This window comes from Lytechinus variegatus, chromosome 3, assembly GCF_018143015.1.
Source record: "Lytechinus variegatus isolate NC3 chromosome 3, Lvar_3.0, whole genome shotgun sequence".
NCBI lineage: Eukaryota > Metazoa > Echinodermata > Echinoidea > Temnopleuroida > Toxopneustidae > Lytechinus > Lytechinus variegatus.
The window spans coordinates 23,648,127-23,792,305 of record NC_054742.1 but is presented as its reverse complement, the minus strand read 5'-3'; the positions used below and the strand labels follow the sequence as shown (position 1 = coordinate 23,792,305).

The window sequence follows — 144,179 nt, the reverse complement described above, 5'->3', positions numbered from 1 at the left end:
CTTAATTCAATCTCTGCTTTGTCAAGTTTATTTTTCTTGTAGTAATAATGTCCTATACATCCCTGAAGCCACAGATTTTTGGGATCATATTCTAAAGCCTTTTCATAGCTTTTCAGTGGATCTTCCATGTACATTTTATATTTCATCATAACATCAGAAAGATCAAGATCATTTTCAATTTCCACATCACATGTGTAACCAATCGTAATCCATATTTCTGCACGGTAATGATCACAGATTTCATCTCGTTTTTCTATTGCATGTCCCATGGACTGTTTGCATTGATTATATTGAGCAGCCCTGAAACTAACATGGCAAAGCTTAGCATATGCCTTACCAGTGTAAAGAAGCCAATCTCTTTTCTCCTCTTCTTTAATGTAACCCTGAGCCTTTTTGAGTGCTTTTTCATAACTCTTTACCTGGTCTTCAGCTAGAGTGATCCCTCTCCAAGATTGTGTATGCAGGTCTTGAGATAATGCATAACCCTGCTCAATGAGACACCTAGCAAACATCATTTCCTTCTCATTAGGCTTTGCATTTTTTAACAGGTTCCTTGCCTTGTCTTCATACTCCTTTGCCTTGTGGTCATGCCGAAACTTTTGATATGCCAGTGCTATGTCCTGTAAAGCATTCAGATTGCATGGGTCTGTTTTTAGTGTCTCTTCCCATACTTTTATAGCCTCATTCTTCTTGCTAGAGTGGTAGAGCATCACAGCTGAAATTACAGAAAAAAAATTATTGAATTAAGAAATTGATTAACTTTACCAATGCTGATGATATACAATTTATAATGATGCCAAATCAGCTATATCAGCAGTTACCGCTATACTTTCTCAAAGCCTGGTATATTTGTGAGGTCTTTTGGGGTTTGATTTATTTGTAATGCTCTGCATACATCCTGTTCTGCCTTGACCAAGTACTCTTTTTGCATTATTGGATTCCTTTTCTCATGTTTTGCCTTCTTGGTGTACAGTTTGGCTCTGTAACTCAGAGCATTCCAGGGGGGAATCGCTTTGGGTTCATTTTCTTGAACAGCTTTAATAGCCTTACTTAATTCAATCTCTGCTTTGTCAAGTTTATTGATTAACTTTACCAATGCTGATGATATACAATTTATAATGATGCCAAATCAGCTATATCAGCAGTTACCGCTATACTTTCTCAAAGCCTGGTATATTTGTGTATTATGCATGTTGAAAACAAACAAATAATGCTTAATATATCAATGGTGATACTATACTGTGAATGATATTTATATGATATTGATATTAATGAAAACAATGTAGGGGAATGGTTGGCGGTAAAATAGGTGGATGTTTACTGTCAAAAGTCATGGAATCTTTGATCTTGTTTCATAGACTATTGGAGAGATATGACATCAACTTTCTCGTGGCAACTTTATGAAGACATAAAAGAACTATTTCACAAAAATACCAAGTCAAAAATCCATGTAGTTTGACATCAAAAGACCAGAAAATCATGTGCAACTTTGTAGAATAGCTGTAACAGGCATCTGTAAGATTGACCAGAAACCATCACTTGTTTTGAATAATGAAACATGGTTTTGTACAGCAAAGTGATTTTGTTTTAAATTTTGCCTGCGGTTCTTCCATGCCATTGCAAATGTAAATATAGGTCCTTACTAAATAAATCAAACTAATGAATTATTTCACCTTTAACATTCCGGATAACATTCTTGAAATATTCACTGTAGATATCCTTTTGAAGAAGATCGTCTTGGGTTTTAATGACCATTTCCATCCTCTTTTCTTCTGCTCTGGTTATTTGTCCCTTGTTGATGGTCAGCTTTCGGAATTTGAGAAGACCAGGGATAGGTTCCTTGTCGGATTCTCCTTGACTTGTTGGCTGTGCCATTGTTTGAAAAGGATCTGAAAAGGGATGAGAATGTGAATGAAAAATAATTGCATTTATTAGAAACTATTTGGTAATAAATAAATACTGTATTAATGCATTCAAAATCGCTGCTACAAGCCCTAACTAAATTATGTAAGATACATATAGAGAAACTAATTTTCACAAGAATGAGAACCATTAAATTAATGTAATTGTGAAGTATGAGTAAAAAAATTGTCTTATGGAAAAACTTGATTTGTAAATTGTAACTAAATGCATCACATATTAGTCATAAAGGTGATAAATGCTGTACTTTAAAATTCAGAATGGCTGCAATAGGTCCTAAAAGTATTATGTACCTTTATCTGGGGACAGATAATTTTGACAGAATTTGATTTTGCTCGACTATGAATATTGCATATAGTAAATAATAATAATATATTGCATTTATGAGGCGCCGATTATGTAGTTGCCTATTCACTATATATTTGCCGGCTTTAGCTCCAGCTGCTAAAGGCGTCTGGTGCATTCAAGGAATAATCCTGCTGGCGGGGTACCCATGTACCTCACCTGGGTCAAGTGCAGCACAAATGTGGATAACTTTGTTGCAGCAGAAAAAGACACCATGGTTGGGATTCGCACCCACTTCCCTCTGATTGAAAGTCATCACTATTAAATAGACCACTATGCCCCCCATTATTATTTGTGTAATTGTGATGTAAGAGTGAAATATTGCCTTACATATTTTTCACCTATAAAACCCCCCAAAAGTCGCTCTGTACGGGGGAGATGGGGTATTGTTTGGATCAGAATGGGAGTGATTAAGACATCAAACAGGGGTATCATTCCCTTGTTTGGCTGAGGGGGGGCAAGATTTGTACGAAAAGATCAATGTTTGGTTAAATGTTTACCACCTACAAACCTAAAAAAAAAATGTCGTTCTGCGTGGGGGAGATGGGGGATTGTTTGGATCAGAATAGGAGCAATTAAGACCTCAAACAGGGGCATCTATCCCCACTGTTTACACATAGCTAATCTAGGGGTGGGGCAAAAGAGCCGTCCGGACCCATTGTAGCCAGCGTTGGGAATGAGATGGGGGAGGGCAAGACACACATAATTTACATTAGATTTAAATATGTATGCATATAACATACACATTTATTTATATATACATATACAGGGATGGATCTTGCCCCGGGGACCCTGACACGTCTTCAGACAGTGTCTGGGTCCTGAAGGCTACCCTTCATTATCACCGGAGTACAAAACTTCGCGATGTTTGGCATTAGAAAACCAATGATAATGATTAATTAAAAATCTAACGATTAATATCAATCTTACCTAAACAAACTGTTCCTAAATCAGCTTAACTTTCAATTAAAAATGATGTATACAATTCCAAGAAATCCTTCGAAAGAACGTCAATTTTCGGACTTTTGTTCCAATCGCGAGATCGCCATGTTTGAAGAACATGAAAATAGTTTCTGCGCATGCGTATATGAATATTTATAAGATGACGTCTCTGCCTTTACAACACAGTTTAATGAATATGCATGTAAGTCAAAACTTTCGGCAAGTCGCCTCGATTCAATTAAATCGTGATTTAGGCATGTAATTCAATACCATTTCTTCATTTTAATTTGAAAAAAAAATCTATATTAATGAAAAAAAATAATTTATTTCATATATACAGCGTATTTCTATTTTGTTACATTCTGTGTTTTTTTTATATTTTTTATTTTGTCATTTGTTATATTTCTTTCTCCTTTTCATTCTTTTTATGCTTTGTTTATGGGAAAGGGGGGGGGGTAAAGCATGACTGTTCTCTTGGTGTGTGTTTTATATACTGAACAAAATAAAATTTACGAATAGCATGATTGTGTTTTATAATTATATTAAGAGATTTCTAGATCATGTAGAAACTTTTGGTCTGTATTATGATTATTCCCTTTGTGATTATGAGATATTAAAGAAATATTTACAGATTCTAATTTTACATTTAGAATAACCATTTTACGATTTTCTTAAATATGAATCCTGATTTCATTGATGTTATTCATCTTTTTCACTTGTTATAGCAATTAGGAAGGAATGAATATGATTTTAAACAAAAGGACATACTTAAAAAACAACTTTGCCTACTTTTACAATAAATATCAAGATATTGTAAAGAATAATTAATTATGATAAAAAAAAATAGAAAATTGATACGAAACGACCTCCAATTTTATGTTAAAGACCTTTTTTTGCTTGTCAAATTCACATTAAAAACATCGAACTCACTGCCGGATCCAGGGGGGGGGGCAAAGCCGGCTCGTCGTCCCCCCCTTGAGAAGCATAATGAAAATTTGTGATGTTAAAAATGGTGTTAAAACCGAACTGTGCCCCCTCCCCTTTGAAAGTAAAGACCTTTTTTCTCTTGTCAATTTTTTCTGGCCAAATTATTCTTTTTTTGTTGTTGTTAAAAAAGATTTCTTTTTTTTTTGTTTTTTTGGCTTATCAATTTTTTTCCGGGACGAAATTTCCTTAATTTTGGTTGGAAAACTTTTCTTCTTTTTTTTTTTGCTCGTCAAATTTTTCATTTGAAAAATTTGCCCCCCCCCCTTTTGAAAACCATGGTTCCACCCCGCTAATTGAACTCATTTATACGAAGCGCTTACACTGTCGAAAATAATTTAAACAACGCTATTTATTGTGTGAATTGCGCAGTAGTTGTTTTAACATTTTAAATAAGTGTATAAAATCTTAAACAATCATGCTTTAATTATTGATAATTCAATATTTGAATTTGATTATTGATAATCAAATTTTTAATATAAACTGTGTTGTTTAAGATTTTAAACACTTGTTTAAACTTTTTAAACAATTGTGTGATTCGTGTCGTTAACAGCGTTTTTTCAATCATTTTTAACAGTGTATTTGAATGATTAGGAACAAAAAGTGACATGCAAAATATCAAATTAAAGGCGCAAAATAGGCGACAGGAGATTGATGACATATGAACTTCCATCATCTAGTAATATTGTACTTTTTTCACAATTTTTATAACTGCCCCTTTAAATGCTCAGGATAAGGCCGTCCGCAGCCCCAAATAAATTCACTAGTAAAGAGCTGAAAAGCGGAAGAAGTAGCCTTTGTGGGTAATTGACATCATTGTTATTATATAGTTTACTGCCCTCACTAAGGATCGGAAAAGTGATCAATTTGAAGAAATATATTACTTTGACCTGTAATCTTAATACAAGTTCCGTTCCCAAATATTATTTTTAAAAACTTGATGCCGCCACGAAACAAAATAGCATTAAGCCGAGATGGGAAACGGGGAAAGGTAAACAAAGGAGAAAACAATATTTTCATGATTTCCTCGCAAACTTGCGCGGAAGCAAATATTTAGAGAGAAAGAAAATTAGAAAGAAAATCCAGCAAAGCTATCTTTTTCGCCATTGCTTTCCCCTTTGCTCTCACCGTTTCTCATGTCCTTTTTTTTGGGGGGGGCGTTAGGATGGGGAAGGCCACCCCACCGCCTCCTTGCGACGCACTATAGAAAAATGGAAAAGGTTCATGACAAAGGCCTAACTTTTATTTGGATGTTATGACAAAATCTATCACAAAATTTGATTTCTGCATCAATTCTTCAGTGGTACTGCAGTAGAAGTATAGATAAGGTGATTTAGTGTCATCATTATTATTCATTAATTCTTAAGCAAAACAATTAAGATAAAGAACGGGACGTATTTAGAAAAAAGTGCCTCTTGGATGCCAGGAAAACAATCTGATAAGCAAGATTCGCGGCGAATTTATGCATCCTATATGTAATGAGCAATTCAATTCTTTGTATAGGCCTATACTTATCCCGAAGAGATTTATATACTCAATGATTGAAGCTTAAAGAATGCCAACAAGATGAAAGATTACATAGGATCTATAAACAAACATATTACAAATTGATATTGATATAAGCATCAATTGTATATGAAAATTTTTTATATTGGAGATTGTGCATTTGTTGAATAGCGTCGTCTACGTCAGGTATGAGATCGAGTGTATTCATAGAGATATATACTTAATAAGGCGTATACATCTCTATGAGTGTATTACACTCTTCCAAAATAATTATGATTCCGACCTAGAATCACGGCCGTCACTAAAATGAAGGGAGGTACAAGTAATCCCCCCAGTAGCGAACCGTGACCCGGATGAGACGATGCATTGGGGGGGAGTGCATTGTCTGTGAAATGCTGTGCCCCCCAATGCTTTGTCTCCTCTGGGTCATGGTTCGCCACTGAATCCCCCCACCATGGCCTAAATTCCCAGGACGATGCGTCTCTTTATAAAAATAGTAGGGGGTGCAATATCAAATATCCTCTACTATTTTTGGTATTTTATTATTGAAAGAAATACATAAATCTAAATTTGAATGAAACATGTATTTTGCACCAGACGACCTGACTATGGGGTGATAAACCCTTTTCTAGCCCCTGGTCCCCCTTTGGGCAGAGTTTTCTGCCCTTTCGCCCTTTTTCTCCCACTATTCTGGATATTGTTGGTTAATGTGCGCGGCCGTCAGGGGCTGGGGATTAGGAAAAGCGATGAGACGAGAAAAAAAATAGAAGAGAAAATAGGACAGAAAGGAGGTAGAGAAAGAAGAAAAGAGAGTAAAAAGAGAGCAAGCAAATAAAAAATTAATAGAAAATTTAAGGGAGGAGAAAATAGTGAGAAAAGTATTGGGGTTGGCAAGATTTTATGTATCCGTGTAAAAGAAATACGGAGTTTGAGATGTTGTCCGTTTGAGCAAATTAATGTCTGCCTGTTTTACAAGAGCGGGGTTTGTTGGACTGTTTGCAAAAAATGATAAGCTGATGGAATCGGAAAATGTTCCAATTGCTTCATATTACCAATAGTGATAGCGGTTGAAGGTAAGTCGCACTCTGACGCTCTAAAACCATAGGTGGCGGAAGCGGGGGTGGGGCGGGGGACCTGCCCCCTTAATTTGATGGGGGACGATCGCGCTAATTTTTTGTTGATAACATTTTGTTGTTGCTTGTCAAAAAATAATCGGTCCCAACCCCCTGTATAGCCTTCTTTTGCTTGTACAAAATTTTTGGTGGTCCCCTAATTTTGTTGGCTTCGTCCGAAAATGAATTGTGTTCTTTATTGTCTTATATTCATTTTAGGAAAAGAATCCCAAATTTTCAATTAATAAATTGTCTATGTAGTTATCCTGTTTATAAAAAAAATACTTAGAATCTGCGTTTCTCTTTATATGACTTGAGGCATTGTATATTATAAAGGTTATAGGATAGACCCTGTCTAAATTGTATGCTCGCATAAGTCGGTTAATTTCATATCCATTTTGTTATTGATATAAAAAAAAGTCGGAAAACGTAATTTTTTTTAGCTCGCGCGTCGAGCTGGTATTATTTTATCTGTGAGATATATTTCAAATGACATTCATTCTATTTTACGTTTCACAGCAATATATTAAACGTTGCAGCACGCGCTGCGCGCCCGCATGAATTAATGATACTTATCTTGTTTATTGGATAGTTCTGGTTATCAGGTGAATGATTTAAATTACCGCTACACACTGAAACTGTTTTGCAAGTGAAAGGGGATTTTTACCCTGATAATTTTTTTTAAATAAGAAAAATTGTTAAAAAATCAGAGGTTTTATTTGAACAAAATTAGAGTTAATAAATTTTCGTATGCTTGATTTCTGTCGTCATAAACGAGCTGTTGCTCTATATTTTCAAATTTTAATGATCTGGAATGACTCACTTTTTTTCTTTTTGGAATGGGTATGAAGTTCTATTGATATATTGAAGGTACAATGAATGTCATTAGCATGTATTTACAGAAAATGACATTTCCTTTATTTTTTTAAACATTAATTGTTTCGATTTGAAGGAAAACTGCTCGCATATAGGCCTACGTCGTCACTCAATTTCTTTCACCTAAATTCGCGATAAATGCTAGCACTATGAAATATATAATTATTAACGTCTGGCGAAAAAAATAACAAACCGATCAGGTGACGAGAACGCGTATCATGTGATCTACATATCAGCTTTGATCGCGAGTCAGAAGTGCAATAAAATCTGGAAAAAGTCGTCAAAATGTAAGTTCCCCTTCATTTCTTTCAATTTTTTGTTATTTCTAACAAAATAAATGTCTCATTAAAGCAAAATTTAATCAAAAGACTCAAATTTAGCTAGTGCTTTTGTTAAAATTACAATAAATTTATCTCCACATAAATCTCTAACCCAAAATAGCACTGATGTCGCCTATGAGGTCCATACATGTAATGTTTGGACCTCATTGGTACTAGAAGTGGGGTGAAACACTACACAGCCAGAACACAGTACGTGTTCGGGCTGCCGCAGTAAGGATGGATCCAGCTTTTGCCAATAGGGGGGGGGGGGTTCATCTACATCCTGATCAGCCGCTCAATGCTGTTCTTTTTTTTCTTTGAAGGGGTAGTCAAAACAGTTCTGTTTTAGCTCTATTATTAGATAATTGTATCTCATAAATTGAACATCCTGAGCAATGTTTGTGATCATGAACAAGATGCATATAGAACTCAATTACTACAAATTTTTTATGTACTGGCCCGATCGAAAAGGGACCTGTTTGCAGTTACCCAGGAAGACGATGCATAAGGGCAGTTCCATGAATACCTAGTGACATTCAGAAACAGGTTTTTATTACTCAAAGATATCACACATATTTAAGTTATTTGCAAAGAAATGGTACCTGACAGTAGTTGCTGAAACCCACTTTTCAAAATAATAACATTTGCTATTTTGATACATTGAATTAATGAGATATGAATTTTCATGAACATGGTTACGGAGTGACGTAAAATGGTCATGCATATTTGAGGAGAAAACATAATGCTCAAACTGAACTTTAAGTGGCTATCACAATGTTTAGTTATTGATTGGATTCTATATTGTTCTAGCTTTAATATGCTGCATTACATTAAAATAAATTTGTATTTTTCATTAATTACAACTTAAAACATAAACACATACCCGGTTACCAAGTGACATCTGTAATATTCACACACAGGCAACGTAAAATGAACTTATAGTTATATTTTGAAATTTTCTTTTGATTTGATGTGAAATGATGACCTTCAGATTATCCAAAAGAAAATTTAAAAAAACGAGCAATAATTTTCTGTTAAATTGAAATTAAGTAAAAACAATACATGTAGTCCCATGTATAAAATTTTCGTATGGTTTGGATTCTCCTATAAAGAGATGCATAAGAAAAAAAATTGTGGCTAATTATGTTCCCCTTTTGTATTTATGAAATCCCATATGAGTTTTGATTGAAAAATTTGATCTAGATTTGAAATAGAGCCAATGTGAAATTTTGGAAAATGTCCACTTTTGCTTGGAATTGCCCATTATTCAACATGTAATAATACGAGTGCAAAGCATGAAAATTTTGACATTCTGACCTAAAAACTGGACATTCTAAGCATTTTTTGTAATCATGCAGAGGAAAGGTATGTTACTCAGGTACTCAGTTTTAAGGGGAGTAAGAGCGATTGTCCACTATTGCTCCCCTTAATCCATTTCAGGTAAAGCGGTGTGCGAAGTTTCAGTGTTGGCAGAAGCAATGAAACAAACCCTCATTTCACTTTTGTTAAAATTTTGATTTCCTCTCATTTTTTTTAGCACAGCTGCTCAAGCAAAAGTGTCAATATTTTTTTAACAAGCACATGGACCCCCAATTCTTAAAGGGGAATTTCACCCTGACAAAAAGTTTATTGTAAAAATAGCAGAAAAAATGATAAAAAATATTGCCGAAGGTTTGAGAAAATTTCATCAAATTTATTAGAATTTCAATTATTTGATTTGTGACGTCATATGCGAGCAGCATTTCTACATAGCGAATGGTAAAAATCAATGAAATGTTATTTTCTCAGAAAATTGAAAATGGTTTTCACTGTAACTTTTGTATATCAATAGACAAATCATTTCACATCCGATCATGAAAAGAAAACAAAATTAAGTCATCAGGAACCATACAAAATTTGAAATTCATACATTTTATATTACACAACACATGGGCAGCTGCTCGTTTATGACGTCACAAATCCCAAATTTTGAACTCTATTAAACTTTTTACTCTTTAACGGATTTTACTCAAACCTTCACCAATATTTTTTACTAATTTTTTTGCTATTTTTACAACAAAGTTTTCTTCAGGGTGAACTTTCCCTTTAATGTTCACCCCTCTTTAGTATACCTTTTTGTACAACCATGCAAAATTTGGTGAAAATGACATGGGTCCTTAATAAAGTGCAGCATTAAATGTACTTATTAGATTTGTTACTGGGATATAATTATTTTTTTCGATAAGTTTTTGTCACCTTTCACACCTGATATTTAAAGTTAAAGGTGCTAGTATTCTTTAAAGAGCAATATGAGTGAATTCTTTATGTTAAGTATATAATTCTGAATTATGATGTAAAATTTGAATTGATTTTGACAGAGTGATAGAGGTTACACTCAACATTGTAATCTAATGGGATTGAAAAACTCAAAATTATCTTTATTTTGTATTTTTTGAGACCTTGCAAATGGGTGAACTTGAAAGCTCGATAGCAAAAAAAATCAAGCAAATGAACCCATGTTAATTTTTGTCTCGCCCACCAGAGGTGAAGGCAAGACTTAGGGATCCAAATGTCGTCCGTCAGTCACAAATCTAATGACACATAACTCCACAACCGTAAGTCGCTTTTCAACCATACTTGGATGGCAGATGGACTTGGGGGACCTGCATGTTATGCTGCAGTCTGGGGTCACATGGTAAGGTCAAAGGTCATTTTCAGGTCAACGTTAAAGTTTACATGCAAGACTCTCTTATGACACCTCACTCCGCAACCGTATGTCACTTTTCAACCAAACTTGGATGGTAGATGGACTTGAGGGAATTGCATGTTATTGCTGCAGTCGGAGGTCACATGATAGGGTCAAAGGTCATTTTAAGGTCAACGTTAAAGTTTACATGCAAGATTCTTATGACACCTAACTCCGCAACCGTAAGTCACTTTTCAACCAAACTTGAATGGTAGATGGACTTGAGGGACCTGCTTGTTATGCTGCAGTCAGAGGTCACATGGTAAGGTCAAAGGTCATTTTAAGGTCAACGTTAAAGTTTACATGCATGACTCTCTTATGACACCTAACTCCGCAACCGTAAGTCACTTCTCAACCAAACTTGGATGGTAGATGGACTTGGGGGACCCGTATGTCATACTGCAGTCGGAGATCACATGGTAAGGTCAAAGGTCATTTTCAGGTCAATGTTAAAGTTTACATGCAAGGCTCTTATGACAAGTGTTATTCCATCCCAGTCATTTCACAATGAAGTTTCGACACAATTCTGTTGCGTGCCCTCGCAAATCACGATATTTCTGCTTATTTTCATAAGTGGGCGAGACACAAAATCATTTTTGCCTTGTTACATGTTTGGAATAATTAAGTGCTAAAGTAACTGCAAATTTGGGGAAAATGACATGGATTTCATTTTAACTGTGGAACGTCCTTAAATTGCTGTGACTTTTTATCATCGACCCTGTTCTCTTTACCGACCAAAAACTAGTTTACTGGAAACTAGTTTAACGTGTAATGAGTACGGTCAAAGCGATCTTCCAAACGAGTTCAGAAATCCACCACACGATGTTGTTTTCAAGATCACTTGAAGTGAGGACAAAACCATTCTTCTGGAAGCAATCTTCGCACGTGTTGTGTGTAGAATGCATACGCTGTGGTTTTAAATTTCATGTGAAACTGAGAGCGTATCCATAGCTACAAGATCGCTTTCCATGAATTGGCCGTGAAGTGGATTTGAAAACCACTTTTGGGTGATCAAATGGGAACGCTAGCAAAGCGATCTTCCAAACTGGTTTCCAGTAAACTATTTCTTAGAATTGTAAGAGATAGGTAATATTATTTTATCACCACACACACTATCACTCTTTACACGTTCATTTTTGAGTGAGCACACTTGAAAACTCGGGAAAGAATACTCTTTATATTGCATAAATGCATTCTTTGCTGATAATATCTCATGATCAGTTGAATTTATGGACAAATCAGTGGTGGCTCCAGAATTCGAAAGTGGGGAGGGGAGCCACTGACATTTTCCAGATTTAGCATGTTTTTGTCTCGCAAAGCAGAGCGAGACTATAGGCACCACTTTTCCTCAGCGACGGCGTCGTCAACATTGAAATCTTAACCAAGTTTAAGTTTTTGAAATGTCATCATAGACTAGACCAATTCTGGTAAAAGAGGCCTATATAAACTTTAAGAAGCATTTTGGGGTAAAAGTTGGAAACCGGACTATTTCACACAATTCAAATATGCTGAATCTGATAAGATCGGTTCCCAAGCTAATTTCTCATGTTTTGACCACCTAATTTGCATAAACAAAATGGCTGCCAAATTGACAATTCAGAATACTATTTCGACAATGTTCTTTAATTATATTTTTTTTCACAGACATGAATAGAGCACAATCCTGCATACATACGTGTACCTTTCTGGAAAATTTGTTATTTTTGCTTGTGGCTAATTAATTATGCAAATTTATGTATATTTTGGATGATTATGCTATAATTTGATAACTTCAGCTCAAATGTTTATATTTTTGGTACAAATACCATTTGCATCATTACAAATTATTGTACGATCCTTATAATATCACAGTGAATAATAATGTATTTTATTGTTTTTTTAATTTCTCATGTATTTCTTTGTATTTTGTACCTTTTTTGTACATGTTTGTTATGGGACCTGTCAAGGTATTGATTATCAATGGAAGAAAATAATCATCTTCAATGATTTGATTATGTATTCACTTTTTTACACTTTTTATTCGTATATATCCATGGGCATAAACAGATGCACCCACTCCCACACCCACATCTGCATACAAAGGTAAATTCCTGCAGGGAGTGCCTTCCCGTTTAAAAGCACACTGGTGGAGATCCAACGAATTTCAGGAACCGATCAGTATTCGAGCGTGTGTCACTATTAATTGCCTATATTTTTATTATAAAATGGGATCTTGAATTTTGATATCAATCAATTTATTCATATTTACAATTTCAGATGATGAATCATTAAATTTGAATCATGACAGTACTGTAATTCTCAACTCCTAATAGTCAATCAGTTGCATTTAATATCCTTTGGAGTAGTTATGTTTCCCTACCAACAGAATCTGATCACACATACATGTATATATATTTGGTGTGTTTTTCTTTAGCAAAATGAAGTAAAAACATTTTGCTGAAATGAGATGTCTTGTGTGTTTCTCCTTTTTGCTTGTCAAATAGTCCCAATTTTGAAAAAAAATTCTCAGAACTGAACCCGCATATAAACCATCTAATATCTCATTTTACCTATCAATTAGACCGTTTTCCTTGTTTTAAAAGCCAGACTGTGATGTCCTAAAGTTCCACAAGGAATAAGTCACTTCATATCCTTCCAATAACACATTTTGTTCATTGGACTTCATTAACAGATTACTTGTGCATCTCCATAATATATCTTTTCCAATGCAGTACTGCACTTGTCCTATCAAGGTTTGTCGCTTCATCCAACTTAGAGGCATCCAGCTTCCCCCAGCTTGATATACACTTTTACCTTAGTGGTGTTGAATGATCAATGTCAGCTCGATTTGGTGTTCCTATTTCATTGATAGGGCAGCCTCATAATATGAAAGTCATCTCTAATTGTTGAAATCAAACTAATTTAGTACATGGTCAATTCCAGCGTAACGGACATGACGTTCAGACAAATTTTTGTAATTCAAAGGCTTATACAGTAGAATAAGCAGTCTTTTGATAATTGTTACTGAGCTTATCAGACACATTTAAGTATCAGTTACATACACATGAAATTTCAAATTGTTTCATTGAACAGTTGTTGAAATATTGCACTCTTTGTGAGCGTAACGGACATGACACGAAATGGACGAAGCATTTTTACCTCCAATTGCTTATCAAAATTCCTGTGAATTCTTATATTGCATGCACCTGACATTGGTGTTAATTTAACCTTAAGATCATGTTTTATCCATAAAATGGTGTTTAACAACAGTTTTGAAGTGCATTCTGTATTCATAGCTCAAAATGTAGCGTAACGGACATGACACACGAAGCGTAACGGACATGACAGTTTCGTCCACTTTTTGTAAGCGAATATAATTATTTTATTACAAGATATGGTACAAGTCTGATTGTTTACATGTTAAGGCTAGAGGTTAGAGACACACATCATAACTGGTAATCAGTAATATCTCCCATTATTTTGCAAATTAAGAGGGGGGCTTTCCATGCAATATTTATAAAACAAAAAAATATTTAGAAAAAAATCTTTTACACCAGTGAACAACAGATAGAGGGTATTTTCCAGTTACTACCATCCTCTACACCTAATTAAAAGAGAAAAAGTTGATAGTAAAGATTATTTTTTATTCATGGCTTACCATTTGATAATATACACTAGCGTAACGGACATGACACCCTTACGTAGTGAACTTCATTAGCACTTCTCAGTTTCAAAATGAAAGAAATATGAATAATGAATGTAATCATGTAGCAGCTAAGTACATTTACTAACATTCTGAAGAAAACTATGTAGATATTATTGGCAGTTATCATTAATTTAATAGCTATAGCCTACATGATATATTTTTAAATAGAATACAATGTTTATCGCACCACTACGGCACACTGAGAAGATCAAATCTCATTTTTTGTGAGAAGAAAACAAATGTACCAGACCTATATAAATCCAAGATGAACATACATGTATTATGAAATGTATTTTATGATAAAGAATATGTACTGTAGTAGACTAGTAGTATTAATGTCAGTTTTAAGATTTTAAAAAAATTATTTTAAAAAGTATTTTAAAATTTAATAGCAGTACCTGGAAACCAATCTTTCATCATCGATTATGTATGAGTTGAAAGGAAATCGAAATGTTTGTAAATTGCTTCTGAAATTATTTTTCATTCGAATTAAGTATCATCCTGAGTATAATTATCCTTTCATCAAATCTTGGATGTTCTAAATCTTACGATGTTACTTGCTGACAAATGTGGCTGTATCTAATTGCTGCATTGTCTGCGCTGCTTGTGTACAAATGAAGATACATCATTCAAATCGTAATTATGGCTGACCAAAATATTATGATGACATAATTTATTGATCGCGCCACATTCCTTCCCCAGCTCCTTTGCTTTGTGATATTGCAAAGAAATCTCACTGTAGGTTCATGGATTCATAGAGCTACACCATGTAACACAGATATCTGATTCTGAATTTACAAACTTGTTTTTTTTAATGTGAGCCTGTGCCATCACTGAAGAAGTAGAGGTTGGTGAAAGTCAGATAGTTTGAAGCAATACATGTATCATCAATGATCTCATGAATTCACACAAGTTGAAGTTTTATCATGCTCCAAACTGTCAGTGCAAACACCTAAGATAATCAATTGCATTGTTCAAACGCAAATGATGCAGATTGTGATCTAAGTATGTTGCCAGATCTAGCTGCATCTTTCCTAATATTATGTGGCATACCGTTAATTCTCAGAAAAATATACCAGAACAAGAGCTGAACTTTCATCATTCACTAACTTCTAAAAATGGCTTGAATGACATGCAGATTCTAGGAGTTATTACATCCAGCTATCATCAAGCAATTGAGACTGACCTCAGTCTGTCACACTGAGCCTAATATTTTTTTTTGTGAATGCTGCCTTTTGTCATATATAAGGTGTCATGTCCGTTACGCAAATTGTCATGTCCGTTACGCCATTTTTATGAAAATGAGAAGTGGTAAGGGAAAATGATTGCTACACATGGTAGGGGGTTTAATTCTAACATAGAATCTGAATCTGCAGTACCTTTAGACAAATTTCCTGTAAGCTATGAAAACATTAAGTGAAAAACGTAACGGACATGACACTGATAATGGTAAAGAAATCACACAAATCTGAAGACAGATTTCTCTAAAATTGATGAATGGCATAAAATTTAACGATGATTTTCTGTTGATTTAAACATTAATCAACTATTCAAAAGTTAAAAGAGACCTCTGGGACCTTGTTTGCTTTTAGTAGAGACAGGAAAGATGAATTGTTTAAAAATAGCCACATTTTTTACATTTTGAAATTTACTATTCTATTTTTTTGATGATGGAAAAAACTACAAAATTTTATCAATATTGCGATTATTCTATTGGAAATTGGTACTTTAAAGATTACTTTTTAAGAAAATTTGACTGCTTAAGTGAAATCTGAGACTTCATTTTTCCTCTAAAGTGAACATTTTCCATGGAATTGCCCACATGTATTCTGCGGAGGCAGTTTGTATTGAAGTCATCGTGTTTGTGTTCTTGAAATATGTCTGATTCTCATGTCTTAGATCCATAGAGAAACATAAACTTTTGTCTCGAGAGAGAATCTGCTGTCTGACCAAAAAATGCTCGGAGTGCACCTTTTTAATACCGCAGTGATTCGTTTAATGTCCCTTTGTCTATTTATCATACTTGTAATATTCACACATCTTCATATCTTCATAAGATAGACTATTTCTAATTGATAACGAAGATATCTTTCAGAGGATGGTGGGTACCTGACATGTTTGGCGTTCTGTAGGTGATTATTAATCCACTTCTTTTGATCGGTATTAAACTATTAAACAGCATCCAATAGCGTACAAAGCTTTGATAAGCATGTGAGTCTGAAATATCACCATCAAAGTCTATGTCGAGAATTTTCTTCAACTGTAGAGCCAGGATATCTCTTTCTATGAGGGAAACAGTTGCCTAAGTTATTTTTAACTTTTCAACCGGTTTTGATACCACTGAACATGTCATTCTTTTTGGAAGACTGACAGTCTGCTTTGGAATTGATGATTCTGCACTCCAATGGCTTTCCCCTTACCTTGCCAACAGAGCTGTATGAAGTTGTATTCATCACTGGCGTGCAGTATCCTGTGACTACCCTTTGCTATGGAGTTCCTTGGGAGTCTGTCCTTGGTCGTCTGTCCTTGGTCCCTTACTCTTCAAACTGTACATCACTCCTCTTGGCTCTATAATGTGGCTTCATGGTCTTGGTATACACTTCTATGCTGATGTCATCCAGCTGTATACCTCACTTTTGATCCAAAAGTTAAAGATACAGAGGTTCGTGCAGCTGCTGTTGTTGGTGCTGTCATTGAGGATTCGATTTTGGATGAAGGTCTACTTCCTGCAGAGCTTAACGATAAAAAGCGAAGTATCTCCATATATGCGTAATTATTATGACTCCAACTCCAGTCTTAATAGTTGAGGAAGCTATAAATCTCCAGTATACAAGGCCAGATTTCTTGGCGTAGTCTTTGATAGAACAATTAATGAGCATGAAGAAATGCACATCAGATGTCTGCCAATCTGCATTTTACCAGCTCCACAATATTGCTGAGATCAGACATTGTCTTACATTAGGTGGTGCAGAAAATATCATCCATGACCGGATAACCTTTAGACTGGACTTCTGCAACTGTCTACGTGCTGGTTTACCTTCATCAGGCATCCCTAGCACTTTAACCATAGGACGCAGTGTGACAATTTGTTCTACATTGAGCAGTGACTGGGATGGAAGCCTCCTCGTTTCACCCATGTTTTTACCATGGAGCTAATCTGTGTTTAGCCCCATGTTTTTATCATTTCCCCTTCTGTATTCAGTATCGTTTGTCAAAGAATCTTCCAAGGCAAGGATTGGTTAGAAGCTGTGGTTTTCAGTTATTACTTTGATAGTTGACTTGGGGAAAATGTATTGTTGCCAAATAAATGAATAAATCGGTAATGACCAAAAACATTAGTAAGTGATCCAGTAATACAGACCCTTTGCATTTATCACAAATTGTTCTTTGGTTAACTGCCATGATTGTAGTTCTGATGGAGCTGAATCAAATGATATAATTTTGCTACAAGGATGTTCAAAATGTACTGATACTTATATCAAATTGATAAACTACACTGCTTAAATCATACATTTATTTATTACATCTGTTATAAAACATGAAATTTCTTTTTCAAGAAAAAAAAATTAAAATCATTGAATTTGGTAATTGGCATGACTATAGGATAGGCATCAAAGTGTTTTCATATTAGGCATGTCTACTATACCTTGAAGTATATTACTTTCTATATACAGGTGTGGGTGTGGGAGCGTGGGAGCATATGTGTGTATTTGTTCCTGAGTACAATTAACATTCGTGGCAAAAGAAGTTTATCAAATGATTCAATCATTCAAGCTTAATATTTGTCTGCCATTGATGTGTTAGTTTTTTAAAGATCTCCGTATCAAACAAATCCAAAGCAAATGGCAGAAAATACAGGAACATAAAGAAATATCAAAGAACGATAAAATACATAGAAAAATTGACCTAAATATTATATTTAAGGGCCAAACAATTATCATAATGATACAAATGCTATTTGTACCCAAAATTATAAACTTTTTAAGTGTAATTATCAAATTATAGCATTTTATTGCAAAATATGCATAAATTTGCATAATTAATTAGCCGCAAGCAGAAATAGCAAATTTTCCCGAATGGTACATGTTATGTATGCAGGATTTTGCAGTATCCATGTCATTGGAAGCGAGTATTATAAAAGAATATTGTAGAAATAGGAATTTGAATAGTCAATTTGGCAGCCATTTTGTTTATGAAATTAGGTGGTTGTTACGATACTGCAACAAATAACAAAGAAGATTTTATTTAAATTTCCTTTTTTTATTACAGGAAATAATTATACATAAATAAAACAAATAATGATCTTACATAAATCTCTTGAAGTGTCCGATGTAAAATCCCGAAGTGATGATGCTATTTCCAAGTAATAATCCAAATGATAAAAATCCCAGTTGACTGGCGAAAATTCACAATGATGGCGATGATGAAACTGATGTTGAAGTCCGATGAATAATAAGAGTCACTGCAACGAGTTGAAATGTCCGTGAAGACGATGTTGATGATGATTAAAAGTCAATTTCAGCAATCCATGGGTTGAAGCATGTTCATTGAACAGGTTGATGATGTTGATGATCTCGATGAGAACTGATAATTTCTCTCTCAAAATAACTGCAAACAGTTCATTGATGCATAAACTGCTCTGATCTGATCTGGTGAAGTGATCTCATATGATGTGATGTGATCTCCTGCTCTCATATGATGTGATGGTGTGATGTTGTCCTTAAAGAAACTGCAGCTATATATACTAAGTTTCAACTAATCTAGAAGCTTCTAAAAAATGTCACCACCATAGAAGGTTCTAACACCTTCTTCCAAAAGAACATTCTCCTATAATGGAGCAGTCAAAAATCCAGAAGACTCTTGAATGACCTCATTGAAATCAACAGTGTGTCAATAACATAGCTAAGCCTATTGTTCCTAATCTCTATTCAGAAATAACAATACAACTCCTTGGCCTTTTAAATAGGCAAGGCCTGCATAATAAAAAGACATGTAGAACGTTCTTACAAACATGCTGTGGAATGTACTTGATCATTCTAGGCTATTTTTAAAGAGGAAATAACTAATAGAGTAATGTAATAGTCAGGTCCAGATTTGAGAAAAGTAGACTGCCTTAGGCAAATCGTGTTAATGCTGAATTGAGAAGTGCTTTAACATAATTTGAGGGCGCTGAGTCCAAATTTGCTGTTTGCCAACCTTGATTTTGATGTTAAAATCCTCAAATTGGCAAAAACAAAATGGCCGCCATTCTACACCCATTTTTACTCTATTCTGACCCCCAAAACTTGTAACGAAAATGTTTGTCAACGGTTTTTGGTACTATTTGATCTAAAAAATAACCTACTTAAAATCCACCAAAATCCGTATCCGGGAAAGTGGTTCTTTTCAAGATGGCATCTAAGATGGCCGCCATTAACTGAAAATTAGAATAACCGGCACTTTATCTACCCCAGACACCTTTTCCGGTGCATGTATGTATTCAATGGTGGAGGGCGAAAAAGGAAAGAGTGAACATAAGCACTCCAGGGTACCTGAAAATCCAAGATTGCGTAAAAATGGCTGCCATGGCCTAAAAATTCATGATAAAAAATATTCATTTTTAACTTTTTTTAGTGTCTTTTATTTGGGTTGTATTCATTGGTGATTTCAAGGGTCAAGAAGTAAACCGGGACAAGTTACAAGGACAGTCAACAGTCCACTATGTCCAAAAATCCAAGATGGCTTTCAAAATTGGAGTCTAAAATAGCTGTTGTTATCTAAATACCCCAAAACCCGACATAGTTTGTTTAATACCTGCCTTGGGCAAATTATGTTGGTGTCTAACCCATGGTTTAATGGGTCAAGAAATACGTTGGCACAAGTAAAAAAACAAAAAAACATGGTCCTCCATGTCCAAAATCCAGGATGTTTTGCAAAAATGGAGTATAAAATGTCTGTCGTTAATTACAAACCGACACAGGTTGTTTAATAACCGCCTGGAGAATATGATTTTTTAGTATAACACATTAACACATGGTTTAAAGGGTCAAGTATTAGATTGGGACAAGTTACAAGGACAGTTAGTGGTTCCATTATGTCCAAAAATCCATAATGGCTTCCAGAAATGGAGTCTATATAGGCCGTTCTCACCGAAAAACTGACATAGTTTGTTTAGTATCAGCCCGGGGTATATGATTTTGGTGTTTAACCCATGGTTTAAAGGGTCAAGTAATAAATAAGGACAAATTACAAGGACAGTCAGAGGTCCAGCATGTCCAAGAATCCAAAAAGGCTTCCAAAATTGGAGTCTAAAATGGCTATTGTTAACTAAAAACTGTCATAGTTTGTTTAATATCCGCCTGGGTATATGATTATCTTGTCTAACCCTTGGTTTAAATGGTCAAGTAATACATTAGGATAAGTTACAAGGGCAATCAATGGTCCTGTATGTCTAAAAATCCAAGATGGCTTCCAATTAAGGAGTCTAAAATGGCTACTGATACTCAAAAATTGACATAATATATTTAAAATCCACTTGGGAAATATGATTTTGATGTCTACACTATGGTTTCAAGGGCTGAATAATACTTTTGGATTAGTTACAATGGTATGAAGTGGTCCATTTTGCCTATTATTTAAAGTTGGCTTTCAAAGTGAGTCTTAAAATACTTCCATCAGCTAAACATAGTCATAATTAGGTGAACAAAATCTTCACTACATGTATTGTGGTTTGAAGGCCGAAATAATAAATCGGAACAAATAAAAAAGATGGTCAGTTTCCTTTTCGTCGTAAAAAGTCCAAAGCGACTTCTAAAATTGGGTGAAAATCACTGCAATCCCCTAATCATGAAACCATAGGAAAGTCCTGAGCACAAAAATGACGTGTCATGAAATACTTATCAGTGAATTATGGAAATTTTTAGGTGAAAGTGTACCTTATTTTTTAAAGTTTGTTTTTGGATGTTTACTTATTGTTGCACCACCACCTAATTATGTCACTAATTCTTGTCAAACATAATTTCATGAGTCTTAGAAACCGAGACACCAAAATAGTGGCACTGGATGAGATATAAAGTATTGTCATTTTTGTAACAATGGTGGCCAATTTGAATGTAATTTTTGGAGCGTTCTTCAATTTTTTAACAAAATGGACAACAGTGGTTCCCAGTAATCTGTCTTCAACTATATCATATGACCCTTGAAATCATGAGAAAGGCACAAGAATGTTCTTACATTGTAGTAGATAGTATATGAACTTTGCAGCCAGATTTTTAAGAAATAGCAACTATTTTTAAGCCATCATTATTATTTTTTTTTGGGGGGGGGGTAAACTGCACCACTGATAAACCTTGAAATTTTTCCAATGTAATTTTTCCCTTTGGAATCATGATTTTTGTTTTATTCTCGGTAGACCCCAAAGTTATTTCTACCAGGTGGATATTATATGAATTTGGACCATTTCAAAGTTACAACGTCCATTATAGACGCCATTTTGGAAGGTAATCTTGAATTCTCTGACACACTCACTATCTTGTAAACATGTCCTGATTCATTATTTGCCTTGAAAGCTTTTTATGATTTTGATTTTGAGGAGTTACTTTATTTTTGGAGTTGATAGTACAACGACTGCCGTTGTGGACGCTATGTTGAATTTCCCGGTAACCTTGACAAAGTTTTGTAACTATAATCTGTGTCAATAGACTTTGTTTTATCCTAACATGCCTAAGTTTCATGAAATAGACATCTAAACCCTAAAAATTATGAAATTTCAAAAACTTAACCGCGGTTAAGATTTGTTGTTCACTTCGCCGCCGCCGTCGGAAAAGCGATGTCCATGTCTTGCTTCTGCTTTGCAGGCGAGGAAAAAATGGCGGACATGTTAAAGATATCCAATGTGAATATGCCAGCATTGCCCCCAAATTATCAAACATTTTGCCATATTATTTATCAAGTCAGCAGCAGTGAATCATGGCAGCCATCTTGGAATTAAAGATGGCTGACGAATCAATCGGACACATTGTGTTTGCAACCCTGGGTATCAAAAATAGCGCATAGATCCCAAATTTTTAAATACAATCATCCATAAAAATCGTTTAATATGGGAAACTGCATTAAAAATGCCGCCATTTTGTTTTTTGCCGATTTGAGGGTGAAAACGTCAGAATCAAGTTTGGCAAACAGCATTTTTGGGTTCAGCACCCCTGTATTACCTTAGAACAATTGATAAATCAGCATTAACACAAAATGCCTAAAGCACTTTTTCTGAGCACATTTTTTAAAATCTGGACCTGACTATAACTGCTTTTTACAATTCCTCTACAATTATTCTTATATATAACACCTCCCCCACCGGAGAAAAGAAAGCTTTACCGTAGTAAAGGTTTCTTTAAGATTACTTTTTCTTTTAACTGTTCAAACTCATCTTGATAAATCATTTACAGTTATCGTGTACAAAGATATAGTACTTAACGAACATGTTAAAATAAATGAACATCAAAAATGTTTTCTTCAAATGACACACTTGGTCAAAATCATGAATAATTTCACTTTTTATACTCTTGATAGAGCATCAGCAATTACATTATTCTTTCATTTTATGTGTACAATTTTCAAAGGGAATGGTTGGAGCATTAGGCTCCATCTGTACAGTCTTTGATTCTTTGTTTTGAATTTCTCCAAAAACACAAGAGGATTGTGATCTGTATAGACTGTAATCTCTCCATTGGTTAGATACACCTCAAACTGCTGAAGGGCTAGTACGAGACTCAGGGCCTCTTTTTCAATAGTTGAGTACTTCTTCTGAAATCTATTGAGTTTCTTAGAGAAGTAGCACACTGGTTTTTCGATGCCTTTTTCATCTTCTTGGAGCAATACTGCTCCTACTCCAACATCACATGCATCAATTGCTACTTTGAATGGCTTTGTGAAGTTTGGAGCTGCCAAAATAGGCTCATTCACCAAAATGGCCTTTAATTTCTCAAATGATCTTTGACATTCTTCAGACCAAACATACTTCACTTTTGCCTTCAGCAGGTTTGTCAGAGGACTAACCACAGTACTGTAATTTGGAACAAATTTCCTGTAGAAGCCACTCATACCTAAGAATCTGAGCAATTCTTTCTTAGTTGTGGGAATTGGGAAGTCTAAGATAGCTTGTATCTTGGCTTCTCTTGGTAGCACTTACCCTTGACCAACCACATGACCAAGATATGTGACCTTTGCCTTGGCAAATTCACTTTTCATCAGATTCACTACTAGATTGGCTTTGTCCAGCCTGTCAAACAGTGCTCGCAAATGATTCAGATGATCATTCCAAGTATCACTGTATACTAGGATGTCGTCTATGTATACGACACAATTGTCAAGTCCGGCAATCACTTGATTTGTCAACCTTTGGAAGGTTGCTGTTGCATTTTTCATTCCAAAAGGCATGACTTTGCATTGAAACAAGCCTTCAGGTGTAACAAAGGCTGATATCTCTTTGGCTTGGTCAGTCAATGGCACTTGCCAATATCCTTTAAGCAAGTCTATCTTTGTGATATAGGCAGAATTTCCAACCCTATCAATACAAACTTCTAACCTAGGAATTGGATACGAGTCAGTCTTAGTTACTGCATTTACCTTTCGGTAATCAATGCAAAATCTCTGAGAGCCGTCTGGCTTTGGAACCATTACAATGGGAGAACTCCAACTACTCTGACTCGGTTCGATTATGTCATTATCTAACATAAACTGTATTTCCTTATTCACCATTTCCAACTTGCTTGGATTGAGCCTATAAGGATTCTGTTTGATAGGTCTTACATCACCTACGTCTACATCATGTACAGTTAAAGGTGTACGACCTGGTTTGTCTTTACACACATTTTCATATTTTCTTAACAGGCCAGATATATCATTTCTCTGATCTTCAGGCAGGTGTTTTAATAACTCATCCATGTTTCCTAACATCTCTGAGTTAGACAACTTTATACCACATGGTTCGTTCTTGGATACATCTGTATAAGACAATTCATTATCTGTCTTTCCATAACATTCTTCTTCATTTACATTTACATGTTTTTCTTCTTCTTTGACCTGTGTTGTACCTATTGGCTGACTAGCCTCTCGCTCAAAGTATTCTTTTAACATGTTTACATGACAAACTCTTTGAGACTTTCTTCGATCAGGGGTACTGATCACATAGTTGACATCATTCAATTTCTTTTTGACTATGTAGGGACCACTAAACCTAGCTTTCAAGGGCTCACCTTGCAAAGGCAACAACACTAATACTTTGTCTCCAGGCTTGAAACTTCGCTCTTTTGCATTTTTGTCAGCTTGAGCTTTCATTTTTCCCTGCGACTCTTTCAAGTGTTCCTTAGCCACATCACAAGCTTTTGAGAGCCTTTCTCTAAACTTTGACACATAGTCTAGAAGGTTTACATCATCATCCTGAACCATAAACCTCTCTTTGATAAGCTTTAGAGGACCCCTAACCTCATGACCATAGACTAATTCAAATGGACTGAAACCTGTGGACTCATTCGGGGAATCCCTAGTTGCAAACAGTAGGAATGAGATCCCTTTATCCCAGTCATCGGGATAGTCTTCACAATAAGCCCTAATCATGGTCTTCAAAGTCTGATGATAGCGTTCTAACGCTCCTTGGGGCTGTGGGTGATAAGCAGAAGACTTAATCTGCTTTATTCCCAACTCCTTCATAACTTGCTGAAATATTCCTGACATGAAATTTGACCCTTGATCAGATTGAATTTCCTTGGGCAGACCATACCTAGTGAAAAACTGCACTAACGCCTGCACCACTGTCTTTGCAGTGATACTCCTCAAAGGTATCGCCTCTGGAAACCGTGTAGACAAGTCCATAATCGTCAGGAGAAATCTGTGACCCGACCTCGTTCTGGGTAAGGGTCCGACACAACAAGAACCCTAGTAAAAGGTTCATCAAATGCAGGAATTGGTATCAATGGAGCAGGCTTGATAGAAGGCTGTGCCTTACCAATAATCTGACATGTGTGACATGTCTTACAGAAATGCACAACATCTTTGTGCATCTTAGGCCAATAGAAATGCCTCATAATTCTATCTTCTGTCTTCCGAATGCCGACATGACCTGCCATAGGTAACTCATGAGCCATTTTCAGAATATCTGTGCGGTAACAAGGAGGAACTACAACCTGGTGAATTATACACCAATCTTCATCAGCTGGTCTCCGGGGAGGTCTCCACTTCCTCATCAAAATGTCATCTTTGACATAAAAGCACTCAGGAACCTTATCAGCCTCAGCCTCAGAACATGCTTTCTGTGACAAGCTTTTTAATTCTGGTTCTGCCTGTTGTGCCTGTACAAGGGAGGATTTACTAAACAAACTATCATTGTTAGCAACAGAGCCTTCAACACTTTCCCCATTCAAATCCTTGAAAAAGGTTTCAGCTAACCAGACATCAGTACTCTCCTCTACATCAGCAGATTCCGCATCATCCTTTTCAGCTCTACGAGTCTGAGACCTAGTAACAACACAATCCGGGAAAATCCCTGGAAAATCTTCCTGCAACAATTCAGTTTCAGCTACCTCAACGGGCTTTTCCGAAACCACTGGAGATGCAACAACTTTATCTCCAGCCAAGTCGTTACCTAACAAGAAATCAACACCTTTCATGGGTAATTCTGGAACGACACCAACAGTCACAGGACCACTAACTAGGTCACACTTTAAGTCGACCTTATGCAAAGGGACCGACATGAAATTTGGGCCAATACCTTGAACTAAGACGTTGGCCTTTTCTGAACTCTCCAGAGGAAGAGCCGAATCACCTGGCACCATCAGGGACTGTGCAGCCCCTGTATCCCTAAGGATCACCACTGACCTACCAGCAGCACCAGTCGAACAAGGGGATACTTCACCATCATGCAAAAAACTTCTAAAAGTTTCATCAACCTGTTTGACTTTATCAGCAAATACCAGAGAAACACTTTCAACATCTTGATTGGGCTCTGATGGAACAAACTCCATCGAGGGAACACTTGTTTGCTTGACAAAACCCATGTCTTTCTTAGTTTTGGTTGTCATTCCAACCAATTTCCAACATGATTCTTTCAAATGTCCCGATTTATGACAATGAGTACAAATTTTGGAACTACGACTCTCAGACCGTTTGGTTGATTCTGTGCCCCCACTAGCCTGATTCTTATTAGCGTCTTTGTCCTTGCTTGCATATTTTCCCTCACTAGGTTTATTGTGGGATTCAAATGACCCTTTACCTTTCTTTTTCCAATAATTCTTGAAAGGAGGCCTATCTCCACTACCTTTATGTGTGACCTCAAATTCATCAGCTACTATGGCTGCTTTACTGACTTCAGTAACTCTATGGTCATCTAAGTGAGATTTAATGCCAAAAGGAAGACTCTTTTTGAATTCTTCTAGGAGGACAACTTCCCTAAGGTGAACAAAATCTTTGTCAACTTTCAGTGATCTGTACCACTTATCGAACATCATTTCTTGTTCCCTAGCAAATTCAACATACGTCTGGCCTGTTTGTCTTTGCATGTTCCTAAATTTATGTCTGTACGCTTCTGGTACCAACTCATATGCATTGAGAATTGTTTCTTTTACTGTAGCATAGTCACATGATTGCGTTTCAGAGAGCGAAGAATAGACTTTTGCAGCCTTTCCAACGAAAACACTTTGGAGGAGAAGAGTCCAGTATTCCTCGGGCCAATTCAGTCTCTTGGCCACTTTTTCAAATGACACAAAATATGTATCAACTCCCTCTTCATCAAATTTTGGCACAAGGCGAATATTTTTCGCCACATCAAAGCCTTGGGGAGATTTATCTTTAACAAAGTTAGTATTTGCATGAGCTAACTCCATTTCTTTCAACTTTAACTGGTACTCCAATCTCATTTTCTCCATTTCAATGTTTTCTCTGATTCTTTCCTTTTCAAGGTTTTCTTTGATTTTCTCTTTCTCGACATTCTCTTTCATTTTCATTTCCATTTCAAACTTTGCAAGTTGAATCTGAGCATCATCTGAAACAGTAACAGAAATTTCAGACTCCTCTGTAAGCTTCATGTGACTAGCTAACAAGTCAATTATCTCTGCCTTCTTTAATCCTGGGGCTAGAGATACACCCAAATGATCACAAACTGTTATCAAATCATCTTTCTTCAGTGACTTCAAATGATCATATGACAATTCTGTCATTGCAAGAAATTCTTCAACATCAAATGTAGCCATAGAGAATATACACAAATACAAGCAAGTAATAACACAGTACAGTATATTCTAGAACTTTCCAAAAATTTCCAAAATGTTTCCAATTCAAATTGGCTTTTGTTTCAAATTGGCTTTTATTTCCTGAAAAACTGTTTTTAGTTTCAAATTGGCTTTAAATTTGGTTTTCGTTTCAAATTGCCTTGGCTTGTACAAATTTGGTTTCCGTTTCAAATTGCCTTGGCTTGTACAAATTTGGTTTTCGTTTCCCGGACAAGCCCCCAAAATTATTTGTTACGATACTGCAACAAATAACAAAGAAGATTTTATTTAAATTTCCTTTTTTTTATTACAGGAAATAATTATACATAAATAAAACAAATAATGATCTTACATAAATCTCTTGAAGTGTCCGATGTAAAATCCCGAAGTGATGATGCTATATCCAAGTAATAATCCAAATGATAAAAATCCCAGTTGACTGGCGAAAATTCACAATGATGGCGATGATGAAACTGATGTTGAAGTCCGGTGAATAATAAGAGTCACTGCAACGAGTTGAAATGTCCGTGAAGACGATGTTGATGATGATTAACAGTCAATTTCAGCAATCCATGGGTTGAAGCATGTTCATTGAACAGGTTGATGATGTTGATGATCTCGATGAGAACTGATAATTTCTCTCTCAAAATAACTGCAAACAGTTCATTGATGCATAAACTGCTCTGATCTGATCTGGTGAAGTGATCTCATATGATGTGATGTGATCTCCTGCTCTCATATGATGTGATGGTGTGATGTTGTCCTTAAAGAAACTGCAGCTATATATACTAAGTTTCAACTAATCTAGAAGCTTCTAAAAAATGTCACCACCATAGAAGGTTCTAACACCTTCTTCCAAAAGAACATTCTCCTATAATGGAGCAGTCAAAAATCCAGAAGACTCTTGAATGACCTCATTGAAATCAACAGTGTGTCAATAACATAGCTAAGCCTATTGTTCTTAATCTCTATTCAGAAATAACAATACAACTCCTTGGCCTTTTAAATAGGCAAGGCCTGCATAATAAAAAGACATGTAGAACGTTCTTACAAACATGCTGTGGAATGTACTTGATCATTCTAGGCTATTTTTAAAGAGGAAATAACTAATAGAGTAATGTAACTGCTTTTTACAATTCCTCTACAATTATTCTTATACATGTATATAACATGGTCAAGACATGAAAAATTGGCTTGGGAACCGGTCTTATCAGATTCAGTACATTCAAATTAGGTGAAATAGACCGGTTCCCAACTTTTACCCCAAAATGCTCCTTGAATTCAAATTCTCCCAATATTGGTCTTGTCTATCATAACTTACCAAGTGGAATGCCTCTGGCCATCTCACCTGCATCACGCGATTCAACAGAGCAGCAGTGCTGACTTTGAAAACTACTATAACTCGCACAAGATATTCAGTGATACTTGGTTACTCTTATTTCCACATTTTATGAACTAGACCAATACACTTACAGAAATAGGATGGTAATTCAACAAATACCCACAATGTGGCCAAAAATCATTGACCTCACATGACCTTTGACCTTGATCGTGGGACCTCAAACTTGCACAGGATATTCAGTGATACTTGATCACTCTTTTGTCCAAGTTTCAAAAGTCAGATCAATAAACTTGCAAAGTTATGATGGTAATTCAACAGATACCCCCATTATGGCCAAAGTTCATTGACCTTTGACCTTGGTCATGTGACCTAAAATGCGCACAGGATGTTCAGTGATACTTGATTACTCTTATGTCCAAGTTTTATGAACTAGACCAACATACTTTTAAGTTATGATGGTAATTCAACAAATACCCCCAATTCGGCCAAAGTTCATTGACCCTAAATGACCTTTGACCTTGATCATGTGACCTGAAACTTGCACAGGATGTTAAGTGATACTTGATTACTATTATGTCCAAGTTTCATGAATCAGATCCAAAAACTTTTAAAGTTATGATGGTAATTCACCAGATACCCCCAAATCGGCCAAAGTTCATTGACCCTAAATGACCTTTGACCTTGGTCATGTGACGTAAACTCATGCAGGATGTTTGGTGATACTTGATTAACCTTATGTCCAAGTTTAATGAACTAGGTCCATATATTTTATGATGACATTTCAAAAACTTAACCTCAGGTTAAGATTTTGATGTTGATTCCCCCAACATGGTCTAAGTCATTGACCCTAAATGACCTTTGACCTTGGTCATGTGACATAAAACTCTAATAGGATGTTCAGTAATACTTGATTAACCTTGTGGCCAAGTTTCATGAACTAGGTCCATATACTTTCTAAGTTATGATGTCATTTCAAAAAGTTAACCTTAGGTTAAGATTTGATGTTCATGCCGCCGCCGCCGTCGGAAAAGCTGGGCCTATAGTCTCACTCTGCTATCCATATGAGACAAAAAGTATATGGACCTAGTTCATGAAACTTGAACATAAGGGTAATAAAGTATTACTAAACATCATGCCTGACTTTCGGATCACATGACCAAGGTCATAGGTCATTTAGGGTCAATGAACTTGGAATGAACTTTAAATGATAAAAACTTAGTGAAAAAATGCTGGAGATGTCTGATATAAACTTTTGTTTAGATTTAGTTCTGTCCTCAGATCCAGCAAGGCACAAAAAAGGGTAAAGGTTGTGCTTACTAACTAAATTGTTCAGATCACATGACCAAGGTCATAGGTCATTTAGGGTCAATGAACTTGGACCATATTGTGGGAGTCAATATCGAAATCTTAACCAAGGTTAAGTTTTTGAAATGTCACATAACTTAAAAAGTGTGTAGACCGACTCCATGAAACTTGGACATACAGGTACTCAAGAAACACTGAAGATTTTGCCCAAGTTTTAGGTCACATGACCAAGGTCAAAGAGTCAACGAACTTTGGCCATGTTGGGGGTAATCGTGGAATTATCATAAATTTGAAATTCTATTGATCTATTTCATAAAACTTGGATATAAGAGTAATTAAGTATTCCTTAACATCCATTGCGAGTGTCAGGTCACATGCCAAGGTCAAAGGTCATTTAGGGTCAATGGACTTTGGTAATGTTTGAGAAATTTACAAAATTGTCATAATTTTTATAAAACTGGGACATAAAAGTAACCATGTATCCCTGAATATCCTGTCATTGAACATCCAGTGCGAGTTTCGGTCAAATGCCAAGGTCAAAGGTCATTTAGAGTCAATGAACTTTGGCCATGTTTGGGATATTTGTTGAATTGGCATAACTTTAACAGTTTATGGATCTGGCCCATGAAACATAGACAACAGGGTAATCAAGTTTGTTTTGGACACGTCTTTAAAGGACAAGTCCACCCCAACAAAAACTTGATTGAATAAAAAGAAAAAAATTCAAAAAGCATAACACCGGAAATTTCGTCGAAATCGGATGCAAAATAGTTATATGAACGAGCCAGTTACATCCAAATGAGAGAGTTGATGACATCACTCACTCACTATTATTTTGTATTTTATTATATGAAATATGAAATATTTATATTTTCTCGTCATTGTCATGTAGAATGAAGTTTCATTCCTCCTTGAACACGTGGAATTCCATTATTTTAACGTTTTGTGCTTCTGGCAAGGATGTCCTAATTGTCAAATTCGTAAAAATTGAAATAGTGTATAATTCAAGCAATAAAAAACAAAAGACATAGTGAGTGAGTGACATCATCGACTCTCTCATTTGGATGTAACTGGCTCGTTCATGTAACTATTTTGTTGAAAATAAGCGAAACTTTGAAATGTCATAACTTTCTTATTTTACATCCGATTTTGATGAAATTTTCAACATTGTGCTTGTCTGATTTTTCTATATTGATTCAAATCAACACATTTCTGAGGTGGACTTATCCTTTAAGTCTTAATGACTATGTTCAAAGATCATTATGGGTCAATAGACATAGAATTTTATAATTATATGAATCATGTTTTTTGTGAATAATTATTCAATAGCTGTTTTCAAAGTCAGCACGGCTGCTATATCAAATTACGTAATGCAGGCGAGACAGCCAGAGGCGTTTCATTTGTTTAAGTTATATAGGACACTGATGATGATATGTCACAAAAATTATCTTCACTCAACCATAAACATACGTCATGAAAATTTTGTTTGGAGTGGTTTAATGATGGAAAGTAAAACAGCATAAGCACCATAAAATTCACCAAAAAACAAACTTCCCTCAACTCTGTAGGCCTGCTTACACAATCTTAAAAAATGACTCTTGTGACTTTAAAAAAATTGTAATTTTTACTCTAATCTTTGAATTCTCATGCATTTCAAAAACAGTAATGTTTCATTTTCCAACTTATCAATTAAGTAAATGATCATATGATATTCATTTCCTCATTCCTTGGAGCAGGGCATCCAAAACATTGCCCCCTCATGGCCTTTGCATTGAAAGGATGAATATGAAAATTATAATACCAGTTCTACTAACATACCTGTCAGTATGAGATGATTTCCAGTATGTGTGTCTCTTTCCCCTCTTGTCCCATTTGCATTTCAAAGTGAAACTGGTATCCCCCAAAGTTTGGGAGTGGATTAGTTGTTTTGCCTACACAGACCAGCTAGGTCTTGTGAATTAAAAAAAATATGTGCAAGCTGTTCCTTTTTAAATTCAATATGTGCAAGCTGTTTCTTTTTTAAGTTCAATAGAACTGGGAATTCCCAAATCTATTTTCAGCCTTTGTTTTTAAGCCTGTGCGCCATACAATGAAGATGCAGACGATACATTGTTTGAATTAACATGATAGTCTGTTATTTACGGACCCCTTTCTCTTTGCTGTAGTAGAAATGCTTTCACACAAATGCACTTACATTATACAGTGTGTATCAAAAAAAGTTTACACTTAGTTAAAATCCTGTAAAATTATACATTTGTAATATCTTGAACATTTATCCACAGTTTAACATTGGTACAGATCCACTGAAGCAAATGATGATATAACTGTCTAAAAATATTTCTGCTTGAGTGAGCACCACTTACTTTTGAAAAAATAGTGAAAAATGACCTGCGCAGAAGTTTGAAATAATTATTAGAATAAAAGTAGACCTTAATCATGAAGAACACATGGAATTTAGCTAGTAAAATTACTTCAAAGATATCTTTTACCTTTTTAACTTATTTTCTTGCCCCAAAACACTTTCAAGAGTGCATTGCGCCCCACCCCCCCCCCCCTACCCCAAGTACACACCGAGGCCATCGTGACATTGTTTGCTTTACACTGAGCTGTGATTTACATAAAATGGCCTAGGCTTGATTTTCAATTTGTTAATCATTTTCAAGTTTGGGAAAAGTGTGGAGAAACAAGTATTGAATGAAAACTGAAATATGAGAAGCCCTCTTTAAATGATAAAAACTTAGTGAAAAAATGCTGGAGATGTCTGATATAAACTTTTGTTTAGATTTAGTTATGTCCTCAGATCCAGCAAGGCACAAAAAAGGGTAAAGGTTGTGCTCACTAACTAAATAGGCTATCCATTAATTAATACAAAAGAATGAAAATAAATTTTCATTTTCAAAAACAGTAATGTTTCATTTTCCAACTTATCAATTAAGTAAATGATCATATGATATTCATTCATTTCCTCATTCCTTGGAGCAGGGCATCCAAAACATTGCCCCCTCATGGCCTTTGCATTGAAAGGATGAATATGAAAATTATAATACCAGTTCTACTAACATACCTGTCAGTATGAGATGATTTCCAGTATGTGTGTCTCTTTCCCGTCTTGTCCCATTTGCATTTCAAAGTGAAACTGATATTCCTCCAAAGTTTGGGAGTGGATTAGTTGTTTTGCCTACACAGACCAGCTAGGTCTTGTGAATTAAAAAAAATATGTGCAAGCTGTTCCTTTTTAAATTCAATATGTGCAAGCTGTTTCTTTTTAAGTTCAATAGAACTGGGAATTCCCAAATCTATTTTCAACCTTTGTTTTTAAGCCTGTGCGCCATACAATGAAGATGCAGACGATACATTGTTTGAATTAACATGATAGTCTGTTATTTACAGGCCCCTTTCTCTTTGCTGTAGCAGAAATGCTTTCACACAAATGCACTTACATTATACAGTGTGTATCAAAAAAAGTTTACACTTAGTAAAAATCCTGTAAAATTATACATTTGTAATATCTTGAACATTTATCCACAGTTTAACATTGGTACAGATCCACTGAAGCAAATGATGATATAACTGTCTAAAAATATTTCTGCATGAGTGAGCACCAGTTACTTTTGAAAAAATAGTGAAAAATGACCTGCGCAGAACTTTGAAATAATTATTAGAATAAAAGTAGACCTTAATCATGAAGAACACATGGAATTTAGCTAGTAAAATTACTTTAAAGATATCTTTACCTTTTTGTCTCACCTGCGAAGCAAAGTGAGACTATAGGCGCCGCTTTTCCGACGGCAGTGGCGGCGGCGGCATCAAATCTTAACCTGAGGTTAAGTTTTTGAAATGATGTCATAACTTAGTAAGTATATGGACCTAGTTAATAAAACTTGGCCATAAGGTTAATCAAGTATAAGAGTTTCATGTCACATGCCCAAGGTCAAAGGCCATTTAGGGTCAATGAACTTAGACCATGTTGGAGGAATCAACATCGAAATCTTAACCTGAGGTTAAGTTTTTGAAATGTCATCATAACTTAGAAAATATATGGACCTAGTTCATGAAACTTGGACATAAGGTTAATCAAGTATCACTGAACATCCTGCATGAGTTTACGTCACATGACCAAGGTCAAAGATCATTTAGGGTCAATGAACTTTGGCCGAATTGGGGATATCTGTTGAATTCCCATCATAACTTTGAAAGTTTATGGATCTGATTCATGAAACTTGGACATAATAGTAATCAAGCATCACTGAACATTTTGTGCAAGTTTCAGGTCTCATGATTAAGGTCAAAGGTCATTTAGGGTCAATGAACTTTTGCCGAATCGGGGGTATCTGTTGAATTACCATCATAACTTTGAAAGTTTATTGGTCTAGTTCATTAAACTTGGACATTAGAGTAATCAAGTATCACTGAACATCCTGTGCGCGTTTCAGGTCACATACCAAGGTCAAAGGTCAATGAACTTTGGCCGAATTGGGTGTATCTGTTGAATTACCATCCTAACTTTGAAAGTTTATGGATCTGATTCATGAAACTTGTACATAAGAGTAATCAAGTATCACTGAACATCCTGTTCGAGTTTCAGGTCACATGATCAAGGTCAAAGCTCATGTAAGGTCAATGAACTTTGGCCATGTTGGGGTTTTTTGTTGAATAACCATCATATCTCTGTAAGTTTATTGGTCTAGTTCATAAAAAGTGGACATAAGAGTAACCATGTATCACTGAACATCTTGTGCGAGTTAGAGTAGTATTCAAAGTCAGCACTGCTGCTATATTGAACCGCGTGATGCAGGTGAGACGGCCAGAGGCATTCCACTTGTTAACTTATTTTCTTGCCCCAAAACACTTTGAAGAGTGCATTGCGCCCCACCCCCCCCCCAAGTGCACACCGAGGCCATCGTGACATTGTTTGCTTTACACTGAGCTGTGATTTACATAAAATGGCGTAGGCTTGATTTTCAATTTGTTAATCATTTTCAAGTTTGGGAAAAGTGTGGAGAAACAAGTATTAAATGAAAACTGAAATATGAGAAGCCCTCTTTAAATGATAAAAACTTAGTGAAAAAATGCTGGAGATGTCTGATATAAACTTTTGTTTAGATTTAGTTATGTCCTCAGATCCAGCAAGGCACAAAAAATGGTAAAAGTTGTGCTTACTAACTAAAAAGGCTATCCATTAATTAATACAAAAGAATGAAAATAAATTTTCATTTTCAAAAACAGTAATGTTTCATTTTCCAACTTATCAATTAAGTAAATGATCATATGATATTCATTCATTTCCTCATTCCTTGGAGCAGGGCATCCAAAACATTGCCCCCTCATGGCCTTTGCATTGAAAGGATGAATATGAAAATTATAATACCAGTTCTACTAACATACCTGTCAGTATGAGATGATTTCCAGAATGTGTGTCTCTTTCCCCTCTTGTCCCATTTGCATTTCAAAGTGAAACTGATATCCCCCAAAGTTTGGGAGTGGATTAGTTGTTTTGCCTACACAGACCAGCTAGGTCTTGTGAATTAAAAAAAATATGTGCAAGCTGTTCCTTTTTAAATTCAATATGTGCAAGCTGTTTATTTTTAAGTTCAATAGAACTGGGAATTCCCAAATCTATTTTCAACCTTTGTTTTTAAGCCTGTGCGCCATACAATGAAGATGCAGACGATGCATTGTTTGAATTAACATGATAGTCTGTTATTTACAGGCCCCTTTCTCTTTGCTGTAGCAGAAATGCTTTCACACAAATGCACTTACATTATACAGTGTGTATCAAAAAAAGTTTACACTTAGTAAAAATCCTGTAAAATTATACATTTGTAATATCTTGAACATTTATCCACAGTTTAACATTGGTACAGATCCACTGAAGCAAATGATGATATAACTGTCTAAAAATATTTCTGCATGAGTGAGCACCAGTTACTTTTGAAAAAATAGTGAAAAATGACCTGCGCAGAACTTTGAAATAATTATTAGAATAAAAGTAGACCTTAATCATGAAGAACACATGGAATTTAGCTAGTAAAATTACTTCAAAGATATCTTTACCTTTTTGTCTCACCTGCGAAGCAAAGTGAGACTATAGGCGCCGCTTTTCCGACGGCAGCGGCGGCGGCATCAAATCTTAACCTGAGGTTAAGTTTTTGAAATGACGTCATAACTTAGTAAGTATATGGACCTAGTTAATAAAACTTGGCCATAAGGTTAATCAAGTATTAGAGTTTCATGTCACATGACCAAGGTCAAAGGTCATTTAGGGTCAATGAAATTAGACCATGTTGGAGGAATCAACATCGAAATCTTAACCTGAGGTTAAGTTTTTGAAATGTCATCATAACTTAGAAAATATATGTACCTAGTTCATGAAACTTGGACATAAGGTTAATCAAGTAACACTGAACATCCTGCATGAGTTTATGTCACATGACCAAGGTCAAAGGTCATTTAGGGTCAATGAACTTTGGCCGAATTGGGGATATCTGTTGAATTCCCATCATAACTTTGAAAGTTTATGGATCTGATTCATGAAACTTGGACATAATAGTAATCAAGCATCACTGAACATTTTGTGCAAGTTTCAGGTCTCATGGTTAAGGTCAAAGGTCATTTAGGGGCAATGAACTTTTGCCGAATCGGGGGGTATCTGTTGAATTACCATCATAACTTTGAAAGTTTATTGGTCTAGTTCATTAAACTTGGACATTAGAGTAATCAAGTATCACTGAACATCCTGTGCGCGTTTCAGGTCACATACCAAGGTCAAAGGTCAATGAACTTTGGCCGAATTGGGTGTATCTGTTGAATTACCATCCTAACTTTGAAAGTTTATGGATCTGATTCATGAAACTTGTACATAAGAGTAATCAAGTATCACTGAACATCCTGTTCGAGTTTCAGGTCACATGATCATTGTCAAAGGTCATGTAAGGTCAATGAACTTTGGCCATGTTGGGGTTTTTTGTTGAATAACCATCATATCTCTGTAAGTTTATTGGTCTAGTTCATAAAAAGTGGACATAAGAGTAACCATGTATCACTGAACATCTTGTGCGAGTTAGAGTAGTATTTAAAGTCAGCACTGCTGCTATATTGAACCGCGTGATGCAGGTGAGACGGCCAGAGGCATTCCACTTGTTAACTTATTTTCTTGCCCCAAAACACTTTGAAGAGTGCATTGCGCCCCACCCCCCCCCAAGTGCACACCGAGGCCATCGTGACATTGTTTGCTTTACACTGAGCTGTGATTTACATAAAATGGCGTAGGCTTGATTTTCAATTTGTTAATCATTTTCAAGTTTGGGAAAAGTGTGGAGAAACAAGTATTAAATGAAAACTGAAATATGAGAAGCCCTCTTTAAATGATAAAAACTTAGTGAAAAAATGCTGGAGATGTCTGATATAAACTTTTGTTTAGATTTAGTTATGTCCTCAGATCCAGCAAGGCACAGAAAAGGGTAAAAGTTGTGCTTACTAACTAAATAGGCTATCCATTAATTAATACAAAAGAATGAAAATAAATTTTCATTTTCAAAAACAGTAATGTTTCATTTTCCAAATTATCAATTAAGTAAATGATCATATGATATTCATTCATTTCCTCATTCCTTGGAGCAGGGCATCCAAAACATTGCCCCCTCATGGCCTTTGCATTGAAAGGATGAATATGAAAATTATAATACCAGTTCTATAAACATACCTGTCAGTATGAGATGATTTCCAGTATGTGTGTCTCTTTCCCTTCTTGTCCCATTTGCATTTCAAAGTGAAACTGGTATCCTCCAAAGTTTGGGAGTGGATTAGTTGTTTTGCCTACACAGACCAGCTAGGTCTTCTGAATTAAAAAAAATATGTACAAGCTGTTCCTTTTTAAATTCAATATGTGCAAGCTGTTTCTTTTTAAGTTCAATAGAACTGGGAATTCCCAAATCTATTTTCAACCTTTGTTTTTAAGCCTGTTCGCCATACAATGAAGATGCAGACGATACATTGTTTGAATTAACATGATAGTCTGTTATTTACGGGCCTCTTTCTCTTTGCTGTAGCAGAAATGCTTTCACACAAATGCACTTACATTATACAGTGTGTATCAAAAAAAGTTTACACTTAGTAAAAATCCTGTAAATTATACATTTGTAATATCTTGAACATTTATCCACAGTTTAACATTGGTACAGATCCACTGAAGCAAATGATGATATAACTGTCTAAAAATATTTCTGCTTGAGTGAGCACCACTTACTTTTGAAAAAATAGTGAAAAATGACCTGCGCAGAACTTTGAAATAATTATTAGAATAAAAGTAGACCTTAATCATGAAGAACACATGGAATTTAGCTAGTACAATTACTTCAAAGATATCTTTTACCTTTTTAACTTGTTATTTTGCCCCAAAACACTTTGAAGAGTGCATTGCGCCCCACCCCCCCCCCCCCCAAGTACACACCGAGGTCATCATGACATTGTTTGCTTTACACTGAGCTGTGATTTACATAAAATGGCGTAGGCTTGATTTTCAATTTGTTAATCATTTTCAAGTTTGGGAAAAGTGTGGAGAAACAAGTATTAAATGAAAACTGAAATATGAAAAGCCCTCTTTAAATGATAAAAACTTAGTGAAAAAATGCTGGAGATGTCTGATATAAACTTTTGTTTAGATTTAGTTATGTCCTCAGATCCAGCAAGGCACAAAAAAAGGGTAAAGGTTGTGCTTACTAACTAAATTGTTACAAAATGCGTGGATGTATCCGTTTTATTTCAATTGACTAAATGTGCAAGGGAAATGTATGAGAAATGCTTCGCAAGGTAAGTTTGATTTCGCCCTTTCCCCTTGACATAGCGTGAAAATGAGCATTTCTGCGCAAACAGATTTCTGCGAGCTTTACAAAAATGGACAGTGCTCACTCAAGTGGAACATTCTGTCAAAACTTTTACTTTCATTGGATAGATGAGACCCAAACCAAAGATTAAATGTGAAAAAATTACCCACATGTTGTACATTTTTTAATTCTCAGGGCTTTTTCAAAGTGTAATTTTTTTTTGATATGCACTGTATAAACAGGGTAATTGGAATGTTCTATTTCTCCCTAAATAATCAAATTTTTAAATAGTATCTAAGGAAGTATCTCATGTTACTTGCTACACTTAACTGAATTTATTTCATATGATTGGCTGAGAGCATATATGAAAGTCAAGATACTTCATAAAACACTCCTATTATCTTAAGTTGTACTATAAATTTGAAGGTAGTTTACTTTGTTAAAATAAATGAAAACTTGAATTTGATATCATGATCACTTGGATTACTGGTATTTCATTCAAGAGATCCTTGCCATGAAGCATCATGGTGAGGCTCTCCTGACTGAAATAATCCAAGTGATAATGATTTCCAATTCAGAGCTAAAGATGTATCAAACAGCAGGGTTTTTTTTTAATTTTTTCAACACTAAACAAGAAATTTGGGGTGTTGTAGATTTCTTAGTTTAGAAGTATGACTAGGCCTGGTCCCACTGGCCATTGGACACAAAAAGTATTCATAACAGATACAGTGGACAATTTTTGGGTAGCTCCATACAATGGACAAAATGGGCAAACAATTACATCACAGTGGACGGATGCTCAGTGGATGCAGAGCGTATAAAACATGTATGCAAATAGTACACAATGGATACATTGCCTTTCAACTATGAGAGGACACCAAGGAATCATGTTTTTCCATTGAGAACATCTTCAACACTCTCTATTTCAAAATAAACAGAGAAGAGATGTAATGTCTTTAATAGTCTAATACATCTTGTTTATTTGAATTTAGATGAATAGGATTGTAACCCTGTTTCTTCCTTGTATTTTGAGTTCTGTTATCAATGGTATTCGCGCAATGTTCATAAAAAGTTAAATTAAGTGTTCACTGTGACTATGTAAGATGCAAGCACATTGCTTGCTATCCACCCAGGGCTATTAACACCTTTCAAGTTTTATTTGCTTACTTCATATGATACTTGATAAAATAGGTTTTTGAGTTTTTACATGTATGTTATAATTAGAAACTATTATAACTAGAAAAATTAGCATGTCATGTTATTGAGCAAATAATCACTGTTGGTGAAGGTGATGGGCAAACTATCAGTTTCAAGGCAAGCTGATGTAGTTATCTCACCAAAGCGAAGCAGAGGAAATATAACGAGCACATCCAGCTTGCTGAGGAAATGGTAGAGTGCCCCATCATCTGAAATCGAGAGATGATTATATGCTTTATGTTCCACATCAGGATTAAAAAACTGATATCCATTTGTCTGTAGAAGAAGAATTCTGATTAAAAAAAAGGAAATTGAGACGATTATGCTCGTTTTCATGCATACATGTATGTAAACTGAGCACAAGCATCTAGATCTTGCTCCAGCAAGATTTATTGTGACCTCATAAAGGAATATTACCATCACAACAAACAATCAAGGAGCAAATGATCGCATATTATATGAAGTAATTTCCATATGTTCTTGATAAGGCAGACTATTATGTTTGCTTATGTACCTCACAATATACCTCTGCTGAGTAATCTACAGATAAGTTTGAATGTATAATGAAAATTGCATAATGATCATGGAAAAAAAATTCTGTTTCTTAGCTCTAGGAAGTACAAAGTAGTACAAAATAAGTGATATGATACCCTACTAACTTTCATAAGGGTACTACATAAGCACTTGCCCGATTGCCCAGGGCAAGTAAAAGTTATAGTGGGGCAAGTGTTTTGAGTAAAGACCAAAACTACTTGCCTGAATTGGGCAAGCAAAATTCTCATTTGGAAAAAGAAATGCAATAACAAAGTAGATCAGTTCATGTCAAAAGAGAGAAAAAGGTCAATGGTTTTATATAAAACCACATAACTTTTTTTTGGAGAGGTTACACTTTTTTAAATGATTTTGTTCAGGCAAATGAAATAGACTTTGGGCAAGTATATTCCAACTACTTAAAAATTTACTTGCCTGACTGGGCAAGTGCTTCTAAAAAATTATGTAGCACCCTGTTTTTATTTCATTTTAAATTCATTTTTTCTGTAATTTGCAGGGAGACTTACAATTATAGCGATGCTAAACTTCCACTTGTTTTGACTGATCTAGAGAAACTGGAAAAGAAGCAAGAACCAGAAGTGTCAGGTATGAATGTGTTCTGGTTGGTTGATAGCAATATAAGCAAATAGAGGAAAAAAATAACTGTTTTTATATTATCATTGCATGTTGGTTTTATTGTGCCATTGAATTTATTAAAATACAGTATTTGCTGTATGTAAGTTAGGCTCTCGTTAACCCCTTTTCACACATGATCATTAGTATATAGAATATGATTATTGCAATAAATTCATTAGCTTCTCTTTTTGAAAATTCAGATTGATATTAATCAAAATATTCATTGTAGGATTATGACTAGTCTCATCAATACTGTGTTATCCATTTTCATTGGAGTACATTTCTCATGTGTATGTCAAGTGTACTTTCATTTCTTAGTAAATAAATCAGTCTTTATAATTTTAGAAATTATTTTTTACATTACAGATGGGGTGCATTTGGCATTGAAAGTAGAGTTCTCCCTGCCTAGTTCTTGCTATGCTACAATGGCCCTTAGAGAGGTGATGAAGACTGATACATCAGCTGTACACCAATCAACACTTAATCGATGAGCTAAGACATATACCACTCAATACTCTCTGAATTAACTCAGTGTTACATGAAGGACTGAAGTCAGTTTTACATCAGTTTATAAATCCACCACCCTTACCGGTCACTCAGTTGATTAACTCCGCCATTCAATATATACTCAATGACCTCAGCCTTCTACCAATCAACAATCATGGACTAAGGTCAGTTTACACCAGTTGATAAATGAGCTCCGCTGCCAACCCTACCAGTCACTCATTTGATGAACTCAGCCATTCACCATTCAGTACCTACTCAATGACCTTAGCCTTCCACCAATCATGGACTGAGGTCAGTTTTACACGAGTATTTAAATGAGCTCCACCACCCACAACAGTCACTCGGTTGATGAACTCGCCATTCAATACATACTCAATGCCCTTATCCTTCCACCAATCAAGGATAAATCAATTGATAAATGAGCTCCACCACCCACAATAGTCACTCGGTTGATGAACTCGCCATTCAATACATACACAATGACCTTAGCCTTCCACCAATCAAGGATACATCAGGGGGCCGTTTCATAAAGCTGTTCGTAAGTTAAGAGCGACTTTAAGAACGACTGGTGAACCTTTCTTACTCGCTAAACCATCGCCAATGCTGTAGGCCTATACCATTTACCAAAAGAAAGGATCACCAGTCGTTCTTAAAGTCGCTCTTATCTTACGAACAGCTTTATGAAACACCCACCAGTTGATAAATGAGCTCCACCACCCACAACAGTCACTCGGTTGATGAACTCAGCCATTCAATACATACTCAATGACCTTGGCCTTCCACCAATCAAGATATACATCAGTTGATAAATGAGCTCCACCACCCACAACAGTCACTCGGTTGATGAACTCAGCCATTTAATACATACTCAATGACCTTATCCTTCCACCAATCAAGGATACATCAGTTGATAAATGAGCTCCACCACCCACACCAGTCACTTGGTTGATGAACTCACCATTCAATACATACTCAATGACCTTAGCCTTCCACCAATCAAGGATACATCAGTTGATAAATGAGCTCCACATCCCACAACAGTCACTCGGTTGATGAACTCAGCCATTCAATACATACTCAATGACCTTATCCTTCCACCAATCAAGGATACATCAGTTGATAAATGAGCTCCACCACCCACACCAGTCACTCGGTTGATGAACTCAGTCATTCAATACATACTCAATGACCTTAGCCTTCCACCAATCAAGGATACATCAGTTGATAAATGAGCTCCACATCCCACAACAGTCACTCGGTTGATGAACTCAGCCATTCAATACATACTCAATGACCTTGGCCTTCCACCAATCAAGGATACATCAGTTGATAAATGAGCTCCACCACCCACACCAGTCACTTGGTTGATGAACTCGCCATTCAATACATACTCAATGACCTTATCCTTCCACCAATCAAGGATACATCAGTTGATAAATGAGCTCCACCACCCACACCAGTCACTTGGTTGATGAACTCACCATTCAATACATACTCAATGACCTTAGCCTTCCACCAATCAAGGATACATCAGTTGATAAATGAGCTCCACATCCCACAACAGTCACTCGGTTGATGAACTCAGCCATTCAATACATACTCAATGACCTTGGCCTTCCACCAATCAAGGATACATCAGTTGATAAATGAGCTCCACCACCCACAACAGTCACTTGGTTGATGAACTCAGCCATTCAATACATACTCAATGACCTTATCCTTCCACCAATCAAGGATACATCAGTTGATAAATGAGCTCCACCACCCACACCAATCACTTGGTTGATGAACTCAGTCATTCAATACATACTCAATGACCTTAGCCTTCCACCAATCAAGGATACATCAGTTTATAAATGAGCTCCACATCCCACAACAGTCACTCGGTTGATGAACTCAGCCATTCAATACATACTCAATGACCTTGGCCTTCCACCAATCAAGGATACATCAGTTGATAAATGAGCTCCACCACCCACACCAGTCACTTGGTTGATGAACTCACCATTCAATACATACTCAATGACCTTATCCTTCCACCAATCAAGGATACATCAGTTGATAAATGAGCTCCACCACCCACACCAGTCACTTGGTTGATGAACTCACCATTCAATACATACTCAATGACCTTAGCCTTCCACCAATCAAGGATACATCAGTTGATAAATGAGCTCCACATCCCACAACAGTCACTCGGTTGATGAACTCAGCCATTCAATACATACTCAATGACCTTGGCCTTCCACCAATCAAGGATACATCAGTTGATAAATGAGCTCCACCACCCACAACAGTCACTTGGTTGATGAACTCAGCCATTCAATACATACTCAATGACCTTATCCTTCCACCAATCAAGGATACATCAGTTGATAAATGAGCTCCACCACCCACACCAATCACTTGGTTGATGAACTCACCATTCAATACATACTCAATGACCTTAGCCTTCCACCAATCAAGGATACATCAGTTGATAAATGAGCTCCACATCCCACAACAGTCACTCGGTTGATGAACTCAGCCATTCAATACATACTCAATGACCTTATCCTTCCACCAATCAAGGATACATCAGTTGATAAATGAGCTCCACCACCCACACCAGTCACTCGGTTGATGAACTCAGCCATTCAGTACATACTCAATGACCTTAGCCTTCCACCAATCAAGGATACATCAGTTGATAAATGAGCTCCACCACCCACAACAGTCACTCGGTTGATGAACTCAGCCATTCAATACATACTCAATGACCTTATCCTTCCACCAATCAAGGATACATCAGTTGATAAATGAGCTCCACCACCCACAACAGTCACTCGGTTGATGAACTCAGCCATTCAATACATACTCAATGACCTTATCCTTCCACCAATCAAGGATACATCAGTTGATAAAAGAGCTCTACCACCCACACCAGTCACTTGGTTGATGAACTCAGCCATTCAATACATACTCAATGACCTTAGCATTCTCCCATCAGCAATCATGGACTGAAGTCAGTTGTATATCAGTTGATACTCCTGAAAATTTTCATGATCATGACTTCTTCCCATGTGACAGAAAAACAAATTCCTTATGGTTAAGGTAAATCAACATGTTGAAGTAGATAGAATTATCTTACTAGAGAATAAGACGTATACCATATCTCTTTCTACTCTATAAACTACCTGTACTTTTTAGATTGATTAGAGGTCATTTCGTCAGCTGAGAACCAAAAGGGTACTATTGCAGATCAAAGATGTTCTGTTGAGAACTAAAAGTGTGCTCTCTCCATGGACTTTGTACAGCAATAGTGCACTTGTGTTTTTCAACAGAATATCTTTCAGCTGCAATAATGCCCTTCTGGCTCTCAACTGATGCTTGTCATATTTCGTACCTGAGAGCATCCAGCATGTCTACTGGCAAGCAACACACATAGGCTATGCATGTCCTGCCAAGAGAATTTTTAAGGATATTGTGGTACCCTTATTATAGTCATAACGTAGATATCTTTATTAATATGTTATGACTTGACTTATAAAGCTTTGAGACCATTCTTGTCTGACCTAAACCATTGCAACTGAATCAGTTATTTTGATTATGAATCCAGCACAAGATTCCAACTGTATTTTATATCTGTCACATACAGTGCCTGTAACAATAATTGATATGAATTGTAGGAGTGATTTTAACTTGACATGATAGAGCATGTATAACAAAAAACACAACTAAATAATTATACATTTGCAGCATTCATGTCAAGGTAAAAGAGCACTGGAAACAAAAATCACACTTGATAATATGATTAAATTCTATTCTTATTTTACAAAGTTTCTGATATTTCAAATACTAAATCTTTCCTTGTACATATGCACTAATTCTGAAGCCAACTAAAGATATTATTATTTTTCATGAATTATAGTTGTGTTCAATTACATAATCTCAATGTACAACTCCACAACCTTTAAAAAAAAGGGGTAACGCTTTTCTGAGTACAGATATGAATGCAGTATAAGTCAAATTGTACATTGAAAATCATTCCAGCTGAGTTGACACAGTCAATAACAGTAAGATATTGATAGATAATGCTATGGAAGGAATAATAATGATAAGTTTTATTTACCCAGGGTAGCCTCTTTAGCTCTCATTACCCTTCTCCATTCTAAAATGTAGCACCTGACATGAAGGCAGAAAATCCCATTTACAAAGTCTTTGGTATGATACGAGCAGTGATTAAACCCATAACCTCCCATTCATGAGGCGGATTGTCTACTGCAGAGCCACTATGAAAGAAAGGGTAGAGATGGTGCACATAGTGTATAATGATTTTTTTTTATGAGCATGATGAAAATAAATATTCGGAATTCATTGTTAAAAAGATTTTATATGTACTTATGTTTTAAAAATCTTGTTTTACAAGTACTGTAAAATAGAAGGATTGTTATACCAATATCTCTTCTCATAACATTTTAACATCTTGATGTTGAATAAATGATTTTTTTTATATACATCCTACAACCTACCCAAGTAATCATTTGCTTTATTTTATCCATCACAAATTCTTTATAATACAATTTACAAGACAAGAGGTAATGTATTTCAGTCAGCTGTATTTTAAAAGTATTTATGACTCTTGAATTTGAATATTGCAAGGCAATTATTTTTCCAAATCTGGATCTGGATGTATACGTTGCAGGACCCTCTTGGCATAAACGCATCGGGTACTTGACCTGAATTTTTGCCGGGTGAACACCCTACTCTTGACGAATAGTGTAGGGGAAGGCGGGGTAAGTCGTGACACTTTTTGCATTTTGCATGTTAGAATTGATATGACTAGTAATATTGTAGAAATGAGTACCTTGCCTTTAAATTTGATTCTTGGGAAATCTTTTTCACCTATAGATAACTTTCTACCACCTCACTGAAAGTCATCGTGACCTTTAAAAAAAACGATGTCAAATGGCTCAACTTGTCTCATCTGTGGGGTAAGTTGTGCCACCGTCTGGGGTAAGTTTAGCCACAAAAAATATGTACAAAATGTATGCAGGAAGAACCAGGATATCAATTTTTCATTTAAAGTCTTTTCACTTGCTAATTCTCTATAAATACTAACATCTTCTAAAAGTAAAAGAACTTTCATGTGAATTTGTTCCTTTCTGCCTGCATATCAATGGCTTTTTACATTTTTAACATTTTTTAATATACATCACCATAAGAATTACCATGGCTCAACTTGCCCCATGTTGATTTGGCTTAAATTATCCCAGTCCAAACTTATTGCAATATTTTCACATCCACACATTTCTCATGCATTCATCATGTAAAGGACTATGACAAAAATGAGAATCCATACCTGGACTAACAATATTGTTGTTATTTCTATAATATATTTAAAATGATAAAAAGTGGCCCATGACTGCCTCATACTAAACCATGATTAAATAATGTGACAATGATAATTAGATAGAATGGGCAGTCAACCCAAACCATTTATAAGTAGGGGCCAAAGCCACTTGTTCCTGGGACTTAAACAGGGTTTACCCCTTCACAGCCTGGTCGGATGCAAGCAAGGGTTGGTCAGTTCGGAGCCAAGTTACACAACTTTGACTTATACCCCCCCCCCTATTTTCTTAAGTATTGATATGCATGTATTGGGTGTTGACCTACTTAAGTGTTAAGTATAATAATTGTTACAATGATGTAAGGGGATGGAAGTAAGTTTGAATTTTTCATAATAGTAAAAATCTTTTTTATTTATTTTTTTTCTATTTTTTATCCTTCATATTCCAATCAATAATTATATCAAGCATAACTTTACAAACTGCTGTAAGAACTTCTCCATTCAATGGGTACTTTATCCTGTTATAATCCTTCTAAACATTTACTGGGATAAACTTATGTCAAATTATGCATTATACTATTTAATGATGAACTATAGTCTGTTTGAAACGGAAAATCAGTGAAATGAAAAATTATTGAGAAAGTGGGTATTGGTCACAGCATGTATATTCTATTTATAAAATGTTACTACTTTAACACTGGTTAAATCTCCAAACTTTCGTCTCTGAAACAGTTGTGTAAGTTTGTATTTATTTAGCCGTAAACTGAATTTTTTCCTTCATCTCATCATTATCGTCCTGTGGAACAACCATCAACATCTGCTGCAAGAAAACTGTCAGGTTATCTGGAAAACAAAGACATTCAAAAGATTAAAAAATTACTTTAACATAATAGAGAAATCTGAGCAAATACCACGAACACCTTTATCATTAATCACTTATCAAACAAATTTGGCTTGATTTTATAAAACATTATGATGCAAAACATGAGGGTTTTGCAAATGAGGGAATCGTTAACATATATTCTTGTATGAAACTTTATTTATTGTCATAGATCTGATAATACATTGAATACAATATACAGTGCGTCCCACAACGAGGAATAATCTAAGTAATATCAGATGAAAGAGGAGATTCTAAGCTTTACATTTGTAGGTCATTTGTCTATTGTATTTGTGATTAAGTTGTGATAAATCATCGCTTAATCTCATTTTCAGTTTTTCTTTTGAGGACTTTACATCTATTTTAGAGGAAATTATGTGTGGTAAACTTTTCTCTATTCATCTCAGAAAAGAAAATGGGGGGGGTATACTTGACATGTATCAATCAAGTTGATGAAGTGTGCATTTATATTTGATGATGGATAAATCATTTTTTTCATATTCAATATAATACTTTTTGTTAGTAACATTTCAAGTTATCTTAATTGTGATACTCTCAGTCAGATTGTAACACCTTTGTGGAAGATTGCAAAATAGGGAGGAGTAACTAGTTAAGGGTTATTGCCAATTCATCTTCTACCATCCCGTCTTCTCATCACATGGTCTACCTTCATTTTGTTTATCATCCTTCTTAACTATTTTGTTTACAATAATTTTGTTCAAATCATTGTATATTGCCAAATTGTCCATTAATTGGTTCATCCAACGTTCATTTGGTCCAATAGCTATGTCGGCTAATTTCAGTTGGTGCAACATCCACTTTGTGTACTTATCAATTCATGTAATTTCTGTTTCGTCTAATTATCAATTTGTCCATCAAACATCAGGTTATCAGTTTGTCTAACAACCAAACTGTCTAATAACCATTTAGTCCAATTTCCAAATGTCCAATTGACATTTAGTCTAATATCCAATCGTTCCAATAGCAATTTCATCTTCAAATACTTTGGTGCAATATCCACTTTGTGTACTTATCAATTCATCTAATTTCCATTTCATCTTATTATCATTTTGTCTATCAAACTTTAGGATATTAGTTAGTCTAACAACCAAAAATTGTCTAATTACCATTTAGTCCAATTTCCAAATGTCCAATAGCCATTTAGTCTAATATCCAATCGTTCCAATAGCAATTTCATCTTCAAATACTTTGCATTAACCGAGGAGGGGAGCAAGATGACTTATTGATTATACCTGGAAAATTACTGAAGATGATAAAAAATAAAATACTGCGATTAAGGCTACCACCCCCCCCCCCCCCCTTACCAATCTGTCCCATCTCCTTTCCCTTTTTGTTCATTTATGTTTACTGGAAATCCACTTCACACATAAAAATTAGGGTAAGGGGGTAGTAAAACGATCTGATCCGCCTATGCATAAATGTGTGAAAGTGTGAAGGAACCAAAATTCTGCAATAAACTATACACATATGCACCATAGAGAGCTAGTGCCAGTATAGTAGGCAAAACAAATAGTAGATGAAATGGTGATTGGCCGAGATAGCGTTCAGATATATTGGCGATTAGACGAGATGGCATTTGGACCAAATGACTGTTGGCCATAAAGGTTTAGACAAAGTAATAGTGGACCAACTGCAGTTTGACCAAATGGAACACTGATAAAAAGAAACTAGACGAAGTGTTTATTAGACCATATGTCCTTGGCCCTGTAGGCTTTAAGATGGAATGGTAATAAGAGTGGACAAAGTGGCGATTGGACTAATTGGCAAAAATTATGTTGATGATTACAAATACCCAGTTCCATAAACCTCCTTCATATTTGTTCTCTCACTTTTCAGCCCATTACAAACATAGTCCCACTCTCTCCACAAAGTCAGGCTGAAAATTTTACTAACCCATTCCATTGATGAACCAATTGGGTTTATTCTTCCAAGCCACGCCCACATAGTAGACTGGTATCCCTAGAAGAGTAATGGCTAAACCTATTCCACAATCTACAGGACTGCTGTAGATTGACATACCAATCAGGAACAATGCACAGCATACGAAGATAATTGGTATCACAAGAGGAACCTGTTGTGATATTAATAGGACCTCTCAAATATACACAAGGGATATGATTATGAATATCCAGCAGAGGCAAGAGATAAAAAGACAAATGGTTGAATTAGATGGAGTAGAAAATGAAAGGAAAATAAATTGTAGAAAAAGTTCCCGTGTAAAATATGAAAAGATAACAAGGGAGATAATGAAAGGTAAAGCAGAAAAAGTATTAATTAAATATGAGAAAAGGCAAGCAGATTGTGAGGTGATAAGAAAAAGAACAAGAAGAAGCAGTAGTAGTAGAAGTGGTGGTGGTAGGCTAGTCGTAGTAGTGGTAGTGGTGGCAGTAGCGATTGTAGTAGAAGCAGTAGTAGTAGCAGCAGCAGCAGAAGAAGAAGTAGTAGTAGTAGTAGAAGTAGCAGCAGCAGAAGTAGTAGTAGTAGTAGAAGTAGCAGCAGCAGAAGTAGTAGTAGTAGTAGTAGTAGAAGTAGTAGTTGCAGTAGTAGTAGTAGTAGTAGTAGCAGAAGTAGTAGTAGTAGTAGTAGTAGAAGTAGTAGTAGTAGTTGCAGTAGTAGTAGTAGTAGTAGTAGCAGCAGTAGTAGTAGTAGTAGTAGTAGTAGTAGTAGTAGTATCAGCAGCAGTAAGTAGTAGTAGTAGTAATAGTCGTAGTAGTAGTAGTATAAATGTAGAAGAGATCAATGAAGAGAAGCAGAATATATAATTATATCTCGAATTAGGTCTTGGATCTTTGTTCCAAGAATGTTAATTTGTAAGAGAGCAAATGTGTATGATATATTATTGGGCTTTGAGATTATTTTTTATTTTATTGTCATGTTTTTCCTCCTTTAGTGATAACAAAATGATACATTGACAAAATAGCAAACTAGGAATAACACTGAATTTGATTTAACTGTAAAATAATTTTGAATAAGAAATGATGTAGGATGAAGAGTAAAGTAATGTCAATCACTGGCAACACACGCGCTCAATCCCCACAAAAACATATCCAAACACACCCACACACACTAATCCAATAGAGTTTTTATCAGTCTATACTTAATGCATTTATACAATTATTTTACCTTAATGGGTCGTTTCAGGTAAGGATACTTCCATCTGTAATACGGGATGACTGCACAGGCTAAAGCGGTGAAGAACCAGCCGGAAAATCCTATGTAGTTGATCAAACTACTCACATCTCCACTTACCATCATTATGATGGCGATAGGTAACTGCAAATAAATAGCTGATAAAATACCTATACTGCAGTCGATTTTCAAATATCAAGAATTTGGTTTTAAATAAGTATGCTTTATACTATTTTTTATGTACTGATATGTACCATTGATATGATCTGACTTACCAGACCTGCAACAGAAGGACGTTTTGCTGAATTTGTGTACCGTTACATATGATCCTGACTTACCAAACCAGCAACTGAAGGGGGTTCTGCATAACTTTGTGTACCATTGAATATGATCCTGACTTACCAAACCAGCAACTGAAGGGGGTTCTGCATAACTTTGTGTACCATTGAATATGATCCTGACTTACCAGACCAGCAACAGAAGGGGGTTCTGCATAACTTTGTGTACCATTGAATATGATCCTGACTTACCAGACCAGCAACAGAAGGGGGTTCTGCATAACTTTGTGTACCATTAAATATGACTCTGACTTACCAGACCTGCAACAGAAGGACGTTCTGCCGAACTTTGTGTACCGTAATCAGATCCCGACTTCAACAGAAGGGTTCTGCTGAACTTCTTTTACTGTTAGATATGATCCTGACTTACCAGACCTGCAACAGAAGGGGGTTCTGCTGATCAATATTTGAGAACTGTTAATTACTATTACTAGGGGTTCTGCTGATATTTGAGAAATCCTGATTTTACAGCATTTCTGCACCAACAAAAAGAAGAACTGCTAATCTATCTTTTGTGTACCATCTATATTATCTTGACTTACCAGGCCTGCTGCGGCTGGAAGTGGTGTCTTCTGATTTATGTGTACCATTGACAGGACTTCGGGAACTTGGCCTTCACGTGATGCTACGAGCAGCACTCTGCAAAAAATAATAACATAAAACAAACGATCTTATGTACCACCGCTCAAAGTTGATTTTTGTTTCTTTGTTTGTTTGAAGGGGGTGTCCCAGTGTAATGTGAGCCAACAATTTTTTTGGGGGGCCGTCGATATGACGTACCACGTAAAAATTAATAAGTTGCGATCGAGCAAAAATTTTGACATTACAAAAATATAAGTTCATGATAGATTTTGACATAATATTTGCAAAATGATATTATATTTCACCCTTATCCCTTTCCTTTTCTCTTTTTTTTCTTGGTCGTGATTTTTTTTCGGGGGGGGCGGCAAAATGCCTTGTCCTAACAGTCATTCCTTAGCTTTATTTTTATAAACAACATAGATGTGTAATAATTTCATAAGCACTATTTAAATAATGTGAGTGCGAGCTAAACAATTGTGAAACTTGTACATGTATTTTTTCCTGAAAATCGAACATTCTAGGCAATGTTTGTGAATCTGAACAAGATGCGTATGTTACTAGATAATTTCTGCTCAAGCTAATGCGTTCTGGTCTTTTCGAAAAGGAACCTGTTAAGAACGTTTTGCAGTTAGCCATTAAGACAATACATATTTCAATAATTGAATGATGCGAGCGGAAAAAATGAGATTTCAAAACTAAAAACGGGACACTCTGTTCATGTTTTGTAAGTCATGAAAGAGGTTGGGTATAATTTGGTATCTTCCTACATCAATAATGCGAGCGCAAAACGTGAGCAGAAAAGTTTTGATATTCTGATCCGAAACTGGATAATTTTAGCACATTTTGAATAAAGATCAAGCTGCCTATCTCAATAAAAATGCTTGCGCGTGTTTTAGAGTTAGACAGAATCTGGGCATTCTGAATTCATTTTATTTTTCATTATGAAAATCAATAATGCGAGCGCGAAGCGCGAGCTAATATAATATCATTTTGACCTAGGATTGAGACTTTCTAGGCCTAAGCATATTTTGTCATCATATGAAAATGATGACTCTATTCCTCTTCCTAAGCGCGATATGAAACTTGTCGATATTCCTTTCCGAAAAAGGGACAATTTAATTATTAGGAATTCATAAAAATTGTATTATTATATTTATTAATCAAATAAGCCTAATGAGTGCATGAAATTTGTTGACATTGAGGCCTGAAAACTGGTCATTCAGTTAAGCACTTTCGTAATCATGAATGGGATTCATGGGTTGATATATTTTTAAAAAATAATGCGAGCGCAAATCACGAGCCGTAATTTTGTATAAACTGTCATAAATGAGGGATTTAACTGTAGTTTGTTATAGAATTACTACATAGGTAGGCCTATACATAAATCACCATCAAAATGCGAGCGCACAGCGCTAGCTCATAGGGCCTTCATTTTTTACAATCAGACATCTGAAAAGGGATATTTTGATAATCTTATGGAATACACAAAGACAATATGCACTGAGGCCTACTTGGCAAATCAAATAATGCGAACGTATAGCGCAAGCTGCAAAATGTTGATATCAATACCTTAAAACAGACATTTTACAGAGCACTTAAAAAATCGATTGGTAAATCATACAAAAAAAATGAAAGCTCGATATCCGAGCTAGATAAGTTTTGTTTATTGACTTCAAAACTTTATATTTAAAGCTACATATCAGCCTATTGAGCAAGATACATGTTTGTATCCCATCAAAACAAGCAATGCGAGCGCGAGCGAAAATTTATTATTTACAAAGATTATTTTCCAAGTCTTCCCCTGACCTAATTTTATTTGCTCGTCTTACTCCTCTCATTGTTTCTCTTCTTTTTTCCTCCTTTCTTTCCCCTTCTTTTCTTTCTTTCCCCTTTTTTTTATTTTTTGCTCCGCCAATAGGGAGGGGGGCCTGGGCCCCTCGCCCCCTTGGATCCGCCTCTGTATTCTGAACTTAATCTTTTCTTGCAGCTATTGTAGCGCAACCTTGAAAAAAAATACCCCCCCCCCCTCCGGGACTGCATGCGCCCTGATATGAAAGTGTACTTTCCCGGCGTGAGTATGAGAACTAAGATTGTTGGTAGGGTGATCAATTTTTAGATATATATATTTTTTTTGGGGGGGTCCTCCTAAACATTGACTAAGGGGATGCCGCGGTCGCCACGAAGTGTCAGCGGTGCATATCCCTGACCGAAATTTGTCAGTCTAGTTTGATGGCTATTTTGTTTCTCGGGGGGGGGGGGCAATTAATGTGAACAGTTTTTTGGTGATATCATCTTACCAATAAGGCAATATACTATAGGTTTTCCCGTCCAATTTCATCAGGGTTGCATTTAAATTAATGAAAGGACTTTCAAATTCGAAATATTTTGTCAACCCTCTGCACACATGGTTCATTTTCATTTATTCATCATTTAATTCCGTTATATTTCATTCCTTTGAATTTGGTAGAAATTCAATTTAGGGAGAAATTCGTTCAAATTAATGGCCAAAAGTTGTCATTTTTATTTCGCAACGATGAACTAATCGTTTAATTTCACCCAAAATACCATTTTCAATTTCATTAATCGGCACACATATTTGCACTTTAAACGTCCAAATTCAGATAACAGGTTTCTGTGTTCATTTTTCTTTTATAACGTTATACAATTTTTTTTCTCCAAACTTTACCCTATCTTTTTTTCTGTTCTTTCAGTTAGAATAATTTTATTCCACTATGTTTGATAAAGACGCAATTCATGTAACACTTATAGGATATGGTTGTGAACGGTTATTCTTTTAGTGATTAATGAGTGGGTGCAGGGGCGGATCAAGGATTTAAAAAAAAGGGGGGCATTTTCCCTAGGAATTTGACGAGCAAAACAGAAGGTTTTTAACCAAAGAATAAGGGACGGTCCACGATTTTTTTTTAATTGTGGCTCTAAAAGGGGGGGGGGGCACGGACACGAGCCGGGTGTGTCCCCTCCCCCTGGATCCGCCAGTGAGTGGGTGGATGATCTGTGCCAATGGTAGGTATTTTTTTTTTTCATCTTGTTCTTTTTTCATTTCATATTATTGTAAATTATATCGTTGTGGGGAAGAGATGGTATTGACCACGATCTATAGTTATGAAAGTGGAAAAACGAGTTGTTGTTCCGATGATGGTTTTTCAGATGGATGATACATTTCAGTATAATGGTAAACATCCAATTAAGAAGTAAATCCCATTTCCATAATCATTCAAATGAAGTAAAATAAAAAATAAAAAAACGAAAAACACTGTGCATATCCTATAAGTGATCGCATATTAATGATTTTGAATTCCTAAACCTTCGCAAGAAGGGTACCGTTGCGAATTTGAAAACACCTTTTCGGCTATTTGAATTTGATCGATCTTTATACTTATTTAAATGAAATAACCATGAAATCGCGTGCCAATATGATTAAATTAAATAAAGTATTTGGATATTTAAATGTTGATCTCCTAGGTCCTTCGAATTAGTTGCAAATTGAACTATTACATCATTAAATCGGTTGAAATTTTGACGAAATTGGACGGAAAACCTATAGTAAATAAAAATAAATAATTTGTAAAACCATGCATACTACCGATTCAAAGAACAGTTTCCAATTTGAGGCCTTCTCGTTCATACCTGGCAAAAGTGATTGCACCGCCGTTCAAATTGCCTGCTATAGAGATGGCAACTACAACACTAAGAATCCATGACCAGCTTCCAAAACACGTTGACCAAAGTCCTGAGGAATACAAAATAAAATTGTGACTAGAGGTCATTGTCAGAACGCTTTGATGATGGAAGGAAAGAGATTTAATCCAGTTCTTATTCAGGGAACACAAAATCAAGAATATCGAGTTGATTTACAGGATATCAAACCAACCGTCGCAATTTTGTTTCTTGATAAAGCATATTGCATTCAATCCACTGCATTTTAGACTTCTCCTTTTCTGTATTTACAGTTACATTGAGTGAGTAATCTTTTAAGTAAATGACATCAATGACTTGATTGATCTATTAATGTGTTTACATAGTTAGTTATCAGGTTTTTTCAAGGTTTATCAATTCATTCACTTTTTAAATGTGAACCAATAAATAACCTTTTGGCCCTCCAAGCCATGACGACAGGCGATAATGCAAATTATTATAGACAGGAGGTATGTATAGATATCTATCTCTTCTCATCGTCTTCATACTAACGTGTATGTAGTTGTGGTAGGCCCTATATTAATATCATCCGCAGATAAAATAGAAAATAGCAAAAGAAGCAAGTAAGAGATCGGTCACGAAAGAACAATCTTGTAAATGACAAACCAAAGCAACTGCGTTGGAAGCGATGATTTCAGCCGAGTTTAGCACAGTGAAGTAAGCAATGTTAGTGAGAACGTAAATGATGATGACGATGATGACGGATATTATAATCGCCAAAGGTATCGTCCTGTACCCAAAGACAGAGAGACATAAAAGAGAGGGGAGATTTATATTTAAAAATCAGCTTTATTATTATGGAACATTTTACAATTTTTGTCTCACCTGCGTAGCAGAGTGAGACTATAGGCGCCGCTTTTCCGACGGCGACGGCGGCGGCGTCAATATCAAATCTTAACCTGAGGTTAAGTTTTTGAAATGACATCATAACTTAGAAAGTATATGGACCTAGTTCATGAAACTTGGCCATAAGGTTAATCAAGTATTACTGAACATCCTATTAGAGTTTCATGTCACATGACCAAGGTCAAAGGTCATTTATGGTCAATGAACTTAGACCATGTTGGGTGAATCAACATCAAAATTTTAACCTGAGGTTAAGTTTTTGAAATGTCATCATAACTTAGAAAATATATGGACCTAGTTCATTAAACTTGGACATAAGTTTAATCAAGTATCACCAAACATCCTGCATGAGTTTCACGTCACAGGTCAAAGGTCATTTGGGGTCAATGAACTTTGGCCGATTTGGGGGTATCTGTTGAATTACAATCAAAACTTTATAAAAGTTTTTGGATCTGATTCATGAAACTTGGACATAATAGTAATCAAGTATCACTGAACATCCTGTGCAAGTTTCAGGTCACATGATAAATGTCAAAGGTCATTTAGGGTCACTTTGGCCGAATTCGGGGTATTTGTTGAATTTCCATCATAACTTTATAAGTATGTTGGTCTAGTTCATAAAACTTGGACATAAGAGTAATCAAGTATCACTGAACATCCTGTGCGCATTTTAGGTCACATGACCAAGGTCAAAGGTCAATGAACTTTGGCCATAATGGGGGTATGTTGAATTACCATCATAACTTCGCAAATTTATTGATCTGACTTTTGAAACTTGGACATAAGAGTAATCAAGTATCACTGAATATCCTGTGCAAGTTTCAGGTCACATGATCAAGGTCAAAGGTCATGTGAGGTCAATGAACTTTGGCCACATTGGGGGTATTTGTTGAATTACAATCCTATCTCTGTAAAGTGTATTGGTCTAGTTCATAAAACGTGGAAATAAGAGTAACCCAAGTATTACTGAACATCTTGTGCGAGTTATAGTAGTTTTCAAAGTCAGAACTGCTGCTATGTTGAATCGCGTGATGCAGGTGAGACGGCCAGAGGCATTCCACTTGTTTATTTTTATTTTGTGATAGATTTTGACATAGCATGCATAAAATATTATATTTTACACATTTACTATTTTGTTTTTTTCCAATTGTTACTTTTTCTTGGTCGTTGGAAATTTTTGGAGTTCAGTGCCCCGCACTCCATATCTATACGCAAGTGATTACTGTAGTAACCTTTAGGTATCTTATTCAACGATTAACTTTTGATAGAAACACTTCGTTTATTCCCAACTAAATGAATATATCCGATTTGGGGGAATTTGTTAAGAAAGTAACCTTTTTTCAAACTTTCGACATTTTATAGTCGTACTCATCGAATGAAACAATATATCAATAGGGCTATTATACCCTTCTTTGTTTGCTATGAGTTAGGGAAATGATCTTCTTAAATCCTGCCTGAAATATTTCTTTCTTACCTGCCAGGGTTGATGATTTCTTCCGAAATCGAAGGTAGATATTGCCTGTTAAGAAAATTAGTTAGAAATGTTTATAATTACAAAGTATTTTCACTAAATATGAGATTCAAATAAATTAAGATTTGGTTAAGTGCTGCTATTTCGTGCAAAGCCATGGCGTGTTTTCCTTCAGCACCGTGCTGCACTCGACCCAGGTGAGGTAAATGGGTACCCGGCAGGAGTAATTCCTTGCATGCACTGAGCGCCGGTGATGGTAGCTCGAGCTAAAGCCGGGGTAAAAATAACGGTGTCCGACCACTTGACCGAAGGTCCGCTAGACCGAGGGTCCGCGAGACCGAGGGTCCGCTAGACCGAGGTTCCGCGAGACCGAAGGCCCGCGAGACCGACTTTTTCCCATCATCGGTTGCCGCGGTCGAGTGGTTTAAAACGCCTCGTTGCAGCGGCGTAACAGGTGCCTGTTATTGGGGAGGGGGTCAAATAATTCCCTGTAACTAAATAGAATCAATGGCGTTGCTATTCATTTAAGGGGGCGGTGGTGAGCACGCGAATCGTGCGAAACACGTACTGCGCGCACGAAACGTCTCTCTAGGGGGTGCAGGGAGGGGGTGTTTCTGCTACTTACAGTATAAACTAACGATGCCTTATTTCACTGACACTTCTTAATCATTAACTCTACTCATTTAACGTTTATTTATGGTAAAAATTCTGCTTCATGATCTTGTGCATTTAATGTTTAACAAGAAAACTGGAAATATAGAAATATACAAACACCTGGAACATTGAACCTTCATTATGGGCAATCCTATCTTTTTTTTTCATTTAAACAGATAAGAAGAACAAGAAGGTGAAAATTCTAAAGAAAAGAACGTACATTAATACCTGTCCTCGGGAAAATGGTCCTTCTGGGGAGTTTTCATTGGGGAGTTATCATGGGGGAGTCGCCCTCCGGAGTAGTCCTCTGGGGGAGTTCTACTAAAACCCATTTTTTATTGGTGTTGTTACTATTTTTTTTATGATATCAGCAGCTGCAGCAGCAGTTGTAGAAGAAGAAGTCGTAGTAGTAGTTGTAGTAGGAGTCGTATTCATATTCTAACCGACACTCCAAATAAATGGATGAATATTTTTCTAATACCAGACAACGTTTTATAAACAGTCCTGTATGTTAAAGTTATGTATACTATGGTATGATTTCGTTAGACGATAAAGTAAGAGAGGGGATGGGGTGTCCGATGTCGTAGTATTATGAAAATCATTTTTGCAAACTATTCCCAGTCTAATAATACTAATTGATATGAAAAAAGGAATCTTTAAATCAAAAGTTGAATAAATGAATGAATAACAAAAATGAACAATTATATGTATTAATTGATTACAAACTTTGTAGCCAAAAAAAGCCACCCCCCCAAAAAAAAAGGGGGGGGGGAAACGTGAGCGAGAAAATAAAAAGGTATAGGAGAACTTAAGACGAGCAAGAGCAGACAAGGAACAATTCGAAGAAAACGTCAGAGCTTCCATGCTTCGCGCGGGAAGGGGGAAACTCCCCTTAAAATACGGATCGCCTTTCGCGCGCTCATTATTACGTAATTCTCACACTTCGCGTGCTCATCACCGCCCCCTAACATGCCTAAAATGAAATCCTAGCAAAGCCACTAATTCTGGACTTAGTTACCGGGATTTTTTTTACACTGCTCCCCCCCCCCCCCCCCCCCTCTGATAACAGGCACCTGTTACGCCGATGCAACTAGGCGCCTTAAACCACTCGACCGCGGCAACAGATGAAGGGGGGAAAAGTCGGTCTCGCGGGCCTTCGGTCTCGCGGACCCTCGGTCTCGTGGACCCTCGGTCTCGCGGACCCTTGGTCTAGCGTGCTGTCACCAAAATAACATCGCTTTGTATCCTCTGGCAAAAAGCGCTTTATAAATCCAGCTATTATTATTATTTTTTAGGGTTGTTCTTAAGTTTATTATATTGTTTGAGTAACGGAGTGTGTGGGTAGAATAAAATACGGTAAAAACTTATTGAGTAACAAATATTAATACAATTGCTTGAGTTTTTTTTTTACATCTAAAGGAGGATTGGTTCAGCATTCAATCTAGTGTATTATGCTGATGTGCTGAACATAGAACAAACTTTTAGTCTGCATTACAATAAGACGATTTAAGGGATTTTTGGGGCCAAAATAGCTCAAATTTCAGCTCGAGCTCTGCGCTCGCATAAGTAATTGTTAACAATAAAGTTCTTGATTTGGTCACTTAATTTGCTCAAGTTCAGTCTCGTTTTAATATCGTCTGTTTCTCTTTCAACCAATCTTGAAGATTCCAGGAAATGCATATGAATTTATAAAAAAAAGAAATATTCATTTTCGCGAAATTTGCTTTTTATCTGTTAAAACCCTGCGGTGGCCACAAGAAACAAAGCCATGTTGTTTAACATTTGAAATTTGGGTCTTTATGTATAAGCTTTATGAATTCGTCTGTTATCATCATCATCATAATGGTTTTTATCGTTTTATTCAAAATACTTACCATCCCGAGTAAGCGTAGAGTCCAGAATAGAAAGCTAGAGGTATTGTCTTCCATTTTATAGATCCTTCAACAAAAGCAGTGTCTATATTCGATGTATTACCTTCATACAAAAAGTTAGATGATAAGATACAATGACTTTTCCAAATGCTTTACTTAAGACAAGAAAAAGAACGACAAGAAGAGATATGTGGTGTTCGGATTGTTCGATTTCTCTCTCTGTCCCTCTCTCTCCAGTTATTATACTATTACATTGAATCTGCGTTCAAAGCAGATTCAGCAATAGAGAAGGGTTAGATACTTTGAAAAGATATTCATCAATAAACAGCTGAAGATGGTGGATTTTGCTACATTCTGTTAAATCGTTGAGTCAACATATAAGTCTGATCGGCCCTGGGAACTCTAATTGGGAAACGACTTTAAAGTACCATGAATAAGGAACACATGTAGGAAATTCCTGTGTTAAACGGTTTTTACCCCCCCCCAAAAAAAAAAAAAAATCCAAATAAACCACAATTCACAGTCTGAAACAGTTCGAAAGTCCTATTCTCCAAATATGTTTCTTCTTTTTAGATTAATAAAATCAATTGAGTGAACCCAGTATACAGGGTAGTAAGATCGGTGCCTTGAACAAACGTTTCCATGGAAATTTGCATTATCCACTAAATTAACAACCAACCATTATAAATTCACACAGGAGAACAACAAAACGTAGTTCATTACACTTTGAAAAAGCTGTGGCAATTAAAAAAATCTACAACATGTGGGTGATTTTGTCACATATATTCTTTGATTTGGGTCTGAACTGTCTAATAAAATTAAAAGTTATGACAGAATGTTACACTTGAGTGAGCACTGTCCAGAAGCCTAAGCCATTTCATGTAATCACAGTTCAGTGTTAAGCAAATATCGTCACGATGGCCTCGGTGTGTAGGAGAGTGGGGTGGGGCGCAATGCAATCTTCAAAGTGTTTTTGGCAAGGAAACAAGTTTAAAAAGGTAGAAGATATCTTCAAATCAATTTTACTAGCTAAATTCCACTTGTTCTTCATGATTAAGGTCTATTTTTATTCGCAAAACTATTTAAAAGTTCTGCGCAAATCATTTTTCACTAACTTTTCAAAAGTAAGTGGTGCTCACTCCAGCGGAATTATAATATTTTTTGACAGTTGTATCGTCATGCGCTGCAATGTATCTGTACCAATGTTAAAATGTGGACACATTTTCAGGATATTACAAATGTATAATTTTACAGGATTTTTTCTAAGTGTAAACTTTTTTTTTTATACGCACTGTATATTAAACAATTCGGACAATTCATCGGCGATGTTCTATTATCTTCTTTTAAAAAATAAAATATTGGTTGTCTTGGGAACTGGTGATATTATTTCGTAGATAATGGTGTATCAAATTTCACAAGTTATTACTCACCTTTAGCAAGTTGATAAACCCCGGCAACAATAATGGCGATAAGACCTAATAATTTACAGGCCGATGTTGCAACTTGGATCTTGCGCGTCAATGGGACGCTAAGACAGTTGAAAATTACAATCAAGACTGAAAAATAAAGAGAGAACTTAAATAGAAATAACAAATATCTATAAGCCTATATATTTATACATTGTCAATAGGTATATAAAGTTAAACCAGCCGGCTTACACGGGCCTGTCCTTACCATGTTGCACATAATCTTTGATATCCACATGATGTATACCAACATATATATATATATAGTAACTGGACCTCAAGGAAAATGTTATAAACAATACAAAACAGTGTTTGGTTTCTTGTTTGTTCATTTTTGTTAATTCAGCTGTTAAGTCACGGATGATGCTAATTTTTAGATTTAAAAAAAAACGGTTCCTATTAACCCTTGCTATATCCCATGCTTTTATTTAATTCGAATTATTTTTTTATAAAATTTGATGGGGTGTTTAGGGGGGACTTCAAAATCAAGCAAGCCAATAAAATGACCCAGGATCATGGGTGAAGCGTCGCCATATTCAGCACTTTCTTAATGTTGAAAATATCTCAATATTCATCACTTCATTCATAAAACAATATCTAATCAGAAACCGATCTGTATTTTTGTACTACCAAGTGCAGCGAGCGAATTAGAATTATTCATCTATTGTAGTAAAGTGAAGATAGTAGAAGTGATTCGATTATTTTTTTTTATTAATTTATTTTTTGTACAACAAAATACAAAACAAAATACTAACAAATAAAAAATTTGAAAATATACTGAAATTTACCTAAATTCAAAACATTCTTGGAAAACTAATAGGTATTTGCAACAGTATTTGTCAAAACAATTAGAAGGGGATTAGTTAACAAGGCCAGGAAAATAAACCATATTTTGCAATTAGATAATCATTTTGCAGCAAACTGTGGAATCAAAGTTAAAACTCTTTTGTATTGTTATTCATTCTCATGTTCATATTCATTCTCCAGTCTTCCCCTTCCGCAATCTCGGATGCTTGCATGTTGTATATAAGTTAGCGAATCTTTTTAAGTTTCTTCCATGCGATGCGTTTTTTTTTTCATATTGAATGTGAAATATGAGAAAAATTGAAATTGCTTGTTGGGCAAAGTAATGTGTTATTTCCCGACGATCCTGATCGCCCGTCTAACCATTTTGCAATTCTAGAACACAATGTTTATCATCATATTACAAAAAAATAAAGACTTTTTGGACTGATTCTCAGGATATAATAAGGACAGTCTGCAGAAATGCTAGAAATGTCTTGAGGAAATGAATTCAACGATCTTGTTTCATCCCTTAGAGAGGATAGAAAACTGAAATGACACAATTTGCGACCTCATCCTTTCCTAATCATTCCTGTCTGCTCTCAAGTGAATGTGTGCCTGAAAGTATGATAACATGAACATGTACTTACGAAGAAGAGCTGCTCCTACTAGTCGGGTAACTGCAAAGGGTACATCACATCCCATGTAAAAGGGTAAAAGAACGTAAAACGCAAAAGAGACAGAGTTGATCGCTCTTGAGCCTGTCTGAATAGCCACTATTCGAGTCCATATTCTCACAAAAGCAGGGACTGGTCCAAAAGCGTTCAGGATAAAAGAGAAGTCTCCCCCAGATACTCTAAATGTTGTCCCAAGCTCAGCATAGCACAGTCCTCCAAACATAGAGAATACTCCACATAAGACCCATACCACCAACGCCCATCCAGTGCTACCAGTATTCACCAATACACCTGCGTGTTGAAGTGAATAAGCAATTGATTTTTGTTTTTTCAATTATCAATTCTTGATATGCATTTCAAAATATATGACTGTTTGAGTTTAATGTACTGTATAATGTTATGATTTCGGTCGCATAATACTTTGCAATTACATCAATGCAACTTCGAGACTGTTCTACTGGGAGAATTAATTCAACTAACTTCGGAGGATCCAGGGGGTCCCAGGGGCCTGCCCTGCCCCCCCCCCCCCCCCCACTGGCGGAGCAAAAAAAAAAGGGGGGAGAGAACAAAGAGAAAAATGAGGGAAATAGGTGGAGAAAACAGAAGGGGAACATAGGAGGAGGAAGACGAGTGAATAAAATCAGATGAGGGGAAATATTTCATGTCATCAAATTTTCGCTCGTGCTTTGCGCTCGCATTATCTTTTAGGTGATTTACATATCTTGCTCAATATGGAGCTTAAAATATCAAATTCGGAAGTCAATATACAAAACAACTTTCAGATCAAAAATCGAACTTCAATTACTTTGTTTGATTTACAAATTGATTTTCCAAAAGTGCTATGAAAATCTATGTTTTATGGTCTAAATATTAAAATTTTCTGCTCGCGGTGCGCGCTCGCCAAATTGGATTTGTCAGGTACGTATTATTATTTCCTGTATTCCATTAAGTTCTCAAAGTATCCCTACAAATTGTTAAAAACGTATTAGCCAGCGCTACGCGCTCGCATTTTGATTTGTGAGTTATGTAGGTAAGGCGGGGTAAGTTGTGACACTTTTTTGCATTTTGCATGTTAGACTTGATATGACTAAAAATATTGTAGTATTAAGTACCTTGCCTTTATATTTCATTCATGGGAAGTATTGTTCACCTATATAACTTTCTACCCCCACGCTGAAAGTCATTGTGACCTTGTCAAATGGCTCAACTTGCGCCATCTGTGGGGTAAGTTGTGCCACCTTCTGGGTTAAGTTGAGCCACAAAAACTATGTACAAAAAGTACGCGGGAAGAACTGGCATGTCAATTTCTAATCTAAAGTCGTTTCAATTGCTAATTATTTATAAACACTAACATCCTCTAAAAGTAAAAGAACGGTCATGTGAATTTGCTTCGTTCTGCCTGCATATAATTGCTTTTTATTTTTTATCATTATTATACATTACCATAAGAATTACCACTTGCCCCATGTTCGCTAGCATAAATTACCTCATTCCGAACTTAATGCGATATGTCTACATCCACACATTTCTTAAGTATCCATCATGTAAAAGACAAGAATGAGAATCCATACCTGGACTAACAATATTGTTCGTATTTCTTTATTATATTTAAAGATGTGTGGGTAAAAGCACTGATCTCTTTTACACCTTTTTTGCTTTTTTTGCTGAAATTTGTATTTTTCCCTCTAAAAAATACCTTTTGTTTCAAAGTTGAAAACAATGTGGTGGGATTAAGGGTTATGTAATGGGTCATCAATGCATGACACCACCATAATGTCTGACTCATTCATTATTGACCTGGGGGTAGTGGCTCAACTTGCCCCATATGCTCAACTTACCCCGCCACCCCCTATATCTCATTGTTAATTCTGTAACAAATCACCATTTCATAACAGTTTATCTACAATTTCGGCTCGCGATTTGCGCCCGCATTGATTGTTGAAAATAATCACATTAACTCATGCATCTTATTCATAATTAAAAAAATGCTTTAAATGTCCAGTTTTCAGGCCATAATATTATTATCTCATTGGGCTTATTAGTTTAATAAATTAGACATTAATTGAATAATCAAATTGTCCTTTTTTTAGAATGGAATATCGACAAGTTTCATCTCGCGCTTAGGAAGAGAAATAGGAAGGTAGTCACCATTTTCATATGATGACATAATGTTCTAAGAATGTCCCTGTCCTATGTCAAAACTCAAAGAAATAATAATGAAACATATCAGCTCTTTTTTAACTGTGATCCATATCCACCTCAGGTATAAAAGGTATTTAGAATGCCCAGATTCTAGGTCGAAATCATAGGTCGAAATATGAAGCACGCGCGCGCATGTTTATTCGGATACGCAGATTGTTATCTATTTAAGTAATTATCCAGTTTCAGATCACAATATCAAAAATGTTCTACTCACGCTTCGCGCTTGCATTATTAATGTAGGAAGATTTCCAATTATTCATCCTTTCCATGATTTACAAACCATGAACTGAGTGTCCCATTTATAGTAAATCTCGATTTTTTCCGCTCGCGTTTTCCGCTCGCATCAATAATTGTTTAATTATATAACTAGCCTTTTCTCGGTTATAAAAAGTGCTTAGAATTTCCATCCTCCAGGTAGAAATTTCAAATTTTTTTAGCTCGTGTTTCGCAATCACATTATTTCATTGTTAACATATGTAATGTCTTCATGGGTAACGTCAAGCAGCCGTTAACAGATCCCTTTCTTATCAGATCAAAACGTAATTTAAAATTTTATTATTTGGTTAGATACACAAGTCATCTCGTTTAGGATTGCCCAGAATGTTTAAATTTTAGGACGAAATACATAAAATAAAGAAATATAAGGTCTATTAGATTATTACATAGCCTTATTTATCTTGATTAAGAAGAATAAAGCTTAGAAATGACTATAAGGACTACCCCTGGCTTCAAAGAAACAAACAAAAATCAACTTCGAGCGACCGATCGGATAAAGTGTGGCTGAGAAAAAATATCCACCCCCTCCTATTGGCAAAGGCTTGATCCGCCCCTGGGGTAAAGAAATCAATCATCGGCAAGGATTCAGACACGGTTCCATTTCTGGAAGTCCTGGTAGAAATTAAATCTGTTGTCATTCCAATTTATTTTAAAAAAAATCAAAATCCTGCAACACAATATGTGGCAATTTTCGTTGTTTCTGTTGTTTTGTTGTTATCAACTGAAATGTGTAGTCGGTAATTTGTATATAACACTTTTGACGGGATGCGTCCCAACCGCGGACTCATCCCATGCTTTACAATATACCGTAATTTTTACAACTCTTATCGCAAGGTTTATGCTTATTAGCAAATATATTGGGGAGCATTGTCCCGAAGTCTCCACTCCCCCAGCGCATAAGCAAAGTATGATTTTTTTTCAACTGATTCAATGACGACCAAGTGTGCTGTTTAACTCTTCAAAGGCAGATCAAAACCTTAAATAAGATGCATTACTTTGGTCGAGACTTTCAATAAAAACATTTGAACACAGACATACCCATACCTTTAGGGGATATGAAAATTCCTCCACCAATGATAGTACCAATCACTATCGAAATACAATCAATTAGAGTCATTTGCCGAATCAATTTGACACCATCTTTATCACCGCCTTGACTAACGATCGATGACGATGTTGACTGCGATGATGCAGGATTTCTAGCCATTGTTCGTGTTCTCTACCAATGATCGACTAATTGTAGCTGACAGACCTGAGACCTCAGTGTTTGAAAGCTAATATTTTTATTATTGATTGTAACAAATGTGGTCGATTATATACATCTATAAAGGTCTTCATGTCATTTTTATACCAGACTTCCCTACTAAATAGTGAACATTAAAAATTAATGGTGTCATTGGTGTCAAATCAACGGGTGTAAGTGTGAATAGGAATTATGGAGGAAATGGTTAAAGGGATAATCAGGGAAATAAAAACACAATCACACAACAATTGACCGTAGCAACTTTCAACAATATTGTTATTTTAAAGATTTTTTTGGCCTTATTATGTAGCTCAAAGTTTATTTCAATCTACATCTAAATATAGACTTGACCGTGCAAAACGCTAAAAAAAATCATTAAAATATGATAACAATAACTAATTTGTGGAGTTTTAAAGCTTGTTAATATTTTGTAAAAACACACTGTTAAGAAAATTCATTAGATGGGCTGATGATGCCATGTCCTCGCTTTCTTTTTTTTTCTTGTGTTCTTACATGTACATGAAATCATAATTATTTGATATTTAACATTTGTGTATGATGTGTCTTTCTTGGAACCAAAATATGTGGCAATTAATATACTATGCAATTATCACTTGTCAGTCCATTATTTATTCTTAGTGGACAAAATCTTAATAGATATAATACAGAAGAACGAATGGGGACAGTGGCGTAACTACCCAAATCTGCTGGCAAAAACAAAAACAAAACAAAAACAAAACCGGGGGAAGAGAAAAGAAAGAAAAAAGGGGAAAGAAAGAGAAACGAAGTAGGGGAATAGGAAATTATTGTATATTATATTATGTTATATTATATGTATTAAGTTACATCAAATAGGAATTTTTTCATAACTTTATGAAGCATAATTTGCTTCGGGCTATGTGTTCATCATTCCTGGTGCTCACATTGTTTATTTAATGAGATATATAATCATGTTGTGCTTAAACATCCCGTTTTCAAGTCAATGTACACCAAATTTATTTCCTCGCACTTCATGTTATCATTGTCTTATGGAGTGACATATGCTTTTTTTACATGACTATATACTTAGAGTGATTGCCCCTTTTAAGGTCTGAATATAAAACATTTCCAGTCCGTGATTACGTTCGCATTAGTGGATTGGTGAGATATGTCTGCTCTTCATGAATTCCTAGGACTATCAAAAAGTTTTAGCTCGCGCTTCACACTTGCATCATTTGGTCAGGATTGAAATACATATGGTCTTAGTGGATTTCTACAAACAAGCCTTAGAATTCTCCTCTTCAGGTCTAGATTTCAACAATTTTCAGCTCGCGCTTTTCGCTCGGAATATTTGATTTATAGTCTTTCGGTGTAATTTTATCAAAATGAGCAAGTGCTTGGCGCTGGAATTAGATGATTATGGTGAAATATATCTGCTCTTCATGAATTCCTAAAAGCTGTCCTTTTCTGGTTTGAGTATCAAACATGTTGGGTTCGCGCTTCGTGGTCACATCATTTGGTTACTGAATTACATATAGTATGTTTGTTTGTCTCTATTTCCATATAAAAATAAAATATATACATGTTCAATTTTTTTAAAGAAATCGTATAGGTCATATAAAATATGGAAGATGTCCCATTTCAGCGGTAATAACAAATTACCACTGTTCCTCCATGGGGTCCTTAGTCTTAATGAATTCTTTCAAACAAGCCTTAGAATGCCCCTCTTCAGGTCTGATGTTCAAAAACTTTCATGTCGCGCTTCACGTTCGCAATATTTGATTAGTGAAATAAAATATCAAGTTCATGAACCAATGACTACAAAAGGGCTTCATGTGTGAAGGTGTTATTCTAGCAAAATCAGCGAGCCTTAGAAGGTATAGTAACTGTTAGGACTACCAAGTGGCGTAACTACGGGGGGGCATGGGGATACGTGCCCCCCCCATCGGTTGGCAAAAAAAAACGGGGAAAAGGAGAAAAGGAGGGAGAAAGGGAGAGAAACGTATTGGGAAGAAGAAATTATTTTTCATTAAAATGTTATATTATATTATAATTATGTTATGTTATATTAAATAACATTTTTTTCATAACTTTATGAAATATAATTTGCTCAGGGCCTATAGGTCTTCATTGTTCCTGGTTTTCGCATTGTTTGACGAGATGGATAATCCTGTTGTACTAAAACATCCCGTTTTCAAGTTATATACACCAAATATATTTCCTCGCACATCGAATTATTGTTTTATGTAGTGACATGCTTCTTTTTCATGACTATATACTTAAAGTGATTGCCCCATTTTAACGTCGTTCAATAAAACATTTCCTTCCGTGCTTACGTTCGCATTATCAGATTGGTGAGATATGTCTGCTCTTCAGTCTTCATGAAATCCTAAAATCAGTCCTTAAAATGTCCTTTTTCTAATATGAATATCTAAAATTTTAACTTGCGCTTCGCGCTTGCATCATTTGGTCAGAGAAATACTATGGTCTTCGTGAATTCCTACAAACGAGCCTTAAAATGCACCTCTTCAGCACTGAATTTCCTAAATTTTCCGCTCGCGCTTCGCGCTCGTAATATTTGATGAGTGAGATGGGTATGATAATCATGATTACAATGACTGCAAAAAGTGCTTCATATGTTTAGATGTAATTCTAACAAAATCAGCATGCGCTTGACACTCTCATTAGATGACTTTGGCGAGATTATGTGCACTCTTAACGGATCCCTTGAAAAATCGTTCTTAAAATATCCCTGTTTGAGGTCAATATATACAAAAATTTCAGCTCGCACTTCGCGCTCGCGTCGTTTGGTTAGCGAAATACGTATGGTATTCGTGAATCCCTACAACAAGACTTAAAATGTCCCTCTTCAGGTCTGAATTTCCTAAATTTTCAGCTCCCGCTTCGCGCTCGCAATATATGATTAGTGAGATGTGTATGTTAATCATGATTACAATGACTACTAGTGCTTCATGTAATTAGATGTAATTCTAACAAAATCAAAAAACGCTTGGCACTCGCATTCGATGACTATAGTGAGATATGTATACTCTCAATGGGTTCCTAAAATATAGTCATTAAAATGTCTCGGTTGTAGTCAATATATACAAAAATTCAGCTCGCGCTTCACGCTCGCATTGTTTGTTTAGCGAGACAGACACATATCATGATTGATTGCAAAAATTTGCCTATCATGTCCCTTTTTAGGTCTGAATATTATAAAAATTTAGCTCGCGCTTCGCGCTCGCATTATGTGATCAGTGAGATGCGTATCCGTTTAATGACACTGCCCTTAAAATGTCTATATTAGGTCAGTATACCTGGCAACTGAGCGCGCTTTGCGCGCTCACTTAGTAACTCAATTTGTTGGTGCCCCCCCCATGCCGTGACCCACGGTACGCCACTGGGACTACCCCTTCAAAGAAACAAACAAAATTTTGAGCGGCTGATTGGGAAAAATATGGTTGAAAAAAAAAAAGATCGCCCCCCCCCCCTATTGGCGCAAGCTGGATCCGCCCCTGACAAGCTATTGACCGATAGCACGTTAGTATTATCACACTAACCTTGGACACATTGAAGGGAAAATATAGTTTATTCGTAATTAAAATGCAGACATAATCTTTATCAGGTCATAAATGCTGTTAACATAGAAATAACGAGGGGCAAACATGTTAATTATGCTGTAAATGTTATAGGCCTTCAACGGGCTTCGGGTATTTACAGAAGAGATGTTGCAATCCGCCTGTTTACAGACCAAATCAGTCATGTCATACATATTATGGATAATTTATATTTTAATCTGAATAGAAAACGGAAAACGGCTGTATCTATTAAACAGAAGATTAATAAAGAAATATATATTCTCATTTGCATTCATATATTTATTCAAATGCTATTTTCAATTTTTGTAAATAGATTTCTAATAAAAAAAATTCAAGCAGGTCAATCATTGTACAAAATTCATTCAAAGCAAGCTGTCGCACGGATTTACTACATCTACATTAAAAAAAGACAAAAGACCCCACCCCACAAAAAAGCCATTCGTTTATTTAATTACACACATTTTTCTGGGGGAGGGGACAACACAAAACAAATTTTGATCTGAATAAAAAAAATCTAATTCACACAGTAATGACACAATTTAGTCCAAAGCTCCAGACTCTAGCTAAAATGAAACCGAGTTTTGGGGTGTGTTTTTTTAAGTCCACACACGGTGTATTCTCATTCCCACAATTTGATTAAATGTTTTTGGAATAATGTTGAGCCCCGTATTTAAAAATGAAAGATTTTGGTGTTGTTGAACATTCAAGATTTGTGCAAGCTTTCACTTCAAACAAATACAAAATTGGCTAAAAAGGCAAAATTTAAAAAACAACGCAAATTATAAAGTTATGAGCCTCTGTTAAAAAACACTTCATTTTGTAACATTTCATTCTTGACCTTTCTTTATTCAAGGCATCTGCACCTGATAACATAATCACATCATTACTTTTGTTGTACCATATGGGAATGGTTTTTGAATCTTGCTAATGATCAGTTACATCGTTTTGCGGATTTTCATAATTATTCCATGGGCACAAGGGTCCTTTGCAGAAAGCTTTATACTAAAACGAATCTGAAAAAAGGTCAAAATGTTTTCACAATGATTGGTTAAAAACTTAAGTTGCGTTTTTTTTTACTTGTATTTTGAATGTACCACTTCCAGTTACACGCCCCATTATTAATTTCTCTCTCTCCCTCCCCCTCTGTCCTTTCCTCTGTTTCTCTAACTCTCTTCCCCCCCCCCCCTTTGCATACAAACGCACACATTTATTTTTCACTGAGATTTTGCCCTCTCCTTTAACTTTTTTTATTACACCCTTTACCACCTTCACCCTATCTTCACACCTAAGATTATTTCAATTTCAATATATATTCATGGTGTTCATAGTTTTAGAAACATAATACAGATACAATTTGTATGCGAAGATGCCCTTCATAAAGATGCGATTTTTTTTGTCTCGAATTCTATATTTTTCCCAGGAAAAGAAATTAACATTGGGTTACCTTTTATCTGATACGTCCTTTATTATAGGTCAATACATTTTATTAGTAACGCTCCATTATTATAATCTACTCCAATCTCTACCAGTACCGACTGTCTTTACACATGCACTTGACCGCAGAACTTTACGGGGAACAGTATACAGACTCATTTTCACAACTTGCAAAGTAAATTTTATTTGTGAGATTCACAATATGTTGTTGGTGATCCATGAACATAAATAAGATATACAAAGTAACATATTTTGCGTGGTAATAGGGTAGGGGAGTCTTTGAAAACGAACGGAATCTTTAAATATTAAACATTAAATAAATTTTCGTCAAAGGAGATCTCTCTTTCATGAACGTTTATGAAGAGGACATAAATTCTTGACCAAATCAGTTTGATATAATATTCCATGCACAAGGTCTGTTGGTCTAACTAGTTATAATCATTTAAAACTTTAGTGATCATGTGTGATTAATGCATTAATCGTAATAGAGATTTAGAACTGGAAAGTTGTCGTAAATAAAAAATGAAATTAAAAGCATAAATTGAAATGATTTTTAAAGCTGTGGGATATTTCATATCTATCCACAGTTTATTATGCATTGGGTCAATGAAAAGGGCAACAACTAGTAACCGTGAGGCGTTCTTCCTTCTCTGTATAACATGTAACCAGTGAAAAGAAGCGGACGATCACGTGATGCGTCCAGAGAACCGGGTCCTAATCGCAGAAAGACTTGGTCACCACGTTCGAGTTTAACCATGACCGAGGCACTGGCTGAATCGAGCGGGTTAGGAGTGGAAGGGGCGATAGTCTGGATCACTTGGGATGTCGCTGATTGGAGATCTTTCCCGTTTTTTAGTTTCAGGAGTTCTATTTGTGTCGTCGCACCCATTGTCGTACTGGAGAAGGAGTAGTAGAAATAGTAGACGCCTTCGAGAGGAGCTGCATGAAAAGAGAAAATCGTGATTTGGGAAGAAAATGGATGATCGCGGGGCTGTGATGGGAGTTATTACTGACCCATCCAGTTTTGAAACAAAGATAACATTTCATATTACAATTCTTATTGATTTTTAATCAAAAAATCTTCAAATGGGCAAAAAATATATAATCTGTATGTTCCTCCTTGTCCAAAACAGCAATAGACTTTTTTTTTCACCGATCTACATCTGTGTTTCTATATTTTCGTACCCCTTTCTCCACTTCTCTCCCATTTTTCTCACCAGTGATGGTGTACAGGGGAAATCAAGGGTGTAATTTTGGACTAAGTGTATGATTTAGAAAACTTGAATTACGAGTGAGCGAAAAGACAGAATATAACAATCAGCATAAGTCAATTTGATTTTAATGTTGTCTTTTGGTCAAAAAAGTAATTGAAGAAAATCAAAGAAACCGATAATTATCACTGATTTATTTTCAATAGGCAATGGACTAATCAGTATTATTGTAAAGCTGAGAATCTCGGACGGTATACCAATTTTAGAAAGAAAATCAAATGTATAAAAGTTCCATATTTGCTCTTTTAACTCAAAATAAAAGAAAATTACCAAATTATAACAAATTTCCGTTTGTTTAAAATAATGCTTGCATATCCATAATTTCATTAAACAGATGCGTTTTCAAGGATTATCTCCCGTGGCTATATAAATTATCGTCAACAAAACAGAGCGTTCAGTGCGACAAAAAAAAAAACCACATGCTTGTTATTCACTATTGTTAGAGGGGACGGGATGCTCCAGCCTCCTACTTGGGTAATGCACAAGGTTTTATGATACCAGTAACCTATGTGTGCTCAAACTGTCAAATGGGAATGACAATGTTTGGACACTATTTTGCTTAAAGGGGTATTTCACCCTTACAATAAGTTTATCAATAAAAGCAGAAAATCTAAAGAAAAATATTGGTTAAGGTTTGATGAAATCAAAGAATAAGGAAGATAGTCGTCACGACATTCCTTTTTTTTAATTTGTGACGTCATATACCAGCAGCTTTGTTATGTTACAAAAATGTATTAAAAGATTGATATGAATTGAGATGAAAATAAATCAAAATGAATAGAAACATATTTCTTATTGGAGGAATGAAATGATGACGTCTGATGATATATCCACCGCACAAAGAAAACATTTTAAACAGTTTTGACAAAATGGCGTTTTGTTTTTAGAAACACGACGGACATCGTCACATGGAGGAATTGCTCGTCTGTGACGTCACAGAATCAATATTTTAATAAATCACAACTCTGTAATTCTCCGATGGATTTTCATCAAACCGTCGTATTTCAGTATATATATATATATATACATATTTCATATATCCTGCTTGTACTAACATTGTATGGGTGAACTTCCTTAATCAGTTTCCACCATACTGAGACAGTTGTTCTATGTCCTGACCCAAAACTAATTTTATTTTTCTAATAAAAAACGTACAATAATGGACGGATCATAAATGGATGTAACTAAATATTTTTGTTCAATAATATACGAACCTCACAATAGTGTGATTTTTTAAAAATTATATTTGGGGTGTATTGTATGTTGGATAGACTCAGCACAGACATGCATGTAGATCTAAGCAGTATACAACACAATTAATAAATTCATTAAAATACCACTTTTGTAAACGAAAAAAATCATTTTCATGCAGTTGCATCGAGGCTATCTTTTTTTTTTTTACCAGAGCGCGCTCAAAGAATTGAATTTTCGGCATATTTTGTGTAGGCCCCCTACCGGTGGAAAGTAACATTTCAAGAAGTGTCATTATCAATCTCTATTTTTAATATAGAAAAAAAAAGAATCAAATTTATATGATGAAATGTTGTAATGGAAACTGACAGTGTAAAAAAAAATCAGGTATTTGTTCCCAAGAACAAGATAAAATAAGCCAAACATTGCCAACCTTATTTCCCCACTCGGGATAGTAACAGTTCAAGGTTATATCATAACCTTGTTCATTGACTGAGTAACAGCCTCCTACAGTATAATTACCTTTGAATCGCCCCGTGATGACATCCAGAACTTCACCGATATTGATATAGATCTTTTTTGAGTTCCTATTAAAGCCCCCAATGTCCCTGGGATCAGAGGATGCGCTGATGGGAGTCGTCCTCTCTACCGTGAATGCGATAGTTCTCTCGTATTTCAAGCCAGCCGACACGGGCGTGAACATTACAAACAACGAAACTATACATGAAGCAATCAGGATGTTGGTGATTGTTGAAACCGACATTGTTGCTCGAATCAAGCTGCAATTGAACAAACACAATGAATAACAAATAAAATATGCCAACATTACCATTCCATAAACAATATCATAACCTCGTCCTCCTTAGGCTTAGCATATGCCTTTGTCAGACTGAGATAAATTTCAGTATCAACTCGTTTGATTGAAATTTCAATATCCTAATCGAATAGCCTTAACGGGTTAATATCACTTCAAAGCGGCAAGGCCTCGTAGTTTCTGACATTACTATCTAGAATGTTCTTTTAATAAGCTTACTTTAAGAAACAAATTGATAAAGAAAACATTTACCAATAATCATCGAACTCGCGACTCATTAGATCTTCAATGATTCTATTTCACAATCCTACTAAAAGCGACACGTCGACAGTTTGAGCTCTGTATAGGAAGATACAAATGATTTGTGAAAAAATGTCCCTAGAATTGATCATTTCTTTTACATTAAATGAACGAAAAATTCAATTACCTTTTAATCCTGGTTTCAGACTAAAATGTCCGTAATCAAGTCATTCGCCCGATCACCACGCCTTGAAATGTGACTCTTTCTTGAGATCTATCAGGCTGTAAATAGTTTAGATCAGTGATCTATCATCTTCGTATCGACGTTTCCTAATTGGCTCGAGATGCGCTTGGATGAACTTGAATACTTGGAATCCAATTTGCATACATTACTTGTTGCGATGTCCTGCAAACATCACGCAAGCTTTCAGGTGGTCAAGAACAAGATTTTTGACTAAAAGTGTGCATGTAGTTTGAATGTTTTGGTATATCGATCTTTTGTGATACATTCCATTATCGATTTCGAAAACAGGTGGTAATTTATATCAAATATCCTGGCTCGTGAAATATCAATGTTACGGATGTTTCTTTTTTAGAAACGTAGGGCCCGTGTCATGAAATTATCACAATTCCAGCTCGACGCCATCTTTATGGAAAGCCAAGCTGGACAATGCAATCCTATAATTGTTAAGATGCAGATGCATTAAATCTGCTCTTGGAAAGCATGTACGTATGTCAAAGGCGATTATTGGTTTTCTCATAAAGATGGCGTCAAGCTGAAGTTATGCCACTCTCATGAAAAAGAAACTGCTACATTTCTGTTTCAAAATGTTATTAATGAAATTATGCATTAATTTTTCGAGCGACTATGATGTAACTCAAGGCAAGTCTCCCCCCCCCATTCCCCAAAAAGCAAAGTTACAAGGTACAGCGCAGCTCATACTCTACTATAATGCTTTGTATGATAATATCCTGCTGTTAATCACATAGTACCTATATTCACCTCACCTGGGTCGAGTGTGGCAAATGTGGACAAATTCCTTGCCGATATTAGGAACCCTCTGATTGACAGAGAAGAGTCAGGACTATTACATCAAACGCTTCCTCTAAAGAATCAGAGGTTTTTTGCTCCCCAAACCATTTGGTCTAATTGCAATTTAGCACATTTACCACTTTGTTTAATTTCCAGTTAAGCTATACCGATTTGGTATAATATCCACTTAGTCCATTTAGTCTAATAATAGTAAGATAAACGTATTTTGAGCCAAAGTTTCATTTGACAAACTAGTATGTATAGGTGGAGTTGAAATTAGACCATCTGGGAGACCAATAGTGTAGACCAAATTGGAAGAACAAATGTGCTTTGCTCACTGTCTTACGAAGAAGACAAATTGCTTATAGACCAAGTTAACATAAACCATTTTTTTTTCAACTTTAGCTGTAATACGATTAAAAAAGGACTGAAAAATGTGCTTGGCATTTTTCTTTTTTTTCGCAAGGTCTTGCATTACTTTATGAACAGTTTTATGGCCAATGCCGTTGTGACGAGATATTAAATAGACTTATTATTGATCATTAAAGTAAAGACAAACAAGTAACAACTCCCCTTTCCACCACAGAAAGGTTATATTTATTTTTTGCTCAACCCTCATTCTGAAGGAATTATATAAGGCATTTTGAGACATATAACCATTTTATTGTATCTTATTTATTGAAAAAAAAATGGAAACGATAATATGAAAATAATGCAGTACTGAAGTCATTTGATTTTTGTTATCAATATATATTTACAATGTATTTGTATCATTTGTGTTTCCGTAGCGAGGCTGTTGTTTTTCTTGGAAATAAGCTCAGATACCACATACCAGCCTTGATGTCTCCATATTTTCATGTACATATAAAATACAAAGATCAAACATAAAAGTAAAATGAATATAAAAATGATACACCGTACAAAATTTTCGGTAAAATTTTTACCACCATATGTGTCCAACCGAATTTGGGGCAGTATTTTACCCAATGCGGGAAGCATATTATCCAATGTCCAGTAAGGTTAAAAAAATAATCAGCAATTACTTTAGAATGGGCAAAATTTTTCATCACACTGCAATAAAAATGCCCATAAGAAATGCCCAATGTTAAATGGACACATAATTACCCTCATGGACCACTTTTACCCAATATTTTGTTAGAGTGTATAAATATACAAACATGCATGTATCTACAATTTTTTTAAATCTGAAATTTGTTGAAAAATGTACACTTATACGTTGAAAGAATAAAGGTGGAAATCAATCATTATTGCTTGAAACTGTTAGCAAACGCTCCATTCGGTAACTCAAAACAATCTGAGGGTAATCATGTTTCCAGTCAACATTAGGCATTCATTTGGGAATTTTATTCATCCAGTGTGATGAAAAATTTGCTCATTCTATACAGTAATTGCTGCTTATTTTTTAACCTTATTGGACAATATGCTTCCCATCACATTGGGCGAAATACTTCCCAAATTGGTTGGACATATGACCCTCGTGGTGGTCATTTTACCTAATATTTTTTTACAGTTTGCTTGGAGTGCGTATCTCAGAGCAATACAGTTTTATCTAATTTTGTAAATTTTGTGTAATGTTACTATATTTATAGATCATTATCCCCTTTCGACAGGACTGTATTGTCTATTTGATCAGAGTAGCAATAAACGCAACAACTAACATCTGATATCAAACGATATTAGTATTCCCGAGTTATGGAAGCTATATAGCTGATAAAATAGTAATAACCTTCTGTTCATCCAGGGTAGTATGGCGGTATCAAAACCTTTACCCCAAGTTTCGACCAGCCCTTCTGAGTAAGCTGGAGATGCAGTTTAAGATTTATGAGTTATAAACGGGAAATGATGACGTTATTTGAGTTATTTTAGGTCAATGAAATAAGCTTGTTAATAAACAAGCAATATATTTCACTTTTCAAACAGAAATATGGCGCAATATAAATACTGTGGATCATCATCATGCATCCCCACCTTGTTGGCCTCATTGCATGGTCACGTTATCTGTTGTTCTTCTTCTTTCTTTTACCACTTTTAGTACCATAGTATGAAAATATTATGATCAGTCTTTATAGACGTACACAATCAATAATACTGACAATGGATCTGAGTTGTTTGGCACAAATCACTGATAGCTATTTTCAATTGTCGATCCTTGGTGGAGAAGAACACGAACAATGTCTCGAAATCCTGCATCATCGCAGTCAACATCGTCATCGATCGTTAGTCAAGGCGGTGATAAAAATGATGTCAAATTAATTCGTCAAATGACTCTGATTGATTGTATTTCGATAGTGATTGGTATAATCATCGGTGGAGGGATCTTCATATCCCCTAAAGGTATTGGTTTTTCTACAATTTATAATGGGTAGTTTGGATTGAGGTGATTTTTTTATAAACCTCGTGGGTTTTATTAGATGATGATGATGATGATGATGAACACTATTTGTATAGCGCCATGTATCTGTCAAAGATATTCAGGCGCATTTCGGAGGAGCCAGCCCAAAGAGCCAGCCAATCTGGGTCGCCAAGAAGGGCGCACACACAGAACTGTGACTCGCAGGTCTCTCCTGCGGGATAGTGAAGTCATAATTATACATCTCATGGACATGTTATTATTGGATTCAAGCAGAGCTACTTTGGATAAAATAACACCAAAACCAAATTTTTAAAAAAGTAGATAAAAAGCTATAATGTTGTCGATGATGATGTCATCACGATTTGGAATTGAATTTGCTTTTATTCCGACATGCAGGGACGCTCGAAATAGACTGGATTTTTTTTTCGATTTTAAAACTTCACACATCTACAGAACTATATACAATCGTTCATAAATTATAGGTTGGAATGTTCATTTCAAATGCTAATCATAATTTCTTGAAAATCAGATCGTGTGTCAGTGGCGTACAGATGGGGGCTTGAGGGCGCTTGACCCCCCCCCCCAATTTTTCACGACCAAGAGGGAAAAGAGAAGGAAAGAGAGAAGGGTGAAATAAGATACTATTATCTGAATGTTATGTCAAAATCTATCACACAATTAAAAGTATTAAACTGTCAAAATGTATGCTCGATCGCAGCTTTTAAAAAATTTTCTCCGATACGCTGTCTGGCCCCCTCAAAAATGTTGGCTCTTACACAACTGACTTATAAGCGTCGTTCAAACAAGACATTCCATTAAACATGTGTTATCAAGACATCATTTATACTATCCAATGTGAATGATTGGCAATGATTTTGTATTATTTTTCTGTGAAAAAATGAATACGGATATGAATTAAATTTAAACACCTCTGCTTCTTGATTATTCCAACACGCAGGTGTGTTGGTGAATACTGGTAGCACTGGATGGGCATTGGTGGTATGGGTGTTATGTGGAGTATTCTCTATGTTTGGAGGACTATGCTATGCTGAGCTTGGGACAACATTCAAAGTATCTGGAGGAGACTTCTCTTTTATCCTGGACGCTTTTGGACCAGTCCCTGCTTTTGTGAGAATATGGACTCGAATAGTGGCTGTTAGGACAGGTTCAAGGGCTATCAACTCGGTTTCGTTCGCGTATTATGTTCTTTTACCTTTCTACATGGGATGTGAAGTTCCATTTGCTGTGACCAGACTCATAGGGGCCGCTCTCCTTCGTAAGTAATCTATTTTCTTTATGAAGATCCTTAGTTTGAAGAGGCATACTTTGCATATTTCCGACTATCATTCTGTCTTTAAAACAACTTCTTGTACCAGGAGCGGAGGAACGTATTTTCGCGGGGGGGGGGGGGGGGGGCGAGGGGTTAAGGGCACTTATCTGTTAAAATGGGCATTTGTCAGGGAAAAGACACATTGACGAGCCCCGGGTCTTCGTTTGTCATTCCACTTTTCGATATTTCTGATATTCTGAAAATAATAGGATTTAAACCAAAAAAAATCTAACAAACCTAACACTGAAAATTTGATCAAAATCGGACTAGGAATAACAAAGTTATGGCATTTTAAAGGTTTCCATTATTCCGATGAAACAGTTCTAGACATATCTTCATTAATATTCAATGAGCAAATTGATGATTTCATAATTATATGAAATTAGGATTATTAATTTTTTTCTACCAAGAATTGTAAAAATGGATTGACAACTGATTTAGTGCATTGGATATTCATTGCTGCAACTTATTCCATTATAAGGAAACATATTATTCACACATGTATTAAAAAAAAACTGAACAAATGTGATTTCATGCATTAACATAAGAAAAAGGAAAGTGGGATGTGACATCATTTACCCAACCAATGAATATTCATGAGACGTGCATATAACTATTTTCACACAATATCGCTAAAATTTAAAATTCAATAACTTTGTTATTTGTTATCCGATTTTGATGAAATTTTCAGCATTTTACTTTGGGAATTTTACTCTATTTATTTAAATATAAGCATTTTTATCTATTTTTGTTTAATTGTATTGTGCATTTTTTATGTAATTTTTATTGAATAGTGGAAAATAAGTAAATTAAATTGATTTTAGAGCTAACATAGGAACTACTATAAGTTCCTAGATACTTTTATAAGTTCCTAGATACTTTTCAGTTTCTAAATTCAAACCAATATGGATTCAGGAAAGGGCATTCTACTGATCAGGCTTTAATACAAATATACGATAAAATTACAAATGCAATGACAAATAAAGAACACATAATAGGAGTATTCATAGACCTAAGCAAAGCATTCGACACTCTTGACCACCAGATTTTACTTTAAAAAATTGAAAATTATGGAATTCGGGGAATCACACTATCATGGTTTGAGAGTTATTTGTCTGATAGAAAACAATATGTCACTCACAATAACATTTCTTCTAATTTTCAGACAATAAAATGCGGAGTTCCACAAGGATCGATCCTTGGCCCCCTACTTTTCCTTATATATATTAATTATTTGACTACTGTAACGCCTTTATTATCATTTGTATTATTTGCCGATGACAAAAACATTTTTTTTTTCAAACACTAGCTTAGAAACTTTAGTAGATACATTTAATCGTGAATTACCTAAACTATCTTTATGGTTTAAATGTAATAGGCTCTCACTTAATATAGACAAAACAAACTTTATGTATTTTAAGCATACAAGTTCACATATTACTGAGTTTCCATACGACATAAGCATAGATAATATTCCACTCAAAAGGAAAAAAAGAAACAAAGTTTTTAGGTGTCACAATAGATGAAAATTTAAATTGGAATGAACATATACGTTGTATAACTACTAACATCTCCAGAAACGTAGGTGTACTTTACAAAATGAAAAACATAATTCCTCATACTACACTCGTTTTACTATACAATTCATTGATATTGCCGTATATATCGTACTGCAATATAGTTTGGGAAACGTGTGCAAAAACTAAAATTAATACAATATACTTATTACAAAAAAAAGCAATTCGAATTTGTACTAATTCGCAATATTTATCACACACAAATCCATTATTCCATAAACTAAAGACTCTAACTATTTTTGACATAAATTCATTTCAAAGCTTACTGCTTATGTTCAAATACGTAAATAACATGCTCCCACCTTCATTTCACAATTTTTATACTATGAACACATCTATCCATTCATACCCTACGCGGAACTCTTCTAATTTCCATTCAATCAACCCCAAATTGCTTATTGCGCAGAGATCCATAAGACACCATGGTCCTGATTTGTGGAACTCTCTACCAGAATCTATAAAAAGATCCACGTCTCTTTACTCATTTAAGGCAAACGTTAAATCTATGTTGATATCAGAATATTTGAAGTAAAATTTCTGTGTCGATGTGTCATCATTAAAGCATCATCATCATCCTCTCCATCGCCTTCATCTTCACCATTTCACCGTCATCTTCATCCTTATCATCTCCATCTTCATTGCTCAAATTACATTACTGCTGTTTTTCATAAAATGTACTGTATATCGATTCTGCTGTATTAATGTATTATATTAATCAATGAGTTTTAAGCTGGGGGTTGTCATTTTTTCAAGCAATCTGCTTATGATGACAATCCTTCTCCTGCAAATTGTAAATGTTAACTAATTTGGTATGAGATCAGTTTTGTTTGTAATGATAATTTTAGTACATTTATTTATGATTCATGCCAAAAAAGTTCTCAATATACTATGTTTGTTATGTTATGGAAAATGTATTATATACGAATGATGTAATTGCAGAAGTAAACAATAAAATAAAATAAAATGAAATCAAACATATATTTTACCATCAAATTATGATAAGCCTGATCTAGCTGTGTGTTTCGTGGTAGGGCCTACTGTAAGTCCAGCAAAGCCTCTTTGAAGGGATTTCAAAAAAAATTATATGAAACATATATTTGGGCATTATCCATTCCGCGAGAGAGAAGTTTGGAAACCGAAGTTTAACGTACATCTCGGCAAAATAAATATTGCAACTGCGAAGCGCGAGCCGGAAAATTTTGATTTTCCAACCCGAATGAAGCGCCTTTTTTGTTTTCATGATCAGGTTGTCAGCATCGCTAAAAAAAATTAATGAAAAATAAAATCAAGAGTAAAATAATTTCTGCAAATTATTTTTTATTACGGAAAGGTTTCGAGGGGCTATGGTTTCAAAATGAGGTCACTGGAGCGTGTCAACTTAAGGATAACAATGTGCCCCTTCGTTGTACAAAGACTATTCTCTTTCTTCTATACGACGTGTCTTGTCAGAGTCAGTGGTGAATCCGGGGGGGGGTGGCACATCTGGCCTGTGCCTCCTTAAGAGGCACAAAATAAATTTTTGCTAGTCCAAAAAATAATCATGGGAAGTGAATGGCATCGATTTGGTAGTGAAGACCTTTTTCTGGTTGTCAAAATTTTCCTGTACGAATGCCCCTCCCCCATTTTGGAAAATCCTGAATCTGCCCTTAATTAATAGTGAAGCGGGTAGTTGGGCAAAAAGTAGGAGGGCCTAATTTTACTACCCCGTGAAGGCATTTAGATTGGATGCTAAATGCCCGATTGATTTCTTTGTTTTCTCTGTTATTTTCCCCCTATTACAGTGGCGATAAGGTAAGGTGGTATAATGTTTCTCTAATTTTTTTCTTCCAGTTTTAATCGTTATCATCAACTCTCTAAGTGTTCCACTGACGCGCAAGATCCAAGTTGCAACATCGGCCTGTAAAGTGTTGGGTCTTATCGTAATTATTGTTGCTGGTTTTTACCAACTTGTAAAAGGTGGGAACTTTGTTATACACTGGCGTACAGATGGGGGCGCTTGGGGCCATGGACCCCCAAATTTTCAACAACTAAAAACAAAGGAGAAGTAAGGGAAGGAAAAGAGGTGAAATGTGATTATTTTCAGAATAATTTGTCGAAATGCAACACGAAATCAGATTTTTATATTTAAACAAATCTATTTTTCTCATTGGTATTTCTTATTTTTGCCACATACACCATGGTTGAGCCCCTCAATGATTTAGCCTCACTACGCCACTGTGGTAATATGAGAAACCAACCCCCGGACTACCGACAAAATCAACCATTAGGCTATGTAGAAAAATAGCTACTAGTATTCAAAAGAAAGAAAGAGAGAAGAAGGAGGACGGAAAGCCACGAGGATCAAACCTCTCAAAAACGACAAAAAAAATCCTTCTATGAGCTAATTTGAATATATTGAAACAATTATTAACACTCTTGAGAAGAACCATGACCAGAACGAAACATTTTCAGACAGTATGTATATTTTTTAAGAAACTTGAAAATGAAATATTGGACGTGTATGTGATTATACCTGTACATCGATCTCACTTCCCTACATGCAGGTAATACATCGAATATAGACACTGCTTTTGTTGAAGGGTCTATAAAATGGAAGACAATACCTCTAGCTTTCTACTCTGGACTTTATGCTTACTCGGGATGGTAAGTGTTTCAAATTATTCGGTTTATTCGTTTGTATATTAAAGTATTCTTTATTGAGTATTATTTATTTGGTGGAATGTTTCATAACACCCCTAATTTGATTTTCCAATATTCCAGCATGACTTTTAAAAAACACCCCTTAAATAAATGAATAAATCAACGAATAAATTAATTCAAGGCTGAATACATTAACATCCTTTAAACCAAATGACCATGGAGATCGAATGGCAAGTAAAAAAAGTGAATAATGAATGCAAGTATGATGAATAAGTGAAATAATAAACTAATGGATAGTGCAGATTAAATTATTAAGAAAATAAAGGATCAATTCATTATCACAGAAATCTATTTCTCCTGAGAGCAAAATAAGAGCTATGTTTTAAATAATAATACTATACAAATGTTTTTTCATAGGGAATTTCTTCCTTCGATTAGTGAAGAAATCATCAATCCAGGAAGGTGAGAAACACATATTTTGCAGTTGTGTAATATATTAAACGCAGAATAATTAGAATAGTCTTGTGTGGCACATTCATCATAATAGGAAATGTATTCTCTATTTCAAAACGTGTTACTTACCTGATTGCAGTAACACAGATTTTGAGCGGTTTTAATTCGTTACTTGGTCATATTTGACTGTTTTCTCGTCTCACTTAATTAGAACACAGTCATTACAAACTGAAATATGCTAAGAAGTGAAACGAGACATAAAATACTGACCTAATTTAGACCTAACCATACCACCTTGTTTGTTTTAGAATAAATACACCGCACTTACAAATAGGTCTGTTTTACACTTCTCATTTACATCAAATATACCGTTTTTTAATTTTTATTGTCTCACCCACCAGAGGTGAATGCGAGACTTAGGGATCCAAATGTGGTCCGTTGTCCGTCCGTCACAAACCTGTAATAACACATAACTCCACAACCGTAAGTCGCTTTTCAACCAAACTTGGATGGTAGATGGATTTGGGGAACATGCACGTTATGCTGCAGTCGGAGGTCACATGGTAAGGTCAAAGATCATTTTCAGGTCAACGTTAAAGTTTACATACAAGACTTTCTTATGACACCTAACTCCGCAACCATAAGTCACCGTGACTTTTCAACCAAACTTGGATGGTGGATGGACTTGGGGGACCTGCATCTTATGCTGCAGTCGGAGGTCACATGATAAGGTCAAAGGTCATTTTTAGGTCAACGTTAAAGTTTACATGCAAGACTCTCTTGACACCTAACTTCGCAATCGTAAGTCACTTTTCAATGAAACTTGGATGGTGGATGGACTTGAGGGACCTGCATGTTAGACTGCAATCGGAGATCACGTGGTAAGGTCAAAGGTCATTTTTAGGTCAACGTTAAAGTTTACATGCAAGACTCCCTTATGACACCTAACTCCGCAACTGTTCGCCACTTTTCAACCAAACTTGGATGGTAGATGGACTTGGGGGACCTGCATGTTATGCTGCAGTCGGAGGTCACATGGTAAGGTCAAAGGTCATTTTCAGGTCAACATTAAAGTTTACGTGCAAGGCTCTTGTGAAAAGTGTTATCATCCCAGTCATTTTACAATGAAGTTTTAATAAATTCTGTTCGTGCCCTCGCAAATCACGATATTTCTGCTTATTTTCATAAGTGGGCGAGACACAAAATCGCTTTTGCCTTGTGGTTACCATAAGGATAACTTTTTAAACGGATCTTTGTTTTTTGTTCTAAACCTAAGAATGCCAAGAAAAATATCTAAAATAGTGACATTGAGAATAGAATGATGCAGTTTAATCAACTGTAAGTACTTTTTATTACTGAACAACTATGTTTTTTTTCTTTACAGGACAATTCCTTTGGCGATTATAATATCTGTCATCTTCGTCACCATCATTTACGTTCTCGCCAACATTGCTTACTTCACTGTGCTTAACTCGGCTGAACTCCTTGCTTCCAGCGCAGTTGCACTGGTTAGCCCTTTTCACTAGTTCGTTCAGTTGTTATTGCAGTAACATATTAATTTATTTCTCTGGTGTTTGTAATTATTTATGAACTATATTATCATAAAACGTTGGCCGGGAATCAACTCACAAACTAAGTTGTCATTAGTACATCACCAGGTGTGTTTAAAGCCAAGAGCTATGATACTAGCATAGATCCCAGGAATTCTATTGATTTTGAGTTCAAGACAGTCAAAGGTAAAGTCACCACCTTCCATTTTCTTGCTTGCCAAAAATAACTCAGTTTTCCGCGTTACAGGCGGGTGCATTATGTGCTCCCCTTAGCGACATTCTTGTTTACATTGAGGTCTAGCGGCTTGAGATTGACAATGGGAATAGTTTGTTGACATATAATATGAAGATTCACAAGAAACTCCATAGTTTATTTCTTTCAGATTAAGACTATTTCATACCCTGTTGCATAGATTAACTGGATTTTTTTCACGGTAAAATGGACATAAATTGATATAAATGAACGAACAAAACAAAATTACATGCTTGTTCATCTGTTTAGCTTGCTCAGTATGAAGTTTACCACCATTAAATAAAAAATGGTGAGATCATTCCAATAATTTCGTTTTCCTCAGGACTTTGGTCAACGTGTTTTTGGAAGCTGGTCATGGATTCTTAGTGCTGTAGTTGCCATCTCTATAGCAGGCAACTTGAACGGTGGATCAATAACTTTTGCCAGGTAAGAGCAAGCTAATGAATTTGTTTTGTTTTTAAATATGTTGAAGACATAGTATTTTATCCATAGTTGTATTGAGTATGACGGTCATTCTTACAGTCAAGTTCACGCAGCAAAAGATTTGCTTCAAATGAAATGAGAAAAGGCAAACTCGAAGAACGCTGATAATTTCGCATACATCAGATAATTTTATAAAAGATGGATGTAAAATAAGAAAGTCATGACGTTTGAAAGCTTCCTTTTATTTTACAAATCATGCACAAAATATGCACATCCTGGTATGCAAATGAGAGAACGGATGACGTCACATAATTACTTATTCTGTGCTTTTTATTATATAAAGACTGAAATTTCTTCATTTTTTATCTCATTATAAAGTGAAACACAATCTGATTCTGCCTTAAAAATGCAGGATTGCCATTGTTACATATCACTTTTTGTGCATGTAACTCTTCTGTGAAAATAAGCGAAAGATTGAAATTATATAAAGTGATTTTCTTATTTTACGTCCGATTTCCATAAAACTGCCAGCAATATGCTTGATGGATTTGTGTCTTTTCTAGTGAAAAAATCCACCTTTTTGCTGGGACGAACATCTCCATTAAAGCCAATGTTAATATTTGTAAAAGTTAACTTTTGAGTAATTGTCAGATAAACATGAACGTTAAAAAATCGTAACAAAAACTTTTCACGAATTATCTATTATAATCTCCGATGGTAAACATTCTGCTATGTAATCACTAAACTTGAATAATATTTGGAATGTCTTTATTTTTATATTGTTAGCATTTTCGGTTTCGATTCTTGATCGCTTTGTCAACTTCCTTTTTGCTTATGATAAGGTCTTTAAAAAATAACTACAATTTACTTGAAATCATTCTTAGAACAGATTTGAAGGTAAATCGAGCTCTATATAGATAGCTTGACCGAAACAAATAAGATTGAAAAACCTGACATCAGGCTGACAAAGTTGCCAAAACTAAGAATGCAGTAAATGTGATGCATGCGAATTGTATATTCGTTCTCTTTTGTCCCCCTTAGAGTATTATTAGTAGCATCTCGTGAAGGACACATCCCAAAGGTTCTCTCGATGGTACATATAAATCAGAAGACACCACTTCCAGCCGCTGCAGGCCTGGTAAGTCGAGATAATGTATATATATCAATACATTTTAAGTGTTGATGAGAGGACATCACTCCCTGTCGCCTAAACATAGCAGCGTAAAATAAAGAAATACATTTAATCTATATCAAATGTATATAGATCAATAAATTGTTTACACAGATCAGAAATATAATCTGGTAAGTAAAGGGTATCTCCATGATAAGTATAAATCAGAAGACACATCTCCCACCATTTCATGTCATGAAACAAGATCAGAAGATAAACTACAAGTCTGATAAGTCAAGGGTATTTCAGCCTAGATCAGAAGAGACCCTTCATACCACTACAGACCTGGTAAATCAAGGACATAGATCAGAAGAATCAACTCCATAACATTACAGGCCTGATAAGTCAAGTGTATTTCAGTGGTATACATAGATCAGAAGACACCCCTCCACGCCACTTCAGACCTGGTAAGTCAAGGGTATATTTCAGTGGTACACATAAATCAGAAGACACCCCCATAACACTATACAGACCTGATAAGTCAAGGGTATATTCCAGTGGTGTATACATAGATCAGAAGACACAACTCCATAACATTGCAGACCTGATAAGTCAAGGGTATTTCAGTGGTGTATACATAGATAAAAAGAGACCCTCCACACCACTACAGACCTGGTAAGTTAATGGTATATTTCAGTGGTGTACATAGATCAGAAGACAACCCTCCACGCCACTACAGACCTGGTAAGTTAATGGGTATTTCAGAGGTACACATAAATCAGAAGAAACCCCTCCATAACACTATACAAGCCTGATAAGTCAAGGGTATATTTCAGTGGTGTACATAGATCAGAAGACACAACTCCATAACATTGCAGACCTGATAAGTCAAGGGTATTTCAGTGGTGTATACATAGATAAAAAGAGACTCTCCACACCACTACAGACCTGGTAAGTTAATTGTATATTTCAGTGGTGTACATAGATCAGAAGACAACCCTCCACGCCACTACAGACCTGGTAAGTTAATGGGTATTTCAGAGGTACACATAAATCAGAAGAAACCCCTCCATAACACTATACAAGCCTGATAAGTCAAGGGTATTTCAGTGGTAAACGTAGATCAGAAGAGACACTCCACACCACTACAGACCTGGTAAGTCAAGGGTATATTTCAGTGGTATACATAGATCAGAAGACACAACTCAATAACATTACAGGCCTGGTAAGTCAAGGGTATATTTCAGTTGTATACATAGATCAGAAGAGACCCCTCCACGCCACCACAGACCTGGTAAGTTAATGGGTATTTCAGAGGTACACATAGATTAGAAGACACCTCATTTTTGGAGTTGTGTTGTATTCGAAACTTTTTCTGCAGGGGTCACAGATCAGATAAGTAAATTAAGCAGGGAGAACTCGATGGTAAAAATCATATCAATTGAATTCTGCTGTAAGTGGAACTACAAAAGGATTAGAGATCCATGTTTTAAGCAGCATTTTATTATGTAGGAGGCGACATTAAAGATAGATCCCTGTCAGCACATCTGATAGGCACCCCACACCACTGTCACATACAGATATAGTTAATAAATGGTACACCAGAATGATAATGAAAATAAAAACGTCAGTCTGCTGCTCCAAAATATGGCAATTTAAGATCATTTCCTAGATATACCCCCACTATGGTGCTGCAGGGAGAGACGTTTACACACAACGCACTGGCTTCAGTCATCGGCCCGGGATGGACTCTAAAACGATCTATGGATCGACGGACAGACGCGTTACCGACTGAGCCAAAAACGCTCTTGCATGTAGTTTCTAGTTCCCCGCTGCCTTCTCCGTATACAGAAAATGTGCTTTCTAAAGTATCACGCCAGAATGTATTGTCTTGAATGTGTCTTTTAATTGATGAAGTTGAAAAAAATCGCATGAACAAAGCATTATGCAATCACATTAAGTTATCGTCACATCCGATGAGAACGTTAACATATTGACATGAAAATCAATGGGAATTGGGAAACATAACCATCTCCCCCTCTCCCCCCTTTTTTATAATAATGTATACATTCCCATTTCTTTTGAAAAGGAATTTGTCACTTGCATCACTAAAATTTACTGTCTCCGTCTTCTTTCATTTGTGAAATAATTGATCGATTTGGACTATAGACGAAATTGATGTGTGCCATACTTCGACTGAATTGAATTTGATGGAGCAAAAAAAGGTTTACATTTCTTTGAATGCGTATTTTAACAACTAAAATAAATGTTATCTTTATTTTTTCAAAGCTACCCATCTCAATCATAATGTTGATAAGCGGGGATGTCAGTAGTTTGATCAACTACACTGGTTTTGCCGGCTGGTTCTTTACTGCTTTAGCCTGTGCAGTCATCCCGTATTATAGATGGAAGTATCCTAACCTGAAACGTCCCTTTAAGGTACTGTATGTCGCATACATTCGTAATTCCGAAGGTTCGTTATTCCGAAGGTTCGTAATTCCGAAGGTTCGTTAGTCCGAAAACGAAATGCGGTTCGTAATTCCGAAGGTTCGTTAGTTCGAAAACGAAGTGAGGTTCGTAATTCCGAAGGTTCGTTAATCCGAAAACGAAATGAGGTTCGTAATTCCGAAGGTTCGTTAGTCCGAAAACGAAATGATTAACGAACCTTATTTCGTTTTCGGACTTACGAACCTTCGAAACAGCGAACCTTATTTCGTTTTCGGATTAACGAATCTTCGGAACATCGAACCTTATTTCGTTTTCGGATTAACGAACCTTCGGAATAACGCCTCAAATGTTCGGATTAATGAACCCTTTTACGTTTTCGGATTAACGAACATCGAGGTATAGGCAATTTACGTGTTTCGGAATTACGAACCTTCGGAATTACAAAGTGTAACCACTGTATGTAGGTCCACCTGTCAATTTGGTTAATTCGTTTATTAATCACGGAGCGAAAATCAAAAGGATGCTGAGGATATTTTATTATTTTTAAATGGAAGTATTATTGGGCGTTGTGATGATCGTATATTTGGGATGTGAGATGAGGGCGTGGTTATGTATGTGCAAACAGTGTAATGGGAATATTGGGAGAGTGTGAATATGTCGGGGTGGGTGTTAGGCCTACGCAACGTCTGCTACTGAAAGTTCTTCAGTCATATTTTACCCAGGGTAGATACGAAAGCTATTCTCCCAGCGGGCCCTGCTTGACACGGTAATCTTCATGTCTCTTGCTAAATTTTCAAAATTATTTTCAAGATAAATACCGGAAAACATTAATAGATTTAATTTGTTTTGAAGTGGTTAAATACAGTGACCGGATTGGTGTTACGCAGTTTGTAAGTTAAGAACGACTGGTGTACCTTGCTTACACGCTAAATAATCACCAATGAACATTTAATGGTGAATATCATTTACCACAGGATCACCAGTTGTTCTTAAAGTCACTCATGAATGGATGGTCCAGTTGTATTTTTTTGTATTTTATTATATGAAATTAGATTTATTCAAATATTTTCTACCAAGAACACCATCAGCCCACCTAATGAATATTCATGACGATGTGCATTATAACTGTTTTCACAAAATATTGACAAACTTTAAAATTCAATAACTTCGTTATTTCTTATCCGTTTTTGATGAGTTTTTCAGCATTTGCTCTGTGAATTTACTCTATTTATTTAGATATTTACGAACAGCTTTATAAAATGGCTCAGGTATTGTATCTTACCCCCCCCCCTCCTTCAGATTTGATATCGCTGTAGTAGGCCTACTTTCTATACAATGCTTATTCATATTAATCGAATATATATTTGGGAGGTCCAATTTTTATTAATATCCAAACAGGTTCCTCTTGTGATACCAATCATCTTTGTGTGCTGTGCATTGTTCCTGGTTGGTATGTCAATCTACAGCAGTCCTGTAGATTGTGGAATAGGTTTAGCCATTACTCTTCTAGGGATACCAGTCTACTATGTGGGCGTGGCTTGGAAGAATAAACCAAAATGGTTCAAAAATGGAATGGGTAAGTATAATCCAATCGTGTTGCATAGAGAGAGTGTGACCCGGCTTGTACTGAGATGAAATGGGTAACAGCATATGCAAACAGATATAAATTTTAGAGAAAAAAAGTGAGTGAAATCGTTGACTCTTTCATTTGATATCAACTGGGTTGTGTATTTAGTATTTTACAAAACTAAGCAAAAATATTCAGAGTCACAGTCATAGCTTTCTTTCTTTTGTCTTCCGAATATGTAACCCAGGGAACTCCCGCCCGCTACGCGGGCGGGAGCCAGGACCTTACGTGTTAAGGCAGGCTCACCTGACAAGCCTGAAGTATGGTCAAAATAATTCTCCGAATAAATAGTTAAAACAGAAATCAAGCGCTTACCACGGTTATATGGATGAAGATCTAACGAGTGGCAGTTTCCTGACATCTGGGCACAAACTGGAACCTCAAAAAAAACCGAAAAGTTCTCTCCTTCTAACCCAGTCGCGATCGGCCATTTTGTTACGATTCATAACAAAAACGGCCGATCGAGACGGGGGTAGGAGAGAACTCTTCGTTTTTTTGAGGTTCCTGTTTGTGCCCAGATGTCAGGAAACTGCCACTCGTTAGACCTTCATCCATATAATCGTGATTTCTGTTTTAACTATTTATTCAGAGAATTATTTTGACCATACTTCACGCTTGTCAGGTGAGTATGCCAAATTACACGTAAGGTCCTGTTCCCTGGGTTACCGAATATGATACTTTTATTTGTTCTGCTGTAGATTTTTTTTCATCAATATTTTGTCCAATTCTATTTGATCTTTGAGTGGACATATGACCTTTAAATTACAATTTGAGATTCTAAACAATGATATCCCTTCATGAACTTAGTTTGTGCATGACTGAGTTTTTACCGAACGTATAAACGTCTGCATATGGGACCGTCCACAGGATGTGACTAGAGTGCTCGAACCTACATCACTTCTACACTTCCTCCAGATTGGATACAGGCGCACGCCCCAACGTCAAGTCGTGAATATTCTTTTTGTTTTTTCTCCAGATAACCTGACAGTTTTCTTGCAGCAGGTAGTGATGGTTGTTCCACAGGACGGCGATGATGAAATGAAGGAAAAACTTCAATTTAAGGCTGAATAATTGGGCCTAAGAGTGCTGAAAAACACACAAAAATGAATGGAAGATGAGCTCACACCCATCAGAGACGTCCTGTAGTTAACTAGTTATTAATTTATGTTTATTAAAGAAATAATCTTTTTTCTCTTGTTTTTATTTTGTATAAAAAAATAATTAATAAAATACACGAAAATACATGAAAATCAATAATTATTTGCAACGGTGGATTGCCCATTTCAGTGACATTTGAAAAGGGTTACTGGTCTTCTAAGGGGTATTGATTAAAAGAAAATAACTTAATGATGTAAGATTTAAAATGAAATCAAATCATTAAAATAGTGATTGAAAAAAAACAAGAAACCTAACAAACCCGGACAAAATAATATGTAATGCAACTATTAACCATGATCCCTGACAATAAGGACTAAATCATTAAAGAAATGTTTTACCGGTGATACAAATTTTGAAAACCATGTCAACGCTTTGTGCAAGTCAGCCCCGGTGTACATGTATTTGCTATTGTCCAAGGCAAGCAACCTGTCTTCTGTATACTTTAGCTAAAGCAGTTGTTGTTTAATAATAAGCCCTGACACCGGATTGCACTCAGGATTAGGACATGAGTTTGGTTGAGATGATATAACAGTTTTTTTTAATGATATTTTCTATCAATTTAGACACGAACGGTAGTATTGTGATTGGTTTTTAATTGCCCAGATTCGATTCATCTCCCTTTATTGTGTAATGGTATTTTTTCGACTTTCCATTTATCAGGTACTTTTCCATCCTCAATCGACTCATTCATTGGATATAATTATGATGGATGGGAAAAGTTAATTAGCACAAGATTTTGAAATATAAGTTGATATACCATCAGTATCCAATTGATATTTTTATTGTTGTTTTTAAGTGTTTTAATTCTTTTAGGGCTTCTATATTAAGTATACAAAAAAAATCTCTGACATGATGCACTGGGGAAGAATCTGTGATAAAATCGCCACATATTACCATTACTATACTAGCAAAATGTAAATTGAACTCGTTTGCTATACCTCCCAGAAGAGCATACAGGAATAATAGACCTAACATTGTCATTTGGAATAAACGATTTTCAGAACCGACCGCGAATGGCTGCTATTAGGATTATGAATTAGTTTTCATACATCTCCTTTGCTGTTCTGTTTTCTGAAGATACTTTGTTTCTCAAGTGCCTTTACTCTTTCTTTAGGTTATCATATTCACATGATTTAGCCTTGGTTTTACATTGTCTCTCTGTATCATCAAATTGTATGAGATTCGTTTAACCCCGGGAAATGTTTACTTCTCACACTTTTAATTTGTAGAGGCATATGTCTTCCCATTTTATCAACTGCATCGTAACATCAAAAGTTCTTTGTATATTTGATTCCTGTCTTGGTCATTATGTAATTCGTAAAATCCTGTATGTTGATGTTTCTAAATTTCTTAAAAGTTACATATCTTCCATTTGAATTTACAACACTAGATTTTCAAATTAATAAACTCATGGAATGATCGCTCAAACCATTATCTATGGTATCAAAAGTTTTATTCTTACCAATGTAATTTTTTTGTTTTGCATCAAGTAGTTTTTATTTGACAACTTCAATTCATATACAATATAACAAATAAAATCTCATCTCTTTATAAATTAATAGTTACTTTGAAAACTCATAAATTTAGCACATTTTTCCTTAAATGTTACAATAAAACACTATCTTCAAATACATAGGCCTAATTATAAATAATAATGCAAATACATTAAATTCAACATACATTCAATATTAAAAAAAATGAAAAATATTTTTTCTAAATACACAAGAATAAATCATTAATAATACCTAAACGAATTGATGCATCAGCATATATTTTCATAACCCCCATCACCTCGGCCTCTTTACTCAGATATTTCACATCATAAAAAATTAATCTCAGGCCTAGACCCTACCCACCCCCCTCCCTAAAACACCCCACCCCCTATTCAGTGGACGACTGGCTCTGGGTTCCTATTGATGGTCTAATATTTAAAGGTCAAGTCCATAACAGAAAATGTTGATTTGAATTTATAGAGAAAAATCAAACCAGCATAACGCTGAAAAATTCATCAAAATCGGATGTAAAATAAGAAAGATATGGCATTTTAAAGTTTTGATTATTCTTCACAAAACAGTGATATGCACAACTCAGCTAGTGTCATGCAAATGAGTCAGTCGATGATGTCTACTACTCACTATTTCTTTTGTTTTTTCATTGTTTGAATACAAATTTGACAATAAAGAACAAGTTGACCGAACCATTATAGTTATTTAACAATCCCAATTCCACATGTTCAGGGAGGAATTAATTGTTATTTCACTTGACAATGAGGAGAAAATTAGAATATTTCATATTTAATATAATAAAATACAAAAGAAATAGTGAGTGGATAACGTCATCAGACTCCTCGTTTGGATACCGACCAGGATGTGCATGTAACTGCTTTGTGAAATTAAGCGAAAATTTAAAATGTCATAACTATTTATTTTACATCCGATTTTGATAAAATTTTCAGTGTTATGCTTGTTGGATTTTTCTCTTTTTATTCAAATCAACTTTTTGTTGGGGTTGACTTGTCAAGATTTCCCATGAGAGAAATGGATTGTAAGAGTCTCCCTTCTTGTTGTTGCCAGTGTAATTTTCGTTAGGGTGTTTTTATTGTATTCTCTCAAATCAAAATATACACACTCATATTCTATAAACAAGTTGTACAAATTATTTGAAACATGACTAAATAGAATATACAATAGATCCATATCCCATTATTATACTTAAAACTTCAAAGATACTAGAAATTAATTCTGATGCGTTTCAACAATTACAAAACGAAATATTAACAAGATGTATATGACAAGAGAGAAAAAAACAATTATAAAAAGGTGATATAATTAGTAATATTTCGGTCACATTTCGGTCACGGCGGCCGTACTGCGAGTCGAAAACAGTCGTTTTATTCATTTTTATTCAAACGAACTAAATGTAGCTGGTACAAAAATGTTAAAACGGCTGTTTTCGACTCGCCGTAGGGCAAAATGTGACCGAGGTATAAACATGATACGATTAATGAGGAAGAATTATCTACAACACATGCATGATCTAATAAAGTATAAGAGTTGCTTTTATGAATATAAGTGGCAATACCTTCACTGTATCGATTTCTGTTATGAATAGTCATCACTTTATTTGGAACGTGTATTTCCCTATACACTACAACCCAATATACTTCAATTCAATGCAAATATAATAAACGTATTGTTGATAATAAAAAAAAGTTTTATTTAATCTATGTTATCCCTTTACTGCCAATTTGTCCTATTTACCGAGGTAATGTCTTATAATGATCAGTGGCGGACCGTGACCCCGAGGAGACAAAGCAATGGGGGGGGGGGCACGGCATTATTCACAAACAATGCAGTGCCCCCCCCCCCATGCTTTATATCCTCCGGGTCACGGTCCGCTACTGAGATAAATGATTATCTCTTATAATGAATTTTTCTGTATCTCTCTATTTCAACATGTTCAAAATCATCAGAAATACAAATATCATATATACGATAAGGTAATTATTGGACATATTCCATCAATAAACGGTGTTGATTCATCATAATAAACACTAAATGGGACACTCATATGAAATGTAGACCCTGTGATTGCAAGAAGTATAAAAGTCATTTTATTACTAATAACATTAGAATGTTATGCAGGGCCCGCTGGTAGAGCAGATTCCTAAGTTGCTACACAACACAGGAAACTGCCTATATTCACACCAGATACCTAAAGTTTCGTATATAACAACACAAATAATTTACAAGAAGAATAGAAATTAGAATATAGGTATAATACCGAATGAGACAATGCAAATTGGGGTGGGGTATAGCGTATAGGAAGTATGCCCAAATTGCATGGACTTGAATTTTTCATTTTATATGCAATATGCACACGAAGGGCTACAAAGAACCCTAGTTTAGAAATTTAAAAAGCCCTCGTACCTTTTGTTGCACATTGTCACAGGCAGACATTCTTTGTAAAAAGTTATAGTATCTGAAGGATCAGGACATTTGGTTGTACTTAATATCTGCACTGAAAAAGGAGGTGGATTTTTTCCCCCGTGGGCACGGACGGACAACATAACAATTAATAAATAAGATTATTCGCATCAATTAATTTCGTATAGCATTTCATTCACCCATCGTGTATTGACAAACAAAATTTCCGAAATATTTTGCGATAATGAATTATGAATAAGTCAATAATCTCCGTCTGTAACATATTGGGCACCCCAAAACGGTCAAATCCTAGTACGGTATAGAACATAATATTTGAAAATATAATTATAGAAACTTGAGATAACAGTTCAAAACCTGAAAACATTTTTCCACAAAATAGGAAAATCTTAATAACTGGGGCCTGATACACATATTCTTAACCGATCTAAGCCGATGTATATATATATATATATATATATATATATAAGAGCAGGGACCTATACATTGCGAGGTGTTTCTATTATATATTTGAGAGGATCATGCTATATAATAATAGATCCCGGGGGGGGGGGGGGCACTTCCATTCACGAGTGGATACCATGCGCGACCATGGGGTCTCGAAAAGCACCCTAGACACGTAATTTCCATATTCTGAAAATGCACCCCTTAACAAGTGTAGGCGTGTGAAACCCTACCCTTAACAAGTATTGGAAACAAAACGATACACTTGGCAAATATTCCCTGAAATAAACCCCTAAACAAGTACAGGAATGTTTTATTGTTACGGGTCCTTCGGTCGTCGGCTTTAACTTGTTTGGTTTAGTACGACCCCAGCTTAAACTACGGTAAAAACTGAAAACTAAGGTTAGTCTGATTTCTGCCATTGACTTTAACACAGGGCAAAAACTCTGGTAAAAATAACCTGAGTATTCTCAGGTAAAAAGTTTTATGCAACAGGCCCCAGGTATCTGAAGTACAAGAGAAACAAGTGACCGATAGCGTACAAACAAATTTGCGGTATATGCATGATATACATGTATATACATATATTTATATCCACCTGTTAAACTATTATTTTCATTTCACATCACATGCATTCATACAATTTAGTAATGAATTGCAATACTAGTGACGGGGGGGGGGGGGGGGTGTACCAAAGCTAAAGACACTAGGCCTGTGTGCAGCAACATGATTGACGTGCAGATTTTTCAATTGGAGAAATTGTCACCATGGAACCATGTGGACATGTCGGATAGGGAATAGGTTGAATTGTAGTTTATCGTTTCACGATCAGTGACGACAAAAAAAGTCACACTCCGAAGATAATGAATTTGCTACCCGCTCCCCCCCCAAAAAAAAAAAATCAGACAAGATCATGCAAGCATGCACATTATTCAGGCTGACAAAAGATGACGATTGACATAGGTACATATAACATTGGCATTTAATTATAAGGCGTCGATTCTCTAAATTCCTATTCAATTTCGATATTTTACTGACTTAAGCTCCAGCTGATGGGCGGTATATAGGTGCCTGCCGAGTACCCATGCATTTTCCTCACCTGAGTTGAGTGCAGCAATGTGTATCAATTTCTTGCTGAAGGAAATCAGGCCGTGGCTGGGATTCGATTACTCAGAACGTGATCCTCCGATCCCGGGTCGGATCCTCGTCATCATGGGCCGCTGAACGATTTTGAAAGTAGTAGTGGTGGTGGGGGGGGGGGGGGTGAACATGCATACAGACCTACGGTTGCATGACATTATTTTACTCTGGCGCCCTCTGGCGACAATTCTCCGATGGAAATTCCCCACATAAATATAATAAAATCTATCCAATTCCAAAAGCCCGGGGGGGGGGGGGTCTGGGGTCTTGTTTTAGCTTTACGGTGCGTATCATTCAGACTAGATCGACATAACCATCGCCTTAATTCAGTCTCTGGTTTTAGTCTTCCTGCATATATATATATATATATTTATATATATAATCTTTGTATAGAGTCCATATTATACACAGACTCCTGATGTTGATTTTTTTTTAGCTATTATCAATTTTGTTTTCAAAATAATTCCAGTGAGAGCTAATCACTTCAGCTCATCACTTAGTGCCCATTTTTAATTTCATAAGAGAAAATGAGAAAACAAAGTACATGTCAAACAGTCCAAGGCCACTTCAAGGATCGAAACGACTTTTGAACTTAAACTTATATATTTGCAAATTTCTCTCGACCACTTTCGGGGTAAGAGAAATACACAGATATTTGACATCTATGATACATTGTATGAGAACAAAAAGATGGCATAAGAGAAAAAAAATACGCACCATTATTTACGATATGGCAGTACGGTACGGTACATAGAGTTTTCTATGGTTAGGCACCTCAATCAAAGACTACTTAGTGCTGGTGACGTCACCTGTTTGGTCACATGCCGATTAAAAGTCACGAGACTTGCTTGCATCATCGCGATGTATTGTGTTCGTTATGCAAATTCATTCTGTGAATAGCGGAAGCACCGCGCCGTCCAGATAAGTGCTGTAGTGTATGTAGGCTATATTAAATGTGAAAGATCACGAGACAGAAGTTAGAACACTGCTGAACTCGACCCTTCTTATAAAAGCCGGGAGAGCAACAGAATCTTTAGTACTTTGAATACAAGTTCAACGTGGTTGGTAAGTTACAATTTTTCTTTCTCCAAAGCAAGCATGGAGTCTGGACATTGGTATCGTATTTATTCGTAACGTTCCCGTAGGCGTAAGTCCGTATTTAACAATGTTTGTTAGGCCTACTCTTTACTTTTACTAATTTTTACTTTAGCCAGGTATCTAGCCAGGCCAAGTACGGTTGTTAGATCTACGGTACGGTTGTTAGATCTACGTTGTCTTTACTTAAAAGTCTTAAGCTGTCAGCGCTAGAGTTATGACTTCCATAACAACAGTTTTGTAAGATGAACCTGTTTTCTAATCTATGATTTACCATGAAGGAGACAATTTATATCTCCTTTCATCAGTTTGAGCAGGTCTTTTCTTCCTTGCCTTGTGTCTAGTGATTTGTTTTGTTACAGTTTTATTACACCACATAAATTGTTGATTACACTAAAATTACCGGTATTTATCTCTTCCTTTCTCTTGCAGAAAGCTTTTTATTTCCACAATGTCAAATCTAACATTCCTCATTGCAATGGGCCTTGTTGCCTGTACTGTTGCTGCCAGTGTGTCAGTTACCAAACCAGACCTTGACACTTATTGGGAAACATGGAAGGAAACCCACTCAAAACAATACCAAGATGGTCCTGAGGAGATGGAAAGGAGACTTGTGTGGGAGAACAACCTCAAGAAGATTAATTTGCACAACCTTAAACATGATCTTGGTCAGACGAGTTTCAAGCTTGGAATAAATGAATACGGTGATAGGGTAAGAATCGATATCTCTTTTTGTCTTTTTATATTATTGCCTAAACATGTAAAGTTTAAATAATTTCAAATCATTTTGAAGCAGTCTGAGGTATAGTACCGTATATCTGTTGTCTTAGACCATTGTACCAAGTGTTCACACAAAGCAAATAAATAGGTTTTTTACTATGAAAAGCATTGTCATTAAATAGTTAATATTCCTTTGTGACAATGCATACACAACACCACATGTGGCAGTTCATGAACTCTAGCAATTTTGCATCTGACTAGATGGAAATTGCTTTGACTGCTTGCCAAGGTAGCTAGCTAGCAGCAAATCTGAAAATTTGAATTAAAATTGAACTTTTTTAATATTCCTTATTTGACATGAGAATCGATTCAGTTGGATGAGATATGAAACTAATATTCTCAGAAGTCGGAACAAGCTGAAACTGTTCTCAATCAGCAACATCAATGCCAATGGTGCAATTCTCCCACAGGCCGTTGGCCCTTAGGAGAAGGGTACTATTGATGTTCTTTAGTTATAGCCTGGTCCTCAAGCATCATTGCATGTTTGTATTATATCATCATCATTTGTCTACATGTACATTCACCATTCCATCAATGATCATTCTCCTCTATATCTCTTTCATTCTATGGTTAAGATAGGTGCACTTGATCTGTGTAGTTTTGTAAAACTATTGCATACATGTATTTGGATTCCTTCATTATTTAAAGGAGAATGAAACCATTGGAACAAGATAGCTTGTGTGAAAACAGAAAAATCAAAGAAACAGATCAACAAAAGTTTGAGAAAAATCGGACAAATAATGAGAAAGTTATGAGCATTTGAATATTGCGATCACTAATGCTATGGAGATAGCAAATTGGCAATGCGACAAAGATGTGTGATGTCACTTGTGAACAACTCTCCCCATTACTTTAGTATATATTTCACTTGAATTGCCTCTTTTATCACATCTTTCCATAGATCATGTGTTCTTTCTCCATGAGGGCATGTAATACATACTTTTTAAGAATACATCATGGATAAAGAGTTTGTATCATCATAAGAAAAAGCAAAAAGAGACATTTTGAGGGTATTTTATAGTCCACCATAGGGAAAGTTGTTCATCAGTGACATCACACATCCCTGTCGCATTGCCAATGGGAGGATCTCCATAGCATTAGTGATTGCAATATTCAAATGCTCATAACTTTCTCATTATTTGTCTGATTTTTCTCAAACTTTCTTTATTCTTATTTTTTTATTTTTCTGTTTCTACACAAGCCTATTTGTTCCAAAGGTTTCATTCCCCTTTAACTTCCTACATAAATTTGATAAAGTCCAAAGTGTCTACCATCAATACTGGATGTGGTTCTAGCCTTATAATGAAATTTTCAGGAAATACAGGATTGATTCAATTAAATTCAATGCAGGCTGTGCAGCAGTGTACAATATTGTTTAATTAGATTTTTTGAAAATTTTATTTTTTATTCCTAAAAGAAAAAGAAAACATTTGTGGATGAAAAGATAAATAACTCTCGATGACTTGCACTGGAAGCTGTACAGAATTCAACATCGTGTGAATAACTAAGCTAAATTGTTAGCATCACAATACAAATACCAGTACCTGTAGCCCTTGCTATAGTTTGTTTGTTTGTATACACTATACATGTACATGTAGTTCCTGATTATGCAAACTTGCATGCCTCCTACATGTATCTGTGTGTGGGTGTTAAAGACTCCTTTTGTTAGATTAACAATAACAGATTAACAATAACTGATATATGGTAGTTCTGTCTATTGGTCATGTAACCTCTAACCTACTTTACATCACATGTACATGTATGTACATGTAGTCTTTTACACTTTGTGAGTCATTTTCACAGATTTTTCCCCCTGTTATTTCTCCCAACTTCCAATAGTACATTGTACATTGTACTATTATGTACACTGTAGGATGAACATGTACAAAACATTCATTGTGGAAAGTGCAGTAGAATTAATCTTCATGAGGTCTACAGCAGTGTTGACTCAAAGATTCTACTATTTCAGTGTCATGACATTGCCAGTGTGCATATAGTCAGCATGTGTGGGTTTTTTTTTTTGAAACTTCTGTGATTTATTGAAATTATCTTTCTATATAAAAAAGGATACCTAATATCTTTGACTTATCCTGAAGCGCTTCATTTTGAATATAAAGAAACTTAAGTGTCATTCAAAATGTCAAACAACTGAGGGGCGCAAAACAGGACAGGAGATAAATATATAAAGGGAAATGACATGGGGGGCTGCTTAATGCTTCTTCCTTTAAAAAAGTATAGACAGGTATTGCACATGTACATTATCTATTCTCTACTTATGATGTTGACTCTGCATGAAATGTATGTTTTCAAATTGAATAAGAATAAGAATTTAGAAAGGAAGGAAAATCTGACTCCCTGATTAGTTTAAGGTTTCATTTTCAAGTCTATTCATATCATGTTATTCCAGTGCCAAAGCAAAAGACTGTAAATTTCCCTCAAAACCAATTTCCATTGTCCTGTTCCTCCCACATCCTTCCTTTCTATGATGACTTTGTTTCACTTTTTGTCATGAGACCTTGCTATTAGTGTCAGGTGATTTTGTCTACGTCATACAGTCATGTGATCTCAGACTGCCTGTAGAATGAATCCATTATTTTGTGGGTGTTATTCATTCCCTGTACTAAACCAGTGAGCTGTGAAGTCTGAACCTCACAAAAAAAGGGTTGTATTTGTGTCATCGCTTTGTATTAACTCTGAATAAATACATGTATATACATGTAGTCTAGATACAATCATTAACATTTAATCTTCTAATGTAAAGAACCATATCTTACATAAATTGCACCTTTTTTCTTTGCAAGATTTTTCTGATAGCAAATTCCCAATAATATGGACTACCGTTTGTTTGTGGGCAAAGTCAATAAGAGGCAGTCTCATGTTTGTTGAAGTTGTAAACTTATATTGTCTTCTAACTTGTGACTCTTTTTATCTTGTCTGTCATGATAAGATTTGACAGACTTTTGGCTGGTCACATGATTGCAGAGACAATTGGGATTTTTTTGGTAGAGAAAAGGGAAAAAGTTTGGTTTAGGTCATACATGTAGCAGTGTTGTAGTGCCTTGATGCTCGGCCTTGGCCTTAAGGCGCCTTAAGGCCTATTTTTTCAAAGCCTTGGCCTTGAACATTCAAGCCTTGGCCTTGAGAGGGCCTTGGCCTTGGCCTTGAGGATTTTGAGCCTTGAAATTTCAAGGCATTTTCAAGGCATTTTCAAGGCTTTTTCAAGGCATTTTGTACTTTCATTTGTTTTATAAAAGTAATTATAAATGTTTCAATTGTTCTGTATATCTAATGACACTAAATACTACCAGTCAGCAGCAGCAGAAGCAGTAAGTGTACTTAGCAGTGCCATCAATTGCAATTATCATCACATAATTATGTAACAAAGAGAAGTGATGAAAATTAATATTATTTATTGGTAATATGATGTAATCATGACTAATAAGGATAATGACAATATCAATAATAAGGATAATAATTATGATAAGGATTATAGTCAGTGGCGTAACTACAGGGGGGGCATGGGGGCACGTGCCCCCCCCCCCAATCGGCTGACTAAAAAAGGAGGAAAAGAGGGAGAAAGGAAGAGAAACGTAGTGGGAAAGAAGACATTAATGTTCATTATAATGTTATAATTATGTTATGTTACATTACATAAGAAACATTTTTTTCATATAAATGAAACATAATTGGCTCAGGGCATATATTTCTTCATTGTTCCTGGTTCTCCCATTATCTGTTTACCGAGATATATAATCCTGTTATACTAAAACCTCCCGTTTTCAAGTCAATATACACCAAACTACCAAATATATTTCCTCGCACTTCGAGTTATTCTTTTACATGTACAATAGTATGCTTCTTTTTCATGAATACTTTAAGTGATTGTCCCATTTTAAGGTCTTAATATAAAACATTTCCTGTCTGCTTACGTTCGCAGTAGTGGATTGGTGAAAGATGTCTGCTCTCCATCAATTCCTAGAATGAGTCCTTAAAATGTCCCTTTTTCTGTTTTCTGATCTGAATATCAAAAATTTTCAGCTCGCGCTTCGCGCTCGCATAATTTGGTTAGTGAACTACATAAGGTCTTCTTGAATTCCTACAAACAAGCCTTAAAATGCCCCTCTTCAGGTCTGAATTTCCTAAATTTTCAGCTCGCGCTTCGCGCTCGCATAATTTGATTAGTGAGATGGGTATGTTAATCATGATTACAAGTAATGTAATTCTAACAAAATCAGCAAGCGCTTATTGGCACTCCCATTAAATGACCGGTGGGATGTGTATAATCTTAATAGATAACAGATTCCTAAAATATAGTCCTTAAAATCTTCCTGTTTGGGGTCAATATTTACAAAAATTTCAGTTCGCGCTTCGCGCTCGCATTATTTAGCGAGACAGGTACGTATCATAATTACAAAAGATTGATTGTAATGTCCCTTTTTAGGTTTGAATATCAAAAATTTTAAGCTCGCGCTTCGCGCTCGCATTATTTGACTAGTGAGATACATGTCCGTTTATTGGCACTGTCCTTATAAAAATATGTCTATTAGGTCAGTATACCTGGCAAGTGGGCGCGCTTCGCGAGCTCACTAGGCAGTTCCAAGTTTTTGCTGGTGCCCCCCAATGCCGTGACCCACGTTACGCCACTGATTATAGTGATTTTATGACAGGAATACTTCTGACAGATCTGACTGCAATTTTGACAACAATTTTCATACTTTAAAAATAGCTTACTCTAAAGAATGATAACAAGGTTGATTTCTATTCCATTAGGTTTTCCTTGTATTATTTTCTTTGACCAACAAGAATGTTTTAAGTCTTAATGATATTCTGGAAAGATTTGGTAAACTTGAACACAAACTTCAATTTCGTCATATTTCCAAATGGGCTATGGCATCAATGGCATGATGAGCCAAAAAAAATTTGAGGGACCAAGTATGGCATACAGAGCAAAATTTTAGGTTTCAAAATCAACAAATTTTTTGATTGTGCTTGCATAAATTATTGTTAAGTAAGGTTCGCATTCAATTTACACAAAAAAATGCTTAGAATGTCTACATGTAGTTATTAGGTCGGAATATTACAAATTTTTGAGCTCGCGCTTTGCGCTCGCATTATTTGATTGGTGAGTTATGTATCCTATCTATGAGTCACTAAATGCAGTCCAGAACAGCTTCCTTTTGTGGTCAGTAAAAATTTCAGCTCGTGTTTGTGCTCGCGTTAATTTGTTTAGTAAGATGCACACCTTTTTCATGATTACAAAAACAGCTCGAAATATTTAAATTTCATTTCTTATTACAACATCTCGCAAGGATGCCCTTTTAACAGTGATTAGCACCATAATTGACCCAAAATCGAGTTTTACAACTTCAAAATTGATCTTTTTTTAAAACCACTTTCTCGCTATGCTTTCTATAGCGGGAAATTAAAGCCTAAATCAAAATATCTGTCTTATCAATTAGAAATCACTTAAAAAGCTTTGCTGAACTGCACCAAAATTCTCATTTTGACTTTGTAAATGCATTTTTGGCTTTGACCTCCCCCCCCAAAAAAAAAAAAATACATTCTGCTTCCCCTGTACCAGGTAGAGGAGAAAGACATATGTTGAGAATGGGCATGCGAGGATCAGATCACCTTGGTAATAATAATTATTGCAATGTGAATCGCATAGAACAATAATTTTTATGTCTAAATCTACATGATCTATCATGAAATTATTTTCGTTTTAAAATATACAAGGTTCAAAAATTTTGCTCGCTCACACCTTTTATACATTTGGTCCTGCGTGTCATGTATGCCGCCTAAGCATTGTTGTCTATTTTTTCCCATATATTGTACAATTGAAATGCCTTGGCCTTGGCCTTGAGGTTTTCAGGCCTTGGCCTTGGCCTTGGGTTTCCATGCCTTGGCCTCAGCCTTGGTTATTGAAGCCTTGGCCTTGGGTATTAAAGCCTTGGCCTTGGAGGTTTGAGCCTTGACTACAACACTGACATGTAGTACATGTAAGTGTGTTTATTGTTTTCTAAATAAATATAACAAGTTGGTTATTTGTTTGAATTTACTTATTATTTTGTAAGCAGACCCAAATTATGCAAATTTATTGAGAAAATTCAAGTTCAATTTCAATGTCTTTATTTCCATATCAGTAAAAAATCTAATTCATATTTACAACAAATAACATTATAAATGCATGTCTAGTCATTAAATATTTTTATACATAAAGTGAGCAGAAAAAAATGCATTTCATAATTCATGTACAATAATATAGTAGATGAGGAAAAATTAAATAAAAAGAAAAAATATCAATATTACTACAGACTGAATATCAACCACTTTATTTCCTAGTCTAGGTTTAACTTTACTGAAAATTTCAAACCTTTAATCAACCAAGTACTGTAGAGCTATGAAAATATAAGTACCAACTACCAAGCAGGATTTCACAATTATCTGGCTGAATTTGATGGGGAACCTTGTAAGGTTACAATTTGTTGGTATGGCCATTTTCTTCTAAGAGTCACAAAAAGGCAAAAAAAATATATGGCATGCCTACATGCCAGGATTATAAGGTTGCAAATTCATAAAGTTTAAGCAAACCTGGGCCCTATTGCATTAAAGTTACCATTATGGCAGCTGTGCCATCCTGTTGATTGTAACTTGCATGGGATCCTTGATTTTGATTGGCCGATTCATGGTAGTTACATATACATGTAGATGGTAAAGTTACCATAATAGTATCTCTTATGTTCAACATAGATTTAATCCTGTATCGTGACCGATTGCTTCAAATATGATCATGTGACCAAATATATTTCAACTATGACATTGCGTGACGTCAGACCTCAATATATTTTTCGCTATACTATATTCTGACGTTGTTTCAGAAAACTCTATATGTATTTAGCTAAACTCTCAGGTGCACTGGGCCCCGAGCTGTCTTTCATGGGCAAGTCCCGTGATGCATCTGTGCAGGCACTTACTTGCGTTCCACTAAGCGCAGTTGCTTGGGGAAAAGTAGGTCATTTAAGGCAATGAGGCCCTAACCGGACTCTGCAAGATCAGTACATGGATTTTGGTTGTACATGTAAATTAATAAAAGTACATGTAGGATATAAACAAATACTGGTACATGTTCATCATAACACATACATGTAGATTTCAGATATGGATTACATTTTTGCATACTCATACATGTAGCATTTACCTTTCTCGATAAATTCATATGAATATATTGTATGTTTATGTATGTAGAGGCTAAGTGAGATTCGTACCAAAATGAATGGCTACAGAAGATCAAATACCACCAAGCACCAAGGAAGTGTGTTCTTGAGACCATCTAACGTCCAGGTACCAGACACCGTAGATTGGAGGACGCAGGGTTACGTCACTCCCGTGAAGAATCAGGTAATCAGTCATGCATTTCTTATGGAGAGAATCATTTTCTAACAAGTGTTCCCATGCACTGAAAAATATAATAGAGCTGAAGGAGAACTTTGCTCCCAAATGAATCACTTTGAATTGTTATTGGATTTTATTAAAATTGTAGGGTCAGAATGAACAGAAATTTGAAGGAAAAAAATCTCCCATCCCCAGGAATCTCTAAGCATGTTCCATGTTCTCGTTTGGTAGGTTTCTGCAGTATTATACAGTGGAATAGTGCATAGCTGGTGGGGTTTCTACTTACTAGTTATATTGGGTATAAACTGGATAAAATGCTATGCCACTTTTTACAATGTAAAACTTGTGTGGCTGACAGTCTAGCAAGGAGTATGATTACTGTACTAGTAGCATTAGTTGCAATTTGTCTTGTTACATTTACTTTGCCTAGATCACATTTCATGTCGTGTGTGCAATTAAACTTCAGATAATTGGTTTATTGCTTTTGATATGATTGGATATCAGTTTCATTGCTTTAGAATGATATAAATTGTGCAAATCTGTGGTATATACATACATGTAGTCTTTACAATTAAGAAACAATACTTCTTATCTGATGACCATTATAGGGCCAATGTGGATCTTGCTGGGCCTTCAGTACCACTGGATCCCTTGAAGGACAGACCTTCAAGAAGACAGGCAAACTCATCAGCCTTAGTGAACAGAATCTTGTTGACTGCTCCCGCAAGGAAGGAAACATGGGCTGTGAGGGAGGTCTCATGGATCAGGGCTTTGAGTACGTCAAGGAAAACAATGGCATTGACTCCGAGGAATGCTACCCCTATGATGCTGAGGTAATTGGAGTATTTTTTTAATATTTAATGAGAGTACCTTTAATATACACATTGTACTTTGCAAGGTAGATGGATGTAGATTCAGATTCTGTTTTCTGATGGCTAAGTTTAAATTTGACAAATAGGTGGTTCTACTTTTAAGTCTGTCAGTATGTTCACCTTGAATTTGTCTTTCTGCAAATTACTTCGATATTTTAAGGAGGTAAGTACATATGTAAAGAAAGCAAATATTCCATTGCAGTATTGCAAAAGTTATTCTGCTAATACACTATCAATCGTGGAAGCTGCAGTATGGAGAAATTAAATAGTAAATGTTCTCATCTCTCTCTCTCTCTCTACCCTTTCCATCCTCTTTGGAAAAATTTCCCCTTTTTTCGGGCCGGATGAGCTTTGCCGTGGTGTGGCATCCTTCGTCTGTCATCCATTCACAATCTCAAAATGCTTCTGCTTTGTCCTTTCAAGTCTGATTCCAATTCTGTTTGCTTTTATATGATAGCACTCTGTGGGGTATTCAAAACTTCTGCACAGAATTTTGAAACTAACAAAACTCCCCCCCCCCAAAAAAAAATGCTTCTCCTTGAACAATTTTTCTTGCTTCCATCTGGTATAGCTGAGGGTCACCAAATTTCCTCACAGAATTTTGAAATTTTGACTAGTAAATTATTTATGATAATTTATGCAGAATTTATTTAAAAATCACCTAAAATGGCTTTTCTCCTCAAGTACTTCATTTGTTGATCAATTTCATTTTCAATTTTGTTTGCTGTATATGATAGTACTACAGGGAATCATTTTCCTGGTAAAGCATCGCAATTAGCTCCACATTTTTTAGAGACTGCTGTGCATAAAGTCTTTTGTATAGCATTTTTTTATGTTCATGCTATTCAAATTTGTAAAGCAACATTATTCCCTGCACGAGGTGGGGAGACAAATTTCTACACAGAAATTTGAAACTTATTAAATCTGCTAATTTATGCATATAAAAAAACTCACAAAAATGCTGCTTATTTATTTGTTGACTTATTTTTTTTGTGTGTGTGTGTGTGTTTTTGTCCAATCTGAGAGCTACATGAGGTTCACTAAGGTTCTATCAGAATTTTGACTAGAAAATTATTTATGCTAATTTATACAAAACTTATTCATAAATGATCCTTCTCTGTCATTTCTTTATCAATTTCAATTGTTTCCTCGATTTATATCACCAATATAATTCACTACAGTGTCAACTGGGCTGGAATTAAAAATTGTGTTTATTTCTTTGCAAGATGGTAGATGACCTCCACATCATTGATATGCAAGATTAAGAGTCTATTCTGTGTATAATTTTCTGTGTAATGTATCTTGGCATTGTTTGATTTGGTTTGATGATGCTTTTTCCTCCATCTCCTTGTCAGGATGAAACATGCCACTATGAACAATCATGTGATTCTGCTGAGGTTACTGGATACACTGATGTTACCAGTCAAGATGAGGAAGCCCTGATGGAAGCTGTTGCTACTGTAGGACCTATTTCTGTTGCCATTGATGCCAGCCACCAATCCTTCCAATTGTATGAATCTGGTGAGTCTTCAAATGCGATATCTAGCTTTCTACTAACATGCTGATAAATAAAATTTCCTTGTCCACTTTTGTGTGTAGCAAGAAACATCATTTAATTCTGGTTGGAAATGAAGTGCAATCATCATAAGGGATCAGTTTAATCTCAATATTTCAATGATGATATGCTTACTAAACCTGGGCTCCGTAACACAAAGGTTTGTGATGAATAGCAAATATGAAAGAACACTTCTGATTGGTTCCTAGTCAGCATTTTGTGACAAATGCGCGTGTAACATTGATCTTGAATGGTCAATTCATTTAGCGATTGATCGCTAATCTTTGTGTTACGGAACCAAGGGATGATATGAACTATCTGATTCTTCTTGAGGAAGAAGCATCTCTTCTTGATTTTGGTTCAGGATAGGCAATCATAGGGGTTCAAAACTTCAAGCAAACAGGGTTCATATAAACCAGATGTTGCACAGTTTTATCCATCGGAGGATCCGTATTCAGTTGGATCAGATATTTAAAGCTGTCAGTAATATGTCCTACTTTACCTTATAACAATGTCATGTTTTACCTTCTCTTTTCTTTCTTTAGGTGTGTATAATGAGCCTGACTGCAGTAGCACTGAATTGGATCATGGTGTTCTAGTTGTTGGTTATGGAACCTCTGATGGACAGGATTATTGGCTCGTAAAGAACAGGTGAATTATCTTTTTCACATTGCTGATAATATGTAAGAAAAAAAAAGATGAGGGCTGATATATAAAATTTCCTCTCATCTATTATTAAGACATGTGCTTAAAGCAAAATATCAACCGAAAGAATTTCCTTTTTAGTTATGTCTGCTGACAAAACTGAAAAGGGGACTTGTTTAAACCCTTAGGGCACTGTTTTATGAAGATTGTTATCACTGAAAACTTGACAATCATTCTGACAGCCACTATTGTAACACTAAAGGTCAGAACAAAGTTCTTTTCAGCCAACTAAAATCAAAGATTTTGTTGAATTATCAAAGCTGATAAAAATAAGTCTTTGCTGACAACTGATGACACTACTGCCCTATGTGTGCATTACCTGTACCTGTGCAGGATTGTGCCAGCCAATGAGCATATATTTTACACCACACGCAACTAGGCATTTAAGTGTGACTCTAAGTCATACTTTAAGGACAAGTCCACCCCAACAAAAACTTGATTTAAATAAAAACAGAAAAATTCAACAAGCATAACACTGAAAATTTCATCAAAATCGGATGTAAAATACGAAAGTTATGGCATTTTAAAGTTTCGCCTCATTTCACAAAACAGTTATATGCACATCTCGGTCGGTATGCAAATGAGGAACTGATGACATCACTCACCATTTCATATGTATTTTATTATATGAAATATAAAATATTTTTATTTTCTCATCATTGTCATGTGAAATGAAGTTTCATTCCTCCCTGAACACGTGGAACTCCATCATTTTGTGCTTCAGACAAGGAGGTCCCAATCGTCAAATTCGTGAAAATTGAAATATTGTATAATTCAAACAATGAAAAACAAGAAATAGTGAGTGACATCATCGACTCTCTCATTTGGATGTAACTGGTTTGTTCATATAACTATTTTGTTAAAAATAAGCAAAACTTTGAAATGTCATAACTGTCTTATTTTACATCCAATTTTGATGAAATTTTCAGCATTGTGCTTCTCTATTGATTCAAATCAATATTTTTCTGAGATGGACTTGACCTTTTAATCTTTGTGAAACAACCGCCATATCTAGTAGTTAAAATCTGAATCTGAAAAGCAAGCACTCTGAAGATTGCCAACACACCTTAGCAATTGGAATGTATATTATTAATGCTAGGATAAAGATCCATTACTTGACAGGAATGATATGCTGATTTTGTTCATTTCTCAGCGATGATACAATTTCTACCAGAATCATATATAATCTCGTTGCTGGTCATTTTCTTGGATTCTATTTAAACTGGCAATCAGAGCCGACATTCTCATTTATATTACCTCTTGATCAGATACATGATGACGTTGAATATAATGTTTTTCCCCATTATTTCAGAATTAATATTTATTGTGACCATTTAGCTATTATTTGAATACTCACCACTGTTCCCTTTTTACCTTCACAGCTGGGGAGAAAGTTGGGGACTGAATGGTTACATCATGATGTCTCGAAACAAGAACAACCAATGTGGTATTGCTACCTCAGCCAGCTATCCTCTTGTCTGAAGACACCCCTCCCTACCGCCGCTTTCTCCTGTGTTACCATTTTCAGTGTTTTCAGATGATGTGAGAAGAATGATTCAACATTCTTCTTTATGATTATTCATATCTAGTTGACCTCTATATACATATACACCATCCTTTCATGTGTAAAAATATCCCAGAATTGAATGAATTATTAGAAAATGAATGAGATGCATCTTATGGATACAAAAATGCATCTAAAGTTGCAAAAATATAGTGGTGAAAGTGTCATTTCCTGAAAAAGTATAGAAAAGGGGTAAAAGAAATAGATCTGTAATTTACACTAAAGCTAACATCAATGTTTTACCATAATGACATATTTAGCATATCTCTATGCAGGATGTGTGTTTGCCCAACATGGCACCTAGAAGAGCATTCTTAGGTAAAAGAAATTTTCAAAGCCTCCTGTTAAGTTTATCCCCTGAGTGAATCAAACCTGAGTGTGTCCCATTCTCTCTGCCTTGCAACGAGAGAGGTTTGTGGTACTGATGACTCTCATTTGCTAAAATCTCTTAAGGGCAATCAATTATGTAAAATAGTCACATTGGTCAGGACTTTTATAACTTCATAGGCTATTTGTCTTTGCATTATGCCATATGTGCATGTACATACAATATTGTCTGTGTTAAAATCATTGTTGAAAAACTTCTATGGAAAATTATTGAACCCTTTTTTTAGTTTATATTTTTCAAATCTACTGTATGTTAAGATTCAAGTTTCAAACTTAAAAGTTCAAGCAATCAGATAGGGGCTAAAGTAATGTATTCAAGTTGGTAAACTAAATCACAAAATGAGACAACATTCGATATATCGAGACATTAACGATAATGACGTCATTCAAGATGGCAACTTTCAAGAAAAAAATGTCAGCTCAGCCTCGGGTGAAAATGTCTGAGATGAAAGGTTTCTGGATCATCCAGAGAATTTTAATCAATAACTCAGGTGTAAGGTACGCAATAACTTATATTTCCCTGATAATGGAAACCATAAAACTGTCAATTTCGCTTAAAAAACAGATTTAAATCGCGACCTATAAAACGTTAGTTCAATTATTATAAATATGTTGGCTGTACGTACGGGCCTCCAAGCTCTTCAGTCTATGTATTGGTGAGTGGAGCCAATGTAGTTCAGCGGAACAACCAAAATACAGAGACTGAAGCTTTTGGTCTAGTATTACACTAGAATAAATTCTCAAATATTTTGGTACGGTGGCTTTTTCGTGACCATTATTTCGTCTTTGACAGGCTGATGTTAAAAAATGTCTGTGTGCTGCATGTATTTATGTATGAATGGTCTGTAAGCCCACATAAAACAGTGTTGTAGAGGAAGATATATTATTTTTACTTAATGTATGATTTTTATTTCTCTCATTTGTTTTCTTGTCTACTAGTGCCTTCCGTGTTATCCATTTCAGAACTTACCACATCTATACAGGATTGAACTACTATTTATCACGTGTTGTAAAATATTGGTGGCACTTTGATTTGAAATGAAAGCAAAGGGTGATACCATGAACATTTTCCAACCACTTGATGTCATGATTGAGTACAGATATGCATTGTGCAATTGAATTGATTTGTATGTGTACTTGATTTGGTTGACTTTTTTTTTTTTCTTCTGTAGGTTTTTTTCCTTACCAGTTTGGTGGATTAAGAATTTTTTACAATTTAATTTTTTACAGAAATTCAAATGGTATTGGGGTTATTTTTTTTCTCTTATGCTTTTGTCTCTGTATGTTGGGGTTGTTTAGTGTTGAAATGGCATTCATTTATTTAGATTAGGTATTGAATGTTTAGTGGAAACCTCTTTATTATGTTATTTTTTATTGTTGGACATTTTCGTTTGCAGGAACGGGTTAAGTGTTTGATTGTTTATATATGTGTGTAATTTCAGATGTAATACTTAATAATTTGCTATGTATATGACTTTTTATACTGATAATTATTGAAATAAAAATCATGAAATGTTATTGTAAATTGTGATATATTGATTTATACACTAATACATCATCATGTAGATAGAACTGGAAAAATTTGGATATGTACATGAAAAATAGAGAAAGAGGTGAGCAGAAAAAAAGACAAGACTTGGAGAGAGGGGGAGAGAGATGGGTGGAGAAGGTGAGGGGGAAAATGAGTAGAAGAAAAAAAGAGAAGAGTAGTAGAAAAAAAAGAGAAGATAGATGGAGAGAGAGCAGTAGAGAGTAATAGGGAAGGGGTAGAAAGGAAGGAGATCTAAGAATAGAAGTGCCATGGAAGAGTAGAGTAAGAGGGAGGGAAGATCGGGGGGGGGGGGGAGGGAGGATGGACATGAAAAGAAACACGGAATGAGTAGAGAATGTATAATAGCTAAACTAGGAATGAAATCAGATAGACAATGCATCAGGGCATAATATCGGGAATATTTGAAATAGCGATTTATAAGGAAGGAACGAACATGACTTATGTACATCAAAATTGCTTTAATTCGAGAATACATGTGATCACCGATTACATGAACAACAAAACTTTAGTTTACTTATGCTCGTGAAATAATATAATGTAAATATGGCAAATGTAACATAAAAAGGAGCGCATGGTGCATATACCAAAAGGCCCCTCGTAAGAGACCAAACTGGTAATAAAAAAAAAATGAGCACCCACCCATTCTCCGCTTTGGATTGGTTTGGTTTTACTAACCTTTAAAAAATGAAAATAATGAATACAGTCTACAAAAATGATGAATAAAAATGTGAGTATTAACATGAAACGAATCTTAAAAATATAAGGATAGATTCAGTGCCAGTGATGTAATGGCCCTGTTCTTCTTAGAGATTCAACCAAATTAACGTAAATTAATGATATATAACAAGGGCGCCGGAAGCGGGGGGCAGGGGGGGCACTTGCCCCCCCAAATAAAATTTTGGGTGGGCAAAACGAGATTTTGCCCCCCCAACGTGCCCCCCTGAATGATGAAAAATTATAAATTATTTAAGGACAAAAGTAAATGAAGGCACTTTTCTGCCTGAAAATTGTCATTTCCATTGTCAAAAATGAAAAAAATTTGCCCCTGACGGGGCAAATACATTAACATAGTAAGCCTCGCGTCTTTTTACGAACAGTTCCTCTGTGAAACATAGCTTTGATAAGCCCCTTTTCCATCTTTTTACAGTGTGATAACGTTTAATGCCTCGCGTCTTTACAGAGGGGCAAATGATACAGAGGGGCAAATAAGTTGTGTATAACTTTATGCCTACTTCCAAGGTAAATCCAAGGTAATGAATACATTTCAGACTAAAAGCGAATGGCAAATTGATAGTGGTCCACCAATGATTAGGTTTATAATTCTATGATGCTGGCTGTGTCGTCTAACAAACGCGCGGTCGCCCAGAAACGCTCAGACCGGACCCGATATAATTAACGCGCGTGAACACTAGTTACTCGAGCAAGATATGGAATCTATAGCTGTCAAGCCCAGAAACCATAACATCTCGAGAAACTTGTTTCAATTATTTCATGTTCAACTAAATATAAATTGAGTTAATACAGTGATAACAAGAGAGCGGTGTTGGCTCAGTCGGCATGGTCGGTAACGCGTCTGCCCGTCGAAGTCGAACCAAAGATCGTAGGTTCGAGTCCACCCTGGGCGGATGACTGAAGTCAGTGCGTTGTGTGTAAACGTCTCTCCCATGTTTCATAGATGCAAGCTATATGTTACAATGGAAAACACTCCGTCCCTCGGATAGGACGTTAAATGGAGGCCCCGTGTAGAGGAGAGTCACCACCTTTGCACGTTAAGAACCCACTGCACTATTCGTATAAGAGTAGGGGGAACCCCCGGTGTCGAGGTCCACCTGCATCCCCCTCCTCCTGCGGGTCATAGTGATTCAGTTCGCTTTTCGCCTCCCATGCACAGGTGACGCCAAACAAATAATAATAACAATTCAGTACCCTAAAGAAAATACCAAGGTCATTTCAACTCAATATAGACATGTTATCAGAAAATTACACTCAGAATAATCATGTGTAGAGGATTATGATTTATAATTTGTAAAAATGGTGAATCCCACTCGAAAGCAACTTAGAGATAATGTTTAGACATGAAAAAAATAAAATCATCTGTGAAAGTGTCTTCTTGACCGGAAGATATTATCCGAGATATGAATAAAAATGTAAAGAATATAAAAGAAAAAAATAAGCGTTACAGTAGTGCTCTACTATAAAAAAAAATCTTAAGATATTTTCACAGCCCCGTATTTCCTCTATTCCTTTCCATTGGCATGATTGGAAGGCGTTTTGTCTGATACTATTTCAGCTCATATATAGCACTTATGTATTTTAGATTCCAAAACTTCTTCCCATTACCTGTTACTAATCAGATCGAGATGGCAGCTATGTTCTCTGGTTCATCTCAGCTTTTGTTATTCATGGACGTTTGCAAAAATAAAAAAAAAACCCGGGAGTGGGTGGGGCTGCAAGACCTAAATTTTCGAAGAAACGTAAGAGCGAGGGGATTTGTGATGGGGGAGCTTTTGCATTTTCTAGAATGAAATTGAAGGATTTCGTGCACACTTTTGGTGAATTTTGCCCTCTCGATCGGCGGCCCCCGGCTGCGTACGGTCATGTTTGTCATCTTAAACATGTTAAAGTCTTTAAAAGGCCTATATTACACTGGTTTGAAACAATTTCGTTTGCAATAAGGCTCGTAATTTGCTGGAACTGCGACCCTGGTCATGAAGAAACACCAGGCTGGGTCAGAAGGGAGGAAACAGAAGGAGCAAAAAGAACTCCAAGACTGTTTAATTCTCAAGAAATTTATTTTTGAATGCATATAAAAACGCAACTTTTATACTCCATTTTACACAAAATCCTTACCGTGGGGGGGGGGGCCATAGCCTCTCCCGCTCGATCGCTTCGGTATCTCACGCTGTCAAAAATATTGTGCCCCCTTCAGGATTTTGCCCCCCCCAAAACTGAAAGTGTTCCGGCGCGCCTGATATATAATGATATACGAATAACAGGTACTTTAATAATTATGAATTTGAAGATTTTGGTCTTTTTGTTGGATTGTTCATATATTTTGTCCAGGGACAGCTCGGTTCCAGAAGGCAAAAATAGATCAGCTTTCAGATATTTTTCGACATGTCTCACTGTTCAATAACCACTCTCTATAATTGATAATGCAAACGGTGTGCAAGGTACATAAATGTTTACATGATAAACCACATTTTACAAAACAACTTTATAATTCACATATTAACAATCAATATGATAAGAAAATGTCACAATTTACCTTATTAATACACAAGAGGAAAGCATCATCTTCATTGCCCATTACAAATGTATGCCTACGCACACAGTAGACCTTTATTAAATGTTTTTGTTCTTTTTTAATCACAATGTAACAAAAGTGATATAGGATATAGGCCTATTACTTACAGAACTTACTTTGTCTCCATCACTTAAATTGCTTTCGTGATTCAAATTTATGTAATGGAGAACATATTGGTGTGTTGTTTGTGTTTGTGTACGTTGCATTTTAGTGGTATCAGTTTGATTATTTTGTATGACGCCAAAATGCAATCACGTACATTTAAAAAGTGGTAAAAAGAATGTTTAGGGGAATATTCGCCTGATTTTTTTACCCTTAACTCTCGATAATTTCAAATTGTCATGGACTAATTTCGGTGAAAATCAACGACCTGCACCTTGCCCTCATTCCCCATACATGAGTTACCCCTCCCCAAGTATCTGTAAACAGATATCCTCTGAATTTCACCCCTCTGTAGCTCCAAACTATTCTCTTCTTAAGTCTGAAAAACATTTACAGTGGTACTGACGATGTTTTCCACTAGTCATTTTTATAATCACTCTTTCCCCTTTTTACATCTTCTGAAATGTTGGTATTTTCTTCCGATTCATTCTTCTCATCTTTCACATCCAACTCAAACGAGCCACCGCTAGGAAGTGTGTTCAGGGACTTCGGACTGAAAAAAAATAGAATATAATAAATCTGGTGTATATTTTGTATTCCTCGTTTGTTACGCATATGAGATTTGAATACATGCATGTCCTTATTTTTTCAGATAAAATAGTACATGTTGAATAAAATGGGAAAGATATGTAGCATGGATTTCTCAATATCATTGATTGAATATAGGCCTACCACCATCTTATTTTCAAAGTAACTTGCATTGTAACTTGCTATTGTGAAAGTTCAATCAATTAATTGTCAACATGTAATATGCTTTTCTTTCTCCCTTTCGCAAAGATACATCGTGGATTTGTTATTCAGATAATAACTACTTGGTTTGGCCTCTGATGCAATCTTCAGATTTTCGAATTACTTGCAGCTGCTGTGACATCGGCCTACTGTATTTGATTTGTATACATTTAGAAAATTCAGAAGAAAAAATGTTTCGACGCCACAGTTATCATGTTGACTTCATGGTTCAACACAGGGCCCTGGGAACGATTTTTAGTGGGTGCTCAAGTAAATTTGAAAAGCGAGAAAAAAAAACCTTCCAGAATACCTGGGGTGCTGCCTATTATGGATAATGATACACGCTGCATGCACCCAAGGTAATTTTTGGGGTTCTTCAGCACCCCGCTTCCCAGGGCCCTGGTCCAACAATAGGAGTGATTCTGTACGTTTTGTTTTGTAAATCCTTGAAAAACTTACCGAAGGAAAGGAGCCAACAAGAGTGGGTCAATCTGACGATTTCTCTCTTTTTCACTGAACAGACGTATTATCTCACTGGTCAGGATCCCAATGATTATCGTTGTTATACACGATATCATGCTATACCACATAAACGATATCTATATCAAATGTTAAAGAAATCATGATTTCGTCATCACTAAAGAAGGTCATTTACACCACAGAGGATAACCATTAAAATTAATCTCATTTAAATATTAGTGCACATAATATTGCAAGATTAATTAATATTCATTTATTGTACTGCTGGCTAATCAATTTATTTAGTCATGCATTTAATAGTCATCTAAATGGGTATAGTTCTATCCACGGATGAAATCAAGATGACCTAAATGCATTGTTATTTTCTGTTCTAAAAAATATGGAGTTATACAGTTAAATAACAGTGACTGTTCACTATACTTTTCTTTCTTCTTTTCATGTTATTCTTCTTGTTTCGTTTTTCTCTTTTTCATTTTTTTTATCACAGGGGGAGCCCTTTATATTTATCCTTTTTTCATATACATCATTTAATTGCATTGATCTTTTTAAAATATAGCCCCCATTCTGTCTCTTTAAAAATAAAATTCCTTCATGAATTTATGAGAGTAGGCCTATATTAATTTTGAGAAAGATTTTCAGGGGGGGGGGGGTGTATCAGGGAAACAGAACATATATCATACCTTCAAGATCCATAAATCAGAGTCAATGGCCGATCCAACAGACAATCCTATTCCAACGACAGATCCAACGATAAGACCTGCAATTGCTCCTCTAAATGACCAAAAGAGGAAAGACGAATTCGCAAATTGTTTTCAAAAGTATAAATGTTCAATGCCAAAAAGGATAAAGAAGAAGCACACAATCGGTTTTTTTTTAATATTTATTATTATTTAAAAAAAAAGCCTTGGCCATATAAACCTATATCTGTCCCTCTTGCCGTCTCCTTAAATGTTACGCGATAATGTCCGCAGCAAATCTTTCCACGCCACATTATTTTTATTACCGTTTTTCGATTTTGTTTTTAGAATTATCAATGTCATGGTTCTAGTAACGCACCCTTAAAAAGAGACTTTTTTCAAGTGAAATAAGCACACGTAAAGCCATCTTAACGTTTCAAGAATTTAAGTATTGTATTTTTATTCATTATCACATTCAGATCTTGTTAAGAATATGAAATGGATTGCCGATATTAGTACTTGCTGAACTGCAATAAGCCAGCGCAACGCACATCCCCCTTTTTTCTCCCAAATAAAAAAAAAAGTTTTCAAAATAAACTTACCCAGAATTTGCTCTCTTGTAGAGCATACCAAGTGAGAAGACGCCGACAATGGGTCCACCTATAGGTCCTAGTATGGAGTTTGTCATCTGAATCAATGTTCCCAACTTCGTGGCGACGAAAGAAAGCCCAATCGTGATACCACCATAAATAACCGCTACAAAACATGAAAGGAAAGCGAAAATTAGAAATATTAACATCTTTGTATCTCGCATTAATATGAAAAAATCACATTTATGTGAAAGGGGATAAATATTTTCAAATGATTTAGGAAAGCCAAAAAGTCGTTTGAAAATATATGAAGAAAATATTACAGTACAAGTTTATACTCCGATTTGAGTAAATTCATCACTATCCCCTCTCCTTGTTCCTCTTCTTCTTTCTCCTGTTGTTCCTCCTTTTGTTCTTCTTTTCCATCCTCATCAGGAAATCGAGAAAGGGGAGAGGGGGTCCATGTCCATGTGCTAATCTCGGGAGAGATGGAAGAAATATATTTATTCAAAAATAATGAAAAAGTAAGAGACAGGGAAATGTCTTATGGCGCAAGAAACTTGCTCTATAACGTTCACACGATTATCTGCAGCATTATAACTATGTTACAAGTTATCTTGCGTATGACTCCTTGGTCATTTTCAAAGTTATTTTCGTTGCAAGCACATCGTTCTGATACGAATGTATCTATGTCGAGTTTGACAAACTCTTGATTTGGAATTGAACTTTGTCGCGACGCCCCACTCTACACTCCTAAAATAATTGGGCAAAAAAGCCCAACTTTTAAGCAACCCTGGGCAACATAGTACTGTCCACACAACTATTGGTTAAAATCTGCCCAAACTGTGTTTTAAAAAATATCTGGGTTATAAAATTTGCTCAGTTTGCAAATAATTGCCCATATATTTTTACCAACATACATTATCCAACACAGTGCACGTTGCCCAACATTTTAAATGTGTATACATGACAATGTTCTTACTGTATATTTTTGAGAGTCTTGTATCGAGATGGTCTTGCTCAGCCGTCTCTTCATACTCAACGACCTCCCCTACACGACTCGACCTCCACCTCCTCCACGGTTTGACGATGTCAACAAGAGTCACAGCAGCGAGTGAATTCAAACCAGAAGTCACTGTGCTATAAAACGCATGGATACTCATAAAGATATAATTTCCTGTCTATACTTTTATGTACTGTAAATATTTGTTATTATACAATGTATGATCGTAATTCCCTTGATTTATTTGCAATTATTCCATTGATTATGTTGTTATAACCAGTTGTAATTATTTATTTATTTATTCATTTATTTTTTTAATTTATCTATTATCATTATTATTTTATTTATTATTACTATTATTATTGTTATAATTATTATTGTCCTTTTTTTTTGGGGGGGGGGGTGAAAAGATATCGACAGTATACATATTCATGATATCAATCTGCAGTGTATCTATGTGGGTATCAATCAGAACAAAACTATAGGGCTCATATACCCCATGTTTAGAAGTTTTGGTGAGTGAAAAGAGTTGTTCATCGGGGCAAATGAATCGAGAAATAATATGATTTCTGCAACCTTTACACAAAAAAAATAAGTATTGGATGGAAAGTACCTTTTCTTCATCGCATTCATATTATACTTGAAATTATAAGAATTTTGAAAAAACATATTCACAAGTATTACTTCTATCCATAATACCTGATCGTTCCTGCATACAGCGCGGCGATAAAGAGGCCTTGGATTCCTGGAATCTTTCCAAACTCTTGACTCACAAAGAATATCAAGATCTGACAAAGTAGAAGAATTATATGGACTAAAAGGTGTATTTACAGTGATGCCTTTTCTTTCTGTATCATATATAGATGAATTAAGCGACATGACGTTTTTATTAAAAAATTTAATATAACGGCTAATTTAGTCAGAGTGTCAACAAAAGTAAAGTATAACTGATGTTTGTATGAGATGATATTCATGTGGTCAGTATGTGAAGACTATGACTTGTAAGGTACAATTTAAGTGACCTTCAACATCTACAAGTAAACATCATTTCAAAATCAAAGGTATTCCAGCTAGTGTCTAATTATGATCCCATGATAATATTGCTTGACGGTTGACTTTATGACATTATGATTTGACAATAAACATAGTACAGAATAGAATATATTAAAAACTAAGAATTCTTGAAAAGTACACTCTCTGTCAAGTTTGAAAGTTTCTTTTCTATTTTACTAGTCGCACATTCTCGATAACATTTAAAAATTGTATCAAAAACATATCGGATTTCATTAAGTTTATACCTTCAATATCAACACTGTAAAAACTGTGGTGTTAAAACTGACACCAATAATTGGTGTTAATAGAGGATCACACCATGAGGTGTTAAAATTACACCCTAGAGATTAAACATAACACCAAAGAGTGTAAATGTAACAACAAAAGGTGTTGTAATAACACCTATAGGTGTAAAACTAACACCACCAATTTAACACTGGTGTAAAATAACTGGTGTGGTCCTCTATGTACACCGGATAACAACACAGTTTTTGCTGTGAATGATAATTTGATTCGTACCTGATCAGATTTTGTATAATTTGGTTCACCTCTCCCAGTTTCGTCATCTAAATAACAAAATGGAAGGATAAGAAAAGGTCGATAGAAGGAAACGGTCAGATAAGAAGAGGTCAGTAAATTAAATACTTGCATACATCATTAGAAAAACGAACATGCACATGAATATCAGAACGTACATAGCGGGCAGTGGCGGATTCAAAGGCATGTTGTTGGGGGTGGGCTCCATCCCTGGATGGTCCTCACCTGAATCCGTCATGATTTTTTTGTTCTTACCAAATAAATGATAATTTTATTTTCTATAGTAGTCACATTTTTGCGGCGACAATGCCATCATTTCTTGTCAACATTTACCGGTATTTTAAAAAGGGGGGGGGGCACATCTGATGACAGGAAGATACCACGCATCGTTTTATGAAAGTTATTATTTTATTCAATGATAGCTACCAATAATACCACATATCATTGATGTTTTCATTGAATGAAACTTTTCATTAAGATGACATCCTTTATACCCAGATTCGAAAATATCCAGCAATTTATGTTGGTCAAGGGCCGCGCTACACTTGATTTTAAGAAATGAGAGGGGAGGGCGACCAAACAGAAAAGGAAAGAAATGAGGAAAAAGGAGAAAAGAGAAAATATAAATAATGTAATAAAAGCAAATCACAGATTCGTTGGTGGCGCAGCTACTTGATATATCTTATTTTATGAGAAAATAATTCTGTTTCAAATATGATTCATATTTTTTTTCTTGGTTTTGAATAATATTTGTTGCATACGTAAACGAATGTAACGATGCCACACCCGGCCGGTGGTCATTGATTTGGAGGGTTTTTTTTTAGTTAATGTAACATAATATCAAACAAAAGAGTATAATGAACTCCTAATTCAAAATTACTTGTCATAAAGGATATTATCGTCTGGTCAATGATGACTGTATATTCCTAGGCATTTATTGGGACTTTATAACCTTAAGCCCGTCTCACACGATTCGTTGTGATCCAAATTTCAAATTAATTGTGATAACATTTGATATGATATTCCAACAAATAAAATATTACGGATCAGAGTTCAGAATAGTGGTAGAACTATTGAATCGAAATTCAGTCCAGTTCGAGCCTCCCTGATTCCAAATCGTGATGACGTCATCATTGGCTGCGACTTGGACTTTACTACAACCATGGGGATTGTTGCAAAGTAAAGATATGATTGTATATAGTTCTCTTAACAATACGCCAAACTTTCAATGAAATAGTTTTACTTCTTGGAACTTTCACATTTAATGCAAAATGCGATTTCTAGAAAAATCGCGTATAGCACCGGATCGCATTGTGTGAGACGGGCTTAAGTTAAGCATGTTAAGGGGTAATATTTACTTACTGTTGTAGTAAGCATACATGACAAGACCACTGATTGACACCAACGTTACCATGAACCATGAACATGGTATACCATACCACAATGACCTGAAATAAAAATTAAAGTAAGGCATGTAAGAGAGGAGGTTTTTGCTTTGATCAACATCACAGCCATCAGTGAACTAACATAGCTTATTAAACTATCATTTTCACTATCTGCGAATGTTATATGAAAACGAAAATGCAAAAGGGCACTGGTCTGGTCCTGGAGCTGGACGAGGGACCAGTCTCTTTGCAGTGAATTGTATATCGTTATCGATGGATATGCTCCCTTTGGAGCGAAAAGACTGACAATTCATTCCAAATTAAAGGAAATGACATTCACTCTATATAGAGATGGGACTAGTCCCTAGTAGTCTGTGTGATAGGAACCACATTAACTCTTGTATTTAAAGAGTAAATAATAATCGTCTTCGTCATTGTCACAACCGTATAGCTAAAACATATACAGCGGTGTCCAACATTACGTCACTTAAGCTGCAATTTGAACCTTTTTCATTAGACAATTTAATTATCAAGTGTTAATGGGGGTTTTTTTTGGCTACGTGTTTTAGATGTGGATACTTCGGTTCGACATGAAATTAGTTACGCCACGTAGAGAACTGGATTATGGATTTACACATTCAACGCATTTCCTAGGCACAATCAATAATCATGTTAACGGGTGTTACATATACACAAAATCAGTATTATGATTTCAGTGTTCTTTTGAACAAAACACTGAATGTACTATAACTCATAATCATAAAATAAGGCGACTCCAACTCTTAATTCAACGGGTTCAAAGTTGCCTCCATATAAAAGATCCCTGAGTTTGCCTTCAACAAAATAAATCTATTTGATATACCAAAGTACATTTGGCAGGCATCAGCGAGAGACTTAACCATTTTTGGGGATTGGTGGGATCCGTGACCGTAATGCCACATGAGATTTTTACACAAAAAACGACATTACAACTTTCAGGGAGGGGGAGGGAGCGGGCCAGCCGAGGGGGGGGGAGGTATTGGCTGTGGTGGCACTCCTCATCCCTGCCCCTTTCATTGGGTCATTGGACTACACGGATCAGCTTTAAGGGTAGTATTTTAGAAAGCTGAAATAACATCGATTTTGAATTCATCTTTTTCATAACATTATATTCGTAGTAGAGCATCGCAGGAGTTGAGGGATGAGATATTCCCAACACTTTCCCCTACGGAGCTATGGGTCATCCCCCCTCATTTCATTGAGTGACCGTTCGCCTTTTTTTTTTTTTACCTCAACCCCCCCCCCCCCCCCAACCCACCTGCGTGCGTGTTTGATAGACTTGGCAGTGAGGAAGCGTTGGATTGCTATTTGGCTGACGGCGTACTGGGTGAGTCCACCAAATCCTGCTCCGATTGTTGATCCCCAGAATGTTATACGTACGGTAGGATCTAAGGAAAACCTGAATTCAATTACGAGAAGCAAAAATGAAGGCAAGATGTAAAGAATCAATCTTGTGCGATTGAAATATTGATAAACCATTAATCCAATAATAGAGCCATGCCTGACATGCCTCATGCATATCAATATTGAAGACCATTCTGTTTAAATGTGTCGACATACTTCCTTGTGTGGTCAGAGCTCTAGCTCTTCCATCTTCTGCTGTGTTTACATTTGACATGCTGTATGGATCACTATAATTCATAACTTCCACACTCCCACCAATACAAAAATAAAGTTTAATGCACCCTGTAGTGCTTTGTTCTGTCTCGAACTTCTTAGAGGCCAATCATTAGTAATTTATTAGTAATTGTGAAACCAAGAAGCATTGGCTAACAAAATATTACAATGGAACTATATAATACTAACCACCAGAAATTTAGGTGACCATTTTGTTTATTGTACTCCCAAACGTAGTCAAAACCTCCAGTGCGGATAGAACCGAGTACGACTACGATGACGAAGGAAACGAAGAGGACGGCGAATTGGAAGACGTCAGCCCAAATAACACCCTTGATTCCTCCCTATTTGGGTAATAAAAGCGACCATGATTTTAATTAATACAACTTTAAGACACATCTTGTCCAGTCATCGTATATCTCCTTTATTTTGTTTAGGCCTGTGATTTGGTTAGCAACCATCTCTTCCAGCTGTCTCCCCTTCTTTCCGTTTCACGACGTTTTCATGGGTGAAGGGGGTCTCCTTTTTATTTGGCAACCGGTCAATTTGACTATTTTCATGGAACAACTTATGAATAGTCTTGACAGTGACTTCCACTGACCATTCAACTTTTAGCCAATCAGATGCAAGGATTTCGGCAGCTATGACAGCGTCAGTAATATATCACTTCATAAAATGATTTCCAGATCCAGTTGGCTCAGCTGTTCATTGACTCATCGCCAATGCTAAATTCCGTTAAAACAAATATGTCCTTTCTTTTGAGAAAGAAAGTATTTGATCACTTTAAGCAGGTGCACATTCAGATCGATCTCTGAGCTTCTCTCCATCTCTCTCTAATAATTACCCATAATATACTCCGATGTATTTCTTGATCATTTTATTTCGTCATAAAACAAATTACCACTTAAAGTATCACAAATTTCGTATAAAGTTATTAGTGAATATAAAACATAATTTCTATATAAACAATATATCAAATCCACTATACGTTACCAATGCTGTATAAATGACGCATACTGCTCCGCTCAGAAGGATAGTTGCATAAATTGGTAGGTCAGTTACTAAAAATGGATGATGAGGATAATCATAATTATTAAATGCTTCACCTTCATCGTCAGATCAAAACTTCATAATAGATTATATTTATTTCGTCATGAATAAATATGAAAATATTGTGTATCGTGGCTTCGATTTTTATACAAGCAAAAGAGGATATTCACCATAAATTAATTGAAATACAAGATCTTGGGTCCCTTATCATTGTTTGTACTTGTATACAACAAGGATAAAGTATCATACTGTACCAGAACTGGTGAATTGCAGGCAGATTTTATGAAATACTGTACTTGCATTTTGAAAGTTTTCATCATCAGCCTCGGAAAGCAATAGCTAAATTTGCGGATATCATAAATTAATTTTTAGTCAACCCAATATACCCTAATCACAGACATCGAGGTATCTAAATTGAAACCTATCGATGTACATCATATCCATACACTGTGGATTTTCCCCCATTTTATCATCAAGGACTTGACCTGCATTATTTCATTTAATGTGTATAAAAAAATCATTGATCAATCGAAGACCGTTTATATACTTCAACATTAATTTTTAGACACCACCCCATTATGACACAATTCAGAAAATATACCAAGAATGGCTCCTAATATAGCCCCAACCCCTGACTCTTAATGAGATGTGAGTTTATACAATTTTTTATTGTATAATAGGTCTGTGTACCTGCTTGGATTGCCAATGCAGGGGCGTATATCACTATAGCCATGTAGAACTCCGTCTGTAGAATGAACAAAACGGTCCCAGCAATCCGTACAATCACACCAAATCGGAGATGAAGATACTGAAAGATAACACAAAATGCTTCGAAAGAGAGTACTTTTTCAAATTTCGTATGATTCCATCTGCCCCCAATTTGTTAAACATGCTCCTGAACGACTTTACTCTGGTTGAGTTTTAATGAATACAGGATGGTGGTATATGAACAAGAGGAAAATTTCCGGGGAAAGTTTCATGAAGCTTCTAATCAGCTGCACGGCTTATATTAAGAGTATTTTAAAAGGGGAACCAGTCGAACTAGCTGACCAGGTCTCATTTCTTTTAAAAGACCAGTCCATCCCAACAAAAAGTTGATTTGAATAAAAAGGGGAAAATCCAACAAGCATAACACTGAAAATTTCATCAAAATCTGATGTAAAATAAGAAAGTTATGACATTGTAAAGTTTAGGTTAATTTCACAAAACAGTTATATGTACATCCTTGCTGGTGTGCAATGAGGAGACTATGACGTCATCCACTCACTATTTCTTTTGTATTTTATTATATCATACAATACATTCTGATTTTCTCCTCATTGTCAAGTGATACAACGAATAATTCCTCCCTGAACATATGGAATTAGCATTGTTTAGTACTACATGTTTCAGTCAAGTTAGTCCTTATTGTCAAATCTTTTAAAATTGAAATATTGTATAATAAAAACAATAAAAAACAAAAGAAATAGTGAGTAATGGACATCATCGATTGACTCACCAAGTTGTGCATATCACTGTTTTGTGAAAAAAAGCGAAACTTTAAAATGTTATAACTTTCTTATTTTACATCCGATTTTGATGAAATTTTCAGCACTGTGCTAGTTTGATTTTCCTCTATCTATTGGAGTCGGCATTTTCCTGGAGCAGAATTGACCTTTAATCAAATGATTATATAGAGGTAAAAGGAGGCACCTGACAGGCATCTACATTACATATTCTTATTCATTCTTTCTCCCTCTCCCACATCCCCTCCTTAGTGCTCCTTGCCCCCTATATACGCATTATGCGAGGATTAGTCGATGTCCCCACCCCCTTTTACAAATAGTTTCGTAAGAACTGTGTAATTAGATCACTGAACTCTGTACGTTTTTAGTTTCTCAAATATTGTTTCGCCATAAAGCATACCACTATAACCAGCACCAGCTATTTTGTATAAATCATATGCCTATTACATTTATATCTAAATAAGTGTTGTATGGTCATAGCGGGGTCTTACATGATTATTTAACCAAAGCATGTAGTGAATTAAGTAAAAAAATATAATTGTCGATTTTGTTCATGCTTTTTTTATCATTCTGTCATGGGTGTCCGATATGAATAAATCAACTTTCCGGACTGTAAACATCATAAAAAATGGAAGAGTGAATACTTAGATTCTGGTAGCTATAAACTTACCCACACTCTTAAAATGTTGAGCAACATACTGTCCACATAACAATTGGTTAAAAAAAAATATCGAACACTGGGGAAGTTTTCACCCAAAGAACACATTATTGGCATAAAATAACCCAGAATTTGATAAACTGGATCAATAAAAAAAAAAAAAACTTTTAAAAACAGAAAAGTGAATTCATGGAGTGGTATAAAATGCCAAACTTGGTATAAAGTGCCTCCCTTGGTCAGGTCAGATTTGAGAGCAGAAATTATAGACAAAGTGGCAATCTATTGGACGCTATGGTCACTGGACAATAAACTGGACCATTTGATCTTGACAAGTCGTTCGGAGACGAAATGCCAATTTATCATCAGTAGTTGACCTGAAATAAAGTAAAGGGATACTCAGAAAAATATGATAAGAATTTGGTAAAAGAAAAGTGGTGAATTGAATAAACCAATCATGATCTATTAAGAATATGCATTTATATTTTTCTTTCATCGAAATGATGCAAGTTTTTAACATCCCACGAGTTATAGTTAAATTTCTTTTGATGATATCTAGTATCTTGCCAGTTTACATTTATATTATATGTGCAATTCATATATATATTTTCAGGCTAGGTGGTCTCTCTATAATGTTTAAAAAGCAGGTAGTTTCGATGTCGAGTACTCACTTCATATGCACTGATTAAACCAAGCCCGTAGTAAACAGGTATGAATATCACCGCAGTGATAGACATCTTGATGATAAAGGCGAAACTGGTCCACCAATACTGGACACCATAGGTGTAGATCTCAGACGGTATGCCGAGGAGAGTGATGGCGGACAGAAATGAAACAGCAGTCGACAACGCGATGGGGAAACCATTCATACTACGATCAGCGAGTAGGTAACTTGTGGCAAGAGATAATGTAACAGATATAACTGGTTGTGAAAAAAAATGACAAAATGTTTTTGCAATGCATATAGACTTCGACTCATAGTTTACGATGTTCATTATATTACAGCAATTAGGCATTTTTTAATTGCATATCAAAGCTGAACTGAACAAGTAAGAGATACATGGAGTTCGCTAAAAATAGAAGAATGTTTCCTGAAATATCATTTGTATACTATTTTGACGAGGCAATGGTAAGAGTATATATCATTCACAAAAGGAGATCTGGAACTATCAGCATCATCTATCGTTGCTGTGTTTACCATTAGGGGGTGTTGCAAGAAAATATTTCAAATCAATTGCAAATTTTCTTTCGCAGTTTTACAGTTGATAAATCAATTCTAACTGGAGCAAATCTGATTAAACTGCTCGTTTCATATAGCAGACGAGAAATTAAACGCAAATTCGCAATCAATCTCATTAAACTTCTGATTGATATAGGAACTAAAATGTACTTGCAATTGATCGCAAGTTTCTTGCAATGCGCCAATAGAGTTAGGGAGTCGAACCATGGTTTGACCCCCAACTCATTGTCTGAGCAAAACGTTCAGGTACCACTGATCACTGTGACGCCACCACCACCACCACTACCACTAACATCATCATCTCCACCACCACCACCACAACCACACTACCACCACCATCATCTCAGTTCATCATTGTCATCATCGTCACCACCACAAACATCACCAGCACCACCATCGTCATCATCATCATCCTCATCATCATCATCAGCAGCAGCAGCACCACCACCATCATCATCATCATCACCACCACCACCATCATCATCATCATCACGCCATCACCACCACCATCATCGCCACTATTTAGATAAAATTTATAATAGCTGAATATGTTCTTCCTATACTTATATAATCATCCTATGAATGTTATCATCGAGTTGTGGTAATGTTAAACCCATGTGCAAGAATATGATATCAAATTAAGATTTCCGTACACAAGAAGTTGCGCTCAAAAGTAAGTGAACCCCACCACAAAATTCCTATCCAGTGTTGAATACAAACAACAACACTAGGCCTACAATGTACAATGTTGAATAACATTTCATCACCTTCATGACTTCACAATGAATATCTAAAACATGACAGAACTTATAAACACTTTAAATAATTATGTTCATTTTCTGGTGGGGTTTACTAACTTTTGAGCACCAGTGTAAAAAAAGATTTGAACCGCATTTTATGAATGTAGTACAAACTGAATCGAAATCACGCAACGATTACATTACTTTATATGTTTCAAATGCACATACCTTGAAGTCGTTTTCTGTCCTCCCCCAGCAAAAGCGTGATAGAGTCCTGTGATGATCGAAGCTACCAACATACTAATGAAAACCACGTAGTCGATGGCCGTAAATGGCTCTGTATCCCCGGACAATGTCGAGTTCATTGTCGTGTTCGAATCCATTTCCATGATGACGGGTTAAATGCAAAAGTATCAATGTTGCGTTTGGGGAACTTCTTATTATATTTTTTTTCCAATGGAGTTCGTTATTAACTGGGTTAGATTAAACTTCGATTATAAGAGTCCTGTGGGGTGCAGTGCAGTTGGGGTGCAGTCGCGATGTTACTTTGAAGAAAGGAGAGTCACTGTTGACATGGTAGAACCATGGATATATACTCCTATTTATATAGTCACGAATTTATTCGATTACCCTGTCTTCAGAAAGGTAAATCAATTACTAATTTCTTAGAGAGAAAGCACATTGAATTTCAACCACTCGGCAACCACTGAGCGAGTAAGTTCCACTTGAAAATAAAGTGGAAGGTTTTATTGCGCTATGCTTCAGTTTCACAGGGTCGACACGGTCGTTAATGAGAAGGATCAAAAGGTCAAAATTAAGGTCAGGTCGCTCAGATTGTTGGCGATCGCGTATCTAGAGGAGGGGAAGGGATATGAATTATTACACGTACCCCCACCCGGGCCCCCACCCCTCCTCTCCTTGTAGGCAAACTTTTCACTATATATGCAGGATATAGGGCACTGAAGTAAGGTCGACTTATAGTAGGTATAGGGCCCTATCTGAAAACCAAACAGACCAAATCTGCAATATACAACCTCAGTTTGCCTTTTTTATTAGATGGAATCGTAACCTTGTCATGTGCGTTTATACATGTATACATTTCATATAGGCCTAGAGTTTCTATAGTTTGAGCTGAAATTTTGCACTTTATAAGATGAAATACCCCAGTGGCGTAACAGGCGGAGGGGGGGCAAGCTGTTCCCTTGGCAGAAGTTCACCGGGGAAATAAAAAAGAAAACGGGGAAAGGATAAAAGGGAGAAAGGGAAAAGGATAGAAAGAAAGAAAGAAAGAAAAGAGGGACAGAAAAGGGGAAGGGGAAATGAAAAAGTGAAAAGAAAGGGAAAGAAAGAACATACATAGGGAAAATTGAAGGAAAGCGGGACAAGGTTGGAAAGAAGAACATGTGAGGAAATAAAAAATATCCTACTGAAATATATTTCAGTAGGATACCATATTAGTATACTAATATAATAGTATACTATTCTATTAGTAAGATTAGAAAGAGAGAGATTGAGATAGAATAAAAAGTTATAAGTCAATGGCACGGGTGAGAATGGCGACAAAATGGGAGAAAGGGGCAAAAAGAAACGGGAAATGAAAGTATATATATAGCCAAACGCTAAATTGGAAAATCAGAGTATGAAGAAAAGGGAGGAAAAAAAAGAACTTAAGAACACGACCGGCTGAGGATTGAAAAGCATAACTTGGAACGGGATGAAAGGTGGATGGTTGATGGTCGTACTTAGGACAAAAAAAATCCTTGAAAAAGGGTTAGCCAAGGGCTAGTAATATCCCCTTTTATTGTGTCCTAAGTTACCAAAGTAAAGTTTGACGCTGCATGGCTAGATTTAAAACCGTCCCTCTTAATGTTTAATTTGGCTAAATTTCTAAAGCTACTATCACATAATTATTTTTTTTATTAAAGGCCAAATTATTCTGGCTTGCTCCTCTCGCTGGCTACTTTACAAATTTAACCACATTGCTATGCTGCCTCAAAATATTTCGTTTATTATCTGCAACTGCTTTGAAGTTAATATGTGTATGTACCCGCGATTTGATAAAAACGTGGACATCTGCAATGTTTAAAAACGCCTTAGACCAGACCCAGCACCAAGGGGTAGGCATGTTGTCATAAGCATCCTATTAAAGCTGCAAAGTGCTCCAAAACAGATTTTTTTTGTTCTTTAAATTTTGAACATTTTCTCATCCTTTCCAGGGGCGGATCCAGCCTTCACCAATAGAGGGGGGGGGTAAAATTTCTTTTAACCATATTTTTCCCGATCAGCCGTTCGAAGATGATTTTTTTTTTTTTTTTTGCAGGAGTTTCTGCATTTTATTCAGGAATCAATGATAGATTAACATGTTCACATAATTGAATGAATACAAATTAAATGTGACAATTTAAAAGATACAATGTAAATAATACAAACAAGACTGATAATTAAATCATACCTAAGCATGTGATATAGTTCGGTAAAATACAGGGGCCAGCTATTATAAGCACAGAGGTGCTTGAAGCAATAGCAGCCAGGAGAGGGGGCTACATGAAAACCATCATAAATTATATTTGATCGTCACGAAATATAAGATTTAAATATATTTATATATATATACCCACATATATATATATATATATACATATATATATACATACATACATACATATACATTGGTATAAAAAAAATTGGTAAAAAGAAGTGCAAGTGTGTGCATGTGGGTGAGTGCAGGTGAATTAAATTAGGTATATTTAGATATAAGAAATTTTTTCAACGAAGCTTTAAACGAATAGAGAGATGTACATTGTTTTATATCATGAGGCAATGCATTCCAAATGTCTGGGCCACGGTGGCGTATCGTCTTATGAGCGAGTAATATTCTTGGGTTGGTTAAGTGGAGATCTGTTGAATGCCGTGTTGGATAATTGTGAATGTCTTTGTTGTAAACAAAAAAATTGCGAAATGGAATCGGGATTGTATTGGATGAAAATTTAAACATAAATATGGCCGTTTGGTAAATGTTAATATCTTCAATTTTCAATGTTTTTAAGTTGTGAAATATTGGATCAGTATGTGCAATGAAATGTGAATGAGTACATATGCGGAGTGCTTTCTTTTGGAGACGGAAAATCCTTTCTATTTTTACCTTATTACCATACCCCCATACTAAGTTGCAGTAAGATAAGTGAGATAAAACGAACGAATTATAAAGCATAAATAATGATTTTTGGGAGATATAGTATTTTAATCTAAACAAAATTCCTATTCCTCTGGATGCCATCATGCAAATATTGTGAATGTGACTGTTCCAGGTTAAATTTGAGTCAATCCATACACCTAAAAATTTGGTTTCTTGTTTTTCAATGATAGGGATGTCATCTATGTATATATTAAGGAACATATGTTTAGTTTGAATGTGTTTAAAATACATAAAATTTGTTTTGCTTATATTTAGGGAGAGTTTATTAGCTTTAAACCATTTTGATAATTTCTTTAATTCTAAATTAAGTGTCGGGACGAGTATACTTAAGTCTTTGTGGGAATAGAAGACATTTGTATCGTCTGCAAATAAAACATATGTTAATTCTCGAGATGCATTTACAATATCATTCATATAAATCAAAAATAGCAAGGGACCTAAAATCGATCCTTGTGGTACTCCACATTTCATAGTACAAATATTGGATGTTTTTGATTTGAAAGAAACATAATGGCGTCGATTACTTAAGTAATCTTTGAACCAAGTGAAAACAACCCCCCTGATTCCATATCTCTTTAATTTAGAAAGTAAAATGCGGTGATCCATAGTGTCGAATGCTTTTGATAAGTCCATAAAAACCCCAACATTGTGTTCTTTTTTCGAGAGAGAATCAGATATTTTGTCGAATAATTGTAAAATTGCATAATTGGTTGAGTGATTCTCTCTGAAACCATATTGATTTGGAAATAATATATTGTTATTGTTCAAAAAGGAATACAATCGCTTGTAAACTACTTTTTCAAGAATTTTAGAGATACTCGGTAATAAAGATATTGGTCGGTAGTTGGAAGTGAGACATGGGTCATCTTTCTTATATATTGGTATTATTTTTGCAATCTTAAGTGAATCGGGAACAATGCCATGATACAGAGAGAGGTTAAAAATATGCATGAGCGGTGAAGCTATAAAGTGAATTATTTGTTTTAATAAACAGACACTTATTCCATCATGCCCTGAAGATTTAGTTGGTTTCAAAGACCTAACAATTTCTAAGATCTCATGAGTGTTAGTCGGATTAAAAAATAAAGAATGTTCCGGAAAGTCGTTTAAGTATTCAGAAAAATCATTATCATTAGATACTATTTTTGAAGCTAAATTTGGACCGATATTATTGAAGAAGTTATTAAAGGCATTAGCAACATCACTTGGGTTTCGCAAGTGTTGACCATTTTCTACGAAATTGATGTTATCATAGTTTTCTTTTTTCTTACCTAATATCTCATTTACAGAATTCCATAATGAATTTTTATTATCTTTGTTATTTTCAATTTCATCAGAAAAGTAAGATTTGCGAGCTCGGCGAATAACTGAAGTTAATTTGTTGCGGAATTTTTTGTATTTATTTATGTTTTGAATTGTAGGCGATTTAATGGATATTTTATAAAGTCTATTCCGAGTGAATATGGATTTAATTATACCTTGTGTGACCCACGGTTGTTTGTTCTTCTTTTTACTCGATTTAACTCTTAGTAATGGCACGTTTTTATCATAATAATAAAGAAGTTTGTTTAAGAATATTACATAAGAGTCATTTGCATTTTGTTCTAGGTAAATATCATGCCAATCTTCTTCAGCCAAATCTACCTTAAGGGATTCTATATTACGTTGGGTTTCATTCCGTCTGGTTATGTTTTCTTTGTCCCTAGGTTGGTGAGGGCGTTTGTCATTTCGATACATTGCAAAAATAGGCAGATGGTCTGAAATATCATAGTATATTATTCCATTATCACTTTTATCAAGTGCATTAGAAAAAATATTATCAAGTATTGTATTTGATATGTTAGAAATTCTAGTTGGTTTATTAACGAGATGTTGTAATCCAAATGATGATAATAAATTAGTAAAATGTTGACCTATTGTAGTATAGGGAAATGACAAATCAATGTTAAAGTCCCCCATGATATAGATTTTTTTGTTTTCTCGAGAAACTGATTCAAGACTAGATTCCAATTCATTTGAAAATATGTCAGCATTATTGGTTGGGGGTCTATAGATTACACCGATTATTTTATTTTTATTTTTAGCGTTAGAAATTTCAATGAATAAGGATTCCATATTTTGAAGTTCAATATCATGTCTTACTTTGTAATTAAGATCTTTATGTACATAGAGAGCGACACCTCCTCCCTTACCAACTTTTCTATCTATATGGAGGAAGTTGTAATTATCAATGTTGTAAATTGGAGGAGACATTGGATGCAACCATGTCTCCGTGAGACCAATAATAGAAAATGGAAATGTGTTTAATGTGGATAAAAATTCGCAGAAAGTATCAAAATTTTTTTGTAAGCTTCTTATATTTAAATGCATTAAACTAAAGTAGTCGGGAATATCACTTTGAGCTAATTTATGAAAAGCCTTATTAAATTCACTGGCTGTATAATATTTGCACTGGGGTGAAAAGGTTTCCCCGTTTAATACATCTGCTCTATTGAAAGAGAATAGATAAGATTCTGTTTGCAATCGTTGAAGAAGTAACCGAGGTGCGTGGTGCATGTGAGTGCAAATAAGGGTGTATGCCAGAAGCATTGAAGAAAGTGTTATACATGTTCACTTATGTGTGACGATCTGACAGACTCGGGCTGGTGCTTACATCAATGTCATTAAAACAAGTTATATGGTGGATCTTTGAAGATATTGATATATCTTTATATAATTTTCCACTATTTGGTAAAAATAAGTTTTAAAGATATGAAATTTAAATGACATTTTAAAACGTTTAACACAATCAACAGCTGGTGATAAAGATTTTTTTCTTTCCAGACGGTATGGCGATTTCATTACATCATATTGCCTTAAATGATTAATGTGCTTTACATTATTCTTCACTTACAGCAGGTCTATCTTCTGCATAGGCATATCTATATGTATATACAGTGAATGGGGGATAGTCCATCTATACAGTCATTAGCTCCAACAAATACAAAATAATCAAGAGTAAAATGTGGTTATTAATGAATAAACAGGCGTCTTCAATTTGAATAGAAAGTTTCTTGCCTCTCAGAGATAGAAAAAAATAGGAAATTGCCATCAAACTGTGAATGGGATTGGAATGCACATAGAAGAACATTTACTTCTGTGTCAGCAAGCCATGAATGATTGAGAATGTATATTAGGGCAATACAGGTATTGCTGTGATTAAAAAAGTACGAGATCAAATATATACATAGCAACGTCTCAATTGTTATACAAATAGTGATTTTTTTTTTTAAGTCGTTGAAAGAGCAAAAAGATCCTCATTTACATGGGATTCCGACACACCTATATACGTATACTGTATAACCGATTCAATTCTATTTAATTCTAATTGATCAATGAATGCAATATAACTACAAAAAGGTATTTATGTCAGACCACAATTGAAACACTCTAAATGTTTGCTCTGGAATGATGATAGATACAAAAGAATGCATTTATAGTGCATGGTAAACACAGTAGACAATATGTAATGTGTCGGAAACGTGATTATATGGGATCCTCATTTAGGCTGGAATTTTTTGTTTCAAACATTCAAACAAGGCAAAAAGACTAATTGAGATGCCACAATTAAATCCGAAAAGGGGCAAGGAGTTGTTAGAATACAATAGTACACTTGGAATACTGTCGATATTTGCTTGCAATGCAACCTGTTCTATTAACACTCATTTACATGTAATTTAAATTACTTGCAAGTTAGACAAGAATGTACGGAAGACAGAATACAGACAAAACCAAATAAATGATAATGACATTGTATACAAAATCAGTTCAGTGCAAGACTTTCAATTGTTTGAATCGAATAAGCGATGCCATTTGCATAGGCATTCCATTCATTGCACTGAACTGTTTGGGAAGGTGATTTTACTCGCAATGAAAGAAGAAAAAAAATCAATTCTCTGCAAGACATTGAACTGTTTGAATTGGAGAGCGATGATTATTTGCTTAGGCATTCCACTATATTCATTGCATTGAACTGTTTGAGGAGGTGATTTTAATTGCAATGAAAATAAAAATCGTGTGAACTCGACAGGATTGTAGTTGGATGGTTATAAGCAATGATACAAAGTGAGACCCCTTTCTTTTGAGAAAATATACAAGAAGCTTTAATATTTTAGATATGTTTTAGTGTATTTTTGGAAGGAAGAGTGAAGAAATAAGCATTTATGGAAAAGCAATATCATAATCTTTTTTTTTTTTATTTTACTGCATTCGATATCAAGAGAAATTTATTCATTTTTTTCTGAAAAGAATATAAAAGAATCTCAGCTTCTCAACATGTCAATCGTGTATCATTGATTATAGGAGTGATATTTCATATAAGCCTGTAAACCTGCAAATTTACAAGTAAAAAAAAATAATCGAAACGTTTACATAATTTTTAGGAATATTCAAAGTCACAATGTGTGTATACATAAATACAGCTTATCTTTCCTCTTTGACAGTACGCTACTGTATTCAGTATTCTACTCGAAGTAACATCTGTTTTATATTTCTTTTGAAAAACAAAAATAAAAAAGTAAAAATGATCACAAGACATGTACACCTTGAATTGCCGAGTATACAGAGCGATTCTAAACAAGGTGTAAAAAGCAGCGCTTTTGAGTGATCATGTAGTTTAAGAAAAGGTGTATTAATGTAAACAAGCATTTCCAGCAAAAAGGTGTTATCTTGGCCAAACTGAATTGAGATCACTCAATAGCTGATGCGTACATTTCAATTACACACAAAGGTTTCTTGTGAAACAGGTTTGACGAAAAGAAACACACTTTCCGTGAAAAAGAATTTGTGCGTCCAAAAATTGTTAATATCGAAACTCAAATCATGACTGTATGTTTTCACCGATCAGTAAGAGTGGAATAATAAGCATGATTATTATTATTTTCTTAATGGGAATTTGATGGATAAAGGACTAATCCCTGATAATAACAATCTAGAAAATCACACAGTTTATATTAAATTTGTTGCAAATTGTGAAAGCAACTCTTTCAATATTTTTGTATTATCATCAAAGAAAAAAAAGGTCGTACATCATATCTTATAACAGCTTTCATTTTTTCTCAGCAATAATACACATCGTATTTGGTAATAATGAATATGATTACAGTACTGCATTTACAATGGAAAAGAAAAATCTTTACAAGCTCACACGTACATGTATATACCCAGAATGGTATATTAAGCAAGCATTTATAATTATGGAGCGCAAAGATTATGCTATTGGAAATGCATGTGATTAAAGAAAAAAAAAGGAGCCGTGTGAACGTGTTAAGCAGATTTCTGTTCAGAGAAATGCATTAAAGAGCCAGACTGTGTTTTCATGCTAAGTTACACTATTTCGTGTTTACAGGCACAGTAAGAGTACGTTCCAGAATGTAAATGCTTAATTTGCTATATCGTAAATTGGAAATGAAACTGTTCTGCGGAATAAGAGCATATACAGGCATTTGACATGAGTGTATTATCCATGTTTGATCACATTGTGGTCTTTTAATGAAATACATAGGTTTCGCAGATATTTAATACAGGAAAAAACACACAAAAAACAATCCAATTATTTTATCTGGCTAAAAATTTGATGTATTAATTATGTTTTTAAAATTCTTTCAGCTCAATCTTCTATTGTGAAATAAGATAACAAGATTAAGATATAAATCTTGACATTTCTTTCAGATTTATCTTTTCATATTTATGTCAACAGACTATAACTTCGTTTTAAAAAAATGAAACTAAACAAATATTTAAATCATCGTCAAATCTTTTTCAGATTATCTTTTCATGATTTTTTTTACATTAAAATGAGGGAAAGGGGTGAATCTTACTTTGGTTTCATGTTCTTGCCTTAGGTTGTTGATAGGAGAAGTCTTCATCCTCTGATTAACTTGTGATTAAATTTTATTCGTCGTTGTAGGTTTTCCATTCTCTCTCGCTTTTTCCCTTGAACTTGAGAATGACGTCAGTGCCTTGTACAAGTATCTTTGTAGACATGTTGTTTTCCTTGCGAAGGCGATATGCAACGCTTGCTAGCTTTCCACGACGGAATTTCATGCACGGCGGGAGATCAGTTCTCACTGAGATTCTGCTTCGCGTTCCGCGGGGAGCACCCTGGCTAGTCGCTTGATCGTCGCTGTCGGTTACGTTTTTGTTGCGTGCTAGGTAAGCGTCGAGAATGTGCTGGCGATCCCTCATGATTGCAAACTTGGCGATAATGGGTTCCGGTCCTTGATCGCGTGCTGGTGATCCATCGATGTTTCGCGTTTTACGTGGAAGTCGATGAGCGTTGATGATCATAATCCCCGCAGCTTCTTCCCTTGGTAGGCCCAATTCGATGAAGACATTTACAAGCTTCTCGTACACATTTTCCTCTCTTGCTTGCTCAACTCCATAGAATAACAGGTTACCTTTACGTTGATAAATTTCCATCATCAAAATCTTCTTTTCCAATGCTGCCACCTCAGCCTTATGCTCGTTGCGTAGTTGAGGGATTACATATTGTTCAATATTCAAGGCCCTGTCGCTGGTATCTTTCAATGATGTTTCGATATCAGAAATTTTACAGTGAATTGAGTCAATCTTCTTGCAAAGAACATCAGACAATTTCATGACTTCCGCTTTTAGTTCACTGAGGGTGGTCTGGTCGGGCGGGGCAGTGGGCGGGGCTGGTGCGTGTTGATTCAGCGGTTGCTTCGCTCGTGTATCATACGGCATGCTTGAGCTGCTGAAATTCAAGTTCGATGACAGAACTTTATTTGAAGAACTGCAGTCAAAAATTCGTCAAAATCCGATGAAACTGATAAATTGTTTCCAAGACTTGATAACTGAATGTATATATGATAAGTAAATCCAAGAAATGTACAGTTTGATTGTAATAATTCTGTAGTAATTTGCACCAGCCCGGAGCTGTCAGAAAGGAGCGTGTTTACACAACGGCGTCCATGTAGCTTTCGTTTCTTTGAAGGGGGACTCCCAAGTAATTTCTTGCCTTTATTCTTATAACTCAACATAAATATATACTATCATTACCCTTATTTATATAATGGGAGCGCGAAGCGCGAGCTAATTTATTTTTTGAAATCTTATGTATTTTTCCCTAAAATTAGAACATTCTAGGCAATGTTTGTGATCCAGAAAAGATGTGTACGTAACCAAATAATTACTACGAAAGCGAGCAGAAATGAACTGATAGAAAGGGGAATTGTTAAAGACTGCATGCACTTTTTTATGAAGACGTTGAATGTTTTAAAAATCAAATAATGGGAGCGCGAAGCGCAAGCTGAAACAAAAAATCGAGATTCATACCTAAAAACGGGACACTATATATTCATTTTTTGGTAAATCATGAAAAGAATTGATAATAGGGTATGTTGCTTTATTAATAAAGCGAGCACAAAGCGCGAGCAGAAAATTTTTGATGTTGTGATCTGAAACTGGATAATGATTTAAATAGAGAACAAATTGAAAAGTGGAATCAACATGTGCGCGCGTGTTTCATATTTAGACCTAGAATAAAAGCATTCCAAATACATCTTTTCTCATGAAAATCAAAGCGAGCGTGAAGTGCGAGCTTAAAACTATCGGATATTCCGATCTGAAAAAAAAGAGTCAATTTCAGCTCTATATTTCAAAAACACTTTGTAGGTAAATTGTGAGGTGGATATGGATCACACTAATAAAGAGCTGATATTTTTCATTATGATTACTTTCAGTTTTGACATAGGACCTGGACATCATTAGGACATGTCATATGAAAATGATTCAATTATTAAATCACTATCTCATTCATTAATGACTAATCAGGGCGCGAAATCTGATGATATTATGGCCTGAAAACTGGACATTTCAAGCACTTTTATAATCATAAATAGGATGCATCAGTTAAATACATTTTTAACCATTAATTCGAGCGAAAATCGCGAGCATAATTTTTTTCAAACACTGTCATGAAAAGGGGATTTTAAGTAGTTTGTTGTATAATAAATATTAAGACATACATGTACATAACATCAAAATGCGAGCGTGCAGCGCAAGCTGATCCGTTTTGAAAATCAGACCTGAAAAGGGATATTTTGAAAACTTTCATGGAATACACGAAAATAATAGGTACCTCATAAATCAAATATTTGCGAGCGCGTAGCGCGAGCAGAAAATGTTAACATTCAGACCATAACACTGACGTTTTTACAAAGCACTTTTTAAATATCAATTTGTAAATCACACAAAATAATGAAAGTTCGATTTCCAAGATGAAATATGTTTTGTATATTGATTTCCAAACTTGATATCTAAACTCCATATTGAACAAGATATGAAAATCACCTAATATATGCGAGCACGGAGCGCAAGCGAAAATTGTATATAGTAACATGAAAGATTTTTTTTATTTCCAAGTCTTCCCCTCATCTTAGCTTATTCACTTGTCTTCTTTCTCTTCTTTGTTCTCCTCTCTTTCCCTCCCTTTTTCTTTTTTTTCTTTCTTTCCTTTTTTTGCTGAGCCAATGGGGGGGGGGGGGCTCGCCCCCTGAATCAGTGGATCCGCCTATGCATTTACTGTTAGTTCCCAACAATTTTCGTCATTAATGACCTGAAAGATTTATGTTAAAAATTTAGTTCGCGCTGCGCGTTCGCAGTGCCTGTTGACTGATATAAGTAAAAATTATCAGTTTACATGGGGCTTAAAAATCAACTGTGTTCAAATCAATATGCTTCTCGCGATTAGAATTTTCACATACCGTGTATTCATAATTTTCATAAATCAAAAGTTTTCA

General features: G+C 35.5%; 6 protein-coding genes across 8 annotated transcripts; 2 read left to right on the top strand and 4 right to left on the bottom strand.

Moving 5' to 3' along the window:
* Window positions 1-48,459: 48,459 nt before the first annotated feature.
* On the bottom strand, window positions 48,460-53,852 carry LOC121411987 (cystine/glutamate transporter-like). The gene is made up of 4 exons (XM_041604898.1): window positions 53,839-53,852; window positions 52,230-52,326; window positions 51,344-51,493; window positions 48,460-50,291 (listed from the first exon to the last, which is right to left on the bottom strand). Exons 1-4 carry the CDS (start codon window positions 53,850-53,852, stop codon window positions 50,109-50,111), a joined length of 444 nt encoding a protein of 147 aa, XP_041460832.1. The 3' UTR covers window positions 48,460-50,108.
* Window positions 52,246-67,684, bottom strand: LOC121410560 (cystine/glutamate transporter-like). 2 transcript variants are annotated; one of them, XM_041602730.1, is made up of 8 exons: window positions 67,277-67,677; window positions 63,728-64,045; window positions 62,259-62,384; window positions 60,832-60,931; window positions 58,307-58,351; window positions 56,593-56,716; window positions 55,918-56,020; window positions 52,246-52,326 (listed from the first exon to the last, which is right to left on the bottom strand). In XM_041602730.1, the coding sequence occupies exons 1-7, from the start codon at window positions 67,437-67,439 to the stop codon at window positions 55,970-55,972; spliced, it is 927 nt and encodes a 308-aa protein (XP_041458664.1). In that variant the 5' UTR covers window positions 67,440-67,677; the 3' UTR covers window positions 52,246-52,326; window positions 55,918-55,969. The 2 variants fall into 2 exon arrangements, with proteins under 2 accessions (XP_041458664.1, XP_041458662.1); XM_041602728.1 differs by lacking the exons at window positions 52,246-52,326; window positions 55,918-56,020 and having other exon boundaries at window positions 56,358-56,716; window positions 67,277-67,684.
* A 3,118-nt stretch (window positions 67,685-70,802) lies between these two features.
* On the bottom strand, window positions 70,803-76,317 carry LOC121410559 (complement C1q tumor necrosis factor-related protein 3-like). 2 transcript variants are annotated; one of them, XM_041602726.1, is made up of 4 exons: window positions 76,194-76,308; window positions 76,019-76,105; window positions 75,475-75,731; window positions 70,803-73,429 (listed from the first exon to the last, which is right to left on the bottom strand). In XM_041602726.1, the coding sequence occupies exons 2-4, from the start codon at window positions 76,042-76,044 to the stop codon at window positions 73,113-73,115; spliced, it is 600 nt and encodes a 199-aa protein (XP_041458660.1). In that variant the 5' UTR covers window positions 76,045-76,105; window positions 76,194-76,308; the 3' UTR covers window positions 70,803-73,112. The 2 variants fall into 2 exon arrangements, with proteins under 2 accessions (XP_041458660.1, XP_041458661.1); XM_041602727.1 differs by lacking the exon at window positions 76,019-76,105 and having other exon boundaries at window positions 76,194-76,317.
* Window positions 76,318-79,012: 2,695 nt separating this feature from the next.
* Window positions 79,013-94,512, top strand: LOC121410557 (cystine/glutamate transporter-like). The gene is made up of 11 exons (XM_041602725.1): window positions 79,013-79,394; window positions 80,372-80,689; window positions 84,151-84,276; window positions 84,864-84,963; window positions 85,378-85,422; window positions 86,798-86,921; window positions 87,539-87,642; window positions 88,681-88,777; window positions 91,040-91,189; window positions 92,597-92,774; window positions 93,802-94,512. Exons 1-11 carry the CDS (start codon window positions 79,232-79,234, stop codon window positions 93,894-93,896), a joined length of 1,500 nt encoding a protein of 499 aa, XP_041458659.1. The 5' UTR covers window positions 79,013-79,231; the 3' UTR covers window positions 93,897-94,512.
* Window positions 94,513-100,404: 5,892 nt separating this feature from the next.
* On the top strand, window positions 100,405-115,379 carry LOC121410556 (procathepsin L-like). Its single transcript, XM_041602724.1, has 7 exons — window positions 100,405-100,576; window positions 101,039-101,318; window positions 108,632-108,784; window positions 109,387-109,611; window positions 111,006-111,171; window positions 111,751-111,856; window positions 113,293-115,379. The coding sequence occupies exons 2-7, from the start codon at window positions 101,058-101,060 to the stop codon at window positions 113,390-113,392; spliced, it is 1,011 nt and encodes a 336-aa protein (XP_041458658.1). The 5' UTR covers window positions 100,405-100,576; window positions 101,039-101,057; the 3' UTR covers window positions 113,393-115,379.
* A 3,009-nt stretch (window positions 115,380-118,388) lies between these two features.
* LOC121410555 (sodium-dependent multivitamin transporter-like) lies at window positions 118,389-132,959 on the bottom strand. Its single transcript, XM_041602723.1, has 14 exons — window positions 132,411-132,959; window positions 130,874-131,093; window positions 128,733-128,850; window positions 127,986-128,053; window positions 127,182-127,336; window positions 126,634-126,774; window positions 125,314-125,399; window positions 123,934-123,980; window positions 123,061-123,149; window positions 122,341-122,498; window positions 121,371-121,524; window positions 120,772-120,862; window positions 120,071-120,210; window positions 118,389-119,375 (listed from the first exon to the last, which is right to left on the bottom strand). Exons 1-14 carry the CDS (start codon window positions 132,569-132,571, stop codon window positions 119,240-119,242), a joined length of 1,764 nt encoding a protein of 587 aa, XP_041458657.1. The 5' UTR covers window positions 132,572-132,959; the 3' UTR covers window positions 118,389-119,239.
* Window positions 132,960-144,179: the final 11,220 nt, after the last annotated feature.

Bases quoted from the DNA above. Each gene is read 5' to 3' on its own strand.
- LOC121411987 (XM_041604898.1), bottom strand. The intron at 51,494-52,229 runs GTAAGTCAAGAT...ATTTATTTGCAG, and splicing joins TTCCAGCCGCAGCAGGCCTG to TTACCTATCGCCATCATAAT. The intron at 50,292-51,343 runs GTAAAATAATTG...ATATCACAACAG, and splicing joins ACCTGAAACGACCCATTAAG to GTTCCTCTTGTGATACCAAT.
- LOC121410560 (XM_041602728.1), bottom strand. From the start codon at position 67,439: ATGGCTAGAAATCCTGCATCATCGCAGTCAACATCGTCATCGATCGTT. The intron at 64,046-67,276 runs GTATGGGTATGT...TTCAACACGCAG, and splicing joins AATTTTCATATCCCCTAAAG to GTGTATTGGTGAATACTGGT. The intron at 60,932-62,258 runs GTGAGTAATAAC...TTTTGTATGAAG, and splicing joins GGTTTATCAACTTGCTAAAG to GTAATACATCGAATATAGAC.
- LOC121410559 (XM_041602726.1), bottom strand. From the start codon at position 76,044: ATGAGTCGCGAGTTCGATGATTATTG. The intron at 75,732-76,018 runs GTAAATGTTTTC...GTTCAATTGCAG, and splicing joins CGCGAGTTCGATGATTATTG to CTTGATTCGAGCAACAATGT. The intron at 73,430-75,474 runs GTAATTATACTG...CTTTTCATGCAG, and splicing joins CATCACGGGGCGATTCAAAG to CTCCTCTCGAAGGCGTCTAC.
- LOC121410557 (XM_041602725.1), top strand. From the start codon at position 79,232: ATGTCTCGAAATCCTGCATCATCGCAGTCAACATCGTCATCGATCGTT. The intron at 87,643-88,680 runs GTAAGAGCAAGC...TGTCCCCCTTAG, and splicing joins GGATCAATAACTTTTGCCAG to AGTATTATTAGTAGCATCTC. The intron at 91,190-92,596 runs GTACTGTATGTC...ATATCCAAACAG, and splicing joins ACCTGAAACGTCCCTTTAAG to GTTCCTCTTGTGATACCAAT.
- LOC121410556 (XM_041602724.1), top strand. From the start codon at position 101,058: ATGTCAAATCTAACATTCCTCATTGCAATGGGCCTTGTTGCCTGTACT. The intron at 108,785-109,386 runs GTAATCAGTCAT...TGACCATTATAG, and splicing joins TCACTCCCGTGAAGAATCAG to GGCCAATGTGGATCTTGCTG. The intron at 111,172-111,750 runs GTGAGTCTTCAA...TTCTTTCTTTAG, and splicing joins CTTCCAATTGTATGAATCTG to GTGTGTATAATGAGCCTGAC.
- LOC121410555 (XM_041602723.1), bottom strand. From the start codon at position 132,571: ATGGAAATGGATTCGAACACGACAATGAACTCGACATTGTCCGGGGAT. The intron at 121,525-122,340 runs GTAAGAACATTG...CATGTTTTGTAG, and splicing joins AAGACTCTCAAAAATATACA to CGGTTATTTATGGTGGTATC. The intron at 120,211-120,771 runs GTATGATATATG...CATTTGATATAG, and splicing joins CTGATTTATGGATCTTGAAG to ATATCGTTTATGTGGTATAG.